Here is a 144,179-nt window from a genome sequence, read left to right as displayed (position 1 = left end):
ATGTTAAGATGGATGTGTAAAGTTACAGTAGTGTCTAGGATTAGGAATTAATATGTAAGAGGAAGTTTGAAAGTAGCACAAGCCAGAGAGAAGTTGAAGAGTCTAGCCTGGTATGTCCACGTTATGCTGAGGGATGAAATTCATGTTACAAAAAGGACTATGAGGATAGATGTCAGTTAATATGTGAGGATCGGGTAGCCTGCTAAGTTTAATATGAAGATGTTATACATTGGAACGAAGTAGGAGAGCGTACTGTGTCGCCATACCTAGCGTGTAATAAGAACCGGAAAATGATGATTTTATAACAATTTTATTCATTGTTTTCTAAAAAAAGCTATACAGTGCTTTCTTTTATAAGTTATACGAATGTAATGAGATTTAAATATTTCGCGAATATTCATTTAAATAAAACTAATATTCTCGCATTACTACGCGTATTTTATAATTTTTATAACTATATACTCGCGACGTTTCGGTTACCTTGCAGGGGCCGTGATCACGAGCAGATGAGATGTGAATCCATATTTTTAATTTTTTTTACACATTTTCAAAAATAATAAAATACGCGTAGTAATCTGAAAATATTATTTTAATTTATACGAATGTAGTTATCATCACCATTCTTAATTTCAATTCAAGTGAATACTGCTCGATGTAAGATTCTCCCATAACACGCTTGTGAACACAATCTTCACCTTCACTCTCTCCTTGCCTTATGGATATCGTCGTGGTATACAGGGCGTCCTAGTATGATTTTTTCTAGGAAAGAGATATGAAAAACGTCTTAAAACCAATATAGTCTTATTTATTTTCTCATATCTTTACGTACACTAAACACTAAGTAGGAGAGGCGCAGAACAACATTTTACATAAGCATTTTAACAATGGCACTTATTTATAAAAATCTCAGTGAACCGTGTAAAAGAACATTGAATAATGTTTTTTAAATATTAACAAGTAGTAACAATATTTATGTAGTTCGATTTAAATGTTTGCTTTCTTTAACAATACTCCGTAAAATTTCCTTTGTTACCACATACAAAATCGCAATACTCCTGGCTTCCTACCTTATTCAAGCTTACGTGGGTTTTATTGTAATGTACGGAATGGTTCTTTAAGGAAAACCTGTGGCTCAGATTTATTCTAAAAACGCTTACATTCCAACAAGTTTCAGATATATTTAATTAATATCATACTTACCTTGCTACAATCTTTATACAACTTACCTTGTTTTTCAATTTGAGTCTTTTATTTAATTCAAATTACTTTTCTTTAATACTCAAAGGTATCTATTAATAAATATTAATTTATAATATATATATATATATATTGTCTTTATCATACATATCCTTAATTGTTTGATCATAAAAGAATGTCGTGGGTTTTAGATAATATTGTCTTTTTAACAGCTATATATGTGAAGATCCTGACAGATGTAGTTTTGGAATCTCCAATTGGTATCTACCAATCTTTATCATTCCTCAATGATCTGATTTGTTTGCCCTATCAGGTTATCCTGATAAGCAACGAATATCAATTAACAATAAAATGTCGAATGAAACCAAAACAGGCAAAAGTAATTAATGTGAAATAAAATATATTTCAACAAAAAATATATATATCGGATTTAATACAAATTCATTGTTTAAACAGAGAGACGCCAGCCTCGCTGACGTCACTAATGTCACTTCTTCCAGTACGTTCCATAATATTTTGAAATGAAACTTCAATTCTTTTAAATGTTCTTGTATTTCTCGAAGATTCTTCATAGTCACATTCTTCAATGATCCGCACTCACTGAACTCTGCCGTCGTGCGTCCATACGTCGTATTTATACCAGAATTCAAACACAGTTCTATTCTCCTTTTAAACAGTCTTTAATTTCGTTTTACTTTTAACAATAATCATGAATACCAATAATTTTTTATAATAATTGATGACAGCCTCAAGTTATTTTCATGTTGCATTCGTCATAAATGCTGATATATATATCATTCACTCATCTGTAACAAAGGATTGATAAGACTGCATTATATATGGCAATACTTAAAGCGTTAGTTTGCACAATAAACAAATTCCTAATTTAATATTCTGAAGTCCGCGCTTCATGTGAATTATAATGTTACATTTATGTAGCTGTAATTATTGACAGGATAAAATTACTAGACCCTGGTGCATTAAAATTAATAAATATCTACATACAAGTAACAATTAATTATAATTTATATATATGGTAATCCAATGTCCTTTTTGTAAAGGAAACATTTAAGCATCACCTTTTAACAAAATTTAAACACTTGCTTTAGCCATTTCGTATATTATTTACATAATGAACGTATTTCATAAAGCCTCAACATGTTGAAACTGCACCTTCAATGCTATAGGGATCCAAATAAATAATTGATGAAGTTTCTGTATAATACATATTACCCTTACTAGATACTAACTAAGATGTTTGTATTATTATTTATATATTCTTTGTTGTTTTAGGTGCTGGTAAAAATATAAGTGGAGTCTGCTCTTTAAAAATAGTTATTATTATAAAATAAAAACGCATTTATTCGATTGTATAAACTCCTAAGTGTTTCCTCCACATATGTACATAGTACTCAAAATTATAATCCGTCCAGCAAATAAAAACCTTGATATAGGCAAAACATTCCATTATTCCAGAGAATTAAAAAAATATATAACCTATTTTTATTTAGGTAATACTTTATAAATGAAAACTAAGAAATAAATAAAAAATTTCGTAAATTTGTTCATATTTTTTTAATCAAATCCTTGTTTTAGGAACCAATTTCAAAGACTAGCATATTATAAGTAACGAGGTTTTCACAGATTTCTTAATGTGCTATAACAAAATAATTAGAAACGACTTAAGCAAATAGTGTATATGTCTCGTGAGGAGTTCGATCAGGATTTACGCTATCTTCAGTGAACATATTGTTTGATAGATTTCAAGCCTGAAATAATATTAGCCGATTGTTAAGTTTAGTTAGGTATATGCTCTAAAAATAACAGAATTTAATTCCATACAAAAGAATTTATTTTCGAAAATTTACTATAAACTAGATGAACTCATCTAATTTAGGACCCTAATATGTATAGTGACCCAAATTCATATAAATATATATTCTTCAACTGTTCGTCGTAGTAAACTATAGATTTATTTACTCCTTTGATTAGCTACTAATTTATCTCGCGGGCGAATATCAATAGCCTGATCTGATTTTTAAACGTATAGAGTAATTCTGTATTCTATGGTAAGTGTCTTTACGATTGAGTTGCAAACATTTGAAAGGATGACCAATTTTAACACGCTTTTTTTATATTAAACATGTAACAAAAGAATATATTGTATTTTTTTTTTTAATAAACTTGAAAGTGCATGTTTCTATGGAAATCACGGTTATAGTTCAGCGTCAATAACTTTTACCTTCGAGACACTCAAATTATAAGAGGAAGGAAAAACTAACAGGTTCTACACCATACTGGGAAAATATATATATCTATACTTTATATACGGATATACAATTTACGGGTATTATATGGATAATTACGGAATTACCGATAATATACGGATTTATGCAAATATTAGTTTGGATTATCATGTTACATAGTGGGTACCTTTTCTGAGGCTTAGAGAATAGAAAAAATATATTATACATAAAAATAAAAATAATTTTGTTAAAGTTTGAAACGATTTAATTTCTTTGACAAATTAGTCTTAAGGCAGATAAGTCGCAGCCGTTGTGCGGTCGCTTTTGCCAACCTTCGTGAATAATTTATTAATATTGCCCTCTACAATTGAATAATTCCAGACAAACAAAAAGGATTTTTATATTCCACTTCTTATGATTCGGATAAGGAAATAGAATTCCATGAATTTAAAATGAATAATTAAAACTTATATTAATCTATTTAACGTTTTCCACGCATATTTATTTACTTTAAAATTAATTGAATTATGTGTATGTGTAATAATATTTATCGGATATCATGTAAATAATATCAAGTGTACAATATATGAGCATTAGACTTTTTATTTACTATTCTCGTTACAGTACACCCTTTTCGTTGTTAGTAATTTACCTCTCTTATTAGAAATACTTATATAGGTCACAGCCGTACTTAAAATGTTCACCTTGGACAATGGTTCAAGGACTTGAATCCCAAGTAAGCCAAAGGGTATTTGATAAATACTTACATTCAGAGGTAACTGTTGAAAAATGATATGGAAGTCTGACAGGTAACAAATACGGTAACCAACTAGCATTAGAACGGTGTCGTTTTAGGACAGAAACATTTTAATATTTCCATGGCCAAGACATTGAAGGAGCTAATTCGCAATACATTTTATATAATAATATCCATTGAAGACAAAAATTTATGAATTCAATTGATTTTATATGCTTACCAAAACACATTTTAACTTATGTGTAGTAAAAATGAACCTAAATATTTATTTTTATATAATTTAACTCGTGTACACATTTATAAGGTTATGATGTACCAATCTAAATAAAAAGATACGTTAAAGAAGCCGTAAGCTTTATAATTCCAAACAGTACAAAAGTGTTATGAGTACAGAAGAATCTATAAGCAATTTACAAAAAAAATAACTTGAACCACCAAGTACCAGATTAAGAAAACGCAGAACCAAGCTCTTTGAAGGATGAAACTAGTGTTATTCGGATTTACTACGCGGATTTTATTATTTAAAAACTACATAATCCCGACGTTTCGGTTACTTTGCTGCACGGTTGCTGCAAAGTAACCGAAACGTCGGGATTATGTAGTTTTTAAATAATAAAATCCGCGTAGTAAATCCGAATAACACTAGTTTCATTTAAATGAATACTCGCGAAATCTTAGATCTCATCTTTGAAGGATTTTTGAGCTTTATATTTAGCATAAGTTGATTAGTTACATACATACGAAGCGTTTTCATTAACACTATAATCAAGGAAAATCTATAAAGGAAAAACTAATAAAGGTGCAAACCTAGGAACAGCATATTGCTATGCTGGTTTAATTATACCAGTGACTTCGAGAAGTTATTTATAAAGTATCACTGTGCCATGACATCAAGAATATTGATTATGACATGTATTCATTGATATTATGTTCATGAATAGTAAAGAATATTTATAAAAGGTTAGAATATTTAAATATTCTGGGCCCATTTCACGAGGGGTAAGTAGCGTTTGCTACTCTTGTTATATGGATAATACTGCTACCGGAGCAAAATTTTGGTAAGTTTTAAAATAAATATAATCATATATTTTTAATATCGAATTTCTTAAATTGGTTTCCAACTTATTATGGAGACTTGTAATCACTTTTAGCTAAAGTAAACAATCTTTGTTCATTTCTTAGTTACTATAGAATTCGATTTCAACATTAATACCTCGATATGCAAATTTCTGGAATATATTAATTTCTCTCTCAGAGCGGCATTTATATGAACATATTTAATTAACCTCCTTTGTTTACTAAATTCAATATCATACCGCTTTTGCTTCTCACTCCTCGTAAAGCGTTTGCCGTCTTTGTACATACGAAATGTTTTCTTAAGAGAAGCTCGTACCTCAGAGAAGACGTATGAAACATTTCAATATAACGCCTACCCAACTGTTAAATTTTCATATTTATAATGACATAGAGCTTTTAGTAGAGGTACATCGTTGATAAATAATTTGCACATATCTGCAGAAATATAAAATAAATGTGTAAATCAAAAGCTATGTCGATGAAACTACGTATCATATATTTTCGTTATAATAAAAATAAATTTCAATTTAATCCTAGACTTGCACCATACACGATCTATACAATAAAGACTCTCTCTTTATAAATCTTTTTTAAATACCTTTCATAAAAAATATATTTTAACTATTAATTCTTAGAATACATTATGACATAACTTATTTATGTTACACAAATGACAATTCAGAAGCATGGATTTTCATGTTACAAATACTACTTAGCATTGGTAATTCTGCTAAAATTCTCATTTAAAAATTCTTCGATTTTTTTAATATATACCATTTTGTTTGCTGTTCTTGTTCGTTTCATGCTAAATATTTAATTCAACAGAATGGATTACAGATTTCTGTTTGTTTTACTTACGAACTACACGTACTTATTTTATTTCAACTTAATAAGTTTGTTAGATGATTCAAACAAAATTGGGAATTTATAGTGGATCACTTCGAGCTTAACAAATCCTAATATAGGAGGGACCTACAGACTTATAGCACGCCACTCTTCTCCCATTGATCATGAAAAATGTTTACAAGTGTTATGGGTAACTAATTCATTTTAAAATATACAGCTAACAACATAAGTATATCATAAAATATTTGTATTTTAATTTTATTTTAGTTTAAAGCCAGTAACTGTTCTGTTACATGTTTTAAAATAAATGTAATTACGTTAACAAAATTATTATAGCTGCAAAATTAATTTAATTGAAAATTATTTGTCTTTACACATTGTTTCAAAAATTATATTAATAGATATTCCCAAAATGCGTGTCTTTTATGATTTTTTAGTCAAACACTGCATTTATCAAACATATTAAAACAGTGAAATGAAACTAATATACGTATTTCGGACATACTACGCGAATTTTATTACTTTAAAACTACATAATCCCGAAAAATAATAAAATTCGCGTAGTATATCCCAAAATATATTAGTTTCATTTAAATGAATAAAACTCGCGAGAGTCTTAGATCTCTTTATATTAAAACAGTGTCTTCTATTAACATTAAGCAAGCTATATTCTCCTATTCTTCGGGGAATGTATGAATAGCAACCAAGAAATGGAAGCTATTAAACAAGATAAATAGGTTTCTTAGTTGTTAAATACAGTGTTTCTCTACTGTTAGATTGTATTGAGACATCTCAATTGCAACGGGACCATGCTAGTAAAACTTAACTTTCAGTGCTACTAGGATAAACACTATTTATCACAACTATTAAAACTGAATATGCGACGTGACTCATGCGATACGATTTACATTGCAAACATTTGTCTAAATTGTTACGTATATAAAAATGTTACTAAAGAGACGAAACCTCTCAGCATTTCATCGATTCACCGTGTGGATGCTGGGTCCATCGCGTTGCAGGGAGAGGAGCTTCAACAGTGGCTAGAATTTGCGATCCAGATGTAGGTTTAAGGGGCCCCTATCCAACTCGCGTTTAACTCTCACCTCCACTGTCCAAGCTCCTTTCTCTACCTAACCAAATTTTAAAAGAACCTACTATGCCTGCCTTTGAAGCAAGTTCCAAGAATGAACTGATGTTAGTTTTTGACAGGCTCAAATCTTTAAGTAGATTGTCGAGAAATTTGGCTGTTATACTTCTCGCTCCTACTTCTACCGCGGACAAATTTACAACGAACCTAGTCTGGACGCCGACGCATAAATATCATCTGGGATTTTATATTGCATCTTATACGTATCCTTCATTATAGTCAAATCCGACGCCGCTAGTGATAGAGTAAGACTTGACGTTTGATTTTGTAGCCTTAGTGCCTTGACCCACAAAACCTATTGATCGCTGGTTTGTGGTAATTTCTTTTTCCACCCTTGCTACCGAGACTCTACGACGACGACGACGAATACTTGCTATCGTGACGACGCAAGTGTTGACCACCATCCAGGAGTACCATACATCTCACCATCAAATTCGTTTTAGTTCCAACTGCCTCAACGCAAATGTACCAAGTTTTTTCGGTACCTTTAACCCATCTTACTAAATTACTCTGATCTGAGACAGTATTCTGGAAAGCATTGAGATAATATTTTAGCAGTGCTGGCGACCAATCATGAATTAAAGTTGCGCCATTTTAGTCATAATGGGATTTAAAAATCTCCTATGTGTAGCCACTCATTCTGCATTTCTAAGCTCATTGTATGGATTTTAAATTTAGAATTCTCGTCTTGCCGAATAATATTTTTATAAGACCCAATTTTAATAAGAATGTATATCTTTTCAAATGACAGATTTATGAAACGTCCAAATGAGAAAACAACTTAAATTTCCGAGATAAGATTCGGAAAAATAAAAAATATACTCAAGAAAGGATGTAAAATGTTAAATAAATCTTTCAAATCAATCTCGTCTAAGCCGTTATTCGATGGAACGTAACAACCGTCGTGAATAATTGATTAATATTGCATTTTAAAATCGAATACTGTTTAATAGAAACACAAAAAGGTTTTCGCTGTTTTGTTTTATATAATTAAGTTGCGGAGTTTATATTCTAACAACGAATCATGTAGGTGAATAACATGGATCAAATTATTTATTTACCCTTAAATTGTAGTGATGCAAGTTTTTATTATAATAGTATGAACCATGATGTATCTTATATTCTTATTGATTATATAACTTTGTTGTAGTGTGTTACTTACTACGAGACTTTAATTAGTAATTTTATTTTGAATGACATATTTTTTTAACTGAGAGATGAAAATGATTACGAAAACGACATAAAAGAACGTTACACCTGAAAGTCACCATCCCTCGAGAAATAGAACATGCTGAACGGAATATTACTTAAAATTTTCATAACTTTATTTAATAATCTAGCTGTCAAAAAAGTCATTGGTCCACTGAGTGTTATGTAATCATCTTCAACCCTGGACATCTGTTATATAAATCAAGTATAAAAACTACCCACACTGTACCAATATTTTTTAACGAAAAGGTTTGCAAGAGCTCATGTTGTGAAGAACACGTATTGTCCTTAAATTGAATTTAAATTCACTGGATGAACTTCTTCCTATCAATATCATAATATCTACGATTTATAGTTATATTAGCCTTTGTTATAATTATTTTTAAATCCTTCTTAAACATTGATGATAGAAAATGAGATGTTGATAAGATTTGTAGGAATTCCATATCATAAATAGTGAAATTGCTGAAGGATAAAAATATTAGGGTCCTTTAGGATTGTCTCCAAGGTCTCATTAACGATTCAGACTACTCTGTTGTGATAGTTAAATATTTGGAGGCAGTAATGAGGAGGGCTGGATGACCAAGATAAAAACTATGTCACTATGAACCAATACTCAAAGCAAAATTTATTTAATAATCTAAATGTTTTTAAACATCTTTGCATAGAATATCTTCGTCGAACAAACTTTATAAGCTTATTTCTTCTTCGTATTGTGTTTTATTAAGAACTCAGGAAATATCATAAAATTTTATAAGAAGAAACAAATCGTTTTAGAACTTAACTTCACTAGGAAAGTAAAAATCACCGACATAAAACATTGCCAATATTTTCAACAGGCTTGTTATTATGCAAATATGTTGCTTTGTAAAATCCTCAATTTTCATGAACTGTACTTTTTCCACGAATCATTTGGTGACGATTGTTGCGACATTTAATTAAAAGTTAATATTACAGGAAATAAAAACCTATTAACAAAAGCTTTTTTTTTAAATGTTATTTATTCTAATGATGATGTTTACAGCCACTTTCAGAACAGAGGCACAAAAATATATTATTCTTAGTATTTTTCAACAGCGTTCCTTTATTTAGTTCTTCCAAAAAATAGTAAAGTTATAAAATTTATTTCTGTCGTGAGATTAGTTGGAACAAGACGATGTCTCGCATTTATTAATATAAAATTGACGTTAGACATAGTTACAAAATGTATGCAATGAAAAAGTTACTTCTAGATACTAAGGACGTTATTGTCTTGAGTTCATTGCTCTTTAAAATTCTGTCAGAAAGGTTTTTATGTAGAGTTATGAATTCTTACTCTTACTTCTCAAAACATCCGAATATTTTGTTATATTAGATCACTCTGACTATAAATCTTATTAATGTTGATAAATATAATTATTAATAAGTTTTCTTAATAAGCCATACTATCGTTTGCGCAGAACAAATGTAATTTACGAATTTTAATAAATTTTAAATTGTTTCCAATAGTTAATTGTTTAAAGCTTTTTAACCTTGGAATTTTTTTTTTTGTTTTTGATTAATACGTAAATTAATAAACATATTAGTAATTACGCGTACTAAAATCTAAGTAGCGGATTTGTGTCTTACAAATTACGATTTCACTTATCCCAGATACTTGTTTTACAATGTTTATTACTTGAAGCTTATTTATTCCTGCATTTTACTGGGCTCGCTATTTTATGTTCAGGTTATCATTCCCTTATTTTACGAGTCATTTTAACAAAACTATTTCTACTTAGTACAACCATTTTTATCACAAATATACCCATAACTATTTAACACTCGCAAAATTAGTCTTACAGATTAATGGTTGAATTGCAATACTTGATAATTAAGGATAGCTGATACAGTTTTTCTTATCAGTACTTTGCAACTAATTTAAACGTTTTGCATATCTCATATCAAATGGTTTAACTGGAATGTTTTTGTCGCTAGTTTTCATAAAATATGATTTGTTACAGCATAGATATGGTAAATTTCTTGTACAAGGCGATAAATACAAATAAATTCCAATTCTAATCTTCATATAAATGTGAGTAAAAAATATTTCTTATGATTGAAATGTTATTCAAATAAGGATATTGCGAAAAATTAATGGTCCTGATTTATTTGGCTCGTTTATGTTTTACTTTTTCATGTGGTTACTATATCATCGTTTCGTTATAATATATTATAATTTACGGTGATTGGATAAATATTGTAAACATTTTTATGTAAAAAAATAAATAAATAACACATAATTACAAAACTATTTTATTAACGTTCATATTAAAAAATCAGATAATTTACCTTGTTGAGAATTTATAAATTCTTCGATCACTTTTAGTTCATAAAGACACATATATTATATATTTTTTCTTATAATTAGTTCTTTGAAATGTTATAATAGATATGTTACTGATATATTTTGAATGTGACTTATCTAAAAAACTTCTTTATTCTTTTTCTGTAGACAAAGAATTTATTTTCAAAAAACTTATACAGTCTTTACGTAATCGGCTCATTTAGGACCCTCGTGTATGTATTCACCCCAATGCATACAAATATATTTTCCCCAATTCGTTCTCGTCAGCTCATCTGTAAAGATTTATTCGTTCCGTCTATAACCTTCTTTTTCATCAAGCAGACGAATATTATCAGAGTCAATATGCATTTAAATGAAATTAATCGCTTGTGTATTAATTTAAAATAAATTTAGAAATTTATATATCTACGCAAAATTGAATTTTGACATAAAAATTATATAAATAGAGTTTACAGAATGATTGATTACCAATACAAAAATCACAATTTTTTGGTCCTTATTATATTTGAGTGTTCTAAAAATTAAGAAAACGAAATAAATCTCCACCTAAAACATTTGGTTACATTTTATTGTATTTTAGTTTATTGCTGATTGTTCAGCAGACTTTGGACGTTTGAACATGTAAGTCACGCAGTCACTCGGCAGCTGGCACGTGACGGAGGCTTTATGAGTAAGAAGCAGATATTTGAAACAAATAGTACATTTTTATAATGAGCATATAACAAAATAAAACTGTGATACTTATATCACTTAAAAATAATTTATAAATTACTGTTATATGTTTTGTACACTGCTTCCTTTGAAAAACTAAGACTTATTTTAATTCCGGCACACAATATATTTCCATTCAATCTCAATTACAAAGGATACTTTTATAAGGACCAACATCACACATGAAATACATAGCATTGCCCAAAAATATGGAGCAATTTTGTAAGTCAATAATATTTGTTACACAAAACATTACCTTCAGGTTTAATATGGAGTGGCCATCATTTAAGCAGGTATTTAAAATTATTTATAACTGTCTTAAAGAAAGTGACATTTTTATTTCATTAAATGTCTTACTCGCAGAGAATAAAAGTTTTTTATGTCCAACAAATAAAAACGTTGACATTACAAAATATTCCACTATTCCAGTGCGAATGAAGCCACAGCATAAAAAAAAACTTTTATATCAAAAACCAATCAAAAACCACAAATATAATAAGAAGAACTATTTATGTTTATCTTTTGTGATTACCTACTCAAAATGTAAGTATAACTTTTTGAAATAAATAAAAGAAAAAGTCTGTACCTATGTGATATCCACTAAGAAGTTTTTGTAAGAAAAAGAGGATGAAATCTATAGTAAATTTGCTAACATTTTTTGTAGCAGTTGAAGACTTACAAAACCTTAAAAGTAACTATCTGTTATAATGTTTAACTATCATGTTTGATACAATAATAGTAACAAAAAAAAATTAAACGCAACAAAAACAAAAAATAAGCCCATGACAAAAAAATATAAAGGACCGTTTGATTGTGTATAATAATTTGGTGAGCATCAAAAATAAAAATGAGATATACATTGAAAGATTTTATTGATGTCTTAATCTTCTTAATTCATCGCACCAGAAACTACACATTCTTGTGAATACTATATTGAAGTAAAAGAATATGTTTCCAAGAATACAAACATCGAAATTGTAGATTGCTGATTCTGTTTCCGCGACATTTTAATATCCATACTCCTTATATGCAACATTTTAATACCTTTACATTAAAGTAATATATACAATACACTACTATTTATTGCTTTATTTCAAAGAAAGAAACAAGAGTTCGCACTCACGAAAAACATAAGTATGTGTATAGGAGAGCCTCCACCGAGATTAAAAGCGATAACCAAAAATAATATAAAAGTCTTGTATATGAATTAGTTTAACCGGCGGCTAACGATACTGAGTGAGACGACAAAATATTTATATAATATGGAAATATAGACCGTTTAAAAGTGTAAATTAGTTGTTTGAAAAAACCTGTTTATAACGGGATGCTGCATGCCTGTATACATTAGATATTAATTTTGTGAAAGATTAACAAAAAGAGTTTTATATTTTCAGGTGAGTATTTGAAATTACATGTTATTTAACCAGATATGTTTTCATATTGATAAGAAAATTAAGTAAAATGTCATTGAAATTGAAGTTGATGTTTAAACACTTTATTATAATGTACATTTTTCATTGTGTCGATTTTGTGTGTGATTACAAAGATCGAAAGAAGTAAACCCTTATAAATCAATACAATAATTATTATAGCTACGGATTTATGTTTTTTGTAAAATAAATCAAACTTATCTATACCTTCATGCGGTCGCTTTCTTCAACCATCGTAAATTATAAGGTATGAATACTGCTTTCTACCACTAACTCGTGCTATAGGGATAAAAAGGTTTCCTCTGTTTTTTCATTTAATTTCGATGACATGATCCCATGGATTAAACTATTCTTATATCTTTGTCTATTCTCTACATATTTTTCAATTAAACTATTAAAATTTGTATTTTGTTATTAAACATTATTACTTTATATTTTATCTGTACCTATATTGTAAGAAATGAGTTCTTAATACGGTTTTTACAAACCAAAAAAAGATTTATACATTTTTTTTATTAACATTAACATTGAAAACATGATTTAACGAGCAATATTTTAATAATTTTTATTTGAAAACATTCAGGGTTTTCCTTTCCAACAGAGGCAATTTAGAAAATTTATTTTCTGTTAAAAGTTATAATTTATTTCTCGCCATCAATTTTGTTGATTGTTCCTGCAAAACCGTTGCTAATTTTATGAGCCATTTTTCATCTGACAAAACACTAAAAATATTAGGGGTTTCAGACTTAATTTGCTTTTTTGAGAAATACAACCCTGTCACAAAGTTCATATCTCCCAGACATAAATTCGCCTCTGAATTTCGGTATCTAAAAGGATTAATTCATTTCTACTATCCATTCTTACACATAGAATATCCACAATATATGTTTGCTATGGAGACTTTTCACATAATTGACAATTTTAACAGATCCGTCAAGAATTTAATTAAAGTCAGTTGGTGTTTTTTTCTTGCTCTAATTTAACAGTATTCCTTTTATTTATGTTTCAATCGCAGCAGTAGACGTACTGAATATATATCTGACAATACAATGATTATATATGGGCATGCTACACTTGTAGCTTCATTAAGTTCCATTGCAAACATATCGAACGGCTTCATTCATAACTGTATAAGTTCATCTTGAATATGGTTGGATGTTTGTGAATTCTATTTCCAAAAAAAAATCTTTAAACAACACATTAGTGCTTCCTCTTTGATACGTCTAGACAAAATATATAGCCGACTGCTTCTAGACTGCAGATAAGTTCTTCTCTATATTATGTTGTTTACCAGACTCATGTATATTGTAACTTAAGCGGAACGATGTTTCTCCATGAATTTTTGGAAATTTCACATCTAGAGATTCTTATGATTAGAATTTAAATAAGATTTGATTTTTAAGGATTAAACTACTTAACTTGCTTTCAAAACTAGTATAATAATAACAAGGTATAGATCCAAAAGCGTAATATAACTTTTTTATGATTTCACTCATTCGTTTTCTTTTCATCTTCTATCTGTTGTTATTGTCCAAGTCATGTTTTTCACAGCCTAGAAATAATTTTTTACTTATTTAAATATGAGAAATTTATTTATTTGTAATCTGAAAACTTATATGAACCTTTTGTCTGAATGCAAAAATTCGTTTTACAAGTATCGCCTTCAAAAATGATGTTTATAAATACAAATGAAAATACATGTAGTAAAGCCTTCGATACCCTTCGATAATTTTATCATGACAATGATTTATATTAATCAAATTATTTATAATAACAATGATAATAGCTATAGTTATAGTTTGATGAAAAAACATTAGATAAATGAAACTAGTGTTATTGGGATTTACTACGCGGACACGCAACGAGGACACACCTCGTCTGCCCGTGATCACGGTTGCTGCAAAGTAACCGAAACGTCGGGATTATGTAGTTTTTAAATAATAAAATCCGCGTAGTAAATCCGAATAACACTAGTTTCATTTAAATGAATACTCGCGAAAATCTTAGATCTCAAACATTAGTTACTTAATTTTTTGAAGTGATTTTTCTTTTCCTATTACATTTTTTATTTCTTAACATAGCAAATGAATAATTCTTTAAAATAATCTCATATGCATTATCGAATTCGATTTACGTCTATAGTATTTAAGTGATAACACTATAAATATACACGATTAAATTTTTTAGTAAACCAATTAAAATATAGCCGATAGATATTTTTCATTGTATTATTTATATTCTAAAAACCAAAAGGAATAATAAGCTTTACCATTCAAGAACTTAACGAAAAGCAAATTAATGAAACCCGTGAACGGCTTACCAACTACGTTAATCAGTGATCCCTCAATTTAATCAACAAAGTTTATATACGCTAGTTAGGAAAATAGTAAGTTACACAAAAAAAATGAAAATTAAAAAGCTGGTGAATACATCGAACATTCATATTATATTAAAGAACTTAAATTTTATAAAATAAATATATTATACTGTTAATATTATATTTTATAATTAATCTTAATTTTTCAGATTAATTAATTCTTTACAATTATGACATTTTTTTATATCTTTTTAATGACAGCCGTAAATTTCCATGTAGTAGTATTACACAAAGAAAATAATTTGCTCGGACATTTTCATTGTAATTGATATACAGATAAAATCTTGTTCACCAAAAGACGATATTTCGTGAGAGTAATATGGCCATCTGTTTTAAAGCAACCAATTCAAATTCGCCTTGGATTGAACATTAAGATCTGATTATAATCAAATTCTGATTTTATGTAATGTAATAATTAAAGAATAGGTTTCATGAAGTAACTGAATTAAGTAAAAACTCCGCGTATGAACAAAATGTAAAACTGTTTTTAATTACCCTTTGGTAATCAAAAAACAAATTAAGACATATTGTTTTGATTTTTTTTTATTATTTTAAAAATGATTTATTATACTAAAATATGGTTATTAAACAGAATTACAAATACGTTTTTTTTTATTTTGCATATCACGATGTTTAAAAATATGGCACATTGATATAAAAAAATATTTAATCATCTTAAAAAACGTTGAAGCCGATACGTATTACCGAATTTTTTTTTACTTTAGTCCTCATATTTCTATCAGAATTATATTTTTATTTTATAATATTATACAATCGAAGCATCAACAAATATATCGAATTCCATTCTTTCAATCAACATTCATTTATACAAGTAATATTTGAATAGCAGAATAACGGGAAGAATTCGAAATGGATGTCTTATAAATGTGGATATAAAGATAAAACCGAGATCCTTTCCGTATCGTGAGGAAATATTATGACTTGTGATTACCACTTACATTATCGCAAAAGCTTTTAGAAGCACATAATTACTTAATGTATAAAACATATATGCGACACAAATGTAAACTGAAACACCTCTTACAATAAAATGACAATCGATCGTTTGTACCGCCTAAGAATGAAGGTCTGCAGGCTATTCGTAAATACGAATACTTTGGAAATACTCATTATATAGATTAATAGTTAGAATTAAAGAATACTACCCTTTACAAAGAAACAAACTTAACAGTAGCAGTTAACAGTATCTATATAAAAGTGGACACGCTCAACGAATACTTAATAGTTACTTGCTTCTATTATCTTGGGAGCGCTCCGTATAAAGGTTTCGGGTCCAAAGCGTCCCGCTTGATGGTCTATTAGCCTTAATAGCTTCCTAATAATTCGACCTATAACAAATATTGGTTGTGTGATGTTAATTATTATAATATTGTTTGTAATGCATACAAAAGAAATATAATATTAGAACAAATAAAATGCAGTAACTTTGTATTTTCTAATTACTCAAAAAGAGTATATGCATAAGTGACTATAATGTTCCTATAATTAATATCTCTGTGTTCAAATTAAGAATTTATTATGTCAGCGTGATGTCCATGTTCCAAACATAAATACTGTTGAGAAGTGACGTAATTGACTGTAAGATTTGTCGTCTCATATTATATAAAAAAATATATATTTACAAATCCTACACATAATTATTGTAAATAATATGTTTATATTTTATATAATTTTATTGAAATACCAAACTAATACAATCCTACGTTTACCAAATAATGAAATTGACAAAAATATTGTAGCAGATATAAATAGAGATAGAATGAAAAGTTATTGTTCACAGAATAGTTATAAAAATGTTTCTAAATCTATTGGAACTTGTAACTAAATACACAAATAAAATTAATTCAGAAATACGTTTATAAATATTCCCCCGAAACTATCAAGTTCTTTGTAAATTCGTGTCAAAGAATCGTGTGACCTTTTATGGTTACCATTTTGCGTGAATGGGTTAAAACGTTTTTTTTTTTTTTTGTGAAAAAATATTTGAAAAATAACAGCTACAATTGAATTTCAAATAATGACAAATAACTTTTGCCAAAAATGACAAGCACACATCTAATTGAGTATTTAAATCTAAAGAAAGTCATGTTCTCTTTATAAAGAGAATTATAACAATATTAGAAAATATTTCAAGTGTCTTCGTTACGTATGTTATTATAATACTACAAATGCGAAAGTAACTGTCTGTTAGTTTTGACGCCTAAACCGCTGTCTGGACCAATCACTTTTGATGAATTTTGGTATAGATATAGATGGAACCCTGAAGAAGGACATATGCTACCTTTTATCAAAATCTCGGTCCCAATTCCGACCCCGATGCCAAAAAAACCCGGGTGGAACCATGCAGTGCAGTTCGTGTTCAGTAGCCGTAGTGGTAGAGCACAAGTCTGATTTTCACGGCGACTGAGTTCAAACAGGTTCACAGATAGAATACATTTGTTAAAAAAACCTTGTCTTTATTTATTCTAAGCATCTATTCAAATATCTATTTTAATTCGGTTCAAATACATGGCAAGTTCTTTTTACATTAAAGCAAAAAATATCCCAGTTAACCAAAGCTTTTCAAAGTCGATTTATAAAATTCACCCTTATCTCATGGTTCCGCTTCATTGGAGGCACCTGGATTTACAAATTTGATGTTGCACGAAACTATAAATGACTTGTCAATAAAGAAAATCGTTACATATTTCTGTTTTTTTTTTTTTATTTCAAAATACACGGTCCTGAATACGTTCAAAACTTATAGCAAACTTAAATAACGCCATTTTTATTCTCTCTACTATTAAAAAAGGAACCCCTGGTTGTCTTTCGTGCAAAATGTATGAAACTCTAAATCAAATTGTAAATATGTCTAATATTGTGAAGATCTAACAACATTATTATCTATAAGTAATTGATTTATTTCAACGTTTTAATTAGCAAATATACTTTAAATTATATAAATGCGGAATACAACTCCACTTATGTACAATTTTTTTTGATACGAGTGAAATCGTTCTTTCAGTTCCATAAAACCTCTACGAAATTATTGTATTCAACGTCTATTTATCAATGGACGAGTTAAAATTGTTACTGTTTTAGAAATACGAAAGACACATCATTAAAAGTTAGCCTTAAGAGTTACATTCTATAGTAAACAAACATTTATTTTTATGTTCCGTAATTTTCTAAGCAATTATAAAAAAAAAATATTCAATTAAAGTAAGAAGAAAATAATTTTTATTACTTAATTTTTTTCCTTAACAATTAAAAGTGACGAAGGATCAAATTATTTATTTCGCGACTGTCCTTCAAAGTTAATTTATTTCTTCAAAATTAATATATTTAAGATTACAGGAAAAAGGTTTGACGTTACTCATTGAGATTTAACTGTGGCGTAAGATTCTAAATAAACTGAATAAAAAAAAACTCTCCTTATCATTTTTATAAAATAAAAAACCGTTACAAACTATAATACAATTGTTTTGGGATAAGAAAATAATAACCAACCATCCGAATGAAAAATAATGTTAAAGTAAATTATAACGGTGATAATACTTTAAGTTTTCTTTTATTCTATTTGTAATACGTACGATATTTTTTAAATATTTGTCATAAATTGTTGAAAAATATAAAGAAGTTCATGATAGAATTTTTTAACAGATATGTACATTAAGTCCGAACACGTCATTTTGCCAACAACTACTTTCAAAGCTATTAAGCAGATATTAAATTTTCATTCATTTATTTTCATTAGTTTATAATTTTCTGAGAATAAAGTTTTCTGTTTGAGTTTTCTCTTTTATTCTTCAACATCTTATAAATCCGGATGTTTCCTATGTAAACTATGTCTTAAATAAAATAATCTAAGCCCAAAAAAAACAAGGAATTAATACTATGGAAATGTTTGGTGGTAAGAGTAATTAAGTCATTTATTATCAAGCACATTAAACTTATAAATTTCAAATATATATATAAAATATATAGATATTTATAATATATATATATATATTTACCCTCTCCCATAGACCTCCGCAAAATAGTTTTGAGAACGCGTTGCCACCCATTTTTTGGGAAAAGGGAGAGGAAAGGGTAGGAAAAGAGAAGGGCAGCCGGCTCTCTCATTCATCGGACGAAAGGCAGCCGTAAAAGACTACTTTACGCCGATCTCTTGTGGGAGGGTGGTACTTTCCTGGTCGAGCCAGCTCATGTTCGAGCTGAAATATTTTGACCACAGCTTGGCCCTATCACCTATTAAAAATTCCTTACAATCAAGATAATAAATATCACAGTATTATATCTAACCAAGAGATAGGTATTTTCTATGAGTAATTAAGTTAATATTCTTGTATTTAAATTTCGTTTTAGCCAGTTTTATTTTAACCTAAATTTACTGCTCAGTAGTGCAAAGAAAAAACTATATCACTGAAATATCTTAGTCATCATTTTCATTTATCGAGATTTTAAGTATGAGTTGAATGGTCGCTTGAAACTGCGATTAACTTCTCACTGACTTTAATTAGCCTTCTATTCAATTCAGGCCACTTGCTTTTTAGATGACTCTGATCTGCCTATCTACATATATATATCCGCAAACGTAGTTTAATTTTTTTAATCTTATTTTAGGAAAGTTGGTCCTAGTAGACTGCGTCGCTTCAAACAACCTCTCTGGCATTACACATATATAAACATGAAACAGCTCCTTCACCATATTTAAAAGACGAAAAGATAGACACTATCACAAAATCCAATTTCATTGAGCAATTAGATTTTTTTTTTGAATTTTCCGCTCCGTCATGGACCCATAATTTTTTTCATATGCACAATTATTATGAGATTGTAGTCTCCTCGGTTGCATTTCGAAGAGTTACAACTTTCCTCTATATAAACAAAGCTGATTATAATTTCATTTCCGTCGCAACTACCGAATATATCATAATCATAACAAAACAAGTTTTTTCATAAGACATTCTGTATTACCTACATTTAAGTAGACATAATGATCGTACGCTATAAATAACTTCAATAAGCTACACTAAGATAATTACTTTTATTAAGAATAACTATTCAATTATTAGAATTGAAAACTAATTTAACTTAAGTCAAAAAATATATAAAGTGTTATATATGAAGATAAATTTATTCATTATAATTTTATATTATACATACGGAGTACCTTGACGTTTGTCAAAGAATTTTATAAATACAGGAATCCATATACATATCCGATAATTTTGTTTTGTTTATTTTAAATAAATAAATTTACGTTATGTCTGTTACGTACGCGCTACATATTATAAAATAAATGAACATCGCCGGGGCAACATCGTTGTATGGATAAAATATCATATAACTGGTGACGCCGCTGACTCCGCGGAACGAACACCCAGCCGTGTGAACCAAAAGATTCCTGATACCACACAACCTATTGAAAGGGATTGCTATCCTAACATCGCGGCAATCATGTAGTCTTAGGTATAGGTTATAAGTTTTAATATGTAATTCTCATTAGAGACGAAACCTCTTAGCATTCAATGGATTCACCGTGCGGGTGCCGGGTCCATTGCGTTGCAGGGAGTGGAGCTTCAACAGTGCCTGGGACTTGCGACCCAGGTGTAGGTTTAAGGGGCCCCTAACTAACGCGCGTTAAACGCTCACCTCCACTGTCCAAGCTCCTCTCCCTACCTAACCATATTTGAAAAGAACCTACTAGGGCTGCCTTCGAAGTACGTTCCAAGAACGAATTGATGTGAGTTCTGGACAGGCCCAAGTCTTTTAGCAGGTTGTAGAGAGATTTAGCCGTTATACCTCTCGCTCCCACTTCTACCGCGTATAAATCCACGACGAACCTATTTCGAGTGAGTTCGTTTGTGAGCTCGTAATATTTGTTGACCTTGATGGTATGGTCTTTGGGGATGTTGGTTTCCCAAGGAACCGTAAGCTCTATCATCACAACGCGCTTTAAGATTCGCGAATACATAAATATGTCTGGTCTGGAGGCCGATGCACAAATATCCTCGGGGATTTTGTATTGTTTTTCATACGTATCCATCATTATAGTCCAATCCGTAGCCGCTTTAAGGATGGAGTAAGGCTTGACATTTGTTTTTATAGCCCTAGTGCCCTCTCTCACAAAACCTACTGATCGCTCGTTTGTGGTTATTTCCTTTTGCGCTCTGGCTACCGAAAGACTAACCGCTTCACGTATGATTTCTAGAACCCTATCGTGACGACGCGAGTATTGACCGCTATCGAGGAGTACCTTACATCCCACTAACAAGTGCCTAGCAGTTCCAACTGCCTTCCCACAGATATAGCAAGTCTTTTCGGTACCTTTACCCCATCTTACTAAATTACTTTGATCTGGGAGAGTCATCTGGAACGCATTGAGATAGAATTTTAGCAATGCTGGCGACCAATCATGGATTAAGGTGCGCCATTTTAGTGCTAATGGGATGCAAAAATCTCCTATGTCTAACCACTCGTTCTGCATTTCTAAACTTATTGCATGGATCTTATATTTATCATTCTCGTCTTGCCGAATAAAAGACTTAAATATATCCGTATCTTGGACCTTCCTACTTGATCCTAACCCTACTCTGTTACTTTGCGCTCCTATCATAAACTGCTTGTGGAATTGAAGCCTTGACTCTAGCTCTGGGGCATCTTTGTCTTTTGGGAGCGATGTAACGACGTCATCCTGGGATTTCCCCAGGATATATCTCTTGGAAACTCTCAGGTGTTTGTAGAGCTCCGATGGCCTTTTTAGACTCATCCCAAAACTATTGCGATCCCTAAATAAAGCCGATGAATCAGCCGTTAGCGCGAGCCCGAGCCACAACTTCAACATCTTTATGACGCCTGCATCTAACTTTGACAAAAGGGTTTTATTGAAATCATAAACGAGGAAAGGCCAATTTAAACGTGAAGTCAGATAATTATCGTAGGTCCAAGCTTTTTTAACGTTACTGATCTGTTGGCTATCTACCTTGTTGAGATCGTTTAAAAAGCTATCTACTATACCTTCTAAAGATGGAGTACGACCTATATTATCAATCTTCCGACCGAGAAATTTAAATGGTGCATTTTCTGTAACCGTAGAAATGCATTGACCGCCTAACGATAATCCCGGATCGTATGAGGTGTATCTTGTACTCCGCCTACCGAGACACAGACAGTGACATTTACTTGGTTTTGTCCTCAATCCATCGGTCCACTCACAGAATCTATCCACTTCATCTAATAGTACTTGACAGTGTTTGGGGTTACGTGTCAGTATTGCGAGATCGTCAGCGAAGGCTAAAATGGATTCCGTGTATTTATTATTAAACTTGAACCGATACCCCCATTTTTTCTCGTTGCTGGTTAATTTATCTACTAAGATGTTAATTACAATATTAAATACAATTGGAGACAAACAGCAACCTTGAAATAGTCCTACATTGTAACTAAAAGTTTTTGAATGGCCTTCTTTAGTTGTTATAGAAAACTTTAATTTTGAGTAGTACGACGCGATCATATCGGTAACTAGGGGCGGAAAGTTGTACCATCTTAGCGCGAATAGCATCAATTCGTGTTGTATCGACCCGAACGCGTTCTCTAAGTCTATCCAACAAACTGTAATTTGCCTCTCGCTTTTCCTAGCATCTTTTAAACTCTCCGACAGCAAAGTGTTGTGTTCTAGGCAGCCAGAAATTCCGGGTAAAAACCCTTTCTGGTGATTTGGCCTAAAATACCTGTTGCTGAGCATGAATCGCGTCATTCTCGTTTGTAGAACTGAGAAAAAGATTTTGGATATAGTATTTGTTAAGGCTATCGGTCTAGTATCTTTCGGATCTGTGACTCGATCTGTTTTGGGAATGAGGACAAAAATTGCTTTCCCGAAGCACTCCGGGATTTGCTTCCTTGACCAGATTTTATCGTATATATATGTGAGATGTTTACGAACCGATGGACATTTTTTAAAGACTATATATGGGATACCATCGGGTCCCGGCGCAGATTTAGACGATTTTTTCTTTATCTGAATACTTATCTCATCTAGCGTTGGAGGGATGCCGTGGAAATCGAAACGAGGAATTCCAGGTTTTTGATCGTTGGGATCCGCATAGAGTCTTACACTTTTAGGCACTTCGTATGTGCTCTTAAAATGATCGTAAATTTGTTCATTGGTCAAGAGAAGCTGTCCGCGTTCTTTCTTAAAAATGGTTTTCGAATACTCAAAAGGGTTTTTATCAAAATCTACTTCCTGTTTTGCCCGGTCAAAATTATCGCGATTTTTTGCGGTTTGCGCCGATATTCCTTGAATTAATTTTAGAATTGATCTTAACGCCCTAGCTAGTTGATGACTAAGGTGATTGTCGCCTAGGGCTTTGGCTATACGTAGATTTTTTATTAATTCCCGTTTTTTCCTCCTCATTTTTATCTTGAAAGAATTGTCTTTATTTTTGCGAGCATAATGATTTCGAGGTGGATATTGCTCGTTAAAGTAGTCGTAAATAGTATTTTGGAAAGTTTCTACTCGCGAGTTCAAATCCTGCTTCGAACCCGGATGCTCTAACAGGTCCGCTAAATTGTCGTCGTGAACTTTCCAAGTATTCCAAGAAAACTACGAAACTTACTTATATATACATATAAGTAAGTTTCGTAGTTTTCCTGGAACCTCCGGTTGCCACCTTATATAATTCGTCAGTATATATTATTTGGAATGAAATATTATTTATTTAGATTGGTTAAATTTTTATTTCCATCATTTTACAAATTTGTGACGAAACAATGAAATCAATGGAACTCTCGTTACACGTTTGCGATACTCCCTAAAGAGCGAGGGGTGGTCGTTATAGATTTTCTTCGTCTCATTTTTTTCCTCGAGGCATAATATCCTTTTCATATTAATGGACCAAACGAAGCGTGAAGGTAAATAATGAACATTTACAGGACATTGATGTAAAGTATTGGATATAACTTAAATTACGAGTAATGAGATCTAAGCCTTTAACGAGGATTCATTTAAATAAAATTAATATTTTACTCCCGACGTTTCGGTTAATTTGCAGCAACAGTGATTAAGGGCAGGCGAGATGAGAATGTCTGAAAGCCTTAGATCTCCTTATGTATTTCAAATAAAAAATGAAGTGGAAAGAAAATTTCTGACATAGAATTGGTTATTACTAATATTTTTATTGCAGCTGTTAATATTACGCGATTTCGAAAACATGTTAGCCATCGAATTTGGAAATTAACAATTATTATTATAATATAATTTCAATACTAATTATTTTTTTATTCTGTATATAATAATAATACGTAAGGTATTTAAAATAATCCGGATAAGTGACTTATTGAGTACAAAGCGCTTTTGGTATCAAAGAGTCCTCGTTTTTAAACACGTTTTCCTTTCAGTTTACATGTTCTAGTTAAATCGTCGTCAGAAAAAAGCAGACAATCGTTTCCCAACAAGTTGTTGACGATTTACCACAATCAGGCTTAACTTTAAAATCTATTTCATATAGCAACTATAGAATTTATTTAAACTAAGTATATATTCGTTGTAACACGATTCTATAGATATTTAATTGTTTTACAAAATTTCAGAATTGAAAAAAATAAGCGACTTTTGCTATTAATAAAACTTAGGAACTGAATATTAATGAAAAAAATTAAGCTCCTTTTATTATTAGGCAAACTTAGGGACTCAATATTAAACATAATTACGTTTTTTTTTCGTTCAAAAATTATTTTTTAAAATAAAGATTTATTTTATTAGACCAAATTTTGATTAATGTATTTTCATTCAAAGAAAAAAAAATATGTACTTTATTCAGTTGCTAATTTTATCATATATTCTAATTTACATTTATTTCACGTTTCCTTAAACAATACATTTTTAATAACTTCAATATTAACAACAAAAATTTTATAAAACATCTTATAGACGTAAAATTATTTCAGAGACGTGTTCGATTAAACAATAAATACTCTGAATAGTTAAAGGTTTTTTAATTTATTAAAAAACACGAAAAATATTATAGTTCTCACAAAACGCGATCCTTTCTTCCTAAATTTTGTCACAAAATAATTTATATAGTATATATATATATTTAAATCGTTTATCTATCAATAATAATAATTAATAAGAATACTTCGTATATCGTATCTTATATTTATGAGACACTACCATTGTTTTCCATTATATGTATCTGACTTCTCAAAACCGTAACAAGTTTTCATCGTTACACTACATACAGAGAGTTTCGAGTTTTTTATTCACAAATCGTAGCACATGATGGTATAATATCAGCTTTAAGAATGAAAAATTATAAACGTTCCGTATTTTCTGACCGCCCAAACTTGAGGTAATGGCGTACAATTACCAAAAATATATAAATAAATATATATATTCTGCCTTTCACAACGGACACGTACAAAATATTAATTATGTTCCCATACAAAGCTCGGAGAGATTAATTGTCAAAGATCACGCAAGATTGAGATGATGCTGGAGTGCAGACGGTTATTCTTATTAATTATTGTCAAGTATCTAATAGGGAGGAAGGAATTTAGTTCTTAGTATAGTTTTTGTTATTGTAATAAAAAAATACATCTTCATTGATACGCTTAGAAAATATATGTATACAACTTATGTATTAAATTACTTTTCAAAATAACTTTAGTTAAAATGAAAAATGTAATAAATTTTACTGCATTTTGGTTAAACTATTCTTTTGTGCTAAGCTATTTAAGGTATTGTCGCTGTTTATCTTAAGAATATATCAGAATGATTGAAATGACTTTTAAAATTCCACTGGCGCTGGCACTGTATAATAAAATAAAACTATAGTTTTTATTTATTAAAAATGTATAACGAGAATTATTATCGCTTTTGCAAAATAATCGAAATGTCGACTGGGACAAAATGAAATAAATGAAAAAATATATAAAATTGACTTGAAAATTTCTAAATAGGAAATGTTAATTAATAAGTTAATAGGAATTGCTATTACATATCACTAAAACCAAAAAATTACGATTAAAATATTGAAATGAATATAATTAGGTCTTTGACTTTCACCTATATACTAAATTACCTAATTTCTGGTGATTTGCAAGTGTAAGAATTAAATTTATAAAAAAGCAACCTACCCGAACGAAGTCACGGGTATTTACTTGTATATGTATATGTGTAAATATAAATAAATTTACATTTAAATTATGTGAAACACGCGGTCTTATAACTGGAGCGCTATCTCTAAGAGTTCTTTGTAACTTCGACTACAACAGAGAAAAATATTATATAAAGAAAAGCAAGATAAGAAATATTTTCAGATTGTAAAAGTAAAATTTGAAATGAAATACCTTATTGATTTCAAATATTCTAATAATGGATTATTTTAAACATTACAGTTATAAAAAATATTTTTTGTCTAATATAATAAAGATGGAGAAATAACTTGTTACAACAGGCTAGATGGCCTTACCGCTAAAAACCGTCCCGCTTGAACAGAGTTTATATCAAAACAAAAAATATGCAAAGGGTTATAAATATAATATGGAAGAATGTCACAAAACTCATGTACACTCGTAAAAATATATAAATATATTCTTGAAGTTGATAAAAACTTTTATATGAACCACTTTTAAACTCCGAATGATGTATTGACGTATATATATTTTTGATATGAAGCAACAGGTTTTGATAGTGTAATGAATTTATAATATTAATACGAGATGGCATATTCGTTACAAAACTTTAGATATAGCAGATAACCATCAGCATGCTGTGAGGACGAACAAACGTAGAAGAAGCTAAGGAATAAGGTAAGAACCAAAAACATGGAAAGCGCTGACAACAAAAAGACAAGTTAAATACCATATAAGATTATTTAGATTGTGGAATTTAAACAATCTAATTAATTTCCTAATGAAGAATTAAATATTATCATATAATTTTTATGCAATGCCCCCAAATGGATATGTCATATTATACGTTTTAGGTCCAGTTTCATCTATCAATGTTAGAGAAATAACGGCTTGCTAAGGCGTTTAATAGACTGTTACATGTATCGAGCGTCCTACCACGCAATAATGTCTGTTTAAATGTCTTAACAATACATTAATATTAATTCCTGCTCTCGAGGTCCGTCAAATAGCTAACGGACTTTTCGTTGCCATGGTAACAGCATCTGACTTTTTGTTGCCATGGTAACAGCAGCTGTTTTGTCATTTTCGACTATTTAATTGTATTTATTAATAAGGTGAATTAAAATTTATTTTTCATATAATGAAAAAATTTGCATCCGGCTTTTCTTTGATATTACAAATTAGGTACTCTTTTCATCACTTATAACTTGAACACAATCTCTGCCTATATTTAAAACATAATAATATATATATCAGATTTAATACAAATTCATTATTTTAAAGAGAGGACGCCAGCCTCGCTGACGTCACTGATGTCACTTGTTTCAGTACGTTCCAGATATTTTAAAATGAAACTTCACTTCTTCTAAATGTTCTTGTATTTCTCGAAGGTTCTTCATAATCACATTCTTTATGATCCGCACTCGCTGAACTCTGCAGTCCGCTGTCGTGCGTCCAGACGTAATATTTATACCAGAATTCAAACATAGTTCTATTCTCCTTTTAAACAGTCTTTGATTTCGTTTTACTTTTAACAATAGTAGCGACGACCAATAAGTTGTTATAATAATTGATGACAGCCTTAAGTCATGTTGCATCCGTCATTGAAGATGATAACGCCGATATTTGAACGACAACGAAGAACTGACGTTCACTATTTTATTTGTAACCTGTTAATGTACAAAGGCTCGTAAAATTATCTGTAGTGGATTATAATTTATTCTCAACTTATTAATGCGGTAAAACAACACAAATATATACATATAACTTATTTCACTCAATCGAATATGAGGACTATAATACTATAATCGAATATAATATTTCATTGAAAGATAACTTTTTTGATATTTAGAATCATGTTTAGAAAAGAAATCATAACATAAAGATATAGAAGTATGTAGTCACGACCTAAGAGGCCAGCGATTAATAAATTTTAACCAACCGTAATTATGTACATCGACTGTTAAATTTGCCTTTTTAAATTTATTTAGGATCTGTATAATTTGTTGTATTGAAATTAAAAAAAAAAACATTTGACAGATCTAAAAAATGTAAAGTAAAGTTCAAAGTACGAAGTTACAAATTTAATGTACTGTTTTAATAATTAACATTATCAAGGTACTTTACCTTAGTATTTGGGTAGTTATTTTAAGTTAAAGTAGAACTACAAAAAAAACATTAGTAATTACATATACACGTTGGACAATGTACATTTCATTACTGGCTGTCCAGTGCTAAAATAAATTTCATCGTTTTCAATTCAAATGTATTAAAATAAAATACATTTCGATGTATTAATTAAAAGTATAAATATTTTTTATGTATGCTTTTAATACAGACGATGTTCATTATCTACTGTATGAGATTGTATGATGATATATTTGAGACTATCAAATCAAATGAAATGTTGTAAAAATATAACTTTTACTAATCCAGTACTGTTAAGAAAATATTTTAAGGGATTGATCACTAACCTTCTCAAACTATAAGAGAGAAGTCTAAAATTTCTTCACTCCAGTGCTCCTGCTGGAATATTTTTTTTTTATCTTGTTATATTGAATTCTGATCCTCCTTATGATATTAAGTTATCGAACTCCCATAAAGAATGTTTTATATTTTTGTTATAAAATCCATTTCAGCGTAGATTAAAAATTGAAAAAAAAAATTTCAATTTGTTTCTTAATAATCAATTTTAATTTAGGAACATTTCATAGTTTGCATTACTTTAATATTATTTATTAACTATGCTATTAATATTAAATATGTATTTGTATAGTTTTAAAATGTCATTTTCATCTTGTCTGCGTGATGACAGTTGCTGCAAAAGCAACCGAAAAATCGAGTATGAAGTTCATACAATAGTAAAAAAAGCTTAGTATAATCCAAAAGTCTTAGTTTCATATTTGTACAGTATAAGATACGTGAAATTATAAATTTAAAATTAATAAAGACCTTACAAAAGAAGTAAAATGGATTATTAAACTATAAACTTTGGTTAAGAAATATAGTAAAAACTTAAACTATAATTGAAACACTCGTACCATCGCGTGCACAAATACCTATCAACTATTTTATAGGTTATCTGGGAACCGTAAACAAGAAGTTTTTTTACATCCTATAGTAAGCCAGATTGGTACACTCGTTGAAAATGAAGAAACCGTTGCCGGTAGAAGCCAAAAAACAAGTGTAACTGAAAGACATTTTCATCTCGACAGCCAGAGATCACAATTACCGCAAAGTAATCTAAAGTTAAAATGTAAAAAGTAAAAAAACGCAAAGTAAATACAATGAAAACATAGTTTTATTGAAAGAGACTTTCAGATTTTCGTGATCTCTCGCAATATCTAAATAGGAGCTGGGTAAACTTTTTAGACTATTAAAATATTTTCACGATATTCATGGTCCATTCATTAAAAATATTAAATATACTAATATCACTCTCCATTACACTGCATACTTAAAATTATAGGCAAAATGTAAAATACAAAGATACCAAAAAAAAAACTATGATAAATAATATTATTATGCAATAATAACTAAGACTACTCTGACGACGTGAATATCTGTTAAGAGTAACAAAATTCAGTTAAATAAACTAATGGCTATTTATATTACCAACGGGTAATGTGGTGCTCCCACGACCACAATAAACATAAAAGGTTATGATTCATTTCAATAACTCCTACGCATAACAAACAAATATACATTTTTTAAGCCTAAATAAACACATCTGAACTTTCTACAAAACATTAAATCGTAAATCTATTATAATATTCTAATACATAGGTCACAATTTCAGAATCCATTTTATATCAAAGCCTACCGATATTTACTTTATGTAGAATCAAGTGCTACTCGACTCCAGTACAAGCAAAGCCACATGTAAATTAGAGAGCCTAATATTACCTTCTTAAAATTATCACAGTAAAACTGCATAAAGTAACAATGAAATTAAAAAATAAAAAAAATAAAATATACGTGTTATTGGAAATTCATTTTGATAGAATCGAGAGGATAACAACGTGGAAAAAGATACATTCTGTATTAACTGTCAAATTGGCAAAGTCTTTAAAATATTATCTATTACTTGACAGTTGAACATTTCAGAAATGTTGACGTCTACATATCCTAAATACGCGTATGTAAAGGTATGTTTACATTGCTTTTATGTTAATAAGCTTACAATTTACAATACGAAACAAATAAAAAATTGCATAAATGCAACAAAACAGTCACAAGTTAATGATTAGGTGTAGATTTTAATTTAAAAAGTCCGTTATAAAACCTCTAATGTTTCGAAGTCGAATTTGCGTATAATTTTATCTTATTACAAAAATTTTAAAATGTGAAATTATTATAATTTAATTAAAAATTAAGGTCCTTTCAAAACATGCGGAGACGTTAGCGATGTTTAAGGACTTATTTAGCCTAATTGTATTTGTCCCTTTAGCAAAATACTTCGCCCCTGTAAATTACGACTGTTATTTTTTTAATACCCTCCTTGGCATTGTGTTAGGATTCTCAATTTTATGCCTTGATTACTATAACGTAGGCTTGTTAATTGTTAATCGACATTACTTCGTCAAAATTCTATATTATCATTTACTATAACTAAGGAGAAAGTCTACGTACATGTCTTAACTTAAGAATGTCGATTTAGATACTTTCGAAAATGTGAGGTTAAAATTGTCAAAACTTATTAATAAATGCGACGAGTTAGATGCGTATATACATGAAAATATGTACGATTTCTTTAAATAACGACTAATAATAATGTCTTCTAGATATACATAACTGAAAACTACTTTAAAGTATTAAAAACAGTCAGCCGAGTTCTCACAGATTATTCTACTAGATTTAAAGCATTAAACAGTTTGAATATATCTCATAAGTTAAAACGACAAACTCAATTAATATAAAGTGACAAATGTCACAAAGTTTAGCAAAATTCTGGAAAGTACTTAATTACCCTAGAACATAATTTATGACTTATTGTACATGAGGATGTAAATTTCTACTTTAATATAAAATACATTTTAGTCTTTGTGTTTATTTAGGGCCATTTTAAAAATATACGATATCCATTAATATTCTTATTAAAAATTATTGCAATGTTTTTGTATATCCTTGAAAGTTGTTTGTTAAAATCTGTTAAGAAATATTAACTTTCCTTATATTTTCTCTTTACGAGACCCTGCGGATATTTTTCTTGAAAAATCTCTAGGACTACAAAACACTAACCTTATGATACTGAACTCATATTTTTTATATTAATATTATTAAACTTATTTATTACATAAATAAATAAACAATTTTGAGGATAAACACACATTTTATAATATCATATACAACTTAGAATACCTATTAAAATCATTAAAAAGAAATAAGGCATATTGTTTGATACAGTAGCGACCTCTAGCTTCTGCGACAAAAATGTTCACAGCCATTTGTAAGAAATGGAAAATTGTACACCGCTCCGTATCATTACTTTTCCTTTCAGCATGATAGATGGCGACATTTCCTAAAAATCAATTTAAATAATTACAAAAGCGATTTTAAGCATTACTTGAAAATATAAAAAAAAAATATTACTAATTATTTCCTAAAAAGTTTAATAAAGTTGCGTTGCTCAAAGTTTTAGAATTTTTATAATTCATATTAAAATCAAGAACTGAAGCCAGTAAGAGAAATAAACTTGTAAAATATATTTGTTCATTCCAATATTAATAATATAAAAAGTCCTTTACACATTAGTAAAATTTTGCAAAACGAATTTCATACTAAACAGAATTTCTTTACCACTAATGACACATGCAATAGTTTCTACAAAGTTGTAATCAAAAACACAGTACATAAATAAATCGTGGTAATTTTGTCTTTTTACGCATAGCCAAACTTTTGTACGGCTATTAATAATACCCAAAACAGACATTATTTAATGTGACTGGGGAACCTTGGGACACGCATGGAATTTTCAAAGCGTCCTTGGCAAAAGACGTCAATAAAAATCACAAATTATGCTTTGATACTAAACAAGTTTTCTTATGGCCTGGATACAAGAGGTGTTTGAACTTTGAGTACTATATGTTTTGGTATCTTTTGTTTTTTTCAATAAGTTTGTTAATAAATTTTACTTTAAGGAAGTAATTTAGGATTTCTAATTTCAGATTTAGCTAAGAACCATAGTTTCATTATCACGAATAAAAAACACATTGTTTTAAATATATTTTCTAGCTTGAATGTGTTCGTTTCTGGTGCTAGTTCAGTAACTCCAAAAGCAATTATCACAGTGTGAAATACACATTTTTATTAGGACAATTTTAATTAAAGCTTAAAGGCTTTATCCAAGTACCACAATAGTCTGGATAACCATGATAGTCGTCGAGCATACACTCAATGGAATCCTTTAATAGTAATTGGATATTATCGTATCTTAACAATCGTCATATACAATTTACTGTTTAAATTTCAAACATGAAATTTCAATTTTCTACTTGTTAAGGGATAATTAGGATGCCAGACTAGAAGTGACTATGGACCGTTACGTCGTTATTAAAGGCGACTTGCGTCTTCGAGATACTCAAAAGGCTATACCGACAGATAACAACCATACTGATAGACGGACGAACGAGGTCTGGAATCTGACAGAGAATGGTTTCTGTCGAGGAGTAAATGGTGAGGATGTTAGTGAGATACATCAAACACTGTGTATCTCAACTATAAGCATTGCAGAGGGGGACGGTTATCATAAGTTATTGATCTACTTCTTCTGCCATTACCTACAGGAGCTGATTTAATTTCTATTAAACAACTGGAAATACAGCCCTGCTACCCACTCCAAGAGATTCTCTCCTTTTGTTCACCGTCTACTCTTTTAAATGGACGTTGAAGTGCTGTATGACTTCTACCGGACGAGAGGCACAACCTCAAGCTACAATTGCCCTGCCTGTTTACACCCGACGAGATGGCTATTGAGTAAATATAGCAGCTAATCATGGCCATGGAGCCCCATTCTGGATTCTTTAGACTTAACCCAATGTCGTAAAGAGGCAAGCGACCTCATAACTTACTAGTTAAATTGTAGTTGACCAATCTTGTACTAGCAACTGTGCGAGTCGGGATGTTATATGAATCTGCAATCAGTGCCAGAGAAACTGACCGCTGTATTACCGTTTGAACCAGCAGATCCTTCCCTGTGTAGGTGTTGAGGTTACTGTAAAATAACGATCTTCTAGATGGTTGTCATTGGCCTCCTTCAACATAACAATAAAGTTTGTCAGTCTGGACGGTATAAAAATGACAAAGTAGATTGTTGCAAGCTTTTTTTAACTATACCTAAGAGAGAAACCAAATTTTTTTTAGCCTCTGAGCAGTAGCAATTGATTGTTCTGGAATCATAAAAGTAACTTGTAATACAATTCCATCCTTCATTATATTTTATAACGATAAAAAATATATAAATTCAATATATAACAACATTAAAGTCTGGTAAACAATCATTCGACAGTAAAAGGCTGATTTAAAGTTCAATATGTCACCTACTGTTACCGTTTACATTTAAGACAGGTGTTGTTAGTTCCGAGTATAAAGGAGTACAATCATGAAAGAAAGTCGTAATATTTTTGATGAATAATATTTCTATAAATTTACCTAAAGGTAATATTTTCTATATAAAACCTTGAAGCGTACTATAAAAGTTAAATAAAAATATACAAACTTTCGGATGATAAAATAGCAGATTTAAAGAATCGTCTCTGCTCCCACGTTTTCACGCTTTTCATTCAAACGCTGTCTTAAAATTTGTAAATAATTTTATATAACCAATGAAACCAGTTCAGTTGGCCAGATAATTACTTTCATAGTAATAGAGGAAACAAATATAAAACAACACAAATTATATTACTAAGAATTATGTAAGATGTAATATAGAAATACTAAAATTAAATAATATTAATATAAATAAAATGATTTAACACTAGAGAAAAATGAATTTTTTATATTAGTAAATATATTCCTTAAAGTAATAAACTCAAGTATTCATAAGTATAAAATTGTTATTACTCTCACGAATGTACCTCAACCTTTTGAAACTATTATATTTCAGCAGCTATCAATCAGACATTTTACTTTCTTAACAAATAAATGCAATATACTTATATCTACACATATTTCAAATAAAATTTTAAAGTTAGTATTTCGTCCTCTTTTTCTCATTATAATTTCTTATATTTTACATACCTACTGCATTTAAAACATTCGTAAATCCTTATACATATTACAATACTTTGATCTATTAAATAACAACGACGAAATGAATTACGCTAAAATATATTGAATTATTTATAAAATGTTGATAATAGTTTTGTGATACTTATTAAAACCGATGACAAATGCCTTATATTATTCTGAATCATGATGCTTTTAAAATGAAATTAACAACGTGTAGCTTAAGAAGTAACATGAAGACGGTTGTCACGCGATTTAGCGAATAATAAACATTATCAAGGACAAGGAAGTAAGCTTCCAACAAAATAACGTCGTTATAAGTCAGTCATTTACATATTATGAATTTTTTTATTAAATAAATTAAATTTTTTTTTTCTTATTTTTTATGTGAAATAGCTTAAATCTAACGATTTCATCAAACAATCTAAAGATCGTTGGACGTTGAAATTTTCAAATTTTATAATTTGTTGTTTAAATAATGATAAAAAATTTACAACAGGAAAAAAAATATTGAGACCAATTACTTTTATAACCATAATATCGTTGCGGCTTTCTCACCCTAATTTTATTTTTTGACATAAAAATTTGCCCTACTTCCGTACCTCTAGGTCAAAGAAAGGGATCAAGAATTATGTCGACAAGTCGCTTAAGCTGCAAAGTTTTGATTTTATCACATTATCGATAATAAATTTATGTTGTTAAGAATTATTTTAATACTAACATTTTTATTTCGATATTTATTAAATTATATTTATTTCACTTCGTAAATTTTCATGTATTTTCTAATACGTAATGACATATTTATCATTAACTTTGAATCAATTCTTGATTATTATAAGCAAGTGTTTTATAAATTATTTCCACTCTCAAAACACGCAAGGTAATAATTACACTGTTTGGCATTAAAAAAAATAAACGCTATACATTAATTACTGAAATGCCACAGAAAATCATGAGGGATCACAAGGATAACTGCATTAGCCTTATATTACTTCTAGAATAACTACCCACATTAGCTAACTAAATAACAGCCCTTATGGTGTCACATTAAAGGTATATAAAATGCTAAAGAAACATTTATAGATTAATAAAATTTCATGCACGCTAATGGAATCATAATTTTAAATATAATAAAAACTTTCAAATAACATATTTTTAAAGTCTTATCTTAAGTGTCGTTGTGTGCGTACAATATCAGCGAAACGCGCTGGCAAGAAGAGCACGCGCATTTATCTGGCACCAACAATCAAATACCGTTTATTTCGGCTACAGCACAAACGTAAAAATAATGACATTCCTGAAATACCAGACGGTGTTACGTACTATTGACCCGTCTATAATTTTCTGTCTACAAATCTTAAACTCTCAAGGTTACATAATAGATTTTAATATAACCTGTTGTAATTATGATTATAGGTGCTATTCAAAAAAAAAATATCAAAAAGGACACATATTTCCCAGCCAAAATCAACTCTAGGCCATTACTACCGTCACAAAAGTTTAGCCAGCACGTACTGGGGATCAAGCGAGCCAGTCACAATACGGCGTATTAATAAATCCAACATTGACAAAGACCGCCAAAACACCTGGCCACTAGCCAATCGTGAAAAAAAATAAGCCTATATAAATGGAACAATCCCAGTGACGTTACCACATGTCTAACATCTTAGACACGGAAATAGGAGACGAGAAGTAAAAGCCGTTACGACGGCAGCCAGCACGCTGTTTTGTAATTGTTTAACGACTAAAATCATCCCCACCTATGTTGATAGTAATTATAAAAATTGAAATGAAAACTACGATATATATGCATTAATTTTATTACGTGTAAAAAATAACAGTGAATAAGTAATAACATTTATTTCACGAGATTATTATAAAAGGTTTAATAGACAACCAAATTTTCATCTTATATTAGTAAAAGGAATACTTAGTGTTATTTTTTTTATATGTATATATATATAATCTTTATTATCCAAAAGGATCAGAGTCCCTTGTTAAAATGTAATTTAACATTAATTCTTTCTTTTAGTATCTTCATAAAATCCATTAAAATAGTTCCAAATAGAGGTATTGAATTATAAAATGTTACTTAAAAATATGTTAGTTTGATTCCTATATTAATCTTTTTTAAGACGCCCAAACGACATTACTTTATTTTTTTGTCTATGTACGTAAACATAAAATTTTTGCACTTATACTACTCAAGGAAGTGAAAACTTAAAAGATTTTTCTACGTTTTTAGTATCAATTTAGTTTGAAGTTACACCTTAAAAAAAATTAAGTTTTCATCACACAAAGGCTATTTAGCAATTCAATGAATATTCTTGAAGTAGCATACCTTTACAGAAACAACCAAAAATTAAATTCATTTTTAATATTTTAGGTTAAGGAAAAATAATCTAAGACACTGAATAATGAACACATAGGTTTGGACTTGGAATTGCACTTTGTCATTTATTTTTTCATCGATCTCAATCATAGAGTATATGACGTCACGTTTCGTCCCGGGCTAGCAATCCCCTACGTAACATCAGAAAACGTATTGCGAGGAATTCTATATAAATAGATTGCCTCCATCTAGCTCCCGAGTACCACATACTGGCATAATATTTACATCGATGTTTTACATCACGAACAATCGCAACACTCCTATTACTATCCACATAAGATCTATTTAAAAATGATCGCTCTGACTAGTCGTGCCTATAAACTGGCAATTACATTGGTTTGTAGTTACTTTATAAGTAATGGGTAACGTTTTGATTATTATCGTTTATTTGCAACAAAAATATACAGATTTTAAAAAGAGGTTTATGTAAATACTGCTCTATTTTGTTGTTGCAGTAGTAAATTATATTTCGCTGAAGAATAATAGCGGTGATTTATATTTGTATCTAATAGCAGAAAATACAATAAGATTGCAATTAACTGGAATAGTTATCATCGAATGAAATGTTTTAAAAATGGTTTTGTCATCGACCAACGCTGTTCTGTGGACAAAGGTAATAATAGAGTCTCTTTAAAGTTCCCTGTTAAATAAGCCATGGTGTAGGAAAAGATCGTATGTGGTTAAAAACGGGGACGCAGGGAAGCCAATAAAATGCAATGCTTAAAGTTATCGAACGCTACTTAATATATGATGTTTTATTTCTTCACATATTTACTGGTCATAAAATTTATACTTTTATCATGTGGTAATAAGTAATAAATGTGATAAATGGGCCAATTTGTTTGTTCATAATCCGATATTTACAATATATTAGTTTAATATCTGTTCTAAATCAATGCAATTTGAACATCAAATGTGTGTATTTTGTATCTATATATATATAATATTCATTTTAATTTATAAGCGAGAGTAGAGCGTTTATATCACAGTAAGAAGACATACAATGCTTAACGAACACAGTTATAGGAATTAACATGATGCTATACTATGAGATAATGTAATTAATAACTTTGAATTTATTCTTAAGTATCCCTTATAATTATTATTATCCATGTTTTGATATAAATTTAATACTAGAATCCGAATCGAATACACGGTATATGACTTGAAAATATTTTTGATAATTATTAGATGCTCCTACAATATTATTCAAATAATTTTGTTTACTAATTTTATAATTATCTTAAATGATTGCATTTTGTACCGTCTCTTGCTCACTAACATTGAAACCTTGTTGCATGTGACTATCCCGAGAATTTAATAAAAATTTGCCGCTAGATTGTCGCCATCTGGTGTGGACTTACCGTAAACATTTTAAAATAAGAATCTACCGGCGCCGCAACTTTCCATCTAAAAGACAACAAGATTAAGGGGCTGAAAATATCTATATTCTGTGTATTTAAATAATAAATAAACTTTTCAGGAACAAAAGATTAAGGGATATTTTCATTCGTCCGTTCCAATTATTTAACCGCTTTTAACTTTGCAGCGTTAAAGGGAGTACGTAAATGGCGAATGTTGTCTAACTATTGGGCACGGCAGCCTGAAACACGCGATCACTACATTCCGTTTAAACTATACTCCTAATAAGGTTTTAAATTCAAATCATCATAAAATTCGCAGCTATCTCAACAAGCGTGTTCATACGAGTTTGTAAAACCGACAAGGTTATTCTAGACGCCGCTAACTAGATATAAATATTGGCATTTATCTATATATCAGTTTCCAACCGTCACTCACGCGAGCGAACGCGTAGCGGATTGCGTAGCGAGCTCACGTCGGCATAGGCTTGAGATAGCACGGACACGAAGGTTGCGCCCGTGACCGCGCCCGCCCGCCCGCTGTGAGTCGCGAGCTCTCGTTTCTAGCGCAGTATCGTACTGCGCTCTCTACTCCTCGGACCTAGACCTGTGGCTGTGACGTGATGTGCCCGTGAGCTGATCATGTGCAGGCAAGTGTGTGTTGTGCGGGAGTGCGCGAGCGACGAGCGCCGCCGGGCCGCGCGCCCCTAGACATGTGGACGCAGCTGATGCCATTGCTGGCGCTCGTCGCGCTGGCGGATGGCGTTTCCTTCGCGCCTAACAAAGAACTGCTTGAATGTGCAAGGTTCGTTGATAGTGATTACGCAAAATAATAAACCCTCATACAATTGTAACTTCCTGTTTAATAATTTTGTAATGAATATTAATTTAAAGAAATTAGTTAAAGACCAGTGAAAATTATGAAATCCAGATATGTATTGTTCCATAAATATTCGTCTGGCGTTAAAAAAATTGCTTGTATATGCGGTGTTTATAAATACCTAAACATAATTGTCTTTAAAATGTACTAAAAATACTTGTAGAATATTGACCAGCGTTGAATTATCTTTCTAAAGAGCACTTATTCAAAAGAAGGCAACGTTAAAGTACGTTAATTAGGTAATAGAAACATAATTAAATAAGTCTTAACATTTTATTCTTGGACTTTTTAAATTTGATAAGATGTCAGCCAAGATGGCGGGATATTTGGCAAACCTCGTTGTTGACATAAACACGTCGTCTGCAACCAGGTGCAACGATCTTACAAATTTACAAGACATGACCTGGTTTCATAAATCGTGCAATTAGGACCAATACATCCTATGTCCATATAATTTGGGAGGATAAAGACATATATTTGAGTGACTTATTACAATCCAAAATAAATTGTTTTGAAATCTAAATGAAATAGATCAATTATATCACTAAAGTAAAAATACATAAAGAAATCAATACATATTATAAAACCAAGTCCCTCGCCGCATCTGTCTGTCTGTCTGTTCGCGAAACGGAAAAACTACTTCACCGATTATCAAACAGTTATCACCACTCGATAGTTTGCTTCTCGAGGAAGGTTTTAGTATATAATTTGTTAAGGTTTTGTATTTACTTGTGTGTACATTAACGATATTTGTTGATGGTGTCGGGAAAACATGGCTCATGTTTATATTTATGTTTATGTGATAACTTTGAAATGGTACGCCCGATTTAAATGATTTAAAAAGTAACTTACAGATAATGATGTAGGCTTAAGAATGAAGTAATTATAGTACTTTATTTATAATATGTATAGTTATTGTAATTTATGTAAATTTTCATAAATACATATTTGAATGACTGTTCAAAGTACAGCAAACTCAAAAATGATACTAACGAACTCCAATGGTGTTGACTATTTTTATTAAATACCTCTTAGCCTCGTTTGAAAAAGTGGGTATGTGCTTAAGATAAGACGTTGTGAATTCGCCTGAATAATCCAAGACTTATGTGATTACGTCATAATTGTTTTTTCTCGGGCTTTAGAGTATTCCTGCATAATTTAAAGATGTCTCGTGCTTGTTATTATATATTATTAACCATTTCAAAATTGTAAATTGAACACGACTTGTACTTTAGGGCTTAGCCGATACCTAACACATACTTACATGTGATACTTACAAGGAATTAAACTTTCAGTTTTTCGCATTTGTAAGTTAAAATTTATGAAGAGAGTCATGGAGCTGACTCTTGATGGTGATGACAAACCATAAACTTTGTTGAAATATAAAACACAAAGTATAAGATAACACATTAATGTTAAGTAATTTTTTTTTAATGTGAAACCTCTTTAATACAAAATAAGGACAATTAAATTAAACACACAATGTCTTTAACTACCTGATAATTTATTTATTGCTCTTTCGTTACAAATATCAATTTCACTAGTTTTTCCGGTGCGGAAAATTTTGCGACATCGCCGAAACAAGACTTCCGCCTGACCTCCATTACTGTTTATTTCCTACCTTCATATTTCTCACCCAAATGTCAATCAAAACGAAGGCAGAGAAAATTTAAATGCAGGTGTAATTAAATTATAGTATATTTAGATTATATGAAAAAAAATTGTGTGAAATATTACACAAAATGTATGTGTTATTTTTTATTATCCTTAATAAAATTCAAGTTTTGAATTACTAACTTTAAAGTTTCTTTTCTAAACTGTACGCTTATAATAAATGTCAAATAATAATAATATCAAAGGGGTTTAATAATTGCCTACTAGTATAATAAAATTAAAATCATAGCCTCTTATGACAAAAGTTAAAATTGAAATAAATTACTCGAATATGCTAACTTTGTAATTGAAAGAAATTTTTTGTTCATTATGTTAATAAAATACACAAAGTTATATAAAGAAACAACTTTTTACAAATACTCAAGAGCTTGTTGATGACTAGAACCTAATATTTTTATATCTGTTCTTTGAAACATGATAATATAATGTCAACTTAAAAATGAAAATAAAGTTTTGAAAGTATAAATTTACTGTCAAAAGCTTAATTTTAATTCTATTTACACAATTAGGTGTAACAAATCTTCAACAGATTTTAATTCTATAATTTTCTGACTACTTAAATCAGAAATAAACCCATGGCAAACGAAATATTACTACATAGAATAAAAACACAAGTAGGTAGTTATTAGATTCGTAAACATAACAATAAACCATGTTAATGACAACAATAGCCTTTCAATGGCGCCAAATTTAACTGAGCATCTGCGTCATTATCAGTCTTAATATAACCGCGCTAGGTAACTGTGACAACAGAAATAATCTGTTCTGAATACCTATCATTGCACCACAGACACACGTCTGTCGTAATTACAACTGCATAGCTCCTACACAGCTACACTACTATCAAATTTTGTATTGTAATTGTCAGAATTTCTTGTAAAAACGTAAGTATTTTTACGTATCATTCTTTAATTAAAACACACATGAAAGGAAAGTTTGCTATAACAGTCATAGAAGCTAGTGTTTCAAACACACAAGTAGTTTTATTTTAGATCAGAAAGCCCTTCTTTTGCAACTCACTCTTTAGTTTTAAATTTCATGGCGAAAATACAGGTGTGAGTAACAAGTGTCCATGAAATCTGGAAACAACATTACAATTATTATCTTTGAAGACCGGCAAAAACCAGTTCAAGTCTGTTTCATATATGCGGGCTGTATTAATAATGCAATTCTATTAAAACTACACTTTCAAAGAGCCGTCAACTGTGTAGTTGTTAATTATAGTGTAAAAACTATATATAACTTTTTCTCTACAACTATTCTGGTAATTGAATCTCTTACTTAATTACATATCTTGCGATGAGTTTGGTAAAACTATAATGGAAAATTTTTCTCATTCATCACCCACAAATCCAAAATGTCCGATCATAACACCTCAACATAAGAGTAAACAAATCAATATTAGTTTATCAAACCTTAATAATACTTTCCATCATTAGAGTTTTATATCAAAGAACAATAAAACCTAAGAATCCATTGAGTTTATCAATCAAAGGAAATATATGGCAATTTGCCAGAACCATAAAGGTGAGAAATAAATTTAATTTCGTATTGCGTTCTAATAATTTTTAATATGATAACATTTAAAAACTACAAAGGACATTTCTGGCTAATAAAATTAGATATTTAAGCTAAGGTTACACATGTGAATCAGTAGTGGCCAATATGTTAAACTGTCCGAGAGATCTAAGGCAGTAGACAGATTGGCCAGCGGCCAACATTCACCACACACCTCAAACGACAGCTATCTAACGCATCACTTATCATTACATAATCAGTACAAGTTATAAAACATGATAACGTTTCTTTCATCTTTGAGTTTCAGGAGATGAACAGTTTGAATGAACACTCGACTTGGTTATTTTGGATATTGAGATACAACTGACTGTCTCCGTTTATATTTAGAATTATATACAGCTACATACCCATTATAAACATACTATTTAGCAACAGCGGCAATTTTAACATGACACATCTGACACATAATTAAATTAACATTACATAAGTTTTTCAAGTTCATGTAAACTGAACGTCTATTATATAAACGAATGCGTTTTCTTATTATCTAAAGTAGTTCTTTATTTACAAAGCTATTAAACTGCGGTAGCTCATATCGTAGCTGCCATTAAGTCTAAATCTACATGATTATAGGCAAAACAAACTTATTTATCAAAGAAATTTTCTTACACTGTGTCCCGACTGTTTGAACGTCAATGAATGTATTTTAGTCTGTTATGACCGTCAAGTAATTTCTCACAAATGAGAGCTTTTAATCTATTTCAGTTGTTTCATTAAAAGTGGAAAATAGAAGCATTAAATGTCGGAAAAACATAAACGAGCAATTAAGCGTTCTAACAAGCAATGTCTTTGAATATTCGTATTTTTTTACTGATCTTATAATTCAGTATTGTTACGGTAATATTTCTTGTAACAAGAAAACAACTTCAGTGATTTCTATTTTTTCAATGCAAACTATTCTGAATTTAGTTAACGATTCGCACTCATACAAACACTGAGCGTTAAACTAGGAAATGTCAAAGGGTAAATGGCATTCGAGTGAAAAGTACTCAAAAGCCTCTTTAAAACTACAAACTTTGTTCCTCATTAATGATCCCATTGAGCATCAAAATAAAAGACTTGAAATAGAAACTCAAACAATTAACTTCCATTATACGGTATAAACACCTAAGCAACTGAAATTAAAAACAAATCGTGTTTTAAACAACATAAAAAGATCTTGTTATATTTTCCAAGAAAAACAATGATAACCATAAAGTAATGAGACCAACAACAAAGAAGTAAATTTAATACTTTTATAAATTATATTATTTAGTAATGTTAATAATGAATAACCTATGGTAATATATTCATTCTTTAATTTGTACCGACCACTTGCAAGCATAATCCGATGACCTAGAACGATTATATAAAATATACTATTTAATAGCATATTTATGCAAATAGTAATTTTTATGTTTGAAATTTAAAAATATAAAAAAAATCATATTTAGCTGTTTCATATTTTTATGCAAACCTTAAGAAACTCGTTTCATTCTACGATAAATAAATAAACAAAAGAAAATTAAAAACAAGACTTGAGACTTTGGACTATGAACATTATTATTGCTTAAAGTTTAACATATTCTAGTAACGATACAGTATTATAAAATTCAACTGAACTTGGCCAGTTAAGTGCAGATCCCGATGTTACACAATGAGCGGCTTAACTAATTGAAGGCAACATTGCAAGCATATTATGTCTTATACAATTATAGCATAGCCTCTGACGTAGGAACTGCGTAGTCAAGAAAATGAAAGCCTGTTATTGTATGCTCTTAGAATCATTTCTCCGAAATGATAATAAACGTGTATACAAATACATAGGTTTTATGGTAATAATGGATAGATATCGTTTCGTATCCAGAATCAAGTCCTAACACATGTTCAGTCTAATTTATTGCCTTTATCAGTAGTGTTCCTAAATAAATTCTCTTTAATCATACATTAAATTTGTAAACAGGGGTCAAGATATTTGAACTGCACATCTTACAGAGGTTTACATTGAAAATACTTTTCCGTCTATTTCGTACAACATTTTTTCATACATTTACTTAACATATTATAATCATTTTTATTGCTTCTAACATTACTATTGTATGGGAACAGTAACATCAGCGAAAGAAGGGTTGCTTGTTCCTAAAATGCCTGAAAGCATACCAATATGATAAGTTAGGTGCTTTTTGCGTTTAAAGACGAAAATATAATACTAAGATGCTGAATACATTCATTGCTTTCCAGATATTTAACTTTAATATCAAAATGATGCGTGAACTACATGAAACAGAACGCGTGAAACAAGGGATTAAAGACCATTAACACGATTAGTGAACGCTCACAACGTAAACACAACCAACCCAGACGTAACATGCTCACTTTATTCGCGTGCACTTATAAAAACGCTGAATATATTACCTCTAAGCTTAAAATTTCATTATGTTCATTATATTTTTCTCTACAAAGACTGCAATCAATAATATCTCACATGAGTTGTCTATTGTAGACAAGCAACTACTTTGCATACGTACATATTATAAGTTAAATTTAAAAAATATCGCAATTGTAAACCATAAATAGGGGATATCCATCATGGACATAACGTTAGCATACGTTGTACATAACAAAAAAGATGAGGATAATATCACACAAGTAGGTAACTTCTATTCATGGTGTAATTAAAGATGAAAATGTAGAAAAAACGAATGAATTATGACTTAATGTTACATTAATTCAACATAATTTTGGCACTGTTTAATAAACTACTGCTCAATTGGGTCATTGGCCTCTACCGTCATTCAAAACATAATCCAAAAAAGTTGAAAAATATATATACCAATTATTTTTGTTAAATTATTTCAAACATTTCATGTGAGACATACATTTTAAGTTTCCCCTCTGCCCAAAAATATAAAAATAAAATTATATCCTGGTATTTAATTTCTGTAAACTTTTTTTCAGCCAGATCCTGTATATGGACCAATATGCATACCAGCTTCCAACAAACTACAGTAGAAACATTCCACCTGGTAAGTTTCCTTCTGTCATTTTTGAAGAGGAACAATATTAATTTTAAAAACAATAAACCTTGTGTAAGTCACTATTGAACGTTGGCCAAAAATATCAAGACGCTTAGAAAATAGTCTCCGACTCCACGAATATGTAGGTACAAAAACAAAAGAAGAACACTGTTATTAATGTTCCACTTGATATAATTAGGAACAACGTTCTATTATGAAACTAACAGTGAAAGGTCAGATGTACCGCAAAGCCCTATCCTTATTAACTAAAAATCATTATGTATAAACGGTGTATTTTTAGAATATTTCATATTTAGTCACGGGTTGATGATTCAGGGAAAAAAAGACAGCTATCCACTTAAGACCGGACATTATTCAGCAAAACTACAATAAGCTGACAAGACAGCGTTAAACCAATAATTTTCAAAAGCAGTCATTTTCCCTTACAACATCTCACATGTAACTATCGTGAAACGTGATTATGTTGTGCGTCACGAAGGAATCACTAACTCAATATATTTGAATCGTGGATTTATTTTATTAAATTAAATAAAATACAAATGGCAAGGAGTAGATTTGTTTTGTTTAAAAGTTGAATTTCCGTAACACAAAAATATTAAAGTAATTTTGTATCTATTGGAAACGACGGTACTATGAAGTACAACAGTAACTAGAAAGACATAAATCTTAAATAAGTATAGAATATAAATAAAACGTTATTTAACTAATTATATTTAAAAAAAATCATATATAGTTGCGAGGCATGAAAAGTCAATTTTTATACTCACATTATTCAATAATCAAAATAAGCTAAATATAACTTACATAATTGATATCGTATTTGTTCATTAAGTAGGCACACCAATTTAATTTTATTATACAAGCCTCGGTAGTAAAGACGGTCGGTGATATCTCCAAGGGGCGCTGTAACCGCTGATAATTCCTACCTATGCAACAGTTATAGCTATTCAATGAAACTGAAATATCAAGGTCTGTTTGTATTATCTGTTTCCAGGTAAAAATACGACAGTTTATATTGGAGTGAACGTCAATAGAGTTTCTGGAGTGGATGAAAATCGAGAGGTAACCTACATAATTTTTTAGTTTACTAAGAAATTATGACTCTCTTTAAAGAGACCAAAAAATCTAAGAGAGAAATTTAGTATAAGTTTCCAATTTTGAAACAACAAACTTATTTATACAACGTTAATATTTTAAACAAGTATTTTACATCTGGTTGATCTATTGTCCAAGGAGATCACACTTGACGTTTTCCTGCAAGCATCATGGGAGGAGGCTAGATTAAAAGTTCCCCCCGGTATGCCTTTCATCGATCTACCCTGGGAATTCCGACAACTAATATGGACTCCGGATCTTTATATATGGCAGCTACAAACTATGAAAATTCTCTCAGTGCTCCAAGAAATGGCATCATTGAGACTATATGCTAATCGCACTGTCTCAGTCAGTATTGGGTTCGTTTAATTTTTTTAAATATTAAAAAAAAATTGTCCCTCATTAGGTTTAAAAAGCTTAATCCATGCTTTAAAAGTATTATGATCCGTACAATTCAAATTGACATTGTCTTTTCTAATGACATCCCTGATAAGACATGTTTCAATTAAATTAAAATAATTTTAACAACAGAATGTAAACATTTTTAATAGAAACATTTTATTTCAGTGCTACAATTACAATAAAATGTGAAATGAACTTTGTTTTGTATCCATTGGACGTGCAAAACTGCGCGATAGACTTTAGCAGCTGTAAGTATATTTATCTCGCCTGTCTCAATTATAAATAGGTTACATTGAGTTCTTGGTCACCAAAAAAATCGCTGAGCTCTCATTTAATAGCACATTGATACTAAACAAAATAGTACACTAGCTTCAGAGCTAGTTAACTATTTTGGTAGATATAGTTATAGCGCACATAGTGTGAATTGTGATAAAAATGACGATTTGAGGACATGGAAACCTTTATGAAGTTATTGAGCATAATGATATAGCAGCCGATAAGAGCATGGGATTTTGAATTCATGAGAACCATCATTAACTTGTTCGGAATTCGAGCTCAGGGCTATTGCTCTGACGATTACCTAGAAGTAGTTCACAGTGTAAACCAACAGTCTCTCAATCGATTTTTGTACTTCGCTAGCTATTTCGTATAGTAAAAAAATAATAACTGAAAATAAGAAAAAAGCATTCTATTCATTCTAATTTCTTAACAAATTGCTGTCAAAATTATCATATTAAAACACCTTTAGTCTTTACCCATTTTTATATTTTAAGTGTATATATTTTTATTAAATAAATTAATAAAACACTTACATACATAAAACTTATCATAGTACGCACCTATTTTTACTTTCATTATTCTAAGTAATTAATCACTTCCATTAAACCTCTAAATAAATTGTTATTGGCGTCGATATCTCAGTTTTTGCTCAGTCATTGCCTTTTTTAGGAAATCAATACAACTAAGTGGCTTCGCAATGATTTAAAACATTTTTTTTTTAAGATTTTATTTAAAATCAGGTGGAATATATTGGAATATGAAAATTAGTGTTTTGAGGTTCTCTCATTAGAAAGCACTTATATATATTTTTTTTATTAATAAATATTTTTGAACTATTTTTAAATTAAAACACACGTGTCTATACCATTAGAATGATTTACCATCTATGCGGAATAAATTTTATTGGCCGAAATTAACATTAAAATAGAAAGCTCAAAATTATAATATTTTTTTATACTAAAATCATTAAGTAAAAACCTGTGTGTTCTTCAATTTTAACTTAAATTGTTTTGGTAGAAAGCGTGCATGTTTTCAGATAAGTACACAAAAGAAGATGTGCGGTTCGAATGGCGTGAAGTGGCGCCGTGGTTCGGGCTGGCCGGCGAACAACGCCGAGAGTTTCGTCTGCCAAAATACGTGGTCACATTTGTTACCGACAAAAGTAATCATATTCGCAATTTTGGTGAAGGTAAATGTATATTTATTGCTTTGCGCTAAGTTTGAACCAATTAACTTGTATAAACTAACGCTTTTCCGCTTGCATGACGCTGATTTTGCCAGCCAGGGATGATTTTTTATTGAGATTAATGGTTATGGACCTTTTCTTTATAATAATTGCAGTATTTTTAACTTTCATGGCAGATAATAAATATTATTTATTATTTGGTTTACAATAACATAAAGGTATATAATTAATTGTTTTTTTTATTTAGAAAACGTATAAAACTTAAAAAATATTTAAAATTTGGCTTCGTATATTTATCTGTACATTAAATACATATTTCAAAATCATCCATGTCCTGTGCAATATTGTGAATGTTATGTGTCGTAATGTGCTTTATGGAAAGGAAACTTATCATATTTACATAAATATAAAGCACTTTTCAAATATATTTTATTAAAATATAAAAATACATTTACCTTTTTTAATACGCTTTTTTAACAAAGTATCACTTTTAGACATACAAGCAGAGGGAAATTGGGAATATTTTACCTACTAATTTTTACATATGACACCAATCATAGTACATTGCATGTACCTAGAATCAATAAAATGTAATGAATTTATTAGTAAAATAAAACCTCTACACCGAATGAATTAATTAATATAAACATTATTTATTTTATGAATATTAATTACAAAAAATCGGCTCCACAACCATGCAGGTGAACATTCAGCGGCGCGATTGCAAATAAAACTTTCGCGTGAACTGAGAGGGTATCTTCTAGAGAGCTACCTACCATCGTCCTTATTTGTCATCATCTCCTGGGGAAGCTTCTGCGTTATCCCGGAAATTGTTCCGGGTCGTATGGTGCTGCTTGTCACGACATTACTGTCACTTATTACTATGTTTGACACTGTCAGGTGATTATTCAGTTATTTTAAGTATATATTAATCATGAAATGTACGATTCTAGAATAACAGAGATTAAATCTATAAGAAATTCCAAACTTCTTGAATCGCCAGCCTATAATTACAAATAAAACATCTTGTGTGTACACTGTTATAAGTTTTATGTTAGTATGAGCAAACTATAGACATATTAAATGGATTTATCTTTTACAAAAGATAATCTCTTCCAGCACTAACTCACCGGACGCGTTAGAGCTAAAGTGTATCGAGGTTTGGCTGATCTCATGCACTATATTCGTATTCCTGGCACTGCTGGAGTACTTCGTGGTGTTATTCGGCATCCGATATGACAAAAGTTGGAGCCGACGACGGCAAGACCTACGACGGGCCGCCTCTGCCGCGCAGCTGGCGCCGCCTCTGCATATTAACCATTCTCAAGTAATGAATCTGTCAATTTTTACGAACGTATCAAAAGGAAGATTACTAAATTGAAAGATGTTTAATCAAAACAAAGACACTTTTACAACGAGTTCATATTTTTGTACTTTTTTGACAACAATCTGAATTTTAGCGGCTCGTGTAAAGTTTATATTCGAAACATTGACATTTGTATGGCGTAACTATATGTATGGCAGAGCTTCCAGAGGAAATTCCAAAGTAATGTCACTTGTCTTCTTTATCTACATACATATAATACTTAACTTAAATATTATATATTTACGGATCTGTATTTCTATACAATTTACAGAATTTGCAGAGATTAGGCACACCCGTCACAGGCACGCCTCAAGGTGGAGTATTTTCACCGCAACTTAGTGTAGAAGATGAAGGATTAAAGCAACAGTTCTCTCACCAGACCATACAACGGGTAACCATTCCGTAATAATTCAAATACATAGCACAAAACCAAAAGATAGGATTAATATTACGACAATTAATATAAGAAAAAAATCAGACCATTAGATTTTAACTGTCAGCACAAACATCACCTATGAGTGCTTATAAACATTAGTATTTTCACCACATCCAATTGTCGCTGTTAGAAATAGGTAAGAAACAATTGATCTTTATAATAGGCAACCATTTCTAGTTAACATCTTCGGAGAGAAGGCTTCGAAGATCCAATAAAGTTGGATGTGAGACGAGAACAGTTAGTAAGGTAAAAACAATTAGTGGACAGCACTGTGTGTTTCACGCTAAATGTAAAAAGTACGACAAATGCTATGCGACACTGGTAAAAACATTAGAAAAATCCTTTATACATAAGTAGAGTTGACCAAAGATTAATAATTAGAGAAAAACGAAATTATAAAACAACTTGTCGTCAAACTATAGATGTTTTAGAATTAATTTAGATAATACGCCAGTCTCCACCGATGCTTTTAACGCATTACACATAGACAACAATAAAATATATAACGGTAGAAAAAAGGATAAGTGTAGAAAGGCTAAAATTATTTAACTCAATATTATATTTAGTATTAATCAACAATATTTTCTTCTGTAGGACTCGCCAATACTGGAGACAATGACAGCTGGTGATTCTTCGGGCAGTTTCTTGGTGAGACTTGCTGCCATGGTCGACCGCGGCGTCATGTTCTGTGGCGCCCAACACGGGGCACTTGACAAATTCGCCCTAATGATTTTTCCTATATGCTTTATACTCTTTACAATTATTTATTGGACGACATATATCAGTGAAGCATATCGGGCTATGCACGAGTGATCTAACTGTGAACTTCTGCCGTGCCTTTAATCATAGTTGTAGATACTAGATATTCAGCTAGTTGTTTTAAATTTATTACAACTTAAATGATATTAAACAGTTAGGATTTAAGATATGAGTTTCATAAAATAGTCACTGTTATATATTTTAAAGTTTAATTAGAATGTTATGATTTGCTAGTGTTAATGTTGAAGTTAATTATTATTTAATTTTATTGTGTAAATATTTGGACAAGAATATTTTTAATGTATAAATTATTATTTCTAAGCTGTGAATAAATTTTAGGCCCACTTCATGTACGTAGAGTCGAATTCACCAATAGCTAATAAGTACCCAACAGTGGGTAATCTACTATTTTAAAGTCGGATGATATACATTTTCTTAATTTCACGAATTTCATATGCATATTATTGATCAATTCTATGCCTGACTATAACTTCGTTCTTTTTCATCGATTTATATTCAATAAGAAAAGCATCTAAATGAGGCAAACTTATTTTATTAGGCGTTGATACAACCCATCAAAAACATATCATCCATACTTGAATATAAACATCTGTTTTAAATAATCTATTCAAAGTTATAAAACAAAAGTAAATATTGGAATTAAGACTTACTTTTTAAAGTTAAAATGCGACACAAGTAACACAAGAAACACGAAATACAATTAACTCAAATAGAGTAATGTACACAAGTTATTAATTGCATACATTTAGATATACATATTTTTCGCATAGATTTTATTTCACTGGTATGTCTTAAATCCGTCCTGACATTTTCAGAAGTCGAACGTCTATTTAATTATATTTATCATCAGTAAGTAATAAGAAAGACGCGTGGTTTAGTAAATTTGGAAACAAAATATTGTACTTAGAAGTTTTTTTGTGCAAACAACATTATTGCAGCTCGTCAGTGCCTACTTTTAATATTAAGTAGACTCGTAGATTTGCATGCAACAAGCTGTTTGTACTTTTCCTTTGCAAAATTGGACCGTAGTTGAAAAACGTTGGGACCACTAGAGCTCAGTAGGAAACAGTAAGTTGCATGTCACGCCTTATTACTGTGCCTTTTGATACGTATCATAAGATAAATAAAAGGTTTTTGTGATTAGGTCAGGTTATAAAATGTTGAGATAATTTTGTTGGATTCTGAAGGTAAGCTCGTCTAAAATTAACACGCATTAAAAAATGAAATGTCATAACCATAAGTACATATTTCAACAGACAATAAAAAAATCCGAATTAATCTGATTTTTTTCGTACGATAAGCATGACGTTAAGATCGCTCATTTTACAACAATAAATATTTTCGTTATGAAAAACATGAATGTTATGTAAAAATATTTCACATTTTATATATAAAAAGTTTAAAGAAGTTTATGTAATCTCATTTAGTTCTACCACATGACCTTTGAATTGAAATGATCTCTAATAATCTAGATTTTAGTAAACAAACTTCATCGACACGAGCAGAATCCGATCCTGTCCTTCCTAAACACAACCACATGACACCTTTAGACTAAGATTCATACTGTATCTACGAAGCAAACATGGACTTCGTATTAAAAATGAAAATAAGTTGTAAATTCCTTCATCAATAAAGAAAAGATATATTAAAAGGCAACATGATATCTACTTGGAAATTAAAAAAACAATTCCGAGACTTTATAACAATCAGGATTTAAAAATTAAGAACTGTCAGAACATTTGACACATTTGATTTGACATTTTAAACATGTTTGTAGCTTCACTATCAAATAGATACCACCTTGTGCAACGCTTGAAAAAGTGTTCATAGCATTGTCTACTAGTTTATAAGATTACATACTAAGATTTTTAAAATTTCTATTTATTTATGTAATAAATAAAATAATTTATATAATATAATGTTTATTGTGGTTTAAGAAAATATTTTATTTTACATTTTGTACTATTTAATGAAAATATTTCAACAAATCTATTTCTTTTGTCACCGCTAACGCGGGGAAGCCGTTACAATTTACTGATATCTAAATAGCAATTTTCGTAAACACTAGGGTCTTTATCCATATTAATGAATGTATGTTTTTGTTTTTAATTATCTGATTATCATCTGTATATGTAACAGAGAAAGGCGAACGAAAAAATTAAAAACCGGTGAAGGTTAAATGTAATTCTAGTCATTTATGTAACTTGGAATAAAATAGAAATAAGTCTCTGTAATTATCTTTGCTTTACTTGCTGCCCCTGACACATGTTAAAGCACAAATAATTTTATGCACAAAAATCATTTAAAAATTGTCACATTAAATAATCATTTCCAACACTTGTATGATGTTTAGTCATCGAAAAGGAACTATATATCACATGTTGATTAACATATCATTATATATTATTATCATACATATCTATCGTTGAATGAATGGTGCCTTCAAATTGCCTTTTAAAATTATTATAAAATCGACGGCTATAGACCTTAAAAGTGTTTCAGAACGAAATATTGCTAACTGTTGTATGACAGTGTAAGATTATATTGTTAAACTTAGGACAATACATGTAAATAGTTGAAATAAAAGACATTATTTTAAATTATATATTAAATATTTTATTTATCCTACAATTGCATGAGCAATATTTACATATCTACAGAGTACATTTTTTTCTTATTCATAGCCATAATAAGACGCGTCTCTATACACTCGGAACATGTCCTCAGAGTTTCGCCTCATCCGCCTACCGATGGGTTCCATGTCAGCATAGCATTTTGGAAACACCTTTTCTATAATGTCAACCGCCTCGGCCTTTTCTATTTGACGTACCGCCAGAACTGAGTATAGCGCTTTGGTCTTCACACAATCCTGAGACAAGGTTAAATTGGTAGTTCAATTATTACATTTAAAGATGAAATTAGTCATTTGAAGATGAACTTTTGGGACGAACAACAATGAAGGGAAGAGTTTTTGTTGGAGGAAAAAAATTAAATTCATAGAAATATTATGCAATAACGCGATTTGAATTTTATGATAGTTACCATATAAAGTTTAACAGAAGTCATTTCTATAATATCAATATTTCATTGTACTTTAAACGTTTGTACGATTACAAAAAATATTTCATTGTTGAGTGTTCAATGATAAGACGTCCGTAAAAATCATAAGTTATTATTGTGCTTAAAACTTACTTTAACTAAACCCAAAAAAAATTTCGATACGAAAATTTGGAATGACTTTAACTTCTAGAATAGACATTATTTTATAATACATTCCCAAAAACTAATACTAAAACGCAAAAAAGCTAACGACAAAAACCTTAACTTTACTTGATAAACCAAATTTTGGTCTACGATTTTGTAAAGGTGCATATCCCGAAGAACCTATTTATTTACCTGATGCGCTTGTTTAATTTTCATCCACGAAGCGTCACCTTGGGACCAGGCACTCATAAACGAGCAGTGGGTCAGGTTAGCTGCTCTGATCTCGGTACAGGCCAAATGTTCCATGTTCTTAAAGTTGAGTTCATTGCGACAGTAATCGAACATATGAATCATTTCGTGGGCGAGCACTCCTTGCACCATCGTCTTCCTAGTGCAAACGTTCTGGCAGACAACTATCTGTAATATTATTAAGACTTTATCACACATGCTTAGTGTAGGTTTGCATGGTTATACTACACGTGCGAAGATTTATGAATAAAAATAACGTGGGGTAAGCATCAGTGATACGCGTTGAATTAACGGACCGGTCGAACCAATTGTTGACCTCCTGTAAAAGTATCTACGGTAACTGTGTAAGAATCAACTAGTAAACATTTTTTTTGCGAAATTTACCGCGATACTTACTTTGATAAAACATTAAGTTACGATTGACTTTGAACTCTAAGTAACGTAAGCAAGAGTTGATTTTGGAAGTAGATCTTTTTTAAGAAAAGGATGGCGAGAAACTATTTATAAAATAACGATTAAATATTATTATGTCAGTAAATGTGAGACTCGTTGAACGTTGTGGTTTACTCAGCATACCGTTTTTTTATATTTTCATACATTTATAGAATTGTACGCTTACGTGTATATATAAAAAGGTGGACACTATAAATGAGATTAGTTTAAGTATTACTAGAATAGATTTATAACAGACGATGTTTACAAGAATTGAAATAAACTGTGACGTAATTTATAAAAGAAATTAGAAAACTATCGATTAGTAATTTTTTATCGCCATCTAAGATAGATATAGAAGCCTAGCCGTTCTAAATATATATTTAAATAACATTGTTTATAGTTGAATTAAGATATTAAAAGAGAGGGTACCTTGATTGCTTGATAATATTGTAATGATAGGTAGAAATAGTGGCAAACAGTCAAACAGAAACTACACATAGTATTGAGAAAAAACAAAATATGCTTCTGACTTAATATTGTGTAGAGTGTCTGCTTCGGAGAGTAAAACATTTTTGGACATATGACCAAAGGATGCTGGAGAATGGAGACCTTCTGCAGCAAAGCAAAAGAGATAAAAGAGATACCATTAATAGCCATCGTGATTTTGTGGGTAAATATATTTTCGATGAAAAATTTCTTCCTCATAAGGTGATATCTAATTACTTTTCTTTCTTTATTTATTAATTTGTTGTATCCAAATAAAACGCTAAATCATATTTTTGATCTCAATAGGAACAAGTAGCATTTTGGTAGAGCTAAGGATCCCTTACATCAGACTTGACATTGATATATATTGAACTATGGAAAAACCTCGAAGTTGCCACTGTTACTTCAGTTAACAGTGGAACAGTCATGACACTATTGAGGAAAATATTAGATCACAAGAACCTCCTGATGTAGTAGTTTCCGATATCAGAAAAATTCATTTCATAAATGGATATACTCCTTTTAAGTAAAACAGAATATGTCACCTCTACTCGTCTCCATGTCACGCAACAATAAAGTATAGAAAGTAGATCTCTCACAATTATTCTAAAATAAACTTAAGTTTTAAGAACTCACAAATGCCATGGAGTGAACATTTTGCAATAATTTTATTTTATTCAAGGACGGCGCCACAAAGATCTACAAATAAAACACCCACAATTCTCCATGGACATAAATTTAAGACTGCTACTAACATTGTGATGTTAAACTTCTAGCTTCACTAACCATGTGGCAAGCACCTACATATTATTACTTGTACTAAGTTAGATTTGCATAAATTTTCTGTGATATGCTTCAGTCTGAAGTTGTTTTGTCTAAAAAGACCCGGCCAATAATTATATATGGCCAAAACTGTAAAAAGTCTCCAAAAATCTTATAGCTATGGAATGCTATATATTTTTGATATATTTTTTTTCAATATAAAATTGCATATATGACATAATATTAAAAATAATGACAATAATTAATACTCACCTGGTTCATTTCAGGATCATAGCCTCCACTTACTGAATAATCACAGACTTCACATGATATATGACGCCTTATATCAATAGGGCTGCAAAATGTAATTTAATATATATATTTCTTAAAATACAATACAATATTTAGTGATTATAAGTTTTATAACTACCAACTAACCAACCAGAGCTCTTTAAGGCAGCCATCATAGTTTTCACAATGGGACCTAAAAATCAAAAAATTTATAAAACTTAATAAAATTTTTATAAAAATATTTTTTCTTGGTCACAATTTTCGTGGTTATAATTTAGTATGGTACTATAGGAATTACAAGACATCCAACCTCAAATATGGTTAAGTATGAAAACGGATTTATATTTTGTAAATCAAATTTTTAACTTAACATAAGTAATATAATAAAATATAAACTTACTGCTCTTAACGCATTCATAGACATTCTTTTCACATTTCATTTTTTCTATTCCTTCTTTGCCTTCCCTACCTAATAAAATATTTGAAACGGTGGGCTTGAAAGTACTTCGCCGTTCAGGATACAAATCGAATCCCCAAGCCTCCTTTTTTGCTTCAGTATTATTTTCTTTCGTACTGGTAGTCCCATTTTCTTGGGATTGTGATGACTTTGTATTGTTATCACTGTTAGTCATGTGGAGTTTTTCAAACACGAGATATATTTGGGGATCTTATAAATTTAATTAATAATTTTATGAATGATTAAAGATATATATTATTTAGAATTTAGATTTCTAACCTATACTTCAGGAATTAGGATATAAGATATTTATTATTTTGACAGTACTCCCTTCATATTGACAATTGAACACACATATATGATAAGTTCGGAAACCTCACTTTAAAATGAACGCAAAACCTATGTACCATCATATTAAATAAAGAGGATAATTATTATCATTCAGGATAATCTTCAAAATAATGAGTATTTAGACGAAATCTAATTAAAATGTGTATCTTATCCAAAGCCCATCTGTCTACATAACAAATCTGATAAGTTATAAGTCACTTGTGGGCTGCGTCACTTGTCATAAGTCTCATAGCACAAAAGTTTAAATTTGAAATGACACTAGGATTTCGTTTTTTTTATATTATTCGTATTGTTTTATAATTAACACTTAAGAATAAATAATTACATCAACATGAACCTGTAAATAAAGTCTGTGACAATAGGCTTATAAAATATAAGATTTTAGTACATAAGTACCTATTTCGAACGAAAAAAAAAAACACAATTTAAAGATGGATGAATTAAATAGTAACAGTAATAATACGGATAAAGTTGATGTCATAGTTCGCAATCTAAAGTTATCATTCTTCAAGGGCTCACAGTTTAATTTTAACGTAATTCTCATATTTAAACTATTTTAAAAACATTTTACTTATTAATAACCTGTAATAAACGTGTCTATTGCAGGACGGTGATGTTAAACAAATAACTTGGGACCAACAAAATAAATTTCTTAATCAAACTATTTATTCATCACATTTTAAGAAATATCCATGTAACCAAGATTTTTGTAGGCTTTTTTTCAAGAACTTAATAACCCAAATTGAAAAATATCATGAAGTACATGATGGCATGTATGAATTCTTATGTTCCTCAATGAAAGAGAACAAGCATAACACATTTTCATACCAGCACTATTACATAAAAAATGATGAAAATATCATAACTATTAAACAAACAAGAAATATGGTCTTAAATGGTACAACTGGGTTAAAAACATGGGAGGTAATATTTTACAGGCAGAATTCCAATGATTATTTGTTATATTAATTTAAAAAAAAAATAATTTTTAGGCTGCCTTCATGCTGGCTGACTGGGCTCTATTTAATAAACAAATGTTTTTTAAAAAACATGTCCTTGAATTGGGTTCTGGTGTTGGTTTTACTGGTATAACAATAGCTAAGTATTGTGCCATAGAATCAATGACTATGTCTGATCACCATCCGGAAGTTCTCCAAGTTATATGTGATAACATAGAAATTAACTTTCAATCAGCAAAAAAATGTACAACATCTCATTCTACTGTGTATGAAATAAATGATAAGACTATAGGTATAAATATAATTTTGTACAAGAACTTTTATGTGAAAATTCATACAGTATCTAAAACATTTTATCTATTCTAGGTGCAATAATGCTTGATTGGAACGAGCCGGAAGAGGAAAAAGATTTAACACCAGATATTATAATTGGAGCTGACATTATTTTTGATCCTTCAATATTAAAACCACTTATTAACATACTTAATTCATTTTATCAGAAAAATAATGAAGTTGAAATATACATTCTCAGCGCTATTAGAAATATAGACACTTTTAATGGTTTTCTAGAAGAATTAAGTAAGTTTATGGTAATACATATATAAATGCAGTTCCATCCTATTTTTCATATATATTTTAAGTATTAATGCTGTGTATTGCTTTCAGAATTATCTAATTTTCAATTTGAAAAGAAGGAAGTATTAAAAAGAGGGTTTGTTGACTGGGATGAGAATACTAATAGATGTTTATTAAAAATTTATAGAAGTTGATTTTTGTTTTATATTTCTTTAACTTCAAATTCTTATTACAACCCTATTCTTGTTGATGATATTTTCATTAATTTTAGCAACGTCATTTTACAACAAATATTCAATAAAAATGCAAATTTTTTTTCTAAATAATTTACCAGTCATTGTCTTTGGTTCTTGAGTCGCCTTGGATAACACTTATCTGGCTTTCCAATGGTTAATATAAAATTATGTAACATCTAAAACAGATTTAAGTATTATGTATGTTGCATATCATCATCAGCCTATCGGAGCCCACTGCTGAGCAAAGGCATCTTCCTCGCATGGAGAAGCTTAGAGTATTAATCACCACGCTTGCTTAAGACGGGTTGGCGATTTTAGTCTTATAATTTGAAACTATAAGACCAGGTTTCCTCACGATGTTTTCCTTCACAGTCTGTCAGTGGTGTCTAAATACTCATAGAAAGCACATATGACTCGAAAAAGATCACATTGGTACTTGCCAGGTTTCGAACCCGCGCCCTCACGTGTGAGAGGCGGGCCATAACTTCCAGGCCACCACGACTTATATATGTTGCATATATCATATGTTTTCTTTATTAAATCATTAAATTCACAATATTTCCTTTTTAGTGTATTATAACTTATTAGTTTGATATTAATGGGATATAAGTTGCACAGATATATTAGGGATGGTAGGTATAGGTAGCTAAGGAACAATGTTAGTTCAGACCTCGCTTTGTAATCCTAAACTAAATCCTTACAACCAATGTTTGTAGTTCAAATGTTTTGCAATTTATTGCACGGTTTAATTAATCTGAGTCTGGCGTCGCATGATTCTACTTACAGAAAACATAATATGACGTCAGGTGATCAAAAATTATCCTCAACGATGTACGAAACACAGTTCAATTTAATTTGTAGGCAGGCAAGTTTTAAACTCAAACATTGTTTTAAAACGTTTTGAAACGGTTGATTTATTTTTATAGTTTTATCCGACTTACTGTGATTTAAGGCTTTTTAGATAAGATGTATGAGGCAGTAAATATAGAACTGTTACTATTTTAAAAAATTAGAAGCTTTGGAGCTAACTTTCAAAATGTCTGTATTTTTTTTTCAGGGAATTACAAAATGATTTTAGGAACTTCATACCTAGATTTTCTCTTAAGTAGCTAAACAATATCACGGTAAGGAATGATAATCTTTGCATCGTCAAAGTTCAAAAATTAATTATCAAGTACAAATGTGTGGTTGAGTTGAGATATTACTTTAAATTCTAATAACTTTCATTGATCGTGAACATCGTAATTGACATAAAAAAAAAGTTGAACAAAGATTATTCTCTTTATATCCTACATAATGAAATTCGAATCAATTGTTTAATTATTTTGCTTTTTTTTATTTATATCATATTACATAAAAATAAAAATATAATTGATAGAACTCACTTAGTTATATTATTAATTTTGTGATATTGTTGAAATATATTCTACGGATTACTATTCTATTAAGTGCTATAAGCTACCATAAATAATTGAAAGTAATATTATTTGTGGCATTCCACTCTGTTAAAACCTTCAAGCTTTCCTTGCCAATATCAGGTACATTAATTGAAGACTTTAAAAGAGCAGATGTTGCCATATTATAATTGACATATGGCAACGACAGTTAAATGTCAATTCTTTTCGAATTATATTGCCTTTATTGTTTTGATTTTTTGAATTCTTCTACTCGCCTTCAGACTTCATTAATTGTATTGCTATTATTGTAATCATTTATGATAGAATTAATTCGTGTATACTTAAAAAATCTTAGTACCGAGCGGAACTGTTCTACTGCTTTAATTAAAACTGTATAAGTCATAAACTTAAAGAATAATAATTATTATTTACTAATACTAGAAATGTTATACATTCATTATTTTCGTTTTTGGTGACTTGCATATCATATTTAGAAAAATATAATTTATATTAATCAATTAACAAAAGGAAATCTCAATATGGAAAAAGTTACTAGAAAACGAAAACTAGAAGATTCTAAAGATGTAACAAAACCAGTACAGAATAATAAGAAAAGTAAAGTCTCTTCTACGGCTAAAAAAGCTGCAGTAAAAAAAGTAAAGAGAACTGGTCAAAAAGAAGTGAAAGATGATAAATCTGAATCTATTGAAACATCTGAATGTAAAGAAAATATTATGCAAAGTGACCAGTATGATGTTATATTTGACCAAGCTAAAATGTTATCATGTTCTGAAAAAATATCTGTTAGTGTAGCTCAAAACTTTATTAATCTATTATCAGAAGGATGTACATTACCATTTATTGCAAGGTATAGGAAAGATGCCGTTGATCACCTTATGCCTGACAGGTAATTACCACACAAATAAGCTTGATTAAAAACAGAATTGCTGTTAACTTTTTACATATTTTTATTGTATAATGTCGAATATATTTCAATTTTCATATTCTATTTTAAGACTTCAAGAACTCTATGAAAGCTATCAACATGTAATACAACTTAAAAAAAAGGTTAAATCTGTGTTAGAAACTCTAAAGAAATCAAATAAATTGACCCCAGAGATTGAACAAAGCCTTTTAAGTGCGAGGAATTTATCAGAAGTTGATTTGGTGGTAAGAATATTTTATGCTAAATAACTTTGTATTTATAGGTTGCTATTATATTTATAGCGAAGCAGACATGCTCTGTGCATCTCATATTTAATAATTATTTCAGTATAAAACTATATTGTCTATCTGTCTTTTAGTATGGTCCTTTAAAATCACATTCCCAATCATTAGCTGAAAGAGCCAGAAGTTTGGGTCTTGAACCTCATGCATTGAACGCTCTTAATGGTGATTATGTCGACATCAAATCTCTTTGTGATGGAAGTGAAGAGTTGGCTAATTTTGAAAAAGTTGAAGCCCATGTGACTCATATTGTAGCCGATATTATATATAAAGATACAAGAGTGATTGAACAAATGAGGAATTTGTGAGTTTAATCTTAAACATTTATTCATACATTAAAGCTATGTAAAATTTCTTATAATTATATTATGATGGTTATATAACAAATAGGAAAGAAGAAACAAGGTTTACATTACAAAGCAGTAGAGCGAAATCCACAAAGACAAAACAGGAGACGGTTATGAAATATGACACCAAATCTGATCCCCAGACTTATAAATTGTATTTCGACTGGAAGTGTCCTATTCAATTTGTAAAATGCTATCAGACATTGGCTGTGAATAGGGGGGAAGATGAAAAGATACTTTCTGTGAAAGTTATTATTCCTGATTGGTTCTACAATAAACTTGAACGGTATATAACTATTTCTTAACATTTGCTTAGTTATTTAGCTTCCTCATTTAATATTATTGAAAATAATGTCTTCAAAAGCTTTAAAACACAGTTGATTAATATTTTGTATAGGTTCTGTCTCACTTTATGGAAAAGCAATTACTGGGTTCGTAAAGGTCTCGGTGATGCTTACAATCGTCTGATAAAACCCTGGCTCTCAAGGAAAGTCAGATCAGATTTGACAAGTTTGGCCGAAAAGGAAGCTGTTAAGACATTTAGCACAAATTTAGAGAAATATTTATTGACTGAACCCATAAAGAATAAAACTATAGCTGGATTGGACCCTGGTTTCAAAGCAGGATGCAAGGTAAAACATTTTACTTAAGAATGGAAATACTAGGAGATGCACCTTCGCATTTTTTTTGATGTAGGTTCCGTTTTCCGGCCCTATTTTTGAAATTGGTTGTTCAATCAAAAAATTTTTGATATAAATCACCCCAGATAATAGAGCTCTCGACAAAAACTTTGACTAAATCGGACATTCGGTTGCCGAGATCAACTCCGTGGATGGATGACGTGTGTCGCTTCAATCAATAAATCATTTTCCACTCAATTAACACCAACACACAACAAAATGCAATGCTAATTAGTTTGCTATGTTATATAACTGTATATATTTTTAGGTTGGTATAATAGATTCCACTGGAACTATGTTGGAAGCATGCAACATATACCCAAATTTTAATTGCAACAATAATGATCCAGCGGCCAGACAACTAAGTGGTCTCTTATCTAAACATAGGTAGTAATAATTACATATAGCAAACTGCATAACATTTGGAATATATATTTAGTATTTTATTATATAATAGTTATAAACTGTAATTAAAATTCATATTATGTACAGTTTATTAGCCACAAAATGGCACAGACTATCATAATTGGCTTGTTATTTCAGTTAGTTAATCTAATATAATATTTTAATGGTACAATTAGCGATCACTTAATTTCAGTGTAGATCTCATTGGTCTTGGTAATGGAACAGCTTGTAGAGAAACTGAATCCTGGTTAAAGAGACACAAAATATCAGAACACATTCCTGTCATCATAGTTCCGGAGCAAGGAGCTTCTATATATTCAATTAGTAAGGAAGCTCAGAAAGTATGAAATCAAATATAATATTGTATTATAATTGCAAGATTTATGTTGCATTAATTATTATTTTTATTTAATATTAACAGGAACATCCAAATATGGATCCAAATTTGATATCGGCTTTGTCATTAGCTAGAAGAGTGTTGGATCCTTTAGGGGAATTGATAAAGGTATTATAATATAAAACTATATCCTATTGCTGACATTGCAGGATTCAATAATTGGTGATATATTTTCAGGTGGAACCGAAGAATTTAGGTGTTGGTTTATACCAACATGATATTCCACCTAAATTGTTGGAATCAGCCTTAGATATGACGGTGGAGAAAGTTGTGAGTTTGGTTGGAGTTGATATCAATACTGCATCACAGGCCATGTTGAGGTATTGTAACATACATATCCAGTAACATAGACAATACGTAGTTTTTTTACTCGTATATTATGATTTTGGAAAGGGTTCAGATATATATTGTGAAAAAAAAAAATATGGCAGTGTCGTCAAGTCTGTTTCGTGATATAAAATTAAATAGAACCGTTTTGTTTTTCTTGCATAACATGTAGAGATGAATTTCTCTTAATATCTTATTCTAATGTCTAAATTACATTGGGTGGCTTTATCAAAATCCGCTCAGTAATTTTGATCGAAAGACCAATTAACATATCGTGTTCCTTACAAATTTTCGAAATTAAATTAACAGTAGGATTAGTTTATTGTCTAAATATACTGTTAAACATATATTTTCTTTGTTTTATAATGTTAAAAGTCTGTTTTTATTTTTAGGCGTATTGCTGGGTTAAATGACGGCCGTGCGAAAAAAATAATAGCGTATAGACAAGAAAATGAAAGGTTTAAAACTCGTGCTGAGTTATTAAAAGTTCCTGGTATAGGAAAAGTAACGTACCAACAATGTGCTGGGTTTTTGAAAGTTTTGGGAGGTCTAGAGCCGTTGGACACGACTATTATACATCCTGAGAGCTATTCCGTTGCTAAAACGTAAGAAAAAATATTATGTCAGATATTTAAATTTATTTATATTCATTAAGAAAAAAAAATGCGTCTATGGTTCCATCATTTTTCAGATTTGCAAAAAAAATCGGCGTAAACGTCAAAGATTTAACCGACGCCCGATTTCCTGAAGATGTAGAAAGGAAATCCAGAAGTATAGATATATCGGCTATGAGTAAAGAACTTGACACCGATATAAGTAATTTAGAGTTGATTATAAATGCGTTCAAACTGAAGGCGTATGAAGACAATGTGATTACGTTCTGTAGACCGGTGTACTCTATGGTAGTTCAAGGAAGCGATCAATTGGAGAAAGGAATGTCTTTGACAGGTTACCATGAATATACATATATATAATCCTATGGCTTTATTCGCTCTCCCATAAATATGTTATACAATATGTTATTCATTGACAATGACAAAGTATCCAACAATGAAAATATATTCTATATGTAATAACAGAATAGACAGTTTTAGTTAATGCTCTTAAATGGCAAAGTAGTATCTTTGTGTTTATTCTCGCCGAATCTATTGTGATATGTTTGACATTTTTATTATTACATTTTTGTAAATTGTTAGTTGTTATCCCAAAATTGTCAAGACATAAAACATGTGTAAAAGTAAAATAAGGATCGGCATATTTTGTGAGACTTGAATCTTAGATGACGTATATTTTTAATTTATTACAACCGATATACGACCTCACAAATATTATAACCTTTTTAGAATAATATATAGATCTATGAACAATGTTATTTTCTAGGTGTAGTCCGCAATGTGGTGCCGTTCGGTTGTTTCGTGGATTGCGGTGTTGGTGACAACGGACTCATACACACCAGCAACATGGCGAACGCTAACCTCAAACTGGGAGACAGGGTCGCCGTTACGGTCATATCAACACCGAGACCAAAGAAAATACAACTCAAACTAGACAGAATATTGGACTAGCTTTTGTACAAACTTTTATACGCTGTGATAGTTATAAGGTGTTATAATAAAACATTGCTTTTGTTAGTATTTTTATTCAGCTTCAAGTATATTAACGCCGTGCGTGGTGTTGAGATTGTAAATGTGGAAGACTGCCTTGTTGACGATCGCGTCGCATATACCAGATGAGACCCTAAGCGATTGACATAAGGTTTGGAATTAAAAAATAGTTTCGTTTTAAATAATTTTATGCTTAAAATTAAGGACGTTTCTTTGATTAATTTTTTTGTTGAATCTTTGCTTAGGACATAAATCTTTCTTTCTCTGTTCATTTTATGACCTTTATAGGATATATGAACTTTTATAACTGAACAATTATATAATCTATTTGTGATTCACAAAAATATGTATCGTCTAAGTCCTACTTTGAATGTTATAATTCAAAACACCCTGAAACTCACCGTCTACTCAACTTCGGTTTTGAATCGCTCTCAATAACTTTAACCAGTTGATCGTGCGTCGGTATATTCTCCTTTGAATAAAACTCAATGTGGGTTCTAAACATCTTGCTCTGTAAGGCGTCCCTGAAAGCGTATAGATGTTTTAGTTGGTAAGTATTTACGACGGGTGTTATCTAATGCGTTTTCTTTATGTACCACAACATGCCGTCTATAATTTTCACGACATCAGCCGCTGTGATGTTATTGCCAACGCTAACTTGCTGATTGCTGCTGTAACTGTTTAGATCTGATGAAAGCAAATCGTATGGCGGGGTCTGTGAAGCGATTTGTACATTAAATATTATGCAACAGTACCTATCGTATTTTAATAGGAGTAGCACTTGGCTATGAACGGGTACCTTAATTCTATTGAATTGTATATTTAAAGCTAATATCCTTATTCAAATAAAATATTTAGAATAAGTAGAATATCGTTATGATATACGATAATTAAGTATTAATATACATACCTGTTCCCACATTTTCCTCAGCGACATCCGGGGGAATCCATCACGTTGTCCTTTTGATGAAACCGATACCGTCATTGCCAAATACCAAGGCTGTGGTTTCTTGAGATCCAAAACGTATGGAGGACAGTCGTTGATTCCCTTACATATACAGATAATTTTTAGCTTATGTTTATTAAAATTGAGATTGATAAATCAATTTTGGTTCCTGTGGTGTCGATTGTAATCAATAAATTCCACCGTAAATATTTATTTCTATCTGCGTATTAGAATACATTTATATTCGCATGCGTACAATCGAGCACAATATTTTTAAAACACAAATAGCAGAGCATTTGCAGGAAAATCTTCACCATCAGATTATGAAGCTAAAGGCGCATTTTCATTGGTCGATAAGTCGGTAGTTAGCCCGATTGCGGGGAGTACCCGCATGCGAGCGTCAGTCGATAACTCCGTCGATACAAAGCATGCGGTGACTCGCCTCCGTTCAGTCATTTATTTGACGTCATCAATACTACGCGCATTATTTATATTATTAACGCTGTTTATATACTGTAGGAATATGAGAGGGTAGGAGAGAATCAATGTAGGAATATGAGAGGGTAGGAGAGACTCAAACGACATATAAGCAGTTGTCAGAGGACATCAGGGCTCTTTTTCGTTCGTAACGCGCGTTGGTGTGATAGTTCAGTCGTTAGTAGATTTTAGAAGTGTGTTTAAATCTTTCGATTGTGTTATATTCGGATTTCATTTAACGATTAGTTTAAATCAAGATAGTTGAAAGTTATTCATTTAGAATTGTTTTTATTTTTGTGTAAATTTAATAAATTAGCGGTGGAATTGTATCGAATGTTATTTTTTAAAAAGTCAATTCTTACCTTGTTTCTAAGATCAGAAGTGCGATACGTACCTTGAGAACCCCGTTTGGTAAGGCCTTGTTATTTCAATTTACCCACACATTATTTTTTTTTGTGTTTTATTAAATATTTCATTATAACTTTTTTTAGACACTGAGTTATTTTAAATATCGTGTTACGTTATTATCGAGAATATTAATTTGTGTTAATTACTTTGATTAAGCGGTGAGTAAGCTTTTATTGCGTTTGTTTGTTGATACGTTAATTTCTAGCGATCATACTTATTTAATTATTTTATTTTGTTACTAAAATGTCTGAACGTGAACGCAATTGTAGCCGCAGTGGTCTTGATAGTAATCCTCGTCGTGATCGTAGCTAGAGTCAGGGTAATAGTTCCCGTGAGCAATCCTTTGATGAGAATAACATGTTGAGACTTGATAGGGAGGCAATGATGTCTCGTCTTAAAACGTTAGAGGCGAAAACAAGGGCTTCGTCCATGCCGCACCGCGCGTCGGTGAATTCACACGACTATGAGGAATTGCGTTACAAAGGTTTGACGCCCGGTAGCGTTTGTAATAGGCAGTCATCACGACAGTTGCAGACACCAACGCGCGTCCGCGATATATCTCGCGTTTCCGATCGTCGTGTGCCCTATAGAATGCGTGAATTATCGTCGATAGGGCATCTGGTTTCTCCGACGCATGTGACTTGACGTGAAGCTACCATTCAGAATGTTATCATCATCAGGATCCGAGACCTCGCTCGATCACGACAAGTAGGCGACGCGGGTATACCGTTGGAATTAGTACAGGCGAGTGTTACCGATTGCATTGCTAGTGCCATCAGATCAATTAGTACGGCTGAAAAATCTCGGTATTGCTATATTTCGAACTTTGACCCAAATCTACACAACTTTGACGATTAGTGCATACAAGTTGATTGCGCGAAAGTTTTAAACAATTGGAATGATTTAGAATGCCTTTCGCGAATAGGAAATTGTAGGGGATGCGAAATCTTGGCTCAATGAATGGGTGTCTAGCTACCGTAGTTGGACCAGTTCTAAGAAAGAATTCAAACCTTTATGTCCTGAAGTATTAGATTTTGCTGGAATATTGTTTGAAGTTATGACTAAGAATTCCGATCACTATCCAACGTACGCGTAATATGTACGCCGGTCGATACTTTGCTTACGTATAGTGCAAGGACTCGGTGAGGAGCTTATTTCGGTTATAATTATTCGCAGTGTCACTGATCCAAATATTAGGGCTACGGCGACAAATGCTAAACTATTTCCGAATGATTTAGTCGAATTCTTTTCAATCTATGTTAAACCAAATATAATTAGTATTTCGAGACAACTATACTCGCGTTCGGAATTGTGAAACGTTACGACAGATAGACGATCTCTGGAGTTTTCACGTAAATGTAATCTGAGTGATATCAGGTGCTTTTTCTGTGGGCAGTTGGGGCAAAAAGAAGCTTTGTGTAGTAAGAGACCCAAAATCGAACGGTTATCAGGGAGTTTATTAAATAGTGAGGGCGTTATGTTATCTAGGCTCGAACCATGCACATATTTTATGAATGAATGGTGATGATTGTTCAGTCTGATGTTTCGATGACAATTGATACACCTCTGGTAGGTAACTATTTAGAGAGGGTTACTAAGAGGATAATTAATGAGTTCTCTCGGTACTTTATTACGGGAACTGCTACATCAACCGTAAACATAGGCAGCATGTCAATTAAACTTAAATCCAGCATTCCTGTGTATAATCGGTCATATCAACTCTCACACGCTGAAACGATCCGTGGTCGTGACATAATAACAGATTTGCTTGAAAAGCAAATAATAAAGGAATGCTCGTTTTTAGCTACCACTATTGAATACCTGGGTCGTACGATTAGTAAAGGTCAGGATAGGCCAAGTCGTCAGAAAGTGCGGGCCTTAATTGATTCAGCCGTACCAAAAAATATTACAAATAAGGCAATTTCTGGGGTTAGCTAGCTATTTTAGGCGGTATATAGCTGGGTTTGCCCAAAGGGTTCCTTGCATAGCGGCACTTACTAAAAAGGGAGTTAATTTTCATTGGGGAGCTGAACAACAAGCCGCTCGTGAGTACATTATAGATTGTCTTACAAGTGAGCCAGTACTCGCCATTTATGATCCTACGCTGCCAATAGAAATACTACACAGATGCGAGCTCGATGGGTTACGGAGTCGTCATGATGAGAGTGCATAAGGGAAATCGTAAACGAGTACTGTCTTATTGTAGTAGACTCACTCAGGGGCTGAGAGGAAGTAGCACTCGTACGAACTGAAGACGCTGGCAGTGATTAAGGCATTAGAGTATTTCAGGCATTATCTTGTGGTTGCACACTTCATCGTGGTTACTGACTGTAACGCGTTAAAACTTACCCAACGTAAGAAAGACTTGTTGCCAAGGGTGGCTCGGTGGTGGATATACCTCCAAGAATTCGATTCTAACCTGGAATATAGAAAAGGTTGTTTTTTGTCCCATGCAGATTATCTTAGCCGCAATCCGGTTAACTTATGTACCATTAAGAGACCGTTAAATTGGGCGCAAGTTGCTCAGGCTTCTGACGAGAAAACTCACTCTCTAAAACAAAAACTGGTGGATGGGCAGTTAAACCCCAGTCGTTATGACATCCTTTAAGTCAAGCTCTCACCTATTGGTGAAAATCATAATTTTTGTTGTTATATTCCAAAAGGCCATAGACTGTCTTATGTGTATTTTTCACGACGAAGATGATCATCAAGGGGTTAATAAAACTGTAGACTTGATAACAAAACACTTTTAGTTCCCAGGGTTGAGAACATTTGCAAAAAAAAAAATACATTTCCCATTGTTTGGAATGCCTTTCTCATAAAAAGGTAGCTCGTGCTCTTTCACGGCTCATTCATTCATGGGAGAAAACCAGACGTAGCATTTGAGGCAGTCCATATGGACACCTTGGGCCCCCTACCAGAAATTGACGGTCACCGTCATGTACTTATTATTATAGACGCGTTTTCAAAATTTTGTTTATTGTATCCCTTGTTCCGACAAGACACTGACGAACTAAAGCAACACTTCACTACCATGGTGTTTCTCTTTGGAACTCCAAAATTAATTGTCACTGATCGGGGACGCATGTTTCAAAGCACTGATTTCCTTAATTGGGTCAAGGACTTGGCCAGCTGTTTTGTTGAGGTTACAGCTGATCCTAAACATAACAAAACGCAAGACAACTCAATATTCTGCCTTAAACCTGCTAATAGGTACTGAAGCTGCCACACCGCTCATACGTAGTTTGATACGAGACGTTACTGTTGAAGGCTCAAGTGGTAATCGAGAAGTCCTTCGTCAGATGAATCGTCAGAGGGCATCTAAACTCCTTCGTGCCAACTAAGCTCGTCAAGATGCCTATGCTAACTAGAGACGTAAACCGGCTCACTCTTTTGAACTACATTCCTTAGTTTTTGTTAGCAAGGTGGCTCAGTCAACAAGGAAGCTGGACTCATGTATGCGGGGACCACACCGGGTTATGAAGACACCATCACACTGCCGATATGAGCTGCAGATGTTATTTGGCTCATACGGCAAATCGACTCGAGCAGCTGCGGAATATATGGTCCCGTGGAAGGGAGAATGGACTCCCGATGTGTGTTCTGCTTTCTTTGATGGTGAGGTATTTGCCTTATTCTGCCTGAAATTTTGACTAAAACTCCTTTTGAGATTTTATTGAAACTTAATCCCATTGTGTTTTTTATTTTAATTTTGTTTTGACACAAATCTCTAAATGTATTGGGGTTAAAGCGAGGAGACATGAGTTACTTGTTACGATGTGAGCGTTTGTCTTGGAGTGTATCGGACACGCTGTATTAGAGGTTAGATCTCTGGGTCTGGGATAGCTGTCTTGGAGTGCATCGGACAGGCTATGCCAGAAGTGGCGCTGTGCCTGGGACAACCGTTTGCCTTGGAGTGCATCGGGCCCGGTTGTCCTAGAAGTGGTGTTGTGTCTGGGATAACCGATTGCCTTGGAGTGCATCGGGCCGGTTATCCCGGAGGGGACGCTTAGGTTGGGATAATTGTTTATCTTGGAGTGCATCGGATACGTTATCCCGAGAATCTAGTCTCTTGGTTAGGAATTAATTTAGTATGTTCGGAAGCTTGACTTTGATAGTGAGTTGTCTATCGAGCTGTGGTTGTAAAAGATCATGAGTTTATTTATGGGATGTTGGTCGGCCAACATTGCCTGTATCAGATGGTATGTTTTGGAACATGTTTTTTTATAACCTTCACACACACACCAAGTCATGCCTCAAGCAATTCCTTGTGGGTCTCTGACGAGGTGTGAGGGGGCGATCTTCCGACAAGTCCCGCCCCAAGTGGTTGGTTATTGGGATGTTTTACAACCACTTTGTGTGGGCTATGTTTATTTAGCTCACTTTACATTGACGTTAACCATGATGTTACTGTTGAGTTAAATCAAAAATCGAAAAGATTTCTGCCGTTATATTTCTCAATTTCAGACGTAGACAATGAGGGAGAAGAGTTGTGTCATGACGCCAACATGCCTCCGGAGGTTGACCTGCCTGTGGAGGGGACTGAGCCGCAACCAAGCCCGTCTGAAATGTCAAGACATTCAAAACTGAATACGTCTAGTGCGAATGAAAAGAATTTCCTGCCCTTGGTGCTAATACTACGTTTTGGACGTCAAGAAAGTTAAACACAAAGGAGCCCGGGGACGTGCTCATGTCAGGAAAGGCCGTGTAGGAATATGAGAGGGTAGGAGAGACTCAAACGACATATAAGCAGTTGTCAGAGGACATCAGGGCTCTTTTTCGTTCGTAACGCGCGTTGGTGTGATAGTTTAGTCGTTAGTAGATTTTAGAAGTGTGTTTAAATCTTTCGATTGTGTTATATTCGGATTTCATTTAACGATTAGTTTAAATCAAGATAGTTGAAAGTTATTCATTTAGAATTGTTTTTATTTTTGTGTAAATTTAATAAATTAGCGGTGGAATTGTATCGAATGTTATTTTTTAAAAAGTCAATTCTTACCTTGTTTCTAAGAATACATATATTTATTAACAAAGCAATAATTGTTGATCCATGGCGAGTACGTCTGCTTATCTCAAAACCCACTGCCAAACTGTAGGTACCTAATTCTCTCGCACTTCAAATGCGGACTCTAACGACCAGTTATAATGGCTCCCCGCATGCGGGCCTTATCGCATGCGTTATCGAAATCACCCGCACCCCGTATGCGGGCTCTGACGACCAGTGAAAACGATAAACTCTTTGCGGGCCCTATGGCATGCGTTACAGAAATCTCCCGCACCCCGAATGCGGGCCTTATCGACCAATGAAAATGCGCCCTAAGGAAAGCTCAGGCGAGCGCCTTTTAATTTATTAACACTTGCTCCGTGGCTGACAATAATGCGACACGCGATAGGTGGAAGAAAAGATATGAAGCGATGTATGCAATAAATTTTTCAGCTCTTAAACAATAAAAATAAATATATAATTAAATACTACTAACGGGATGAATAGTCCCTTGCTCAGTGATTATAAATTCTTGAGCACACTTCTCCACCTTGTTTCTCCTCAACATTTGGTTCCTCTGATAGTTTCTTCGGACAGTTAGATCCAGAATCTCACACGTCACAGTGGTTCTGATTATAACGAAGAAGAAAATAATGAATCACGTTTTTCTGTCTACACTCAGCCATTTACTTTGTAATACTTTTCTAATCATTGTTAATGGAAAACGTGTTACAAAAATCATGGACATTTCAAAGTGAATTAACGATTAATTACACGACATTCGTCTAAGCCACTCTATACAAAACTTTTCATTTCCTTTGTAACTGATTCTTCCTAGTAACATAAAATATTAGTTATGGCAACATTAACACTTTCAAAGTTTGTTGTCCTAAAAAAGTCTAAATTTGTTATCTGTGTCACATATTATATTGAAGTTTACGTGAACGTTGCAGGTTCCTGTAACGTGTAGACCGTCATTGTGATCCACTCCGTGCTCTTTGGCTGAATGACACCCCACCATGGCGTCATGACTACGTTCACAATATTCGCCATTCTTTCCCTGTAAATAATCTTATAATCTCCTTTAACATTATTCTTATTTTTGTTAACATGATTTTTTCTTCATTTTAAGCATTTATTTATATGAACGATTACACTTACGGCAGCCAGATAAACCTTATAACATTCTCCGTGTCATTAACAACGGCTAATATATCCCTCAACAACGAATGGGTTGTCATTATTGGCAGCGTGATGTGTTCTTTTGATAAATAAACCTTAAATAGGTTTTACGTCATTGCATTTAACGCTGACTAAATTAACATGAGTTAAAACGTTGATTAATTTCACTTACAACGTTCTGTCTGTAAGCAGATCTTATAATTCTGTCAACATACACAGGTATATCAAGACGAGTCTCGAGACAATTGGGAAGACCCCCTTGACCTTTGATCAGAATTTTTACGATGTCGTATCCAAAGGAGCAATAGAATACAACCTGTAAAATGGTTCAGAGAAAATGATTAGACCTCGGACATAAGAAGTGAGCTTTTATAGAATATCAAACTAAATATTCAACAATAATTCAAACAAAAATAAAGCAATGGTAAAAAAATATAAGCACTATTGTGAATAAAGATATGGGCGCCGCTTTGTGTCGCTTGCGCCATATTTCGGAGACATTTTCGTATTGATTGTACCGTCGGAACATTTTCATAAACTGCTATATCGAGCTCCGAGCAACAAAAATTTAACATTACTTTTGATCTTCATATTGATCTTTGAGTTTTCTTATTGCCACGACAATATTTTGTAAAATATTTTATGATATTCAGATGGAGGGGGTGATAAAGAGAAGAGAGAGAGATTGTATAGTGCTCAATGAAGAAGATTTTGAATAAGCGTTAATGGTCATACATTAAGTATATATACCTAAGACATTTCTTCTATAAAACATACCTCGTAGTCAACCATTTCTTTGGGCATAAAGGCGAATGGTATCGCCAGTTTGTCCATCGGTGGCACTTCAGCGAAGTATTGAAGGCAACGGATAATTGTGGTGGATGCCACAGTGTTACCTCTCAACAGACGCCAAGTTGTAAAGACCTCGGTTGGATTGTAAAACCACATGATCTGGTTATAAATGTCGTTATCATTTTATAACTACCTTATCACACGGTCATTAGGGACATTTTCAGTACATATATATTAGTTCTTTTTTCTATTATTTTTTTTAAAACGAAAGTCACCTGTCTCAAAAATTGTTTTTGTTTGCCTATTTACAAATATTCCCCACTGAACGATTAATCAATAACCCATTGAGTACTGAATAGTAATCGATGAAGCAAAATGTTTGTTGCCTATGTATATCTTTAAAATCAAATCTTGAAATTCAGATTCAAAGAAAAATCTCTCACCCTTATAACTGGATCGAGATTATTAATAGGAACTCTGCCGCAATCCAACACTGTCAGATAATCGCTATCGTTGGTGGGCTTTCGCAGAGCAGTGAGGATGCCTTTTGAATTCATATGTGTATATATATGAAAAAATAAATTCAGAACCCTCCGATTGGTCATCGTCATAACAAAACAAAGCGTGTTACTTCCCTCATACGTAAATTTGAAACGAATGTTCAAAAGTATTGGCTTTTCCGGCTGAAATACAGTAATTCTTTTTTGGAAGGATAGTTAGAAAAGAAAATATACATTTACCACTATTTAAATAAATTGTACCGTAACAATTCCATTCAGTGGCGATATTTCAACCAGGGGTCTATGTATGCAGGTGTGACGCATCTCATAAGTCGATATGCCGACTTGAACCTCAACCATGTCACAGTCACATATTTTCTCTCGCCTCAAATTGAACGGCACGCTCACTGAATACACACATCCCAAAACAAAGATGATTTCCACATCCTGAGGTCTCGCACAGAGCTCCGGTGCGTAAATATTAACGTTCATCGGTCTATTTGGGCGACAATCCTCTAAAGCCTTATTCAATCTGTAATATCATTTATATTCAGCATAAACAGAAAAAGTTGGAGTCACTAGACCAACATATTTTGACCTTTCATATGATTTGTGATCTGACTTAAGTCATTAAAATAATACCCACTCTTCCACGTTAACCATATTCCAAACACAATGGTTGCTCAAAATCACCGGACATTTTACAGATATTGTACGTTTGACCTGCAGTTAATATTTATTTATTTATATTCGATGTATTCGTCAACGGTAAAAGTTCTCTAAATTATACCTTAATCGTCGGGTATATCCCATCATACCAAATAATACATATAGTTTTCTGTATGGGCTGTATTTCTTCTACCTCGTCAAATTCAGTTCTATATAAAACGGTGTATTTAATATCTACTTGTCTCGAACCGGCTCCGTCTGCGATCACGGTAAATTTCACTTCGCAATGGTTGGAAGGTTTGAGGCTGTTCTAATAACATGGAGAGTTGTTTCAATTATGATGAAACGCACCTTTCTCAATGTCAAATTGAAGTTTCAAGCGAACTTACAATATTCGAATCAATTTCAAACTTATCCCGGCTGTAGTCATCCCCCATGCCGTTAATAACACGGTACAGTTTAGATGTGAAATAACAAGAACCATAATTGTATAGAGTGACGCTAAAAGTGTTACTCTCCCCCACCACTACATCATGAAAATTGTACGACTTCGGTAAAACCTGAACGAATTTAACAGTACATAAAAAACGTGATGTCTTAAAACACATTTATTATCAAACGAATTCCAATCACCCTCAGATCTGGCAGTTCAGAGAAACCCATGATATGTATAAACATTTCCGTGGGCTCACCAACTGGTCTGTGAATTATTTCATTTTGTTAGTAGAAGTGTCAGAAAAAGTTCAAGCCCTTGACATTTATAGATAATAAATTGCGTATTATCTTGTACAATATACTCACTTCCCGTTAATTAAACATATACAGGAACACGTGATAGTTGTTTCGTAAACTTTATCAGGTTCTCTCGGGAAGAACCACCAGTGGTAGTGAAATATTTCCTTAGGAGGTAATACTATGGAACCGCAATTGTCCGCACCCAACCAGGAGGCATTCGAAAGAACTCTCATGCTGAACACGATTACCACAAAATTACAATAAATTAGAGGAATTTACTCTACTATATCTTTGCCAGCTAAGAACTATACATTACTGCTCTGTGACGTAGCTTCCAATGAATTGCAAAAAAAAACCAACCCACGTGCACACGTGTCAAACACTGAATTCTGTATTTTCTTAGTGATCTATGTATGAGTAATTATAACAACTATAATTACTAAATTTATTATGTAGCAGTAAAGCAATAAGTTAATGCCTACATTAAGTGGACCGTGGGTGGGATAACTAGTCTAAGTTTCAACAATTTTACAAACTGTATATCCATTCTGGTGAGGTTGTGAAGGTACGCGGTACAATAATTGGTGCACCCGGTGACGGTTGGCGGGAACTCGTACATGGCGTGAGCGTCAGGATTGTACCCGTGAGACATCATCTCAATGTGGCTGACTTCTGCATTACCTATGAAGCTTATACGAGCCTGGGAGAATTTCATACGAATGTATGTGCTACCATGAATATTTATATAAGATAAATGAGTAAATTAATTTACACTTAGACAATTTACACATACACTATATATACAAATATTCCTACTTAGAGAAATTTATAGGTATATTATAATTAAAATAAAGGCATTGCCTAAATAGTAAATACAACTTTCTATCGCCCATTTATTTTTGTAAATATTAATACATATTTAAATTAAAAAATATTTGTATACTTACTTTATGTATTTTGTTAATGATGAGATCCCAATTTTCACAATATTCTCCAAAGGACTTCGGTTCTAAAGCAACTGTTATTATTTGCCATCCACGCCCCGGTACAATTCCGCACATGGGCAAGGCCACAAAATTCCTGTCACATTAAGTTAATTATAATATTCTCCGACTTTCTATAGGCTTCAATAAGTATAGCTCTTGAACAACTTTAGTTCCTTTAAATGAAACTAGTATTTTTCGGATGAACTACGCGTGATTTATTTTGTAAAAAACTACATACTCCCGACGTTTCGGTTACTTTTTCAGTAACCATGATCACGGGCAGACGAGATGTGTCTCGTCTGCCCGTGTACTAATACTAATACTCGCGAAAATCTTAGATCTCATTAACTTTAGTTCCTTTTATTTACTTTCGTTAGAAAAGCTTATGGTCTAAATAAATATCTAAATAATGAATGTTAAAAACTAACGTTTTTTCAGGAGCCTCCAATTTATAGGTCAAAGGTATTCCGAGTTTATTTGATAGAAAAAAGTTTGCAAAGGTTGTTCTTGTTGGGACGGTTGGGGGCATAACAACCTAGAAAAACGTTATTTGATTTTGACTTTGACTTGCGCGTATTTCGCTATCAACTACAATTTTAAACATATTATGCACCTCTATGGGACAGTCCCATTCAGTATTCCACTCCGTACACGGCGGCCACGTGTTACCAATGCACGGAATTCTAACCCATTTATGCTTCATTTTAACATTTTGTAACTGTTCTTCATCGTATATTTTATATTGAAAATCACCACAAAGCAGATAACCGTAGGCTTCGTTCTCGATTTTTGGCCTGGTAAAAACTATAATGCTAAGACATTCTTAAGCAACAAGTCATTCAAATTGTTACACTGAATTTAACTGTTTCTTAGGACTCAAACTCAGGTCCTTACTGCAATCGGTGAATCATTTATAGAATGAGCATGAGACATTGAATATACTAATTAAACTTTAAAAACGTAAAATTATAAAACTTTTAATTACCTGAAACGTATCGTAAACAGTCTCGATTCATTTGATGGGATGATCGAAGCAATCGGATCGATCAAAAATACGTTGTCAGGGTCTGTGTTGTGAATGATTATTTGTTATGTGAACCAAGATCACTTAATTCAATAAGTCATTAAATAATTTAGTTTAGACTACTAAGGCTCATTGGAGACGACGCTTTTAACAACACTAGCATTAAATCGAGTATTTAACATTATATTAATTTTAATAATTTGATGTGAGACCAAATTCTAAATTTTCTTTAAAAATATAAATCTTAAAGTACAAAAGAAGGATTGTCCTACGTAATAAAACATTTCAAAATTAGAACTCACGCCTACATAAACCATTTACCTGGAATCCATTGTATGCAACCTTCTTCTGTTTCATGATTGGTAACACACAAGGTCTGTGATATATTTAAAGTAATGTCACTAACGCTTCCGCTTCCAAAATCAAGATATTTTTCAAAAACACTCGCCGACGGTATGTAACTCAAAAAGTTTAAACTGTTTTCCATTAAATGTACTGATCGGCTTTTACGTCTTTTTTCGAATACATGTTCCTGTATTCCGTATAGTGGGTTACCAGATAAAACAACTGAGGCTATTATATTTAAAAATAACGGCTCCTGGAATTAAGTTTCGATTAATCTTTTTTTTTCCTTAATTTTGACAATTATTTTCTTGACGTTCCTAATTAAGGGGATAAGGAATATTTATTCAAGACTCGTGTAAATCCTGGGGAAGCGATTTTAAAAATACCTTTGAACGTATAATTCGACGATTACTCGATTACCATTACATTTAAAGTTAAAATATCGATTTAAAATATTTAAACTCAAAATTCTACAAGACCGGATAAGGGTTCTTTTTAAGATAACTTGGACGAAATTTATTTTAATGGCAGCTAACATCATTTAATTAAGTTCTTTATTATAAGATAAAAAAAATATTGTAATATAATTAAAAACCATGTTAACGACCCCAATACCTGATTCAAGACCAAAAATACAAGTTCAGCTGTATACACTCCTAGAGCTGAACCTGTGAATATAATTGCAGTAGTAATAACTTCAAATGCACGAATAACACCGCAGTTACCAGTTGAAATCTGAGTAAAAAAGAAACATTATAATTATAATGATACTGAGTTACTGACAGTTTTTTTTTAAATTTCAAAACCATACTTGAAAAAATCCTTGCCCGCCTACAGGTAACAGCCATTGATAAGTTGCGTCGAGGGAGGATTTGTTTACGATTTTTATAAGTTCCTTTCTGTTTTCGGATACTCCTCTACATATCCTATATTCAAGTTTTCTTTTATTAATCGTCACTTCTGTACCTGAACCGAGACAAGTTATTTTACTAGATTTTATTGTATCTAATTAACAAACATCCTTTCAATACCTGTACTAACCATAACATTTGCCCTTGACAGTTAATCTATATACATTGCCAGCCGTATCATCTATGAGATAATGTTCAGTGTAAGATTGTCCTGGTACTTTAGGTTTGAAAATGATTCTAACCTCAACCGATTCAAGTGATTTTATTGGATCGGGGGGAACTGACAACTTAAATACTTGGTCTATGTTATTTAAAACATGAAGCAAAGACACCCTATAAGTTAAATTGTCCTAAAATGCACACAGTACATAAAAATTAATACAATATAATTATCTTCGATACTTAATAGATGGGTTGATAAAAATTACCACTCATTTTAACTTACATTTGTAACATTTTTAATTGTAATTATCCTTTCCGATACAGTGTCAGTAGGAATGGAATTGAAATCAACAATTTTAATATCAGAAATACTTTCTGACAAACAATTTTCCATTGTTTCAAAAAAATCTTCGACGCCAATTTCCATTTAATGTATGTTACTCATTTTTTTATACTTCATAACAAAATCCGTAAAAAGGTTTTCTTATAGTTATTATTACTTAAAAATAAAAAGTACTGGAGAAAGTGGTTGTATTTTTTTAAATTTATATATTAACAAATTAAATTGTAATATGCATTTAACCTGCGTATATTTTTATTGATATTTATGTGGTCAACAAAAAAAGAAATAGAAATGTGAGGGAGTTTAATCTATAAATATGCTTATTGAAAATGTACATTAATGTAGGTTCACTTAATCTAGTTTATAATTTATTGATAGTGATAAAACAAAAAAAAACATCAGTGAGGTTGAAATTGATTTTGTATGTAACGATTTTTGCCCCTTGATATCGATTATTTAAATATAGCACTGTCTGTAACTGTGACAAAGATTTTTTAATCTGTATAGCAATATTTGCAGTACCTAGGTATTTGCTTTCGCAGTATGCAATTTATTGTTAGTTATTAATGTTTCTAAATAAAAATATTTTTTATTGTTATGTTACGTATTATGTTAATAATAGTATCTAACAGTTGTCATAGATTGGCACTACTATAAAGTTAAAGGAGTGCTGTATATAGTTTTTATTTATTAAAATTTTTAGCTCTTAGTTGTGGGAAGGAGATGCAATTTTTATTTCCTGTTTGAAATGTTACTTTTGAGAGAAAACAAAATAATACATTTATTAAATAGCTAAAAGGCTACAAATATAAAATATATAAAATGGATTCGGAAACAGATTGGTTGTGTGAAATATTACAAAATGTTCAACTGGAACAGTTTTATTTGGCAATTAGAGATCAGCTTCAGGTAAATGAAAATCATTTTATTTTACTATTTTGTGTATTGTCAATGCAATAATTTTGAATATGATTTTAAAGATTACACGGTTAGCACATTTTGATTATGTGCACGCTGAAGACCTTGAAAAGATTGGTATTAGCAAGCCTGGAATACGCAGGCTGCTTGATGCTGTTAGGAAAAAGAAGTTGCAGCTATGGAATCGAAAGTTTTGGAATAAGCTGTTTGGTTCGCCAAGTTCAACATCGAAGGAAAAGACTGATATAGCAGTAAAGCCTCAAACACAGACTGAATCTCAAACAACATGTATTATTCTGGAAAAGGATATTGTGTTAGTACTTAGTTTAATATTGCAATTTAAATTATCATCAGAACATTTTTTTTCTTTATAAAAATAATATTTTAATAATGAAGTATTCTCTCTTTTATCTCTATATGATAGTCTAAAAACTAATTTGTTTCTAGTATATCCTAAGTATATTACATTTATACTTAACTTACAGGTTACACAATGAGTTAGGTAATGGATCATTTGGTGTTGTGAAACGGGGGGAATGGAAGGTAGATCAATCAAACAAAACAATGCCTGTTGCCGTTAAAGTGTTGAAGGCGGATGCTTTTACCCAGCCGGGGATATATGACGATTTTAGGAGAGAAGTTGAAGCTATGCATAGCTTGAAACATCCAAATCTAATTAAATTACATGGGGTTGTGTTCCATCCCTTGATGATGGTCTGTGAATTAGCCACTATGGGAGCATTGCTAGATTATATACGAGCCCAGGATGGCAAAGTGTCACTGCAATATATATCGAAATGGTCTAGTCAAGTCGCAGCTGGTATGGCTTATTTGGAGAAGAATAGATTTCTGCATAGAGATTTAGCATGCCGGAACATATTATTGTCAAATTTAGAACTGGTAGGGTTGTTTAATTAATCTGTTATTTATCATTCATATATAGATATTTTTAATAATTTATTATTATATTCCTGATAGAGAACTCACAAAGCCAGTTAGTTAGCTAATTAGTTATATATTATAGTGTTTAGTATGAACTTGTGAGGTATCAATTAAAGTAGTGGGGGAAGTAAATTTGAAATACATATATATTTTTCATACCTATATTTAATATCATAATGATTTGATTGGAATGTTTAAGGTTAAGATTGGTGATTTTGGCTTAATGCGAGCATTACCAGACACCGACAACTGCTATGTTATGAGTGAACGTCGTCGTGTGCCATTCCCTTGGTGTGCACCGGAATCTCTCCGTTCGAGACAATTTTCACATGCATCCGATGTGTGGATGTTTGCAGTAGCATTGTGGGAGATGTATTCCTTTGGCGAAGAACCCTGGCTCGGTAAACATGACTATTAGAACTATTTAACATACAATAACTACGTTATTAGTTAATTATAATGCCATTTATAGTTAGATTAATTGATTGTTAAATGTTACTACGATAGATATTCAAAAGTGATTACATACTTGAACAATCAAGTCTTAATAGCCACAGTAAATGTATGACATGTTAAAGCACAATTATTTAATGCAAGTAATTAATTTTGTCTTGCGTCTATTGAGTAAAGGAATAATAATTGTTAAGAGAGTAAAAAAAAATTTCACTGAAATTAAGTTGTAATTTTTTTTTTTAAATACAAACTATGTAATGGTTTTTTTAATGCCAGTGTTATGCTACTTACGTTGTTAACTTTAAAGAAATATGCATAGAGTGTTTATAGCATAAGATACATTAAGTAAATCAGCTTTATATATATATTTGTACTACTACGATCAATACATTCAAGGTCTGAATGGTTCTGAGATACTCCGTCTTATAATGCGCGAGGGTCATCGTCTCTCGTCCCCGGCCGCGTGTCCGCCGGACGTGTACATGTTGATGATGCAGTGCTGGGATCTCGACCCCAAGGAGAGACCAACATTCGCTGGTATACTCAGATATATGGACACCAATCGCTTTGAAACAGCCATAGCTAATTTGAGGTCAGTTAATATGGATTTTATAGGTTGTAGAGCCTAGCTGTGGTCAAGTTACTGCTGCTCGAACATGGGCTGGCTCGACCGGGGAAGTACCCCTCTCTCATAAAAGATCGGCGTGAAGTAGCCTTTAGTGGCTGCGTTTCGTCCGATGAGTGAGAGAACCGGTTGCCCTTTCCCTGTTTCCACTCTTTCCTGCCATTTCCTTATTCCCACCCCTCCCTTTTCCTCAACAATCAAGGTTGGCAACGCACCCGCAATTTCTATGTTTATATCAATTAGACCATCTGCTCGTTTGCCACCATTCACATAAAAAAAAAAAATGGATAGCCAATTATTAATGTTCTAGATTATATAGCTTTAAGAGTACATAATATAAAAGTTAAATTAGAATTTTTGATAAAAACAAAAAAAGGTTTTATGTAAGAAAGAATTTTTCTTCAAGCAGGTATATATAAATTAAACCATATCAGTTTTAAAGTAACATTATTATTACTAGATAGCTATGCCCGCGACTTCGTCCGCGTGAAATAGTTATTTTCGGCATCATATTTATTTTTGCAAAAAACCTACTCGGTTTTATAAATAATTTTCTGTTATTATTTTAGACAATTTAGTTTATTTATTTATTTTAAGTTTTTAAATAACATAATTATTTAAAGTACTTCTGTGTAAATAATATTTTTAGTTTTATTTTCTTGTGGCAGAAGAACATATTGGTTTTCTCCGCAACCTGATCTTGACAACGCGACATATAGTTGGCCGTGTGAAAAGCAGTCTTGGCGTAAATCAATTCCTACGTGTTTAAATGTTTGCCCCTGTGATTTATTAATTGTAACGGCGAAAGATAGCTTTACGGGAAATTGAATTCTTTTAAAATTAAAAGGTAAATCATTTGGTATCATTGGGATGCGAGGTATAAGCACTGTTTGACCAACTGCTGGACCAGTCAAAACTATAGCAACGATTACGTTATTGCGAAGAAATTTGATTTGAAGTCGGGTCCCGTTACATAAATTTGGTGGTTTAAGATTTCTGAGTAAAATTATTGGGGCACCTATTTTTAACTTGAGGGAATATGGGGGAAGACCACTGGGGTTCAAAGAATTAAGAAACTCCTGTGGGTAATGGACCGCATCTTCCTGATCCATTACATTATCAATAGATGTGTAGGTAACTATGTCTCCTGGAAGTTTACTTAAAATTAAATCATTAATTTCGTCTACGCTACTGTTTCTCGCCGCCAATATTGCCCTTTGACACATCCATTGATGATCTTTATTTTCTATTTCGCTGATGTCGGGGTAAACTTTCGAAATTAAGTCCTCAATGTTACTCACTCTTTCTCCTAAATCACGATCAATTTCAATTCTATTTTCAAAATGAGGTACTTTCCCGTCTCCTATTAAAAGTAACTTTGAAGGAAAAATTATATTACCTCCACCCAAATGTGCTCTCATATTTGTAGTTAATTTTAGGATGTTTACAAACTTCCATAATGGGGAACTTTTAAGGCAAGACTTTACAATGTCTGCTCTAGTTCCTCTTACTATTACTGGTAAAGTTTGTCGAAAGTCCCCAGCAAACATGACAGTAATCCCACCCATGATTTTATCACAGCTTCTAATATCTCTAAGAGTCCTATCTAGAGCCTCTACATGAGCTCTATGGATCATGGTACATTCGTCCCAGATCATTAAACTGACATCTTGTAAAACTTTTCCCAAAGGGCCATTTTTACGTATAGAGCACACGCTATCTTTTTGTAAAGAAACAGTTAGGGGCAGTTTAAAAGTGGAATGAGCTGTGCGTCCACCTGCTAATAAAGTTGCAGCGATACCTGACGACGCTACTGCCAAAGCTAGCATTCCCTGAGACCTTACTTTTGCTAATATAAGATTAGTAATAAAGGTCTTGCCGGTTCCACCGGGAGCATCCAAAAAAATACTTTTCCTTCACTAAGACGAACACTTTGCATAACACAATAATACGCGGTCACCTGGTCATTAACTAATTTTGGTTCATTTTGAGTAATATAATCATTCAATTCATTTAGATCATATGGTTTTCGCAATGCTACTTCTAACGGATCCAGATGATTAAGTGAATTAATCCTTTTTGATACAGGAAGCCCAAAATCAGTTAGTGATTTATCGCAAATCTCATGAATTTTATCTTCAATCATGATTAGTCCATCATTGTATATATCATCATTATATGCTAATGTCATATCTTGATTCTCATTACGCATTCTGTTTAGTATATCTTCACATAAAGCATTACGAAATTTATTCCATAATGCTAAAGGGTCAGATGGTTGGCAAAATATAAGGATGATGGTAAATAATTCTCTTAATTTTGTGGCTGGCTCGGACATTACAGCATCTGACATTGTATTCTGCCAATGTTCATCTCCCTCCAGTAAACCTAATTCCTTGCAAGCGCCTTGATAAGTTTGGCAAATAACACCATTCACGGTCCTTAGATGTTCAAATGACATTGGACCGCGAACATGTTGCAGTAACATTCTTAAATAAAAACATTCAGTTTGAGTCGGATGAATGTTGTAGACACGGCCTAAAGTTGTGTCTTTTTTTACACCGGGATATCCTTCAACATCTTGCCCACGTTTTCTTCTAGAAAATGAATTTCTTTCCCATACGTAATACTGGGGTACTTCGTGATATAAAAGGGTTTTTGCAAAATCGTCCCTCTTGCAAAGGTCAAAGAACGCTGTAAGTGTCGTTGATGAAGGATTATTAACACGATCTTGAAGGTTTGCATTATTATCAAAATAAACTCTTTGTCCATTTTCCAAATGAATTGCTAAATGAACTACTGCCGGAAAACGTTCATGAATAGGAAATTGGAAAATTCTCCAGATCGCTTCCGAAGAACTTATATAGCGACCATTTAGATATGTTTCTACTTCATTGTTACTACTTTGAAGCGAAAATGTGGCTTGGTCAGAGCCTTTATGAATATACTTACAGATGTACTTAATAGCTTTGACCGATTGACAAAACTCTACGTTAATGTGTGCATTGAAAATTCGTGATAGAACTGGATTATAGGGAACAACCCACCTATTATCCACGCTCATTTCTGTACCCTTGACACGAATTATTGCTGTGTTTCCACCATTATCTGGAGACCTGCGCCTGTAGGTTGGGTAACCATCATCCCCGGTTTGTGTTTCAGAAATAAAATTCCTAGGGTACTTTTTAGAACAAATGTTTTCTTTCATACATGGTGACGCAGGGTATTGAAATCCGCAAGGACCATGTATCATATTTTTTATGACAATATTATGAAGAATTGGATCTTGTCGTTTGTCAGGTATTTCAGCCGATATTATTGCATCTATAGAATCTGGTTGTACTTTGATAGCCAGCCACAATAAAATGTGGGCGTGTGGTAAACCTCTTTTTTGCCATTCTACGCTGTAAACAAAGGCTCTTGAAGGCCCAAAAATATTTTTCTTCGTCAGAAGGAGTATCATATTTTTGAGTTTTAAATGAAATACTCTAGAAACCAAATCATGTCTGTCGTAAGAATGCTGATCGGGTAATAACTCAATTTTTATTTCCGGCCATTCGGAGTTACATGTAAATGTAATGAAGAGATCTGGTTTTCCAAATTTCCTGACAAATGTCATGGCATATTGACTTTTTTCGTTCATGTATCTGGGGGATCCTGTAAATGACGACGGCAGTATAACATGCTGGCCAACATTAGAAGCGTCTATATTCGCATCATTAACCACGGCATCTCTTAAATGAATGTACTCTTCTGCTCTCAATTTTTTTTGATTTCTTTTTATGAAGTCTAGCCTCTCAGAAATCATTTTAGCCGCCATATCAACACAATACTGGTTGAATAATCCCTTGAAATAATGTATGCTGTTAAAGTCATTTATTCTCAACATGAGTCTAAATGCATAGAATTGCATACATGATACAGTTTTAGATCTAGCAGCAGTATTCTGCTGTGGAATATTTATACAGTATCCGTCATTACCAAAGGGAAACAGTAAAGGATACTGAAGTGGGTCATAAGATCTAGGAAGTTCAGAAACTCGTTGAAGTCCACCATCTCTCGCCGTCAACACAATATCTCGGGGACCTTTGTCTTCATCTATCAAAAGAACAGCTACTTCATCTACTATTGGCGCATTATATCGACCTCGATGCTCATTAGGAGGTTTCACATCAGCATGAATAATAAGTTTGAAGTCATTCGGTGGTCTATTTTCCAGATTGTATTTGAAACTTTGAATATACGTATTATGATCGTGAAGATATGTTTGGAGAGCGTCGATAAGATCGATTTGCAAGCTTGGATTTAAATTTGAGCGTAAGGATACCTGATCTGCATGTGAAACAAAATATATTTGCAAAAATTCGGGCTGTGCCCCTTCAGCTGGAAGTAAGTTACCGATTAAGTGATAAACTTGCCCTTGGACTTTAAAAGTGGGCACAAAGTTTCCCTCACGAATCTCTTTGGCACCAAATGAAGTCATCTGAAATAGTGTATTATATTGCCTTGAGTGATTTAAGAAATGCTTTGATGATGGATGTGAGCCTGATATCAGTTCTTTTAAAACTGTAGTTGGTTCCGGAATTATTGGTATATTTACTTTGCCACCACTACAACACAGTCCAGGAGTTTCAGTCGCCCATTTTTTTGCTTGGCATAAGTTGCATATTTTATTCATTCTGCCAATATCAATATCATTTAGCTCAGTATAGTCAAGTGTACAATCATAAGCAAACGCAGCATTTAATAAATTATGTTGCCTGCGAGTTCTATTTCTTGCTGATCGTGCATTTTGCTGTGCTAATCGATGGGATCTTTCAGTGCTCGATTCCCGATCGCGGTTAGCCAAAGTGCGGGAATTCTGTGAGGCTAAACGTTGAAAACGTTCAGCGCTTGATTCCCGTTGTCGGTTTGCCAAAGTTCGAGAACTCTGTGAGGCTAAACGTTGAGAACATTCAGCGCTTGATTCCCGTTGTCGGTTTGCCAAAGTTCGAGAACTCTGTGAAGCTAAACGTTGAGAACGTTCAGCGCTTGATTCCCGTTGTCGGTTTGCCAAAGTTCGAGAACTCTGTGAGGCTAAACGTTGAGAACGTTCAGCGCTTGATTCCCGTTGTCGGTTTGCCAAAGTTCGAGAACTCTGTGAGGCTAAACGTTGAGAACGTTCAGCGCTTGATTCCCGTTGTCGGTTTGCCGAAGTTCGGAAATTTTGTGAGGCTAGACGCTGCGACCGTTCAATAATCGATTCATTAGCACGGTTTTGTTCACTGATTTCTCGTTGAGTAGCCAACCTATGCATATTTTCATCCTCTGTTTCATTGCTGCGCAAAACTCGCAGCCGCTTTGCAGTAGCAGTCTGCCGAGAAAGCTGAGATCTTTTTCTAGGCATTATAATGACGAAAAAAGAACCTAAGATATGAAAAATTAAACAAACCGTAACTCGTAATCAAGAAAAAAATAAACGTATGGTAAATAATTAGGAACCTAATTATTTTTACCTGTATTTGGTACTTACGTAAATCGGATAAAATAAATGTCAAAAGAATAACCGTTAAACGATAAATGTATGCTTAAACTAAAACCTAACCTAATAAGAATATTTATGTGGATAACACCTATTTTCAAGTATTATATACAACAAAACAAAAAAGTTATAATATTGCTAAAATATTAGAAACAATACTATCCTTATAACAAAAAATATTTACTATAAAGAAAACTATGACACCTACTTACTACATCAAAATTAAAAAAAATGTTGATAATTGTGAAATTATTAGAAGCAAAATATTATCCTTAAAACAAAATGAAATAGTATTTAAAAAGTATTATTACACGACGATATTATTCCGCAAAAACAAATAACGCTGCATACAACCGTTCAGAAGGGAGCCGACCGCGCGTCTGAGCCGCGCGGCATGGTACCTCGTAGAGCTACACCCCCCCCCCGCTCCCTCCGCGTCGCTCGCAAGCAACGACGCCTCTCCTATGTTTTGCACTTCATGCGGCGCGCGGGTGAACTTTATATCGGTGTTATTTTAAAATTGTAATATCTTCTAAGATATTCATTGAAATTAAGTGATGTCAAAGACAATTTTGTTCACAGTTAAATAATCTTAATCAACAACACATTTATTTGGATAAAGATTTGTATTATTACGTTGATACAATAATGCATTAATTTCGACCAAATTTTATTACTATAAAAACGGTTCTAGTGTGTTAATCTTAAAAGGTAGATATATACTGTCGTGGACATTTTTTTAGATCATTTCAAGAGGAATAATTCTTTCATACATATATTTTTGGTATCTTGAATCGTTTTCGCAACGCATGCAACGAAAGCCCTCAAGAATGAATAATTTACCCCGTTTTTTCCACATTTTCCATTATTTCTTCGCTACTAATAGTGGCAGCGTGATGTTATATAGCCTAAAGCCTTCGTCGATAAATGGTCTATCCAACACAAAAAAAAAATTCAATTCTAACCAGTAGTTCCTGAGATTAGCGCGTTCAAACAAACAAACAAACAAACTCTTCAGCTTTATAATAATAGTATAGATTATAATTAATCTGGGTTTCCCATTACACTGGTATGGCACTGAAAAGATAAATATATATAGTGCATATACAATAAAAATACTATGTACGACGAAATTAATATATTTTAATATTTTTTTTAAAGAATCTATTAATTTTGCAGCTATAGGAAGACAGGTCAGATGTCTATAGAGGCCGGTGACGCTATCATACTAATTGACAAGCGACCGGAGCTCCACTGGTGGAAGGGACAAAACCAAAGATCCCTTCAAGTCGGTCTGTTTCCCAGGTATACTAACATACTTGCTCGGTTTTATTAAATAATATAATGTCAAGTAAGGTTGGTAGATAACTATTATATTAGGTTCACACAAGCACAACACATTACGAATTCAATATAGTTTTAATGTATAAGTATAATTTTTTTTTATTATTCTATTATAAATTTCATGTTTTGATAAAGTATTTTTTTTTTCAGTAACATAGTCACCATTAAGACCCAGAACAACCAAGCGGTTGTTAAATCTCATACGTCTTTGAATCGTAAAGGTGAGAAAAGACAAAAAAAATATACATTAAAAAACGAAAGTAGTATTTTTACGTCGTTCCGGAGTGCATTATTGAATTTTATTTTTCTTCGAATATAAAAGTAATTACCATCAACCAAATTTGATATAAATTAACATAAACAACCAAATGTAGAAAATTTTACTAATATCAAGTGTTGCGACTTAATCGTATAAGGGCGACAACAAACCGAGGCCAAACAAATATATATATATACGCCATAACAGATAAGTATTCATGAAACGTATGCCATCGCGCCCGCGCCGTGGCATTGAAATCAGCTAATCTGTGACTAATTGGGTGTGACGTGCGGCTAACAGATTATAACACCTGTGCTCGTTTTTTATCTGTGTATCATATTTAAAATAATTTATTCTAAATAGGAGTGTGTCAGATTTATTCAGTTTTTTTTTAATGTGATGACTGATGCTTTATAATTCGAATAGAAATCTATGAAAATCCATAGCTTCTCCTTTAATGTATTTATTATATGTATAAATAGTGAAATGGTTCATGTCAGTATGAAGTACTTACCCACAGTTTTATAACTAATACATAAAATTTTTCTCAATTCAGATCTCATATTCCCAAGTATGAGAGGCGGGTCTTTAACCTCCAGGCCACAACGACACCTCCAAACCAATAAAACATATAACATTAAAACAATATAAGCAATCGCTTACCAATTACAGTGTCCAATCCAACAAGCGAGGACGAAGTGACGCTCCGCAGACGGCGCACTATTGAATCGACCCAGGCTCCAACAACACGAGCCGGGAACACGTCCAGCAAACATTTTAATTACAACAAGCTGGTGAACGATAGAACGAGGACTGTCAGAGATAACTACTCCAAGAGCTTAGGGCAAGGTGAGATATATATTAGCCCGAGTCTAGGTTAAACTAAAACATAGGTGCCTGAGTTTACATTAAGCTATGTTAGAATCTATGTATAGGCGCCTGATTGTATTAAATCTTAAAACATGTCCCCGAGTCTTGTTTAAGTTTAAAACAAAGGTGCCTGATTTTATGCTAAGTTTAAAATACAGGCGCCTGAAACTAGGTTAAACTAAAATCAAAGATGCCCGAGTCTATGATGTGAAAAATTTACGATCCCGAGAAAAGTTAAAATGATATATTATTCTGAATAAAAGTAAAGCTAGTCAGATATTAATTTAAATAAATGGACTGGACTTTGGACAACGTGTTATTTTTCATTCATACAATTGTTCTACATAATTTTGCTTCGCAATAAACATTGCAATTACATTTTCTTATTGACTCAATTAAAATTTGTGTTATCTGTATTACAGTGAAAGAGGACTTGCTTATCGACTTAGACCTACCGCCGCGCACCGAAACCACGACCGCAAACAAACAGGCGACACACAACAATGTATCGATATTGGACGAGCCCATCGATGTTCCTGAAATCGGTAACTATTGAGATTTAAGGTGTCCAAAAAACACATCAAATCTGATCCGTAAAAACAGAATTTCTGAGTAGCTATTAACTGTCACGTCACAATTAGCCTGTTTTTTCCTGCATTGTATTTTTACAAGTCACATATAAGGTTCGTACACACTCTTACTTCCCAATTCCAGGTTCAGTTTTCACTGGGATGCTGTCGAACCTAATGTTTACACAATAATTATTTTTTCCAAACCACGTCACTTACTTTTAATATTAATTATTAAGTTACAATGAGTTATCTTAAAATCTAAACAATCACTGATCATAAAATATCTATTGTTATAATATACTTATAAAGATGATTTTATATGGCAACATTCAAATCTATGGATAGTGCGATTGATTTACATCGCCTATTAGCTAGTCACTCATAAATTTCTAGTACAATGAAAACTTAAATAATCAGTCCAATATGTGAATTGATATAAAAATATATTGTACTAAATATATAACTATCATCATGGTATTAGCAATGATGAGACCAAGACTCGCGAGTATTCATTAAAGAAAAAAATATTATTTTCCGATTTACTTGGCGTTTTATCATTTCACCTACATAATCCCGACGTTTCGGTTACTTGGCAGCAACCGTGATCGCTGGCAGACGAGATGAAAAATCTCGTTTTTGTAGTATGTAGCTAATATAATAAAAACGCTTAGTGAATCCAAAAAAATATTAGTTTTATTTAAATGACATTAGTTATTAAATGGTACGTAAAAAAATAAAACACTTAAGGAATAGGTATCCATTGTTAATAGGTCTGAATGCAATAGCAGCGACATATATGACAGTGTACATAAATATTTAAAGCTTAATAAATAATAACTAAATTGTGTTAAATTTAAAGTAACCCATAGGCACTTTTGTTTACTGACACACATATATACACGGAAGATGATTCACATAATTCTGGAAGAGAGCTGGTACTCTCACACTGCTGGAATGACATTTGCAAAACTGAAATTGGCTTGCAATGAGAAAACTGCATCGAAAGCGGTCGATCCGTTTGAGAGTTACGACAAAACAGGCACACAGACACACTCACACCGACATACACACATCCACCAACAGCCGCGACGCCAAAACTTTTCACTTTTTGCATCGGGGTTTAAAATTAGTAAATTCTCATATGCTATTAAGATTGTTATTTAAAAAAAAAATGTAAATCTATAGATAAAATAGTACACATCATTAAAATTAAAAATATATTAGTAACACTCAAGACAAAAGGTTATTATAGAACGTTAATGAAGAAGTCTAGTCGGTTATGATAATTTCCTGCGACACTATAATTACCAAGTCATATCAAAAAATAAAGAGATATACAATTTTCCAGGTCCTGAATTAGATTGGGCTCAGCACAGCATTGAAAGTCTGCCGACGTACTGTACGGAACCACAGACAAGTCGAAGCATATACGGTGCTAAGTCATTGGACGGATTGAATGTTACGCAACCACAACCACAGCACGACCCGTTCGATACAACGAACCCGTGGCTGTCAAACAACGAATCTCAACCGAGAGCCAACTACGACATACAGTTGAACGATTCCCTCAACCGACTCAGTCTTCAATCTCAGACGTACTCGAATACCTTATCTAATAGTTCAGATGCAGAATTATATAACAATATAATTCCGGTCGGCCTGAACAATACTAACCAGCAGAATAACCAGCAAAACAACCAGAATAACTACGGCTTGTTGTCCAACGCGTATACGACCTCCATACAGGCGTGCATTAGAAGCACGCACAACGAAAATACGAGTTCGGAAAATAAATACGAATCTAACACAAAATCTCCCACACAAATATCGCTGGACGACAGAATATCCGAATCATTGAATCTCAGAGCGAAGAATACTAACAGCGATCTATACGCGAACTGCGACACGCCCGCGACATCTCACAACACTAACGGCGGGTACGGCGATATACCGATTTACAGCAATTTCGAAATAAATCCGACCCAACCATTAGTACTGGAAACTAAAGACTATTACAAGAAACTGTCGACGCCAGCCGGCAGCGTCGACATGGACTATACAAAAAACATGTACGTGCCCAAACAGGAGGATGGAGAGAAGTTGAAAAATTTCAGCGAGAACTTGGAAAACTCCAAAAACTATTCAGTATTCAAGACATATCAGAATATAGATTACTTGCAGTACAGCGGTCGCTACGGGCCATCGACCTCGCGCCGCGCTACGTACGACGAGGTGAACGAATCTAACATATACAGTGAGATCGGCGAGCCGAGTGTGTATTCGAGCTCGAGTTACATGAATGCGAATACAAGTACACCTACGAATACGAATACGAATACGTGTGTGTACGATGAAGTTTACGAACCGGTGCCTCGGCCCCACAGACCCGCACCGCCCTGTCCATTTAAACGATGAGATTATACTCCAACATGACATTTAACTATAATTTATTGATTCAAACTTCTGTAGCGCTTCATTGTTGTAATCTTTACATGTTTGTTATAGTCCAACGAGGCAATGATAGTCCAAACTATTTTTTATTAAAAGTCTGAAATCGATTAAACGTTGATTTGATTATAAGAATATAATATATTGAAATCATCGTTATACATGTACTCGAGAAATAAGGAATGAGGTTATTGAATAAAACTACTAGCGTTGGCTGATTACGATGAGATTATTCTATATTCTCGAAATTATAAATAAGTTATTTCATAACAATAACTCGAATATTATAAAAGAAAACAGAAAAATCTCTACAAATATATATTTTAATTAATCTAGTTTTGATATTCTGAACATCACAATAAGGTGCCTCACCGCAAAGTACCTGTTAGAATTAAAAATAGTAATAGTCCGTAAAAAAAATATATTTTTTTTCTATTATAGGACAATGATATTTTTCAGTTTCATTATCACATTAATGACATTAAATAGTTACTCGAATTGATTATTTTTTGTATAATTTATATATACATTTATCGTTTAAAAAAAATCAGACAATATTCTATTAAATAATACAAATAATGTATTTTTAATATAACAAAGGTTATTGTCAACGCCTTGTGTAGTGTTCGCCGTTGTTGCCAATTCAAATGTATATTAAGAATAAGTTTTCTTTCAATACATTGATATGTAAAAAAAAAAATGCAGCTAATTTATATTTTTAATCTGTCGACGATATCAACTATCTTGATATCTAGATTCATTAGTACTTTACGTTTGTAAATGTACATCAAGTGTTGCCATGGCAGATAATTTAATATGTATTATATAGACTTATATAAATATATGTATTTATTTCAAATTAAATATAGTTTTGTAACTATTAACTGGATATGATATTTTTTTTTCATTGAATTATAATCTGTCTTTAATGTATTTTGATAACTTTGTATATAGTGTGTTGCGGCTGTATTTTTCCAAACATTGTATGATATTAACAGTTATCGTAATAAAGACATTAACAGTAGCTTATTATATTTATTGATTTTAAATCATAAATTATTATTATTATACTAGATTTTCGTATATGTATGAAAAAGTTTTTTTTTTTAAATTTATATGTCCATACTAATTTTTGCCCGCGACTTCGTCGGTATGAACTTCGGAATTAAACTCGGAGCGTAATGCATAAAGTCTTAAAATAATGGATATGGTAATCAACAAGTAGCGACATCTATAATCTAATCTAGTTACGTAACTTACAAAATTTTTATGCTGTGATCCCTCGCGAACTACATTATAGACTAAATGTTCTGATACCACACTATATTTCTGTAAAATTTTATCAATGTAGTTTAGTAGTTTCACTTGATCCGTATATTCACAAAGTAATGCATTTTTAATATAAGCAGGATGTTGCAAATAAATTTGCTATGGGCCTGAAAATTCAAATTTAACTCTTAGTAATTAAATAAAATTTTTAGACACAGGAATGTTATCAAAATAATATAACAGTTAACTACCTAACAGCAACATTGTAACTTGTTTTGCTTACAAGTCCATGCAATGGCTTAAATATTTTTTTGTTTAATAAGGAGATCTGGGTGAAATAAATGTGGATATTCTAGGAAATTAGATTAAATGTTATGTTCTAAGGGTACGGGTCTTTGTTGGATTGGAAAGAAAATGTGGCATGTGTATCGTTCTCAAAAATTAGGAGCATTGCGGTACAAAAAATTAAATAATATGTGAATTTAGGTAATCTTCGTAATTACTAATAGGCATGGTTAATTTTTCTAGTGTAAATTCTTTGTTGTGTTAAAAAAACTAAGGCATTTAGAGAGCTGGTTACGCGAAAGAGATCCAACTGAACAGGACTGTGAAATCAAACATGAAACTTGGTAACGTATCAACAGACAGCCGGTCGCGCTCACGTCAGATGTTATGGCGTGTCTTGATATGTTTTAATATTCGTAAAACCTTTAAATTCTTACAAATACTTCGACGACTGTGCCCTTTTTCTGCAATGTACATTACAATTATATAAGCACATTCTCAAGCACATTGAATAACTTTGAAATAACTTCACTAATTTCAAATTTCCAATTCAAGTGGCTTGTCTACTGGATTTTGTGCTATTCATGATAATTTACTAATATATTAATTACTACATTTACAAGTGGATTAAAGAGATTCACCAGTTTTAAGCTTACGTATTTACAAAACTATAGTTTGTAAGCAAAATATGTATAACGGGTTTACTTTGCGTATTTTATCAACGTATTTTGCGTATTTTTTTAACCGACGCGACGTTTCAACTACTTTGCATTAATCGTCATTACGGTCAAGGCAGATAAAAATGTTTGGTAATCAAAATGTCTTATTTAAATGTGTAGGTACTCGCAAGTCTTAGACCGAAAGTTAACAACTTTGTTATAAAGTTAATACGTTTTATTTGGCAGTCTTTCACACTTACCATAAGAGTTTCAAAGTTTGTCTCGGTTGTTCTGAATTCGTGAACTATTAATTAGTAGCTGTTGCCAGCGGCTCCGTCCGCATGTTGGTCGCTTTTCGCATAACTTAAAATTGACCATAACTTCTTGTTCCCTTAACCGATTTTGACGAAACAACGTTTTAACAATGCTCCTAATTATATGTAACCCAACTGTGAAAACCGCGTTCAAACCCGTTGAGTAGTTTTGAAGTTATAACCTACCAGACAGACAGACAGACAGACAGACAGACAAAAATTCCAAAAAGTGTTTTTTTGGTTTCTGTGACTCTTCTTTAATTGCCTCCTATCAGTTTTTTTGAAAAATATTTAATGTACAGACATGCGATTTTTACTGTCTTATTATATGTATATGATTATCAGGTCTGTTTTTAAAGGTGTACCTAATTATACATATTACTAGTTTTTTTTTGTAAAAATATTTCACTTTCTAAAGCTACTTCAATCAGTCATAAATAGTTTGAAGAGTTTCAGTTGTCTAATAAAATCACGAGGCGATTTGACAGACATTTTTTTGTATTTATACATAGAAAATAAGTATAATTTTTTGACGGTTTTTCAATAAAAATTATAATAGTATTCAATTCAATTAAATTCGCCTCCGTGGTTACATTCTCGATAGCAAAAATCTTCACGCCTTAATAAAAAAAGATCGAGCTGCTGATCCAAGATACCTACTAGACCGATAGCCTTAACAAATACCATATGTAAAAAACTTTTCCTTGGTTTTATAAACGAGAATGACGTGATTTATGCAAATTTCGTAAAGGTATTTTAGTCCAAATCACCAGAAAGGTTTTTACCCGGGTTTCTGGATGCCTAGAAAACAACACTTTGTTGTCGGAGAGCTAGAAGATGCTAGGAAAAGCGAGAGGCAAATTAGAGTTTGATAGATAGACTTAGAGAACGCGTTCGGGTCGATGCAACATGAATTAATGCTATTCGCGCTAATATGATATAACTTTCCAACACTAGTTAGTGATATGATTGTTCATATTACTCAAAAGTAAAGTTTTATATAATAAATACACAAAATACATAAATGTCACTATTTGTGTCTTGGTAGGCGGAATACAAGATATATCTTATACGATCCGGGATTATGGTTAGGCGGTCAATGCGTTTCTACGGTCATATAAATGATTCCATTTAAATTTCTCAGTCGTAAGATAGATATATTGGCCGTACTCTATGCTTAGAAGGAATATGAGATAGCTTTCAAAACTATCTTAACAAGGTCGATAACCAACCGATTAGTAACGTCAAGAAAGCTTGAATCTACGATAATTACCTGACGTCAGGTTTGAATTGGCCTTTCGTAATCTGTGATCTTCATAAAACAATATTGTCAAAGTTAGATGCAAGTGTCAGGAAGATGTTGAAGTTGTGGCTCGAGCTTACGCTACCGGCTGATTCGTCATCTTTTGGGATGAAAGTTAAAAGGCCATCAGAATTCTATAAACACCTAATAGTATCCAAGAGATATATCCTGGGAAGTACCATGTTACGTCATTACATCAAATATAGATAAATTAAAGACTTATCTTCGGCAAGACAAGAATTCTAAATAAAAGATCCATGCAATGAGCTTAGAAATGCAGAACGAGTGAACACATAAGAGATTTTTGCATCCCATTATCATTGAAATGGAGCAGCTATATTCATGATTGGTCGTCAGCATTGCTAATTTTATCTTAATGCATTCTAGATGACACTCTCAGTTCAGAGTAATTTACTAAGATGGGGTAAAGGTACCGAAAAAATTTGCAACGTCTGCGGCGAGGCAGTTGAAACTGCTTAGCATTTGCTTGTAAGGTACTCCTGGATACTCGATACTCGCGTTGTCGCGATAGGGTTTTAGAAATCATACGTGAAGCGGTTAGTCTTTTGGTAGTCAGAGTTCAAAAAGAAATACCCACTAACAATATATCAATAGGTTTGGTGAGAGAAGTCAGTAGGGCTATAAAACCAAATGTCAAGCCTTACTCTAATTTGAATGATGAATACTTATAATATACAATATAAAATCCCAGGTTATATTTGTGCGTCGGCGTCCAGTACAGACATATTTCTGTATGCGCGAATTTTAAAGCGCGTTGTGTTAATAGAACTTACGGTTCCTTGGGAAAGCAACATGCCCCAAGATCATGCCATAAAGGTCATCAAGTATTACCAGCTTACTAACAAACTCACTAAGAATAGGTTCGTCGTAAATTTGTACGCGGTAGAAGTGCGAGCGAGAGACTGGGAAGAGAAAAGACTTGGTCCTATCCAGAATTAACATCAATGAATTCCTAGTATGTACTTCGAAGGCAGCCCTAGTAGGTTCGTTTTAGGTAGAAAGAGGAGCTTGCATGGTGGAGGTGAACGTTTAACGCGCGTTAAATAGGGGCCCCTTAAGTCTAAACCTGGGTCGTAACCACTTTTGAAGCTCTTCTCTCTGCAACGCGTTGGACCCGACACGACGGTGAATCCACGGAACGCTGAGAAGTTTCGTGTCTTTTTTGGAAAATAACATTAAAAGCAATATATTTTCAGTTAGTCCTAAAATTTTATGTCACAATCAAATCATACAATTATACAATTAGGCATTTTAATTTCAATAATAATTAACATATGTTTTCATTATTAAAAAAACGCATTGTGATGTGTAATCTGAAATGTAGTCGGAATCAATTTAACGAATAAGCGAACTAACCTAAGTAAGGTAACGAAAGTTAATATAAATCCGCCCTGAACAACCTAACGGTGACCTACTAAAAATAATATAAGGCGATAGTACATCGGATCGATCGTTTAGTGCAGTTTATCTTCTCTCCATCAGACGTCCAAGATCCTTTATCTTGATATCCAATAAAGCCTTAAGAACCTCCCACGCAATTTAATATATTTGTATAAAGCTCTCTTCATACATATCAACTAAATCTTCTTATATTTATAATATCTAGCGAAACACAACTCACGAAAAAAATTAAGTTAAGGTAAGTTAAGTTAAAATGCGAAAAGGATAGTACTACCGGCATTGTTGATTGTGTTTAAGTGAATGATGTTAATCTGACCTCCGCGTGTTATCAAGGACAAACCATTAGTTCACTACCGCCTTCTTTTTACAAATTAATGTCTACGTAGTAGTTCGTATACTATGTGGATATAGCATTATTTCTCGACCTATTTACGACATTAAGTCTACGGAATCCTATTTTTCAATTGCCTTTTTGTTAAACATACCTATCTTAAAATCATGCTTGATTAAAACTGTGACTTAACTTTTGATGGTAAAATTGGTGTAAATAAATAGTCTAGGTTCTTAGCAATAACGTAATCCAATAGCAAATTCATACAGCATAACAAGTCCATAAGATATGTTGTCATATATTTAATAAAAGTACTGGGAATATGAAAACTTATTGCGTATCGCTTAAACAATTTTAATTAAAGCTTTCAGTAATCCTCTTTATTGATGTAATCGTTTTATTATGGTAAAAAAATGTCATAAGGGCAACGAAATATATGTGTGTATATTGTGTAGCTAACGAAGTATCGACTATGCCTTTATCACTTTAGTGTCATTAGCATGTATAACACTGTTCTCCGATAACGTGCCGAGTGGGCGCCATTACTATCCCTTGTGACGATCGCAAAAGCTGACACATTATAGGACCTATATTGTATTGTGGTATATTATTACATTATTAACACTACATTACCACCCCAAATCGAAATTGCTATTTATTCAGTCGAACCATTCCTGACGGTAGCTGTTTAAGTGTGGAAGCTTTGAGAGGGATCGCTAATATCACGTTATCTAATGATGATTGAAGTATAACATCCAGTGGAATCGTGTCGTTATGTAGGCGGGGAAGTGGCATCGTGTGAATGGAGGAGCGCATGATCGATACAGCGGAGTGCGCAGGTCCCACCAACTAAGTACAGCTGTAGTCTTTGCATCTTATCGTGCAAGTCGTTCTAAACGGCGTCACGCTCTCGGAAGAATTTATTATCACGGATATGTTCCGGCTTTTTTGGCGGATCTAAACGGTATGTACTGTTAATTGTTTGTACTGAATGTTTTGTAACACACCCTTAATGCGCGCTTCACTAGAAATATAATATAAGCCTTATAATAAAATGTTATTATTTGTTTGTTTGTGCGCTGGATAGGATTAATGATTTTCGAAAAATAGTAATTTATTAAAAAAAAAAAAAACATAAATATAGAGATCTATAGTACATCTAAAATTTCTTAATACAATTAAATTCGATTCAAAACATTCTTTCTAATTATTCATTAGTATTTTAGATAATACAAGCAATAGTATTAAAAAAATATTTTTTTATTATTTTACTGTATTTGTATGTATATAATGATTTCCGTTTAAAAATAGAATAATAAATTGAGATAAAATATTCTCGCCATTCCCGGTTTGCGTGGGCAGTACCTAAAGGGCATGAGCGCCTACGTCAGAGCTAACAATTTATAGATTTTCGTGTATTTGCGTTGTAATACAATTTATTACAATAATATCTATAAAAGAAATTAATAGTTTAGATATCTGGTATATTTTCAATAACAGTGTAGTTTCACTCAAGGATTTCCTCAGTTTGTTCCACCGTATTCGATACCAACCCCTGGCATTTGCTTGTCTATTAATAGAATTTTCTTTGTGTACCTCCTGTTTTCCCCGCTCAGTCGGAGGTGGATATTTCAATTTATCCGGATATTTTTATCGACTTGGATCCAGAGAACTTATTTATAGTTTACTTAAGTTATATAATACATACATACGATAGTTATTTTTAACCGTTGTATTACAATTATTTTATTTTACCGTTCATAGTTGATAATGTTGATATTAGAGTTTTATTAAATTAATTATGTTCATCGGACTAAATTTGGTTTAGTTGTTTCGTGTAACTTTGCAGCTGACATTTAGTTTTAAATTTCTTTTACTTAGAATGACGTTGGGCACATTGAATATAAAATATAAAGGGAACTTTTTTAAATTTAGAAATGATGCTATGATGTTAAAATGAGATAAGAAACTTTTTAATGAAACTTTGGAGGTTTTTCCACCCACCTGTTGATTTAAAGCGTTTATTTGTAATTTCCCAGCTGTAAGAGACACTAAATATTTCTGTTTGGTTTTCTTTACGTTAATGTATGAATACATTTAAACATTTTAAGTAATAATCGTATAGAGATAGTGATAGTAAAATATTAAAGGCTCTCTTGTTTTATATCGTGGTCTTAAAACGACGCAAAGTTATTAACTTTTATATCCAATATTACCTATATTAGCTTACCAATATTCTGCACGCCGATAAAACTTTTTTATCATGAAGCCTTTTATTTCGCCAAAAACAGGGGATATATGTTGAGTTTTTTAGTTAAGTTTAAATTGGAGCAAAATATACCCTCAACTGTTTGATCTCCTTAATTTTGTGCCTTTTATTTTAGTTAATTTATTCTTTTAATTTAGTTATATTTATTGTTCTAAATAATTTTTTTGGAATCTTTACGTCTTTAAGACTACAATATAATGCGCATTATAGGGACATTTATTCTTGTATTGTACAGAAATAATTTTATGACATTCAATGTTAAAGAAATGTATAATTTCTATATACCGACGGACGATTTATTGATTTGTTTATTATTATTGTTTGTATTCTAACGGAGGTTTGTGTTTGCAGATGTAATGAGCCGTACGTGCTATCGGCAGGCTCTGTGGGCGCTGGCGGTGATATGTACGCTGGCGCCCTCGAATGCCGACGGGAATATTGGTAAATATATAATAATTAATAGTTGATTGACGTTACTTTAAAATAGAATATATAGAAAGTTATGAGTACAAAACAACTTGAAGTAAATTGAGTTACTTAATTTTATTTACTTAAAAAAATTAATCTGTTTTAGGTTGTTTGTTTAGCTCGTCCTTATGCATTGACGGAGCTGAGTGGTGCTATGATGGTAAGCTATAACATATAACATAGCTTAGTTTCATTTAGATAAATATACCAGCAGTTATTTTTATTTATTTTTTAGATTTCGCATTTGGAAAATGCATACCGATCTATGACAACGATCCCGAAGAGGGGTCACTTTACCAGTAAGTAGTTTCTGTACATTACAATATTGTAAATAAAATCTCGATAGAATTAACAGAATTTGACGTTTTAAAGATATGACATGAGCTCTACGCAGCTACAGTGGTTCGAGAGGGAGTTGCAACAACTAGCAGCCCAAGGCTACCGCTGGGAGCACGCATTCACGCAATGTATGCTGCAAAGTATGTTGTACGCTCTACGACATCACCTGTGAGTATTTGATGGCTTGATGTAGCGAATGAATGCTATTTGTATGTTGGGTCCTTTAAAATTATGTGATACGTACAACAATACCTCCGCAGGGATCCAAATCAAGTTAACTCAAAGCTGTGTGAGCATTTCGCGGATCCCAAGCTAAGTGCGGGAGTAACAAACGTTGGAGACGAAACGTTGGATGTGAGTTTTTTTTATGAACTAGAAATGAAAAAATATGACATTATTCGGTTCTAACGGACAACACACATTTTAGGCTAACTCTGATGAAACAGCGTACATAAGATTCGTACCAAACACTAAATTGATCGACTCAGATTATGCAAATGAAGTATATAATCCACCCTTACTTGACGATGAAGAACCTAAAGGTATTTATTTTAATCGATCTATTAATAATGATTAGATTAAAATTGAACACAATAATTGACTGAAATTTAACGGTCGTTTCATCTAATTTTTATTTGGTGTATATAATTTTATTTATAGAAGCGTTTATTTCATTAAATTAGGAAGTCAGATTATGATTAAATTTTAATTTCCTAAACAGTTACTTCATTACTCATATGTGTAATTTTATACGATTGCTTTTTGTAAAATTAAAAAAAAAATCTATTTGTAAATCCCTTCTTTATATTAAAGATTACCGTTTATTTAGGAAAAAGTAAATAAATATATACCCTTGATTCATAAAAGTATACCAATATTTTTAATGTATCCTTTTCGGGAGGGTTGCTTCCTTTCATGATGCCTATTCAATATAAAATTTTATTTATTAAATGTACATTTTTGTTTTGACATGTTTAACAAATATTTTTAGGCGATGATTTATCTATGAAAATTGAAGATTTAGAACCTGTTGAAGATACAAACGATAAAATACGAAATATAATGCTAATGAGTGGGGTCGAATCACCTGTGATTGTACCATTTGAAGGCTTTAGAGAACGCTTACAAGCTGAAGAGGAAGCACGACATCATGTACCTAAGGACAGTATCATTAATTATGATAAAGAAAAAAAATCCTTGAACGCAAATAACAATCAAGAAAAGCCAGTTAATGAACTCCCAGATGAAGAACGGTTATTGGCTCATTTTCGTAAATACAAAATAAAACCACCACCCTTCACAGCGGAATACTTGACTGCTAACAGATTCTCACCATTGGATGAAGAAATAAGATCGAATGCTCTGGAAAAATACAAGCAAAGCTTTCTAGAAAAGAACTTCCCATTTGAATATGAAAACCCAGAAGATATTTCAGAAGCAAGGAGCTATGTAGAAACCCCATCTAGCGAATTAAATGAAGACGAAGGAACAACTAATGAAAAGGGTGGGTATATCATCCTACAACTATATATTATTCTGAAACATTTTAGAAATTTAGTTTATTTTAAACTCTTTTAGAAAACAATTCCAAAGAAATAAACCCAAAGAACATGGAATATTTAATGAACTATTGGCGTGAAATTGTTGGTGCAAAATTAAAACCTCAAGAAAATTTATATGCTGAAGGAGGTCCATTAAAAACGGATGAACTGCAAGGTATGCAAATTTTATAGTTTATTATGTGTAATTTAAAAAATCTTATTTAAATATTATTTCTTTTCATTTAGGCACTGAAATAGCATTTTGGATATAAGCGTGTTATGTAAATCTTGATCAGGCTATCAACTAACTATAGCAAAGACAATTTTCTTCTCTAGGTTTTTGTTTCCGTTATTTTTTTGTTAATTCTGTTCTTTTAAAAACAACATCACAATACATGGTGAGAACCCAAAACTTTAAACCGCCCATTAGTTTTTACCAAAATCGCTGATGTTTCAGGTGAAAATTCAAAATTTTATTTATCTCAAGATTTGCAAGACTTAGTTAATAGAGAATGGGGATTTAAGCGTAGGGAAAGAGATGATGTTAAAAAGCCTGGGCCGCGTGTGGACGCAAAAGCATTAAAGATTTTATACAGCAATAAATCAGTGACAGGTTAGTGTCACGGTGGCCTGAGATAACTGTTTTAGACTCTCGATGTTTGTGCCCAATGGTTCCAAATATGTGCTGGTCTAGCGTTCCTCATGGATAATTAATTTTAATTTTATGGATTATTGCACCGCCACGTCGTATCCTAGAAAAACCGCACTAAATGTTAGCCTCTGCAGCACATTATCTTCATAACACGAAACGCATGAGTCTGTCGTTCTCCTGAAATGTCTTATATTTTAATTTTATTTTGTTCTATTTCCTTTTTTTTTTTCTTATGTGTTCATGTTTGAATTCACTAATTTATCTTAATAATACTGGCTTAAGTCGTAACGTGTAAACTGTATTTGTAAAAAATCCTCTGTAAAAAAACTGTTTTACTTTTTTATCACTTATAATTGTAATTGAGTTAGCTGCGATTATTTTGAACAGTTTTTTTACATTTAAAAATAAATACAGGATAAATTTTATGATTGTACCCAATAGGTTATTTATGTTTTTAAGGCTTTCTTGTGTCAATTGAGGGATCAAAGTGCATGATATTAAAATCCTCTGTGCACTGTCGTTCGAAAATTATTTTACTTTAATGATACTTACATAATTAGCAGTGTTCAACATTATTTTTCTCTTTCAGCCCAATCATCCAATCAGAATCAGATTATGTCGGACCACGATCACAACGATTACGACTACGACCCATCTTACGCGTTTGTAACTTTTCACAATAGGTATGATGTTTCACGGTGTGATTGATTATTTATTTTTCTTATTATATCCTTGATATAGCTTAGCTTAAACGCCTATTACTTTCTCGTACCAGGTTTTTGACAGACTGGGAGAAAGGTATTTCATTCATAACACGTCTTGAAGAGATGTTGGGCTTAGAAAAAAATACGTTTACAAATCCCCGGTAAATGACATTTTCTGCGATTGCTCTTTTATATTTTATCGAAGTAATATTTTTTTTTATAAAATATTTTGCAGAGTTGATCCCAGCGAAGTCACATTTAAAGTAGAAAAAAATAGCAAAGGCTACGATGCAGCAGATGTTGCTAAGCAAATTGGTAAGAGTGATTCACATAAAATAATAAATTGCATTATCCAAAATATTCTAACACATTAAATTTTAGACGTTATCAAGGAAAAAGTACGTAAGGACACTGGAGCACAAATACAATCGGCTGGAGTTGGAGATAGGGTGAGTTTCTTTCGATTCCAAAGTTATAGGTTAGAACAACTATTTTAACATTCCATTTTTATATTTATAGAGCAAATATCCAATGATTCGTAACTCCGAGTCCAAGGAGAATCAACTATTTGGTTTGGATTATCCAGTACTACTAGCACTTGTGGGTAGTTTGTCAGTTCTTATCGTGGGAGCAGTGGTGTTTGCTGTTTTGTTGAAGAGGGATATGAGTGCTAGGCGGAAGATGCAGGGCTTGGCTTCAGCAGCTGAGATCGACGCTGAGGCTACAAGGGATTATCAGGTCTTAAATAATGTATAAAACTCAGATCACTTAGATATAATATAAAATTTTTGTTCAATAAATTGTGGATAGGAAGTACCTATTTTAATAAAAAATTGAAGAATATTTGAAATGAATCAGGAACTTTGTCGTGCTCGCATGTCCGGTAAATGGACGGGCACGCAGACCGCAGTCGCTCCTCCAACTGAACCTCCGCAAAGGATTACGTCGCTATCACGTGACCCTGACGGGAATTCACCCTCTACTAGATCAAGCACTTCATCTTGGTAAGTTTATGTTCTGGATTTTTATGCAAGATTATTTGACGTTGTAGCGTTTATCCAATCATTTTTTTAGGAGTGAGGAACCGGCTTTGACTAATATGGACATTTCCACGGGACATATGGTTTTGGTAAGTTGCAGGATAATAATTATTATATGTTTTAGCAAAGACATTCAGCGTACTATTCATAATAACATCACTCTCATAGGCTTACATGGAAGACCATCTCCGAAACAAGGATCGCCTGGAACAAGAATGGCAAGCGCTTTGCGCTTATGAAGCTGAACCATGTGCTACCGCAGCGGCCCTGAAACCTGAGAATAACGGCAAGAACCGTTGCGCCGATGTCTTGCCTTACGACCATTCCAGAGTCATTCTCAACACTCTCTCCAATCACCTTGGATCTGATTATATCAACGCATCGACGATAGTGAGTTGTCATATTTTAAGTCAAATATCTGATGCTAATTACATAAATAATCACTTAAATCCTCTTAAACAGACTGACCACGACCCACGTAACCCGGCCTACATAGCGGCAGCTGGTCCATTGGTGCAAACAGCTCCGGATTTCTGGCAGATGGTATGGGAACAAGGCAGTGTAGTCATGGTGATGTTAACCCGCCTCACTGAAAACGGACAACAGCTCTGTCATCGATATTGGCCTGAAGAGGGTTCAGAACTGTACCACATTTATGAGGTATTATAAACTCTGATGAATAAACCCAGTTATTGTTTTTTAATAATTTCTTTGGCTTTTGAGCACTACGAATTATATAAATTATACAAACAACTAATTCGTGAATGTGGTATTGTAATAGGTCCATCTCGTGAGCGAGCACATTTGGTGTGACGACTATTTGGTCCGAAGCTTCTATCTGAAGAACCAACGTACTGGCGAAACTCGTACTGTCACACAGTTCCACTTCCTCTCGTGGCCCGAGAATGGAGTACCAGCTTCTACCAAGGCATTGCTTGAGTTCAGAAGGTATGGCAAATAAAATAATATTATAGTCCTGGATATCATATATTCGTCCATGATGTTGCTTTTAAGTATTTATTAATCGTTTATGTGTTTTGCTTACAGGAAGGTGAATAAGTCTTACCGCGGAAGATCTTGTCCGATTGTTGTCCATTGCAGGTGAGGAAGAAAATTATTGTTTTCGCTAGATTTAATTCTCACGTATTCACTGTTACTGATATTTTATCAAAATGGTTGTGTGAGATATTATCTTTTAATCAGTCAAAGATACACAACATGCGTTTTATGGATAACGCATATTAAAAGTGACAAATCTTAATTATGATAATTTTTATCTATAACATAATAATGAACTATGAAACTGTGTTTCATACGCAAGTAATCTAAATTTGCTGAAATTTAAAAGATTATCAAAATGTCACCGGAGTGTTTGATAGATATAGATATCATTTTTTTAGACGGATTTTTCTTTATATATTTTTTAACGTAGTTCAAAATTAATGTTTAATTTTTGGGTGTAAAAATATCTTTGTTGAACCTGAAATAAGCAATTCATTTTTCTTTATAGATGTTAGGGATTCATCGCTAGCTCTTCTCTTGTGCTACCTAATACCTAACATTATCTCTTAATTTTAAAATAGTAGATGGATGCATTTTCCCTTTAAGATAGCGACAATTAGTAAAAAAACACAAATAACAAATCAAATTAGTTACTTAATATACACACATATATATATTTTATATATATATATATATATATATAAAATATATATATATAAAATATATATATATATATATAAAATATATATATATATATATATAAAATATATATATATATATATCGGATTTTATTACAAATTCATTGTTTTAAAGACAGGACGCCAGCCTCGCTGACGTCTCTAATGTCACTTGTTTCAGTAAGTTCCAGATATTTTAAAATGAAACTTCAATTCTTCTAAATGTTCTTGTATTTCTCGAAGGTTCTTTATGCTCCGCACTCGCTGAACTCTGCAGTCCTCTGTCGTGCGTCCAGACGTCATATTTCAACCAGAATTCAAACATAGTTCTATTCTCTTTGATTTCGTTTTACTTTTAACAATAGTAACGACGACCAATAAGGTGTTATAATAATTGGTGCCAGTTATTTCCATGTTGCATCCGTCATTGAAGCTGCTTGCGCCGATATATATATATATATATAGGTTATATACGTTAGAAGAAGATTTAGACATGGCATTAACAAAGGTGTTGAGTGCTAAAATACAATAATGGTGTAAATAAATAAAACATTATTTGTTTTTTAATCAATGTCTTACTTAGCTCAACAGTATGATAAAAATTTTCAAACGGATGCTGTTAAGACATATACCATTTAATAACATTATTTTAAGTTATTCCTAACACAAGTCAAAATTATTTTTGTTAATAAAGAAATAGGTTGAGATGCAGGATATTTTTATTATATATGAGCTAAGTACAATCCTATTTATATTATTATTGGGGCCAAGTGCTAATATTTTGAAAAAATAATTAATTATGACACAAATTTCTGTAAAATTCCTGTAAATTTTCCGGCAAATATTCGATGTCTCTTTCTAAGACTTCTTATTTTCTCTGCTTATATTATTTTGTGACAGATCAATGAAGGCATCTTCACACTTTTTATGTCTAAAATAGATTTGCATCTTATCAATAGATTTATTTCTTTCCATGGCTCTCAGTCTGTAATTTTTTTTGTGTGCACTATTTATGGTTTATCTCTCCTTACTAACAAAGAAAAAATGTTTGGCACTTACATCCAACGTCATATATGACATCTATAATTCTATGAATCATTTCCAAAATTAGCATAAAGTCTTGTTGGCACTTTGCATCTTTGACATGGTATATCTGTACAAAATAGTTTCAATAATAGTTGAAGATCCGATGTCGAATTTGTAGGGCATATTTACTTTTCCTCAGACATTAGTTTCTACTTTTGAAAATCAATGTTTTTAACGTAATGGAAACCTTATAGACGCTGCGATAATATCAACAACACAATAATTTTCTTTAAAATATATATTTTTAAGATCTATTCTTTTATATTATAGTTAAAATACAATATTGGCAATTATCAAAGATTTCGTATTTGTTTTGCAAAATTGTAATGAATCCCGTTATAATTTTTTTTGGATTCTTGCTGGGGCTGTGCGTAATCTTTTGTTATCATTTATATAGTCCTGTAACTAAAAATTTTCCCAAAACTTATCGATATTCCTTTTTTTCGTGTTGTGAATTGTCGAATAAAGTGCCTTAATGTACAGTCTATCTATTGTATGAAACCTATATTAAGTCTTGTAAATTATTTTGCAGTAATGGAGCCGGTCGAACCGGTACATACTGTTTGATCGACATGGTTCTCAACCGCATGGCTAAAGGTGCAAAGGAAATTGACATCGCCGCTACTTTGGAGCACATCCGCGACCAACGCACACGCACCGTCGCTACCAAACAGCAGTTTGAATTCGTACTGATGGCTGTTGCAGAAGAGGTAACTTATATTACCTATCTCATCAAAATATTTAACTGCCAAAATAATTCATTTTAATGGACGCGTTTTTACTTTTTTTTCTAATAGAGAAAGGGCATTTTGAATGTAATAACATTTAAGTTAAATATTCCACCTTCCAAGAGCACCTTCATAAAATCAATAGCTAATTCTATTATCTACATCAAGGTACACGCTATACTAAAAGCCTTACCAGCCCATCTACAACAGCTGCAGGAGAAGAAGGACAAAGAGAAGGAGAAAGAAAAAGGATCAGAGAAAGAAGGCACTGATAAAGACAAACCAAACTAAATGACGCAATGCTTTTACCGACACGATCTTGTTACCTAATATTAGGGCGGTCTTTAGTTAACATTGGCACTAAAGTTTTCATAGTAGATATTATTTTATATCTATCAGTTAACATATATTCATATTCTTATTTATTCACATACATATGAAACTAGAGCCGCCGCTAGTTATGTTTGTTAGATAAAATTTTACGTAAATGGGTAATTCGAATTGAGATTCATAGTTAAAAATGTAATACTTTGTCAGCTGAGCACGTCTTTGGGATCTTAGTAATTGAGTCTCTTTTCGATGTATTATGGATTCACGATTTAAATTTAATATTATTTAATGGATATTTAACTTTTAAGAAAAAAGTATTTATTCGTTTTGCTTGAAACTACAATGTTGTTTGATAAAATGTTTATACTTATATATGTGGTATATTTTAATGTATGCAGACATGTAACTGTCCTATTAAGATTATTTAAAAGAAGATGAAATATTTACATGGTATTTTCAAAGAGCCTACAGAATTGAATATTTTTTTTAAACGAATACTTCGTAAATAATACAAGTATTGAAAACTTTAGGGATCATTAATGTCAAATTATCGGGTATCTTAAAAGATAGCACGTCTACTTCCCCAGCTAACATTATATTTCCTTTCACTAAAAATGTTTCGGCGGTCATAATAATATATTGAATATTTTGAATTCATATTTCCTTGTTACTATACGTATGACATAATTTTTGTTATTTGCAATTACTATGCTGGCTATAATTTTAGTGTCGATTTATAAATTATAAGGAAACAGTGTTTTGAACCATATCCCGATAACGGTATACCTGAGGAATCATATAGATAACTATTTACAGGCTAAAACAATAGAGGTAGCACTTGTCTATGTACGGTTTATAAAATATTACTAAATTTATTGCATATTACGAAAATGTAAAAAAAAAAAGTTACTTACCAAGATTATGATTGTAGTTTAGATTAAGAGAAAATATATTTAACCGTATTTCTGTATGAAATTATATGTAGTTTTTATGTGAACGATTGAATCTTGGATTTGATTATCGTACCTATTAAAACTTTTAGGTAAAACGATCCCCATTCCTAAATTATTTCCGTCTTAGCTTTAAGTTTCTTTATATAGTTTGTTTAGTTACATATATCCAATGCTAGCGGCTTATCGTAAATGTATCATACTTTTTTAAGGCAACCAGTCTGATATAACAATGCCGCATTACGATTCCTTACAGAACAAAAATTATGCTTTTAAACTTTATTTACGGAATAAAATAAAACTAAGTTATTCGCTGTTACGATTTCTTTTAGTCTTTTAATATTTATAATCTTTTATGTAGGTTTTGATAATACGTAGTTGTAACATTTTATTTTTGTAGAACAAAACCGAAATCCGTTTTATTTAAATAGATATATTTGTGTCACATATTTTCAGAAATGTAAAATTTGTTGAAGACATTTTGAATTTGTATGAACATGCAGGACGTAAGTATATTACAAAAATTAATAATGTCCGTGACTAAATCCACATGATACAAGATTTTCCTGATCTTGGTCTGACTGCCTTTATTATTTCTTAAAAATTATATATTTTACACGAATTGAAGGCCACTACTAAATAACTGAACTTTACACCAAACGCTGAAATATCTCAATACTAATTAGTAATTTATGTTTACGATTATCTTAATGTGTATTATATCTATCGGTGTATAGTAATCTTTGATTAGATTATCAATTTAAGGAATTCCGATAACTTTCAACTTTTTTTATATTTCCTAAACATTTCATCACTCGAAAAGTTAATGAAATGAAAACTATAAATTAGGTATTGACCTTTTTTGTTACCTCGTTCTTTACCAAATTAGAAAACATAAATGATAAGTAAAGCTAAGCGAGATATGCAAACATTAATATTGTATTAACATATGAAAATTTAAAAAATAATAACTTAGTACCGTTCACAAAGTTTAAAAAGAGGACTTGGTAACAAATTGTTTCAGCCACTTTAAATATACTGACGACCTTTTTAAATGACATAAGACCTTCCATAATAAGAATAAAGTTTTTCAACTTGTGATTAGCCAATGTATGCAAGCCTTTTAGTTTTTGATATTTCAATTTTTTTTTTGTCAATCTAACATGCAGCGGTTTTTAACTTAAATAACTCAAGAAGGCCCTAGGTGTTGTCATAAACCCACAATGGTTGATGTAATAAAGGAAAAATATTATTTTGTTCTTATACATATGAAGAGAAACACCAAAAATCATGTTGCTTTTTACAAAACAGTGTTAATAGGTGCAAGAGTTTTCACCAAGTACAAAATCAACATAAGCGGTGGGCCTGTTCTGTTGTCACACCCGGATTTGGAAGGGTTTTTCACGTAATTTTTGACTCAACTAAAGCAAACGAATGCTTACTATTTATCGGGAGGTTGTGGTGAAAAAGTACTGAGTTGTTGGTATGAAGTCATTGAAAAAGCATTAGAGAGCATCACCCTTCACTTCAATCATTTATTGGTATGATTTTTCCCCTAAGGACAGTCTAAAGTCTTGAATATATCTCTATTTTGCGTAAAAGATAGTTTATGCTGAGTCATGACCGAAATTGAAATAAATAAATGATTCACTATTCTGATAGTGAATCATTTATTTATTTCATTTATTTTCGAGCTCTGGCTCTACAGCCATCATAAAGATTCTTGTAATTAGTATTTTTTTTAGATTAAATGAATATTAAATAGAAAATACAGAATAAAATATTCATACACAATGCTAGGGTTTTAATCTGAAAACTCGGGGATAACGCCTTCCTAGTTGGTCTACCAACTGGGCTTTTGGTTCAAATTTTAGTTGCATGTTTGCTTCAAGAAAACTACTTACATGTAGTTTTTCATACTTTGTTATAAATAACTTAATTTCATTTGTTTTTTTTCATTACTTGTTTCGAATTTGTTCAATGAATAAGAAACTTCTACATTTCGACATAGCAAGTTGTTGCAAGTAGTGAAATATTTTAGAATATAATAATTTGAAAAAATGTTATACTACTTTTCTTAAGCATTATAAACCCAAGCCGTGGTATTGGATCCTTGCCTTTCTACTTTCCTTTAAAAGAAGTTTGGGTCCAAAAAGAAAGCCATGTGTTCTGTTAATTTATGTAGATTACCACAGATTATTTTTAAAATATGCAATTGTTTACCATTTTGAATATGAGGGATACAAACAATTGTATTTGAACGTCTATAAATTGTGAAACAAATATGAAGTGTAAATAAGATAACTCCATTATCTTTGATATCTAATGTCTGTTTGACCAGCACCTAGACGCATGAATGGCGCATGTACATTATAAATACAAATGCTTCCAATATATAAATATAAAATTCACAAAATGTTTCGCCAACGTGTTGTTTATCATGGATTTAGGAAGTCCTTATTATTATTAAACAAAGCTCCCACGATATTTTTAAATGTTTCTTTCGTAGAATAGTTATATACACAATCCTTTCGGTACAGACTTATAAAACCACAAAGGAAATCTTTTTGAAGATTTAACAGTACTAAATTGAAGAAGAGATATTGATACTTATCGTTCTGGCGAAGTTTTAGTGGAAAAAACAAAGAAAGGTCGGTGTAAAGTACTCCATACTCTGTATCCTAAATTCCCGAATTTTTTATGATAATGTTTTTTTATAACTCCATTTCCCAAAAATTTAATTTTGTTCGCTCTGCAAAAACCCAACGATTCCAATACTTGAGATAATTTTACAAAGAAGTTCCGAGAGTGTTAGAATTATGCAAAAATATCATTCTATGGATTGAGTTGAAAAAAATGGTTTGATTTCAGAAACTTGTTTAAGACACTGACAAGTTAGGTGTACTTGAATATCGCCTATGGTTCAGCTTCGAGGAAAACCTTATTTTAAAAATAACTTCACAGAGAGTTTTTAAATTATCTTTTTATGATTATAGTTCTCATCTTTAACAGGTAGGTCTACAATTGGACGAAATTCTGAGCTGGCACATTTTTCTACACTTAGGTTATAATATTCCGTATATTCTCAAAAACTGAACATTATCTTTGAGTACGTATACGAAACTGCATTTGTATATTCTATTAGATCACGATCTGTAAGCTACTGTTCGGTCATCCTAACGCGGTCTATGATAACTAATTTTAATAATAAAATGGAAAATGCAGTTAAGTTTCTAAAGCTGTCAAGATAGTTTAACTATGTTTTTAGCGTAAAAGACAAACCAGGTCCGAGTTAGAAAAGTATGCTCATCTTGGTCCCTGACAAAGCCTACTGTGGACATCTATCGAGGTTTCCAGCAAAAATCAACAAACAATTTGGAAGGAATTGTCACTGAATCCACTTTATTTTAGTTTCTGTTGGTACAGGTAAGGATGGGGAAAATGCGGTCACTTTATTGTCAGAGAATATCGCCCTTCCTTTGAATTCAAAAGGCCGAGTTTTGTGTCACTGGCATAGGATTTTGAAAATACCCTACTCGAAACGCGGTTGAAAGCTAGGTTCTAGTTTGGCCCTCCAATCCTGTACAGCTTCAGTCTTTTCACTTTTTTGTTGGCACCTGAAGTTAGATAGTCCTGGCACTACAAAAGGACAGTCTTATTTTAGGTAAACTGCTATAAAATACAACTTAACTTCGGTTTGGTCCAGTCAGTTCATATACAAACTGTAGCAAAAAAAAAATTAAGCAAATAAAGGGCCCAAGGGGAAAGCGAAATATTGTTGTTGTTGACTATTAATTTTATTTGATTGTATTTATATCTTTTGAATATGATTATTCCAGCGTGACGTTTTATATATTTTTATCATTTGTTATAAAGGACATATTACATATTATACCTTTCCTCTACAGAACAAATATTAGGTAAAGATTTTTACTGATGAGGTGCCCTTAGATGTATGCGTTAAACAATTATCTAATCTTTATTTATCATCTTATCGTAAAACGAAGTCGTTCACATGCATAAATCTTGACATTAAAACGATATTCAAATATAAAACGTATTTATTAACATTAGAATTTATTCTTGAATAATTTTATATCGCTGAACATGAATACGATGGCAATGCTATTGAAAATGGTCCACTTCATTTTTATATCTATACTTGAACGAACGTATTGTTTAGAATCTCAATAATGATTTGAAGTTGACATTTAAAACTAGTTTACACTTTACTGGTCAAACCCAGCCGTCGTTTAGTCAGTACTTTGCGAGTGCACTTCGAATATAGTAGTTAAAAATATTTAGATATAAAGGTTTATTTGCTTTTTACTAATAATTGTATATCTTTTTAATATAACGTATAATCTAGTGTAATAAAATTGCAACATGATTAGCGGCCGGGCATTGCATTTTGTTTTCAAAGTGGCCGATAGAACCCTTACGGCCAAGTTCTACAGAGAAATACTGGGGATGAAGGTAAGGATACAAACATTTCATACTTTTTAATAGAAATAAATTACTTAATTTTCTAGGCTAGATGTATATATATTGCTTGACTTATTATAGATAAATTCATATTAAATTATAGTACTCTCGTTTATATTCAAGGTCATATGATTCTTATTACCATGACTAGATTCAATTTTCTTAATTCTTGGCTGGTAATGATTACAAGTATTTTTTATTGTTGTATAAACTTATTTAACCATAATTATATTGTTATAGGTACTTCGTCATGAAGAATTTAGTGAAGGTTGTGAGGCAGCCTGCAATGGGTGAGATTGAGGAGTTTTTTACCTTTTTGTTCTTATTATTATGAAGGTTTTTTTTTAAATATACAGTACACATTGAGCATAAAACATATTCCAACATTTATACTAGTATTTGGTCTATTATTTACACAATATTTAAATCTATGGTTCTAATATATATTAAAGAAATCGAATGCTGAATTAAAATATGCCAATAAAATTTGAAATTACAGTCCGTTATAGATGGTCTGTTTTCATGTTACCATAATACGGTTGTTTGATTTTTCAGACCATATGCGAATAGATGGAGTAAAACAATGATCGGCTATGGTCCAGAAGATGACCATTTTGTTGTTGAGTTGACATACAACTATGGCATTACGCATTATGACCAGGGCAATGATTTTTTGGGGCTAACAATTCAATCAAGTGAGAGTTTGAAACGGGCTGCTTCAGCCAACTGGCCAGTTAAAGAACACAATGGATTGAAGTATGTTGAAGCTCCGGGAGGTTACAAATTCTACATTATTGATAAACCACAGCCAATTGATAGAGGTATGTCCATTACATTAAATTTGTCTTTCCTAAACTTATTAGATCATATTTAGATCGTTTGAGTTGTTTTTTTTTTAATAATTTTTGTGTAACACAACAAATTAGGACTTATAATGTTTCTGTTTTATTGTTATTTTCAGTGTATTTTTTTTATTTTTTAAATTCTTATAATTTCTAACATGATTTTACAGCTTTGCTCTTAGATATATTTGAAACAAATTTACTACTATTTGTAGTTTAATTTCCATTTGTTAGAATTTTCTTGAATTTTTAGTTAATTATAATTTTTTATTAAGGTTGTTACTTTTCTAACTAACATTTGAGTGTTTGAACATGTATTTTATTGTCAGATGATTCATAAAAGTTAGTCCTAGTCTGGTATTTTTTATCATTTTTGTATTACATCATATTTTATCATTGTTGTGTCATGTGATCTATGACTTACTCTGATGATTGAATACTCCTATGAAATATGAGAATAAATAATGGAAATCTTTAAAAAGATAAAATTACTTATGAACTTTTAAATGACTTAAATTTACATACAAATAAACCCTTGTAATGATAAAAAATTAAAATTAAATACCTTATTAATTTAAAATAGAATTCTTAGTGTTTACATCATCTTTGTTGACTTCTTACAGAGAAGACCAGAGGCTTTATATAATTTTTTCTGTCTATGCTCCTTCTTGTGTTGTCTATGATAGAAATCATACTTGTGTATCATCAAGTAATTTTTTTATCTTTGCTCGTTTTCAGATCCAGTAGTGAAGGTCTCATTGGCTAGCTCAGATCTGGCGAAGTCAATTGCTTACTGGAATGGCTTGCTGACATTAAAGATCTTTGAGAAAACTGACAAGTCTGTCACTTTCGGTTTTAGTGAGGACCAAGCTAAGTTGGAACTGGTTGATATTGGTAAGAAATTGTAATTGTCATAATAAATAAATTCAATGACTTAACAACTGATCACATTTTACAAGTCTAATAAGCTCTTGTTAAACATTTCATGTTTTTTTCACAAATGTCTATGATACCGCTTAAAGATCGTAATAGGAAATGCATTAAGAGCACTGAAACTTAATATTTGTATGCGATATTAAATTAGTTGTGCCCATTGTAACAATAAAAAATTTTTGGAAATTCACTCGGTAAACCAATACAATATATTTATATCCATTATATCAAAATTTCATGAATAGAAATCTGAGTGTTTGGTCGCATTTCATTATAGTACAAGATTTTTTTTATTAAACATAATATTGTGGTATAAATATCAAAATTACTCATAAACTAGATTCACATATTTGAATTTTCCAGCAAATTTACATCTGTCAGCAAATACTGGACAAAATGCTATGTATAGTTTTCTATGGTATTTTGCATATTTTCATAATATCACAAATCAAAAAGTTCTTATCTTAGATTAGTAATCTATCTGTGAATTGAAACAGACTTATCATTTGATGATTGAATCTGTTGGAAATTTTTTGAGTAAAACAAATTAGGCTGTTAAGAGTAAAGAACATCTTGGGATATAAATGACCCAGTAATTAAGTAACTTTAAATATAAGTAAATTTACTATTGAAATAGAAAAAAAAATACAACTCTTAATTTCTTATCAGGTGAACCAGTAAACCACGCGAAGGCATATGGCCGCATTGCCTTTTCTTGCCCATTTGATGAACAGCCAATTATCAACCAGAAAGTTCAAGAAGTGAAGGGAAAAATCCTAACTCCACTTATATCCCTTGACACTCCAGGAAAAGCTACTGTAAGGGTCATCATTTTGGCTGATCCAGATGATCATGAAATCTGTTTTGTTGATGATGAAAGCTTCCGTCAACTCTCCCAAGTAGATCCAGCCAGTGACGCTGACTTAGATAAGTTCATTAAATCAGACAAGTCGAGGGCATAAGATCTATCATATTATTTGTTGATTAATAAAAATGTGATTTAAATTTTATTTAAGTAGATATATTAATAAAAGTTATGTTGCCTGGTGCAAAATTTTTGTTTATTATTATTATTATTATTTTCAATACTATACTGCTGTAAACTGTCAATATGGTGTTCTTCATTATATATAAAAGAAATAATAATTAATAAGTTCACTTGTTATGTTTATGGTGTATTTTTGGTGGAAGGTAGCACTTGCATTCCATGTTTAGTACAATATAAAATTATTTAAAGTTTTTACTAATATAATTTTGAAGAATGGCCCTCTATACAATACTTACTAACAAAATGTAATGAAATAAAAGTATTATTATTAATTGAAGTGTTTCATTGACTTTTTTTAAATAGGTTTATTGTAAATACGATACCTGATATATATCTAAAAATCAAACCACTGTCTATGATTCTCGTGGGAAATCTTTGTAATTAAACCGTCTTTCAAGTTGGTTACGTGCATGTTATAGAGTGATTCCTAGATAAAGTATTTCTAAAGCAAAAGGATGAGTAACGGTTAGATAATTAATATTTTAAATTATTATTACATAAAATTCACTATTTTTTCCGCACTAGTGTACTACAATAATCCTATTGAAATTAAATTTTATAACCCTAAATGAAAATTACAATGAAATACGTAGATATAAAAAAACTCTCACTTGCAACGTCGTTTCGTAAGATGACGATTTTTTTATAAATAGATCAAGATTTTTAATGAATAACTTTTATATTTTTCATTTTTACTTTTTAACGGCAACACTATTGGGCAATGGGCACTGGGCCTGTCGATAACTATTATGTCAAAAGGGCTCGTATCCAGAGCCGTAAAACATCTCTAAAAAAAAAAATGGATACTGGGCAGGTAAATGTCAAAAATGTTAAATGAGGAATAATATTAAAGGAAAATATGCATAAGTTTACCAAAGAAATTAAAGGCAAAACAAAAACTAAATAACAATAGACACCTTTTAAGATAACAGAAAATAAATAATGCTTATGATTTGTGAGATAATGTTTAAAACAGTAAGATGTCATCCATGTGATGGATGACACGATTTTTATTACTTGGGCAATGCGCAGTTCTTCAAAGAAATTGTTTGAAAAACTCATTTAAAAATGTTTTAAGTACTTTGGGAATCATTGCTTCAAACAATCGTATGGACTACTTGCCATCAAACTCGTCAGTAGGTACCTATTTTGAAACTAATTATTGTCGTTAAAAAATAACCCACGGAGAAGGAAAAGACGTTAAAAGTCCTTTTTTTCCAATGTTATTATGTGTTCTATGATATATTAATAAAAAAAAACGCAGATTAAGGTTTCATACATTGATTAAAGTCTATATTTCATATAAAAAATGGTTGTGTCAATTTTTCTTGCTTTTCGAAACAGTTTGTTAAATTTTATGAAATAGTATGTATATCGGTTTATATGAGCATAGTAAGTACCTACCTATTTTTTTTATAAAATTCCTATTTTTAATAAGAAAACAACTTGAATATTCTTTCTTCTATTTTCAAACTGGGTAGGCTACTATAAATAATTTCATACAAAATTCTATAAAAAAGATTTTAAAATAAATAAAATGTTGGGGCTTTCCATTAGCGGTCGGCATTAACTCACTTATTGACATCTTTAAAGGACATTACAATATTTAAAAAAAACAAACAGAATTTTGTACTAATAACTAATAAAAGCTTAAAATTTATAAATGATTCCAACCTAGGAAAATATAGACAAAATGAAAACTATACTGAAATATTAACTACAATAATAAAATTGTATACTTTCATAGGTGTGTTTAAATAATAAAAAGACATGCAAGGGAATATTGCGTGATTTCGCATACTGTAATCATAAATAAAACTTGGTAACTAGCAAATTGTAAAAGTCGCGCGACTTTATGGACTATCGACCAAATAGTTTAGTTGATTTGCAAAATGGCTAGATCGCGTGCTGTCAGTGTTACCTGGCCTGAGACTTATAATAATCCAAGAAAATGTATACACGAAAATTTACTTTCTTACAACGTCATACAGGAATTAGTATTTATGACTTACGATTTTAGTTATTTAGTTATAACTCAAGCTTTTAATGATTAGAAATGTATCTTACTGTGTTATAAAAAATATAAAGTATATGGTGTTAAAATTCACAAACATAAATCTGACTAACTAGCTATATAGATAACAGGTACCTACCTAATTTAACAAAGTTTTACTATAGGGCACATTGAACAGTCTACAAGAAATTTATGAAGGTATTCAATGAATTTAATCTAAACAAATGCTACCGATCATTAGCTGCGTAAACAAGATTTTTTTTTAAATTTCTTTGTCATATTTAATTCAATGCTCATCCATCGACTGAAACATAAACGAAATATCAAAGGGCGTTAAATTTTTTATTCTGTATTCTTTAAAAAGGTAATCGGACTGGATTTTAGATGAATAAATAACGTAACAAAGAAATCAATACCACCTAGTCAAGGATAAGACAGTAGTAACTTTTAATAGCCGTAAGATACGCTGTTTATATTCGTGCTTATAAATATTTTCGTTAGAGTCATGCTATGTTACGAGTATTTTATATTATCGAATAGTTCGTTCCTCTGATCATAGTTACTGTGCCGATATTTGTGTATCGTATTGCTTTAGTATAATAAAGTTATAATAAAATTTCCTATACGGTGTATATCCGTATTGTCGATAGTAGATCACCGACGTATCATAAATTTCATCGCAATCGAGACCGTGATCAATCCGAGGGCTGGGCGCGTGCGCGGGCCCGGTCCCGAGCGGCGTACCGGAGCGTGTGGTCGCCGGCAGTGCGCGAGACGCCGCCGCCGCTCGCGCCATGGCCGCGCGCCGCGCTAACTGACCGTCCACCGCGACTCCCGACACCCCACGCCCATCTCGCTATAAGGTAAAGTATCCTGTTCCCTTCCCGTAGCCCAACAATCCTCACCCCGTATGTTTCGCAGCATCACGGACGGATTTGAACTGTACTGGTGTTCGACGGAGTGATAGTAATCACCGTGTGTTCCACTCTCGACTGCTCTCATGCTCTATTGGTTAGTCATTCGATATATTATTATTATATAGAAGCAGACAGTTGCTACCGCTTCATTAATTCACTTGAGAAAACAAATAGCTCCCCGTGATCGGCTCGACGGAGTCGTTTTGGAGAAGTGTTACATAATAGGCGCTCTGGCTTCTTCAACTCGTATCACGGGGGCATCAGATTTACTGATAATTTGGGTACCGCATAATGTAAATCCTTTTCATTTAGATTTTGTGTAAGATGTGAATATTTTAATTTTATGTAAATATGTATCATTACTCGTAACCCTGGGCATCATTTAATATAGTTTATGTACTGAATATTAATGACGAACCTAAGCCCCTTGTCTGACCTCTAACAAAGGTCATTGCGATTCAAGTGAAACAGAAAGCGAGAGTTTCGTTTATAAAAGTTTGTTTACCCTACCGTTGTACATTCACTTTTCCTTTCATATAAATTATTCATTGTTTATACATTTTTCAAGAATATTTATAGTTTAATCAAAAAATATATATTTACTCAAGGTATTAACGAAAATAAAAGATATTTTTATAGCGAGTTGTTTTAAAGAAGCATAAAACTTGTTCGCGAACAAAATTGCTTGGCTACAATAAAGAACTTCGTTAACAATCAATTGCAATAGAAACCGTGGGGGCATAACAAAGGACGTTTTCGAATAAGTCTAAGAGTTTCCAACGCGGACATGCGCCCCAGACCTCCCCCAGCAGTTTCAGCTCTCGTTGAAAGCTTGGCATTTCTAATAAAACCTTGTACGCATCCTTGATAACTCTCCGAACCTTTAAGCTTTGATAATACTACTAATTTTTGTTTTATCATTTATAATATACAAATATATCTATTTTCACCTCTTCTATACATATTTATGGAATAAAAAAACATTATTTTTGATATAAATATGGATTTAAATTTTCTAAAGTATTTTATATCTTGTTTGAAATCGTGTCGCTGTGGAAATGTTGTGGCCTGTTTTGGCACCTTTCTAGTTCTATACTACTGGATATTTACATAAGATTATGGGAGTATACACTTTATTTAATCATAGATATACTATTTTAATACACTATTTTAAATAATTTATCGTTCTCATTGATAATTCTCTTTAGTTAAATACATTTTACATTTTCTTGTCCCATAAACAAGTTTATTTAAAAGTGGCCAAAGTGAAAACGTACGAAATACCGAACACTGGATGTCTTAACAACTTGTTTTTGTAAACTTTATTATGAAATCTGCGTATTCAAGTAGCGAGTTTAAATATTTTTGGTAACTAAATTTTCCTCTCTATTCATATAACTGTACAGTACAACTATAGTGTACAACGCATTGACTCCAGTAATGCAATGGTCAATAAAGGTCAATTCGAAGGATACTAATTGGGTTCAACAATTTAGAAATGTGTTGTACTTCAGACGTGACGTTAGGATTGGTAGAATACTGCGTGAGCTGATATTATTTGATGAAGGTAGGGATGATAATAATTTAACACATATTAAAATTTTATATATTTTCTTTATTTTGGTTCGAAAAACTTTCACGATATATTTTTTCGTATTATGCATATAATTGATGCATCCAAATTTATTTAAGAAGGTCCTAAGGATTTCTAAATATTTTTATTATCTGAAATTATATATTTTTTAAATAAATATTAAAATAAAAAATATTAAATTAACAAATAGAAAATAACTACGTTCGGAAATGTATAACATGTCATTATTTATTGAATTAACATTTTTGAACATGACCTAATTTTATTTTGTAGCATAAAAAAAAATAGATCCAAAGGATTCCTTCGTGCAGCAGTAGATTTACTATTTGAACTTTGAAAGGTTTACGATTTTTATAGAATTCTTTATGAATATCGAAATGTTCTAAATTATTAACAACTGGTTTTCCCTATATTTTTCCTGATGGTTGAGCAAAATACTCGGAAAGAAATTAGTTTGTGGGTTTTTCAACACTGAGGCAATCGATTGTGTAGTTTTGAAGTAATTAACATACACAAACATACCAACATTTTGTGGGAAGTACTGAATTTTTATAGGATAAAAAATAATTTGGAACTCATTTCATAGCATATACATAAAACAGAACAAAAATTACGCGTTAACTCAATCATCAAACGAGAAAGCATTTAATCGACTGGGAACATTATAAATACGGTTCAGTTATCATCACGCTTCGTTGGTACAGATTAAAAAAATCTCTTCATACACTTGCATTATATTATAAAAAAATCTTTATTTTTTCACCTATATTCGTGATATGACTTCAATTAGTATATAACCTTGAGTTTGTATTTTTTTATTAAAAGGATGCTATATTTGTCTTGGAAACATTACTACGGTAAAAATGCTTAAATGTCTGTTAGCATGTGTGCTCATTTCGACGAAAAAGAATGAACTCATTTTGAATAAAACTAGTATTATTTAAATGAATACTCGCGAAAATCTTAGATCTCATCATTTTGAATAAATTTTGTTTGTAACTCGTAATACAATAACTAGGAACGTTTGTCACATTGCTCTCTTTAATAAATAAAATTTTATTATTTTCAATGAAAATTATTTTTATTCTATCTTAATAGATGTGTTAGTACTACATTGTTTCGTTCGTACTATTATTATTTTATATAAAACATATTATGTATAAAATAAACGTTATATATTACAAAGACAATTAAATAAACCGCTAGTAAGTATTTGGAAACCGTCACGATAGGAATGCAGCGCTAAATATCGCCCACGCGACGGTGAATGGATTTATTTCTGAATATACACTACCGATACTATCGTTGTTTGTAAATACTTGAATACTTATTTTTTTTGTTTACCAACGCAACCTTAGTGCATAGAATATTTTATATAAATGTAGTGTGTTGCAAGAAAGTCATCACGTTTGGCTTTAGGCCTTATCTAATAGACGTACACTGTTGGTATGTACGTGTATGAACTATTCATATTTTTTGAAGTATTAAAAGAACCTCATTTTGGTCAATTATTTTCAATTATGCAAAACTTTTCATCAATTTAACATTTAATGGAGATATAATTCCCACATTCTTATAAATGACATGAACGAATTATGCATGGATAGACGGAGACAGTGATATATTTTTATAAAAATACTTTATCAGCTATAACGAATACTAGCAAAAATAGGTACTTTGCCTTATAATCAAAGAAAACAAACTATACTTACTCTACATGAGGAATCTTCGTAGTTTTTAATATGATATCTTTTCATAAGTTAATAAGATTCAAAAAAGCTTAACTTTAATTTTTCTTGGTCTTTATTTAGATGAGACCATAGTGGGAGAAAAAAATCATACGTTAGCTCTCCGTCTCGCTTTAAGGGATGGCTATACAAGATATTCTTGATATATCTTGGTTATAATATTAACTATTCTCTAGATTTGACACGAATTTATTTATAAATATTATTAATGTTAAAATTACGTGAAAATCATTCCTATATAATTTACGCTGAAACTAAACGAATATTATTCGCTCCTTAATATAAGCTTATATACGATAAACATATATGATTTGCCCTGTTCAAAAATTATTTTTTCCCTTTTGAGTTAGCCAATTTAACTCTGTTTATATTTAAAAAAAAAAAACGACAATAATCACATAAATTTAATATAGAAATAAAAAAAATTCTATGCTATTTATTGAACACTAAAAAATCAATAAATAATGAATGAATAAAAGTAAATATTATCTTTATGGTTAGTCCACCTTACTTATATATTATGTTCTCATATGCAAATTATTCAATGTATTTGTGTCTATAGATAAGTGATTTTAATTAAATTTCCTGCTTAATTTTTGACATACGTTCGCCTTAATGGTTGTTAGAGTGGCAGAAAGAAATATAGAAAGTTATATTTACGACTGTAGATTATCCATTAGAATTTACATTTAACTAATTATTAAATTAACTTTAAAAAATCGATTTAAAAACGTAAATGGCATATACACGTGAACGCCCAAAGAATTAATGTCCTTTCTGTTTAAAAAAATACACTTTGCTCTTTCTTCACATAGACAGTAATTAAAGGTGTTATAAATATATATATATATATATATATATATTTTCATTCGATCCAAAGTCACAAATCAGGCACAAACTTTTGACTATTTTTTTTTTATAATTTTAGAAATATGACATAAATTATTAATAAACAATGTATTAATAAGCTTCACGTACAAGATTCACCTAAAATTATACTCTATATTATTTTTTTTGGATACTTGAAAGTCTTGCTCTTTTGATCAAAAACTTCTTAACTAGTGATAATTTGTAATAACATAGACAAGTAGGCACTAGTTTATACTGAAATTTCACAAAGTTCCCATTAGAAATAAAGATATACTAGAATTTGTTGTAGTTTGTAAAAAATCACGTTACATAGGTAAATAGCTAATATTAATTTAAGCACAATTTGTTCCTTTCTTCCTATGCCCAATTCCATATTCCACTCAAATGAAATCCTCGAAAAAAGTAGTACAAGGTAAAATATATATATTAATTATAATAAGTCCAGAATGCCCTTATTTAAATGGAATTTTGTAAAGTTACGCCTGGGTTTTATTTAAATAGAATTCGATAAAAAACACATCGGTGCCATCCTAAGGTTAGAAAATTAATGAAGGCGCATCGCGTGGGTTACTCCGAGTAATGGAATTTTAGATTTCAAGTACCGACGAGAAAATGGTCCGTTCTAGATGTAGAATAACTGAGAAAGACTTCTTTGAAGGCATATTTTCTGCATAAAAAGGGATGCTTAAAGTTTAATTAAGACGTGTGGTAGAATTCATAAACCTTTACCTACTAATTATAAAAAAGAGAATATTATGTTTATATGTGCCATTGTAATAATTTCGTAAAATTCATTCAGGGGAGAGTCCTTAAATTTAAATACTCTGTCTGGAAATCTTTGATAATATCCAAGGATTAAATTTAAATTGGATTGAGGAACTTTTAAATTTAGTTTTTTATAAATAAATTGATTGGATAGGCTTAAAAAACATACTCAGGAAAAAATATTAGTTATGATCAGATATACTCTTTGTGTATTTACTAATAATATACATACTGGTCCGTAATAAGGTAATTGAGGTAAAGTAAAGAATCGTGACTTCCTATTATTATCTACTCATGTTTAAATTGGCTATACAATAATAGTATTCTACTTGCAAATCTGTTATAGTTGTAACTATACCGTTTCAGTCCTTATCAGTCATTCATTATATATGCACTACAGCGAGGTCATTCAAAATCCCCGGAGTGCCTCTAGTGCTTAGAATCCACTTATCTCAATTATCTTAAGGTGCTTAAGCCCCCAATTTCCTCACGACTCTTAAATTTACGTCAAGAGAAGAGATTTTAAGCGTGCTCTTATCTTTTATCAGAACACATTGTGAGCCGATCTACGGCTGTCGTTAGCTGAAATATTTAATTAAAACACTTTAATAATAAACTTTTAGTGGATTATATAATATTTGATGAAATAGTTCGAATACCAATACTAAGTTATTCAGAAACGCAATATATATGAGTCACTATGTTTTATACGTCCTGAGTGGTTGAGGTTAGTGATTTTTCTTTATATAAATATTTACATACATTTATAAGAATAAATTATTGATATTTAAATTAAATTTTTTATCTTTAAATTAAATTCAATAATAGTAATCATTGTACATTCCTTGTGTGTTTTTTAATTTGTCACTTTCTATATGGTACTGGAATTACAGCGGCTATTGTTTACAGGGAAAGATACGTCAAATGACATCGGTAGATGAATTCGTAAACTCATCGGCATGGCTTATCAAGGTATTGATAGTGATAATCGTGATAGTAAGTGTGTGCGCAGATGTTTTTAACATTACGTATGTACATTTAGACCGTCCGTCAAAGAGATCGCGTCCCCACTATAAGCTTGCTCTAACGAAAGCGATAAAGGTATATAAATATAATGATACATGTACCATCTCCAGTCGACTAGGGTGAGTTTAAAGCAATTGATTGATTTTTTTTTTATATGATCTTTACTTCAATGATAACAAAAATATTTTTTTACTCTATTTAACATATTACCACTACACCAATGAATTTCAAACCATCATTACTGTCCACAGTTATTTACATAAACTGGCAAGCTATATATAGATATATAATAAATTTTTTTCGCACCAGCAATTTAGATCAGGAAGAGATTAATTCTTAACAATAAATTTTATAGCATTTAACGTCACTGCAAGTAAATATTTATTATACTCTTCCGCTTTCTATCGCATCATTACCACTATATGTTAAGGTACGACAAGTTTTTATCGTCACACTGAATACGGAGAATTAACAGTTCCATTCATAAATATCCGCACTTTATAATAATGTAGGTTATTAAATGTGAAACGGGGAACGCTTCGTATAGAGTGACGGTACAGACTCGTGCTAAGAGCATACAGACCGTGGAAGAGCCGACGATTGATAGTTTCGGAGTAGCTAGAGCTGTGCACTGACTGTTTGGAAACACGTTTAGCGCCGATCATAAACATCGGTTAACTTCATAAACAAATACGTAAAATATGCTGTTTCTTTTAATATACAAATATCGGTTAAAAAAATATTCGTATCAGTGAAGTGTTTTCGTTTTTGGTTTTGTTATATTTCGTGAATATAAAATATAGAATATATAACACAAAATCGTCCCATGGAAAGGTAGACTTTTTTGTTTTATTTGTGATAAAGACGTTTTAGGTTTTTTACTCTGAGCTCTAGTTTTGCTCAAAATTTTAAAATTAAATATAAGAATTTATGTAGTATGAGCTTAGTAATAATTAGATTTATGTAATTAATAATTGCATTGAGAAATATTTATTTATTGATTGATACTCTTTCGTGAAAACTTTTTTCGTTACTTTTCATCTCGCATGCACATATATGTTTTTAAACTGCCATCATCTCCAGGTCTCATACAAAAGAACAATATTTTTTTATTATTACAAGGTATAAATATTTTTTGGAACGATATAACTTATACAAATATTTAATTAAATTTAATTTTGTTATTAACACTATCACGTATTCAATAAAATTAATAGAAATTATAATAAGAATAAAATGAGATGATTGACTATTAAAGTGAGTTTGATCGTTAGTCTGAAAGCAATAATATTTTTTACTTACAACTCACAACAGCCGGTTTAAGGGCCACAAGAATGTGTATGTAGTTTACGCCGAATACGCTCCAAGTATTACGAATATAGAATCTTTATAGCCCCGGTCCATTACGTGGTGCCATTACGCTACTATGGTCATGGTGCTAGTTGCAGAGCGGCATATTAATTAGATTTAATGTAAAAATCTTAACCGATGTAAACACTTCAATGACGTAATTATTAAGAGAATAACATACGACCTTTCTTTATTATATTGTTCAAATGGACAAAAATGTCATATGTTATTAAAAAAAACTAGTTTGTAATTGTGGAATACAGTAGAGGCAAGAGAATACGTGTAGGAATATTGCTCTAAATTACGAATAGAATGATTCTAAGCAAAAATATTTCCAAAGAATCACATTTCCTATAGTTATTCCATACTTGTACAGTAATTAAAAATTAATCAACGTCTAACTGAAACTGTGATTATGTCATAAGTTAGGAAAAAGTACACAAACAGGATGGTTAAGACCAAAAAAGAAAATTTTTTTTTAATACGCTAGGAGACAGGTACATTTTATTTCTTAGATTTAGTTAGCGAACCCAAGTCCAGGACACTTCTATTGTCATATTGAAATATAATTGTACCCAAGATGTGTGAATATAATTGTATCGGAAGAAACTGTAAATTTCTATCAATACACGGTTAAATTGTCACAGGAACAAAAACCCCGTTTTATCTTCCACAGCTATGGCTGTGCTCATGAAGATTCCTGTTTGCTGTAATAAATCGACAACGATTGCTCATTTGAACAACAATATCCGAGACGAAATGGCCCCTAATCCACGCGCAATGTGTTAGCGTGTTTAAACGTATTTGAGGTCCACGTTCCAGGATTGTTTCCAACGCGAGGATGCCCATTAGAATAATTCTATTTTACAAAAATAATTTTAGCAAATTTTCGTTTCTATTATTATGAATATTTGCTTGTGCATTTTCTGGTAATGTTCAAAATGTTTTCTTAAAATAAGAGATTATGGAATTATAAATTCAATGTGTACAGAAAAATAGTATTATGATATTTGACTATAACAGTAGTCGTCATAACTTTCTAAGTATTAAATTAACAGATAGTTATATACCTTATGTTAAATCTATCGCCGATCGAGATTAAATTTATATAAAATCTAATCGTCTTAAGTTTAATTTAATTAATTGCGTAAAAAATTAATGAAAGTTCTATCTATCATACATTTTATTTTTTGCATATTAATATATAGGTTCATTATCTTTCTACAGAGCTGCTTTAAATAGTCGCCTATCGTGCTGTGCTAGAAAGCAGAAATGGTTTGCTTTGAATAATTTATATAAAAAAACGACTGTCGCCTATTTCACGTCGCGTTCGATCAAGCCGTGTCTAAAAATATGTTCCCGCTCGATATATTCATGTTTGATAATTCATTCATACAGATAAAAATTTTGAGTGTTACGAACGATTCCAACGTTTTTACCTTTTCTAATTCAATAAACACTTTACATTCAAACCCTATCAATTGACTTTTGAAACCAATATAATTTATTTTTATGCATAAAAAAGAAGTAGAGATTTATTTTATTCAATGAATTGTAAGGCTATAAAAAAGTATCAGATGCTTGAGCTTATGAAGTCGCAGCATGGCCAATTTTTTTTTCGACTTGACTGTAGCTGTTAGCCCCAATGGCTTTGACAACGTCACCGGAAGGGTTCATGGCCAGTAATCATGGCCATGGTAACATTAATGGATGATCTGCTCTCCGAAGGTGTCGGGGGCGCAGCGTGGGCGCGAGCGGCATGCGGCCCCCGCGACAGACTCCCATGGAGGTAGGATAGCGCGCGGCCAGCCGCGCCCACTGCCCCTGCTCACCGCGCTCGCCATGGAACCCGCGGATGTGCCGAGGCACAGACCCCTCGCATTCGATAAGGTAAGAACATCTCAATGAAGAGCTTCTGCGTTTAAACGCTCTGATATCTCTTCGTGCGATATGTTTTAAAAAACTCCGATTAGTATACGGTAATCTCCAATAGTATTCTATCAGGATGCTTTTAATATATTTTATTCCAAAATATGGTATAAAAAAAAAAACAACTGAGTAAATTGTTTCTTAATTTTGTTTAATAATCGTACAACTTCCGAAAAAACACCTACGAGTATCTGCGTCTGGTGTACCGAAATTCGCTAGTACTTATTTTTTTTATAAATGACAGTTTTCGTTGTAAAATCATATGTTATATATAGTATTTGGAATGTTTATAGCCAACTGCTATGACCGGTAATAATGCAAACTATAAAAAATATATCAACTTGCATACTCCAGGAATTTAGAATTTAACTTTATATAAGGCATTGTTCGTATATGGTACATAAGTCAAAGGCTAGAATTTTGTCATAAGATGTATGCTATAATGAATAAAAATGTGGATTTCCTCTGTTAGTCGGTGGATGACGTCATCAGAACTATGTGCAAGCATATAATGTAATGGTAATTTAATAACTGATTCATTTGAAAACGATTACGCAATGTCTATTTACGCACAAAAAACATTATTATTTTAAAGTAGAAAATGACATCCAAAATCCACATTTGCTGTAGGAAATAAAGGAAAAAAATATCGACGTAGGTATGAATATATTAAGTATGTTTAACTAGCTCTTGGAAAAGTTTTTTAATTTCTCTCATTGTTATGCTGTTAATATGGGAACGGAGATAATCTAAGTAACACACACAACTACAACCTACTTATTACGGTATGTTTTTTTTTATTTACTGGGACGAGGATCATTTAAAAAACATTTACAGCTTAACGCTACTAACACGCATTAATAATTTTATATTCAATATTGTACCATCCGTAAGCTTTACTTAAAAATTTTAAGTCTCCAACATTTTCTTATTACGAATATCTTGATGAGAAATGCATAGAAAGTGATTCGGTTGATAAAGAATAAAGGTAGGTAATTATTCCCGACATCTTTTATTACCCTCCGTTACACCGTTATTGCTATTGTGATCAGCCCCGAGCAACCTTTGTTGTGTCCCGAGCCGAGACACAACAATGAGTACAATGAACACACATTGTACACAAAACACTGATTATGTTATTGATTAACTTTTTTTTCTGTAAAACTAATCTCTTAATGTTGCCATGTTATATAATAAACCATTATTTTAATATAAAAGACATTTTAAAAACAATGCTGGTCGGTAATTAAAAAAAAAATCTCTTAAACATTGTCATTGCGACTCGAAAAACGTTACCAAATTTTAAAAGCCTTTTAATTATAATCTATCTATACTTGTTCTATGTAGGTTTTATACATACAATGTCTACAAAGTTAAGGTGATTCAAAACAAATAATCTTGAGCAATGAAGTAATGAGGTTCGCTTCGTTGGCTCGAATCCGAGTATTGATCTGTGACGTCACCGCCTTAGCCTTGCGTCCCCGGGGGCGAATCAGCGTCCAATTCGTTCACGAATTCACACATCTAAATTCAAAATAGAAGAGTTAGAAAGGCATAAATGATCCAATTACCTACCTAACAGCTCAGTATGAATTGATAAACAATACAACCTATTTTTAATACATTAATTGCAAAGCCAAGATAGCTTATAACTTTTTTCAGTAACTTCGGATGACTCAAAAGATTTTAATCATCAGTGAAAAGATTATTTCATACATATAGAAATTCGTTATTATATATTTTCAAGTCTTGTAAAATTATCGTCTGATTTTCTTGGTTTAGGGTTGTAGAAGAGAATGAATCGGCCACTCTTCTGCGCGTAGATATCGATCCCTAAATTCGTTATAACGGTGTACTGCGCAAACAAAGAATTTATTATGTTCTTAGGTGTTACTTTAATATATATTTTATTTGAAGCAATGGGGAAGGAAACTCAAATGATTCTATGCTTGAATGAACATTGTAATCCGATAGTCTCAACGTCTATGATATTAATATCTGAATATTTTATAATTTTTAACCATAATTCCCTTTGTTCATTTAGAATATAAGCCTATAACCATTTTAGTGACAGCAGAAGATAATTATATATATTCAGAAATACTACGAGTATTTTTTCATCCTCCATGGAATCTTCAAATCTTTATGTAAACTCTATATTTTTAATATTTATTATGTCCTTCCTTACATAACATTATAATACGAATTATTACATGATCATATGCAGGTTAAGTTCGATCAATCTTGGCCTCTTCATTTCATCACAGGCCTATGTAATTCCTTTGTAAGTGAGTCTAATTCAAAAATCGTATGGTTGCTCACCCTTCAAAAATATTTTTAGTATATCAGTGATATTTTTATTGTTTTTTTTTTATTTTGCTGGGTCTGGACAGAAAACGTTTATGTTTTGCATCGTTCATCTTTTTTCAGATGCTATAATATACACCGGATATTCTAAAGATTTTTTATTTCTTAGAGTATAATAACAGTCTTAGAGCAGAACTCTTTTATCATAATCGTCGGCTGCACAACACAAGAAAAACTTTATACTATCTAAAGTGAATTTCAATTACGAACGGTTTTTTGTGATGGATCATCATCAAGATTTATATATCAAGGCCGTCTGCAGTAATATTTGATATGCCTGTAAAATTACTTAAATTCTTACCGTACGTTCCAAACATATACATAAAGATTAAAAAGAAACTGAAATATAAAAAACATAAAACATCTATTAATTTTTAGAAATTATTTTATATATTTAAGGAGAGTGGGATAATTCTTCAGGTTATCAAATTAGTTAAAAATAACATCACTATTATCGCTAAATACAAGTGTTTGATGCGTTAGTTTGAACAAAGACAGATAACTAATAGGATACTCCATATCAACCGCTTTTCGGGACAGAGACAAGCTTTCCGTATTGAAATTTGTCCTATTCTCTTTAACTTTGCCAACTTGATTTGTGGTTTACATTAAATTTTTAATTTCTTTAACTTGAATATTAAACAAATACAAAGCACATAGAACTACTTTAAACGTACGATATAGAAGTATAGTTTTGAAAAAAAAATGGAAAAAGATGTACTTGGCCTACTATGTTGCGAATTATTATGTTACCTGCTATTTCATATATTACACCGACTAAATTATTGCGCAAAATGACGATGCTAGTAAAATAATTTATTTCTACACCAAGTAGTGATTTACCAGCCTAAATTTAAACATAAAAAAACGTGACAGATATTATACAATTTGTACGTCTTGTTGTGGTTTTCACAACTTTACTCCGTATATATTGGCTAAAAGTTTAAATTCGACAAATGTACAGTGAAATAATATATTCAATAAGATTTCAAAGCAACAAACAAATTTATCAAATCATTTTAAAAACTGAGCTGAAAAATTAAACAATAGTTCCGGAGAGTTGGAAAATGTAACAATTAAAACTACCAACGCCTACTCATTTTATAATTTTACGAAGCCGCATTCAGCAAACTTTTTGACACTAAGTGAGGGCTCTTTTGGGATTTATAGATAACGTTGCATTATTGTCTTCATGATGAAAAAGGTATTGACTGGAGAGCCTCTCACGAGTTGACCCTTTTTCTGAGACCCTCCACTCCGCCTGGCAAAGATAAGTACCGGGAAGAGTATATGACGACATTTTAACTTTCTTTTCACTACAAGAGGACGTTTGCTCACGGGTTACATTTGTTCATTTTTTTTTAATTACGTCATTTAAATAAAGCTTATGAAAACTCGGTCAATGATTTTATTTTTATTGAGAAAACAAAAACATAAATGAATCTAAGTTGGGATAAAGTTCAAATTATCTATAATTGAATAAGTATACTTACTTAATTATAATTAATTACTGGAATTTCAAATGATGTACATAATGTGCTTTAAGGTTTGTGTTAAATAAGTTATCATTAGTTTTTAACGAGTTTTAGTGACGTGTAGGAATATTGATTGATGTGCATAGTTTTTAAAAGCGAGTGCAATACAATAATTGATGTTGTTATTAATACTTTTGATTTAATATAAAACCTTTGCTTTAAAATCTCATATCAGACTGTCGCGGGCGTTAGGTAGCTTCGCACATTCAGCTAGATGTCAAGATATTAAATTTAATAAAGACTAATGCCATGTGCATTTATAAAAGCAAATTGAAGAACTTTCTGTTAAAACAGATGTCATTAGTCATTTGTCTGATATGGTTGAATTTTTAATTATTTTCTTTTAAATCATTCAGAAAATGAGTTCATCGTTTGCTAAAATACCGCAAGTATCCACGTTTGTCATTCATAAAACAGATAAATTAATGCTCCAAATCATTTATTAATGATTCAAGACAGAAACATACGTTATGACAAAGCAACCTAGCGAACTAAACGAAAGCAAAACGAAAATACTGTCATTTATAAAACAATTCTTGATATCAATATAGTTACGAGAGAAGGTAGAGTATTTTTAGCAAATAATAAATTATTGCAATAATAGTATTATTATTATTACCTCAAAATTTTGATGTAATGTTTACCTTAACAGATGGAAAGCTTGATTAAAGAAATGCAAGATCCGGACACGGGTGTACCAGTTCGAAGTCAAAAACTTTTTCTGACCTACGTACCTTCTGCGTTTGCGGGTAAGTTTTTAAAATAATGTAAAAAATTGTTAATCATATTAACTAAGTAATGAAATCTAAGACTTTCGCGAGTATGCGAATTTTATTATTAAAAACAAAACAACTACATACTACCGACGTTTCGGTTGCTTTGCAGCAACCGCGATGATGGGCAGACGAATGTGATTTTTTGTAAATAATAAAATACGCGTAGTAATCCAAAAAATATCAGTTTCATTTAAATATTAAGTAAATACAAGTTTACAATTTTACCTATTGTGTTCCAAATGAACCTTAGTCATATACATTAAATAATTTGAAAAAAAAACTATGTCAATATTTCCTATAACTTGGTTACTATTAAAATTCTATTAATCCTTTTATTTTTCATAATAGTTTTTTTTTCGCTTAAAGATACATTCAAAAGGATGAATCTCTTTAAATAAGACTTAGTGGCAAATATGGCTACTGAAATAAGCTATTTTTGAATCTGTATAAGTATAGTATTGTATGTATAAACTTTCTTAATTAAACGCAGACTAAATTCTTGCATACAGACTACAGTCACCTCGCAGATTTTGACCGTATCAATATTTTGCACCAATTTGCAATCTTAGCTTAAAATTTAACATTAGCTTTAATCTATATATCTATTTCATTTAACAATTATAGTTATTTAACAAACAGCGACAGTTTGTGTAAAAACCATAACTTGCCTGAGCTCAAATTAATATCATTAGTAGTAAAAATAAAGAAAATCCTTTTACGAGTACTCGCTATAAATCGGAATTGAACCAAATTTGGTATCGATCTGTGGTCCTAAGAATCGAAAAATTTAATAAACTATTACAATGAAAGCTTGATATAAATTAATATAAGGTTTGTTTTTGTTTCAGCGTCAGACGTTATCGAATGGATTATGGAGCGGTTTAACGTAGACGATTCTAACAACTGTAAGTATAAACATATCTCATTGTTTTTGACATTTTATCTTTTCCTTTGCTTACACATTTCCACCTAATCATACTTTTCTACCAACCTGTGGCCTGCGGACGTTTTAGTTGAATACGACGCCAGTATATAGCTGTGAATAAAATGTTTATTCCTTTTCAGCGGAAGGATTGATTTTAGCAAATCAGCTCTGTCAATATGGTTACCTCTTTCCTGTCAGCGATTCAAAAGTCCTTGCATTAAAGGATGACAATTCTCTTTTTAGATTTCAAGTAAGTGTATAGAATAATCATCCCACATAAGACGTAAAACAGCACTTAGAAATGCACGATCTATTTTTATTATTCATTCCCTCACCGATCTGACCTGTGCATATTCTTGAAAATTTTCAGCTCTCGCCTTATACCAAATACACACTGTTTACATACTTTCAGATTATTTATAAATATTGTTGATCTAAAAAGAGTTTCTCGCTAAATATAACTAATGAAAAAAAAAGGACTATATATTTAACGTATTATATTCCATAATGTAAAATTACAGTAATTATCCTGAATAAAGCTGTACACTAATATATGAGAAATAATTGAATTGAATTTTATAAAGTTACCGAATCGAAATCGAAAAATGATATACATACATGACAAATATCCTATTACTAGGATAAAGCATGATAGGAAAATAGGCTACTTCGTAATATTACCACATATGACAGCAGACGTTTTGATCCACAGAGCCCATACTACTGGCCGTGGCAAGGTCCCCGGGTGGCCGGAGCTGGGTCGGGCGCCCCAGCCCTGGGGCCCGATAACGTCGAGTACGCAATCTACCTCGTGAAACGCACATTACGCAATAAACAGCGTCACGGCCTGGAGGAGTATGAGCAGGAAGCGCTCGCGAACCTCAAGAAGAACCTTGCTGCTAAATGGGACTTTATTACTATGCAAGCGGAAGAACAGGTACGCAGAGAAAATTATGCCCCTAAATGATTTCTGTATACGTTTGTATTCAAGACTCCTTATTATATTACTGTTAAAAAAGTTGCAACCAAACACAAATTTCTTGATTGTTATGTATATGTAAGTATATATATATATATATATATATATATATATATATATATATATATATATATATATATATATATACTTTTTTGTAATCCAGGTCCGGTTGGCCAAAGAGCGCAAAAAAGGTGACAAGATAGTAAGCGATAGTCAGGAGAGAGCGTACTGGCGTGTGGCTCGACCGCCGCCGGGGACGCTCACGGCGCTAGAATCCTGTCCGGTGCCAGTTCGCGCTCGACACCCGACCAAACCTAAGAAGAGAACCATACAGCAGATCACGAGAGAGGTGAAGACTTTATACGAAAATATAACGTGCTGTAAAAATATTGCCGGTCTCACGGAAGTGGTCCATAAAGTAACAAATAAATAAACAAAAAATGATGTTTTAAACATAAAACATATTTTCGTTCAATTATTTTCAGATTGAACACTTAAAGGCTAGCCTGGATCGTACGCGTGTGAAGACCTCAATTGCCCTCGAAGCTCTAATGGCTTATTCGGAGACCTTCGCCGCCTATGATCCCTGGCTCACACAGCCTCAGCCCTCGAATCCTTGGATTACGGATGACACTCTCTTTTGGCAAATCAACAGTCCCATGTATGTACCGTGTATTTTGTAGATCCACAGATGAAGTAACATTAAATTCAGTTTTTAAAACATTAAAATTATTTTTGACGATTCTTCACCAGTGTTGAAGTACCGAGCGAGAAACGTGTTCAGCGTTGGGCTGTTTCTATAGAGGAATTAGTATCAGACCCTACTGGTCTTCAGGAGTTTACGAGTTTCCTTAGAAAAGAATATTCTCACGAAAATATTCGATTTTGGTTAGCTGTTATGGACCTTAGAAGAAGTAGTACTAAGCAAATACCTAAGAAGCTTGAAGAAATATATGAGTGAGTACTAGGTTTACGTTGGTCTCTTTACACGAGGGATATTTAGTAGGCAGCTACACACTCTCGCGACGCATCTGGCTACAACATGAAACTATTATATTTTATCGAAAACAATGCTATTGATATCATTGCAATAAATTAATTAAAAAAACTTTTTTCGATGTTCTGAATGTGTTCTCCCCAAACATTTCTTGATATAAGGCTACTACTGTTTTTTAGCATAGTATACTCGTATTGATACGCAATGTAGCTTTTTTGTTTAAGTAATTAGTATTAGATAGAAGGTCAAGAATTAAGTACACTTGAAGGAGGCGAAGGTCGTATTAACTTTGTTTCGATGAATAAATCTCTAAAGTGAAAAATGTAGACTTAAAAAGCAATTATCTATACAGAGGTATTGTTTACGATTGTAATTTATGTCAATAATACGCAAAAAAAAAAATCAAATCAATCCAATCATATCTCTTAAAACAGTATATTTTCAGGGAGTTTTTAAAGCCAGGCGCGCCCTGCGAAATCAATATCGATGGAGCGACGGCGGATCGTGTTACGGAAGGTATCCGCAGTGGATCGCGATACGCTCTGGATCACGCGGCCGATCATGTTTACGGATTGCTATTGAAAAAGGATTGCTATCCACGATTCATTAGATCGGATCACTTCCAACGGCTGTTGGCTGAGGGTAGAAATGTACATCAAAAGAAAGCTAAGTAAGTCTAAAATTAAAGACTTTTTATGAAAAATCTTGAAAAAAAAAATAAAATACGCACTAAATCTATTCAACACCGCACCTTTTGCGAATTTAGGAAAACTTAAAAAATTAAGACTACAATATAATACAGAATATGATTATTTTTCGAGATAATGTTTACTTTAAAATATTTTATTTGCAATTTAATTGATTAATTAATTAATTTCAGATTTTTCAATTTTGGAGGTCAAGTAAAGAAAAAGCCGGGATCTACGAGTGGCAGTAGCGGTAGTGGAGCACTGACTAGGAGACGCGGCTCTGATCGTTCGTTATCGGGTTCTGCGCATGAGCTAGCCGTCTGCGCCGCCCAACCACCTCGAGCTCCCGAACCGCCCCCGCACAGCCACTCACAGTCTAACCTCTGTGATATCCCGTTCAGGTCGGATAAACTTATTATATATATTTATCTTCATCTCAGCTGATACTTATATGAAATTTCATCATTAACTAAATAATTTTAGGGATCCCTTGGACGACGACACGGCAGACGTCCTCCCCTGGGAGAATTCTACTCGGGATAGTGGATACGGGGCGAGGCGAAGGCAGGACTCCACCGCTGACTCGGGCAGTTCGTCGTCGGATGTGAGCGCTGCGTTGGCGACGAGCGAACGACGGCGACTCCCTCAGCAGAGCACGCTGGATGGTGGACTACGAGGCGCCCCGCCGCCTCTCCGCCGCTTATCCGCTGTAGAGCCGCGCCACCTCGCGCCATTGTCGTCGCCGCCACATTCACCGCGTCACACGCGGGCCCACCAGCCGGCGTCACAACCAATACACGCGCCCGTCCCACCTCACCATCCCACCCCCACTATCAGCGTTAGCTCTGCACCGGATGACGAATCCGCCGAATCACCAACCAGAACAGGTTCTCCCGACGACAGGCGCTCGATCGCTCACTCCGAGGAACCTTCTTCAGTTTTTGCGTCGGCGGACGCTACGCCCACAGAACACTCGCTCGCGTTCACAGACAGATGTCCAACGGTGGATACTGCGACGGAAGTTGTTGACACGAGGACTAATGTTTTGAAAGTGGAAGTGAGAACAGCGTCTTTCGAAGCGTCGCTCGCCGCCGAGTCGATTGACTCGTGTGACGAAACCCGCTCGGAATCGACGATAGGTTCAAGTCGGAACTCTAAAATTCAATCGCGGGATAATTCGAAAGACGAGCAAGTGCTGTCTGCTGAAAACGAAATATTTGTGCGTATACCGATACCGCAGGGAGTTCCCGAGACGATTCCAACACTTGTTAAGGCGTCGTCTTTCAGCAAGGAAGAAGAACCTACCCGAAATGTCGCCCTGAGTCGGTCCGATAGCGAAGTCACCGGTGTTTCAAAATCAGTTGAGGCGTCTGCAACGGAGTCAATAAGAGACGCTTCCGAGTCGCCGGTGATGGCAGCCGCGCCTGCGGAAGCGCAAGTCGAGCGACGGGTCGCGGTCGCGCCGCTCGCTGTGTGCGAGGATGTCGGCGTGGACGAGGACGCGGTCGACAAAGTGCTTCCGGTGCAGAGGGTCTCGACGTATCCGAAGGGGTCAGATTCCAATGTGGTGAAATTTGCTCATAGTGACGAACTGTCGTCGGTATCCGAATCCGACATTGTTAAATGCGATAAAAGCGCAGTCAGTGAACGCAAGCAGCGGAACGACATTTGTCCCTGGGAGGACGAGTAAGTACACAAGATAGATTAGGTTATACACCACTGCGCTTTTTTAAGTAGAGTATATTTTTTGTTCAAAGCGTTTTTTTTTCTTTGCACATGTATAAAATAATGTATCTGAGATAACGTAGTTTTTAAAATCGTATAATATGCTATACAAGTATCTGTCTCGATATGAATTTTGAGAAGTTTTTATTTGTTTCTTATTGAATTAACGAATTAAATAAAACCCAAGATATTTAATTTATTTAATTTTCCCTCTGTTTTGTGTTCACATCGTGTTTTATAAATAATAATATCAAAAAGTTAAATTTCTGTATTTTTTTCTTTTTTTATATATATATTTTAGGTGCCATGAAAATATTATATCCCCAGTAATATATATATATATTACTGTGGATATAATATTTTCATATAACATTTTCATTTTTTATGTAGAATACATATTTATATTATTTTTTACTTATGAGCATGTACCTACAAGTCTCATCGTTGTTGAACTTTTTATACATATATGAAAAAAACATATTCAATTCTTCGAAAGAGAAAATAGTAAGGTTGGAAGGTGTGGCATTTTTTATATAAAAGAATGAAATAGATTTTCGTACGGTTTAATGTAAACGATAGAACTCAAAGAGTGGAAAAAAATATACTCACTTTACAAAACCGTATGTCTTTTTAAAAACATAAGTGTTCGAATACGAACATAGATTGAAAAAACAAAGTCTTAAGGTGAAGTGATGCTTTATTGAAGAAAATCTAATAAAAATAATACTCTTTTCCACTCCAAAAAAGATACAGAAACAAACCATAGAAACCGCGTGCAAACATTAAAACGAACATTCCATGAGTGAGGCGAAAGTGTCTAACAACATTTCTTCCCGAACAAACTTTACACTGAACGAACAAAAAGGTTATTTAATGAATATGTCATATTATCATATTAAAAAAATAAAGCTTTTTTTTTTAAATTGCAAGATTTTTTAAGGCGTTATTTAATATATTTCATTGGCTAAAGTTGACACGCGGGACCCAATACCAACTTAACGGCAACATTGCCAGTTTATAATAAAGAGTGAAAACTTAAATCAAACAATGAAAAATAAACGAACAAGAACATAATGAAATAGGCCAAAACGGGGTTTACCTTTCAACGTAGAAAAACTTCGATAAGCGTATGAGGACTCAGACTACGAAATAACTACTACAAGGCAACTAATAACATGACTGAACATTATTTGAATAAAAAAAAAGTATTCTTCCTGTTTAAAGAAAATTTTCAATTCTTTACATAATATAAAAGAATTAAACAATTAATAACAACTAATATATGTGTTGGCTTTGATGATGATAAATAATAATTGACGGCTCATGGACTGAAACAAAATGTTTGTGCATAAAGAATGGCACGGAGATCATATTTAGCAAAAGAATTTTGTATAGGAATTCACCAAAAATATAAGAGCTTTTTAGTGAGAAATAGACAAGAAATAATATTGACAAAAAAAATATATGATGCCTACACATAAAGCAGAAGAGCATATTTACTAAGCAACGTACGAGTACGATTAAAATTTGTTCAAGAATATATTAAAATAGTCTTGTTTGAAGTGGAAAAGGTATTCAAACGTTAGTGCAAATGACAGCTACCTCGCCAGATTTTGGTTATACTCATAAAGAAACGTTATATTTAAAAATACTGATAGTAATAGAGAACGTTACCTCTTAAACAATTTTCATACATATACCTAGAAACCAATACCAGATAAAGGCAACTGTCTCTGAGGAAGACTGTTTGTCTTTGAGGGACATCCGTCCATTGCAACTTTGGAAGTAAAGTAATTTTTTATAGGCTATTTATTACTAATCCTACCGTCTAAATTAATTATTGTATATTTTTTTATTGTTGTTTGTGATGTTTTAAAAACAAAAAAAATAAAATCAAAAATGAGCTTCATATCATTATAACAAAATATTATAATACATTTTGAAATTTAGAAAAATTTTGTTATGCTATTTCTACTTTTTATATTTTTTCACAATCTTTTATATTCTTTCTCACAATCTATTTTACTTTGTTTTTAAGTTGAACTCTAATAAAATTAATGTAAAAAAGACACACACATATTAATTGTCTACTATTATTTATTAAAAAAAAAACCTAAGTGTTATATTAAAAGCAGATAGTAATATTCACAATATAGTATACACTCGTAACTAACCAAAAACATTATCACAATGAAGAGTAAATGAATCGACGAGAGTTCAAAGTGCACTTAATAGTAATTTTCCATTATATTTTAGAATATAATATGAATCATTCACTTAATTATATACTAATATGTTATGTTATTATTGATGTATTTTTCTCCCTTTCAGGAATTGCTGCGAGAGTGACGTTCCATTTGTTAAAACTTACGCAACGCTCGGTTACTTATAATTTTTGTAGTTGAACGTCATATAATATTATGTCGTCAGGGTTATAGGAAAAGATATTTAATTTTTTATCTTAGAACCTATGTTTCGATTATCACAGATCTAGGGCATTATTGTGTAATTAATATGAATATTTTGAAGTAAATGCTCGTTAATTATTAGAAATTACTGTCTTTTATTGATTTACCGTAGCATTAATTAAAACAAATTGCATGCCTCATACACCCACTCTCGTTATTTTTAATGGCAATACAATTATTGATTCCTGTAAGGCGTATCTCCAAGCACGTCAGAGAACAGTTGATGATTTTTAAAAATAGCGTAATTATTCGTTTTCGTAATGATGATCCAAAAGTAAAATAAATTTAATAGAAAATAGGATTCTGGATTCAGTTTCATCATAAATTTCATTAAAAAGGAATAGACAACTTCGAAGGCCTTTTTTAAAAAATTGTTGAAAGCCCTAGAATTGATTTAAACCTATGAAAGAGGACCCTTAATGTAAACACAATTTGTAAGGCTATATACAACTACATAATGAATAAAAAAATTAAATGCGGGTAGACTCTCGGGGACTGCCGCATTGCATAGCGTTTTTTATCATACAATTATAATTCTTTTATTTTATTTATGCCGTATTTTTTAGCAAGTTTATATTTTACCACCCTATATGTGTATATATATATACACGTTAGGGTTCAGTTCGTCGCGGGCTCGAACTCACTTGTGGACGTGGTAAAAACCAAGCTATCTCATCTAGCGTTGTCTCTAGAAGAGATGGAATCAGTTATGAGCAGTTATGGGCTAATCTACATGCATACGTCTAGTCACACGCACGCAAACACCGTGCCGAACTCTGCCGAACTGAAACGACGTTCGACGTTAAGTGTTAAGTTTATTTTAGTTACGAAATTTCTTGTTTCGGTTGCCACGTTCAAAGCCCGCGATAAAAGCTATGCAATAGCTCA

The 144,179-nt window shown here is 31.9% G+C and overlaps 9 protein-coding genes across 21 annotated transcripts; 7 read left to right on the top strand and 2 right to left on the bottom strand.

The window, feature by feature from the left end:
* The first annotated feature begins 38,916 nt into the window (after positions 1-38,916).
* Positions 38,917-53,737, top strand: LOC116767359 (glycine receptor subunit alpha-4-like). 4 transcript variants are annotated; one of them, XM_061527201.1, is made up of 10 exons: positions 38,917-39,246; positions 45,511-45,578; positions 46,585-46,652; positions 46,824-47,044; positions 47,253-47,335; positions 48,403-48,528; positions 49,254-49,452; positions 49,672-49,879; positions 50,190-50,309; positions 50,949-53,737. In XM_061527201.1, exons 1-10 carry the CDS (start codon positions 39,155-39,157, stop codon positions 51,165-51,167), a joined length of 1,404 nt encoding a protein of 467 aa, XP_061383185.1. In that variant the 5' UTR covers positions 38,917-39,154; the 3' UTR covers positions 51,168-53,737. The 4 variants fall into 4 exon arrangements, with proteins under 4 accessions (XP_061383185.1, XP_061383184.1, XP_032513536.1 ...); XM_061527200.1 differs by having other exon boundaries at positions 38,918-39,246; positions 46,827-47,044; positions 48,403-48,555; XM_032657645.2 differs by having other exon boundaries at positions 38,923-39,246; positions 48,403-48,555.
* LOC116767361 (mitochondrial inner membrane protease ATP23 homolog) lies at positions 53,725-57,347 on the bottom strand. The gene is made up of 5 exons (XM_032657647.2): positions 56,962-57,347; positions 56,709-56,754; positions 56,544-56,625; positions 54,531-54,755; positions 53,725-54,003 (listed from the first exon to the last, which is right to left on the bottom strand). Exons 1-5 carry the CDS (start codon positions 57,191-57,193, stop codon positions 53,809-53,811), a joined length of 780 nt encoding a protein of 259 aa, XP_032513538.2. The 5' UTR covers positions 57,194-57,347; the 3' UTR covers positions 53,725-53,808.
* Positions 57,348-57,590: 243 nt separating this feature from the next.
* On the top strand, positions 57,591-59,136 carry LOC133320118 (protein-lysine N-methyltransferase EEF2KMT). Of its 2 annotated transcripts, none has more exons than XM_061527203.1 (5): positions 57,591-57,902; positions 57,976-58,293; positions 58,362-58,620; positions 58,695-58,907; positions 58,995-59,136. In XM_061527203.1, the coding sequence occupies exons 1-5, from the start codon at positions 57,801-57,803 to the stop codon at positions 59,096-59,098; spliced, it is 996 nt and encodes a 331-aa protein (XP_061383187.1). In that variant the 5' UTR covers positions 57,591-57,800; the 3' UTR covers positions 59,099-59,136. The 2 variants fall into 2 exon arrangements, with proteins under 2 accessions (XP_061383187.1, XP_061383188.1); XM_061527204.1 differs by having other exon boundaries at positions 57,600-57,708.
* Positions 59,137-60,789: 1,653 nt separating this feature from the next.
* Positions 60,790-65,554, top strand: LOC116767363 (uncharacterized protein YdcI). Its single transcript, XM_032657649.2, has 12 exons — positions 60,790-61,444; positions 61,554-61,707; positions 61,842-62,068; positions 62,155-62,397; positions 62,509-62,743; positions 63,060-63,178; positions 63,390-63,537; positions 63,618-63,701; positions 63,771-63,913; positions 64,313-64,525; positions 64,612-64,868; positions 65,301-65,554. The coding sequence occupies exons 1-12, from the start codon at positions 61,077-61,079 to the stop codon at positions 65,483-65,485; spliced, it is 2,376 nt and encodes a 791-aa protein (XP_032513540.2). The 5' UTR covers positions 60,790-61,076; the 3' UTR covers positions 65,486-65,554.
* On the bottom strand, positions 65,544-80,080 carry LOC116767362 (uncharacterized). The gene is made up of 26 exons (XM_061527266.1): positions 79,929-80,080; positions 79,614-79,833; positions 79,384-79,538; positions 79,188-79,307; positions 78,549-78,825; positions 78,189-78,270; positions 77,817-77,997; positions 77,632-77,738; positions 77,165-77,297; positions 76,754-76,917; positions 76,284-76,451; positions 76,116-76,182; positions 75,872-76,042; positions 75,604-75,792; positions 75,460-75,536; positions 75,075-75,345; positions 74,757-74,996; positions 74,299-74,472; positions 73,694-73,837; positions 73,501-73,616; positions 73,280-73,399; positions 72,836-72,968; positions 66,435-66,572; positions 66,121-66,239; positions 65,926-66,048; positions 65,544-65,657 (listed from the first exon to the last, which is right to left on the bottom strand). Exons 1-26 carry the CDS (start codon positions 80,070-80,072, stop codon positions 65,558-65,560), a joined length of 3,933 nt encoding a protein of 1,310 aa, XP_061383250.1. The 5' UTR covers positions 80,073-80,080; the 3' UTR covers positions 65,544-65,557.
* Positions 80,081-80,527: 447 nt separating this feature from the next.
* Positions 80,528-94,964, top strand: LOC116767364 (activated Cdc42 kinase Ack). The gene is made up of 10 exons (XM_061527211.1): positions 80,528-80,897; positions 80,969-81,219; positions 81,392-81,806; positions 82,048-82,249; positions 82,698-82,893; positions 89,627-89,752; positions 89,942-90,012; positions 90,723-90,899; positions 91,343-91,465; positions 92,841-94,964. The coding sequence occupies exons 1-10, from the start codon at positions 80,811-80,813 to the stop codon at positions 93,905-93,907; spliced, it is 2,715 nt and encodes a 904-aa protein (XP_061383195.1). The 5' UTR covers positions 80,528-80,810; the 3' UTR covers positions 93,908-94,964.
* A 5,109-nt stretch (positions 94,965-100,073) lies between these two features.
* On the top strand, positions 100,074-111,337 carry LOC116767198 (receptor-type tyrosine-protein phosphatase N2). Of its 4 annotated transcripts, XM_032657407.2 has the most exons (23): positions 100,078-100,487; positions 102,144-102,233; positions 102,367-102,420; positions 102,496-102,559; positions 102,633-102,767; positions 102,860-102,953; positions 103,027-103,141; positions 103,591-104,103; positions 104,178-104,315; positions 104,598-104,753; positions 105,382-105,475; positions 105,568-105,657; positions 105,732-105,811; positions 105,878-105,945; positions 106,016-106,234; positions 106,355-106,500; positions 106,571-106,625; positions 106,705-106,926; positions 106,999-107,196; positions 107,318-107,484; positions 107,584-107,637; positions 109,834-110,011; positions 110,198-111,337. In XM_032657407.2, the coding sequence occupies exons 2-23, from the start codon at positions 102,149-102,151 to the stop codon at positions 110,318-110,320; spliced, it is 3,048 nt and encodes a 1,015-aa protein (XP_032513298.2). In that variant the 5' UTR covers positions 100,078-100,487; positions 102,144-102,148; the 3' UTR covers positions 110,321-111,337. The 4 variants fall into 4 exon arrangements, with proteins under 4 accessions (XP_061383211.1, XP_061383210.1, XP_061383212.1 ...); XM_061527227.1 differs by having other exon boundaries at positions 100,074-100,487; positions 106,400-106,500; positions 106,705-107,196; XM_061527226.1 differs by having other exon boundaries at positions 100,074-100,487; positions 106,705-107,196.
* Positions 111,338-115,459: 4,122 nt separating this feature from the next.
* On the top strand, positions 115,460-118,889 carry LOC116767612 (glyoxalase domain-containing protein 4). The gene is made up of 5 exons (XM_032658016.2): positions 115,460-115,785; positions 116,035-116,084; positions 116,350-116,615; positions 117,375-117,530; positions 118,239-118,889. Exons 1-5 carry the CDS (start codon positions 115,696-115,698, stop codon positions 118,529-118,531), a joined length of 855 nt encoding a protein of 284 aa, XP_032513907.1. The 5' UTR covers positions 115,460-115,695; the 3' UTR covers positions 118,532-118,889.
* A 2,463-nt stretch (positions 118,890-121,352) lies between these two features.
* LOC116767225 (regulator of G-protein signaling 9) lies at positions 121,353-143,376 on the top strand. Of its 6 annotated transcripts, XM_032657453.2 has the most exons (14): positions 126,978-127,252; positions 127,435-127,497; positions 130,630-130,791; positions 135,385-135,481; positions 136,357-136,413; positions 136,574-136,683; positions 137,146-137,370; positions 137,576-137,761; positions 137,898-138,073; positions 138,166-138,369; positions 138,855-139,079; positions 139,290-139,499; positions 139,582-140,784; positions 143,155-143,376. In XM_032657453.2, the coding sequence occupies exons 2-14, from the start codon at positions 127,450-127,452 to the stop codon at positions 143,213-143,215; spliced, it is 2,964 nt and encodes a 987-aa protein (XP_032513344.2). In that variant the 5' UTR covers positions 126,978-127,252; positions 127,435-127,449; the 3' UTR covers positions 143,216-143,376. The 6 variants fall into 6 exon arrangements, with proteins under 6 accessions (XP_032513346.2, XP_032513345.2, XP_061383205.1 ...); XM_032657455.2 differs by lacking the exons at positions 126,978-127,252; positions 127,435-127,497 and adding an exon at positions 121,353-121,494; XM_032657454.2 differs by lacking the exons at positions 126,978-127,252; positions 127,435-127,497 and adding an exon at positions 121,394-121,642.
* Positions 143,377-144,179: the final 803 nt, after the last annotated feature.

Source organism: Danaus plexippus, assembly GCF_018135715.1.
Source record: "Danaus plexippus chromosome 9 unlocalized genomic scaffold, MEX_DaPlex mxdp_24, whole genome shotgun sequence".
Classification (NCBI taxonomy): Eukaryota; Metazoa; Arthropoda; class Insecta; order Lepidoptera; family Nymphalidae; genus Danaus; species Danaus plexippus.
Note: the sequence above shows the minus strand (reverse complement) of the source record. Positions and strands in the feature narration are given on the sequence as shown.

Bases quoted from the DNA above. Each gene is read 5' to 3' on its own strand.
- LOC116767198 (XM_061527226.1), top strand. From the start codon at position 102,149: ATGAGCCGTACGTGCTATCGGCAGGCTCTGTGGGCGCTGGCGGTGATA. The intron at 104,316-104,597 runs GTATGCAAATTT...CTGATGTTTCAG, and splicing joins AAAAACGGATGAACTGCAAG to GTGAAAATTCAAAATTTTAT. The intron at 107,638-109,833 runs GTGAGGAAGAAA...ATTATTTTGCAG, and splicing joins CCGATTGTTGTCCATTGCAG to TAATGGAGCCGGTCGAACCG.
- LOC116767361 (XM_032657647.2), bottom strand. From the start codon at position 57,193: ATGACTAACAGTGATAACAATACAAAGTCATCACAATCCCAAGAAAAT. The intron at 56,626-56,708 runs GTTAGTTGGTAG...TACATTTTGCAG, and splicing joins GCCTTAAAGAGCTCTGGTTG to CCCTATTGATATAAGGCGTC. The intron at 54,756-56,543 runs GTGAGTATTAAT...ATAATATTACAG, and splicing joins ATGATCCTGAAATGAACCAG to ATAGTTGTCTGCCAGAACGT.
- LOC116767362 (XM_061527266.1), bottom strand. From the start codon at position 80,072: ATGGAAATTGGCGTCGAAGATTTTTTTGAAACAATGGAAAATTGTTTG. The intron at 77,298-77,631 runs GTTAGTTTTTAA...TTAATGTGACAG, and splicing joins TTGGAGGCTCCTGAAAAAAC to GAATTTTGTGGCCTTGCCCA. The intron at 76,183-76,283 runs GTGAGTATATTG...AATAATTCACAG, and splicing joins ATATGTTTAATTAACGGGAA to ACCAGTTGGTGAGCCCACGG.
- LOC116767225 (XM_032657453.2), top strand. From the start codon at position 127,450: ATGACATCGGTAGATGAATTCGTAAACTCATCGGCATGGCTTATCAAG. The intron at 136,414-136,573 runs GTAAGTATAAAC...ATTCCTTTTCAG, and splicing joins CGTAGACGATTCTAACAACT to CGGAAGGATTGATTTTAGCA. The intron at 136,684-137,145 runs GTAAGTGTATAG...TTTGATCCACAG, and splicing joins ATTCTCTTTTTAGATTTCAA to AGCCCATACTACTGGCCGTG.
- LOC116767612 (XM_032658016.2), top strand. From the start codon at position 115,696: ATGATTAGCGGCCGGGCATTGCATTTTGTTTTCAAAGTGGCCGATAGA. The intron at 115,786-116,034 runs GTAAGGATACAA...ATATTGTTATAG, and splicing joins GAGAAATACTGGGGATGAAG to GTACTTCGTCATGAAGAATT. The intron at 116,085-116,349 runs GTGAGATTGAGG...TTGATTTTTCAG, and splicing joins TGTGAGGCAGCCTGCAATGG to ACCATATGCGAATAGATGGA.
- LOC116767364 (XM_061527211.1), top strand. From the start codon at position 80,811: ATGGATTCGGAAACAGATTGGTTGTGTGAAATATTACAAAATGTTCAA. The intron at 81,807-82,047 runs GTAGGGTTGTTT...GGAATGTTTAAG, and splicing joins TATTGTCAAATTTAGAACTG to GTTAAGATTGGTGATTTTGG. The intron at 91,466-92,840 runs GTAACTATTGAG...ACAATTTTCCAG, and splicing joins CATCGATGTTCCTGAAATCG to GTCCTGAATTAGATTGGGCT.
- LOC116767363 (XM_032657649.2), top strand. From the start codon at position 61,077: ATGGAAAAAGTTACTAGAAAACGAAAACTAGAAGATTCTAAAGATGTA. The intron at 61,708-61,841 runs GTAAGAATATTT...TCTGTCTTTTAG, and splicing joins TATCAGAAGTTGATTTGGTG to TATGGTCCTTTAAAATCACA. The intron at 62,069-62,154 runs GTGAGTTTAATC...TATAACAAATAG, and splicing joins ATTGAACAAATGAGGAATTT to GAAAGAAGAAACAAGGTTTA.
- LOC133320118 (XM_061527203.1), top strand. From the start codon at position 57,801: ATGGATGAATTAAATAGTAACAGTAATAATACGGATAAAGTTGATGTC. The intron at 57,903-57,975 runs GTAATTCTCATA...TGTCTATTGCAG, and splicing joins GCTCACAGTTTAATTTTAAC to GACGGTGATGTTAAACAAAT. The intron at 58,294-58,361 runs GTAATATTTTAC...AATAATTTTTAG, and splicing joins CTGGGTTAAAAACATGGGAG to GCTGCCTTCATGCTGGCTGA.
- LOC116767359 (XM_032657645.2), top strand. From the start codon at position 39,155: ATGTGGACGCAGCTGATGCCATTGCTGGCGCTCGTCGCGCTGGCGGAT. The intron at 39,247-45,510 runs GTTCGTTGATAG...ACTTTTTTTCAG, and splicing joins GAACTGCTTGAATGTGCAAG to CCAGATCCTGTATATGGACC. The intron at 50,310-50,948 runs GTAACCATTCCG...TTTCTTCTGTAG, and splicing joins CTCACCAGACCATACAACGG to GACTCGCCAATACTGGAGAC.